This window comes from Pseudorasbora parva, chromosome 10 (genome assembly GCF_024679245.1).
Source record: "Pseudorasbora parva isolate DD20220531a chromosome 10, ASM2467924v1, whole genome shotgun sequence".
NCBI classification, from domain to species: domain Eukaryota; kingdom Metazoa; phylum Chordata; class Actinopteri; order Cypriniformes; family Gobionidae; genus Pseudorasbora; species Pseudorasbora parva.
This window is the reverse complement of record NC_090181.1, coordinates 38,723,199-38,845,442: the sequence shown is the minus strand read 5'-3', so window position 1 is coordinate 38,845,442 and position 122,244 is coordinate 38,723,199. Positions and strand designations below refer to the sequence as shown.

Here is a 122,244-nt window from a genome sequence, read left to right as displayed (position 1 = left end):
CTCCAAATTTTAACTAATAAAATAATGTGATATAATTGTATTGCCATGTCAGTCAAGATTGATTAGCACCATTTTATTTCCTTAAAACAAAATAATGATGACAAAAATAAATTAAAAATTAAAAAAAATGGATCAAATATAGTCATTTATGACTAAAATGTCCCAGTGTAAACTGTCAAAATCATAAAATTAACCCATGATGACACAGGCTATCATTTACAAATGTCAACAGTTAGAATAAATTAATTTAAGTGCAAAAAGTACCCAATATAAGTGATTAGGATAAACAACGTAGTTAGAAGACATTACACACACATTAATGCACACACACCACAGCCAAAATGTGTCATTCACTGATACATACTGCATGATAAACCTACAACCAAAAATGAACAAGAATGCGTTTATCTTTGTGTTGTGCTTCTTTAGACATAACTACAGTAACATTATATATTTCGTGAAGTACAAATTTATAGAACATAACGCAGAACAAATTGATTAATCGTTGATTCAAACCTCTTTCAGCAACTGGCGGGACGAGTAGAGCGCAGTCTAGACGGTTTAAAAGGTGCATGTCCTGATCAGGCCAGTGTGCACATGGACAGGAGTCATACAGTATACTTGAGTCATTCAACTGTGCTCTTAGAGTTAGTTAATGAATCTTAGAGTCACAGGTGTAATCCTCGTTTTGAGAGTTGGTTCACTAGTCTCTCCCAAGCATTACTCTATATTTATGTAACTTTGGCATGACGATCACTTGAATATCCAGGTAAAATTTCGCGCTAAAAACCTGTCATGAATGAGCGCGTCTCCCTGCTGATCACCAAACTGACCCCAAACCAGCCCAAATTGTGTTTACCCGCCCAATCTGTTAACAATTATTGAATGTGTTCACTATTTCATGCCAGACTGGTAGGAACAGCTGCGGAGGAGTAGCCTAGAAATCTAGACGCACCTTAGCAGCAGCAAATTTAATCTGCCCGCAAGTGTTGTCTAGGAACTCTCAATACCCTTCTGAGCTGTATTCCCCTCACTCTGGACGGGCCAATCACATCGTGTAGAGTCGGCGGGCGGGGCCATAATGATGACGGCCGAGTTGCGTTTGCGTGCTTCTAGTAAACACAGAAACTGGCGAACGGCGTCTTTCGAATCAGCTTTGACTGTGATTCTGGAAGACTTGGAGTTCAGCTTTTTTTGGAGAAAAGAACGGCACTGAAGTCATTCTTAAAAAGGGAAGAAGTGTTTGGAGTTTTGCTGACCGGATACGGTGAATGTTTAATCTGTCAGCGAGCTCTGCTTCACCTTCGTTGCTCTGGTTGGTTGAAGCGCTATCCTATCGCGTGCAGAGGGAGTTTGAAAGACGACCATTTATCCCGCCCCTCGGATTGAGCCCTGTCTATGGTGAGTTTCCAGACCAAACATCTTGATGTGGGTCTGGCTTGTCAGGCTAGCGGAGGAGCTCAGTCCCTGCGTGACTCACCATTGAAATTGACATCGAAGTTTAAAGGTGCGGCGCAGACCCCTTAAAGGGGTCGCACACCGGACACGAAGCTCAGCTCAGCGTCGTGCCAGTGTCGTGCCACGTCTTTAAAATGCTGAGCGCCCCCATATTGCCAAAATAGTATGATCCTCGTTTCATAACACCCACGAAGAATCGACCGTGAGATCGGTGGTCGTATCAGGCTCCGCAAATTGATGAATCGAATCTTCAGCTATTCAGGGTCACCCCTAGAGACCACTCCAAGTTCAGAAATCAATGTTAAGTATCTTTATTTTTTTTGCAGAACTGTATGTAGACTACTAAAATGTTCTAAATTGTCTTTGTCAATGTATGTCACAATGTAAAAAAATGAATTGATTTTTGGGTGATGTGACATCTGACAGGTTACATCAGACTCATCCATACGCTATACACTGCACAGGCTGATACATAAATATCTCACGCACATGATTATGAATGACTATTACTAGTATTGCAAATTAGTATTACCAAAGGTGATTATGAAGTTTCTTAGTTTCTGAAAAGCTGTTTTAACATTCCATTGCTGACTGACGTTTTTTGATAATTGCTGCTGAACTAAAATAAAAATGGCTGTTCTGACCACAATGTATAAATGGAATGTCAGCTTTCAACATTTGGTAACGGCAGAGCCATTGCAAATAATGTTCGATTTTTAATCTTTTATGTGAACTCCATAAATTGTAGGAGTGTGAAAATTGCTGTGAATAACAAGCGATAACTTCTCACGTTGAGCACATGAGTGTCTCGCGTAAACGAAGACTGTAAAAGCAATGGACAGAGCGTTCCCATAGACTTCAACGGCAGAAAGTGAGGTCAACTAGAAGCACTCACTTCCTGATGGCTGAGCGAACTGCGCAGGCTCAGACTGAGCTTGACGACGTAGATGTGACGTAAGCAACCTGTCTGACAGTTGTAGGTCTTCTAGTAGTTTTGGAAAGTGAAATCTGAATCACGTTGTTTAAATGTTTTGTCCCGTTGCTTTTGGCTCACTATGGGCTTCTCCCCATTCTTCTCCCTTGACTTTTTCGGACTTTGTGTCTCCATGTCCCCCTGACTGTGTTATAGACAGTAAAAGATTGCTTCTGAGCATCTCCTCCTGTCTATACGGTAATTTCTCAACTGTGCGACAGAGTCGTTGGTTATGATGCAATCGTTAGCCTATTTTTACAAAAACTTCTACAGGGCGATAGTGTGAGATACAAGGTAATGGAGCCTTTTATGCATTGTCATGTTTCTTTAGAAATAAACAATGGACAAATGGAGTCTTTAAACGTCTCAGATGTAAAGTTATTCACTGTCAAAGTGACTCAAAAATGAATGGGAGTCAATGGGATGCTAACAGCAGGTGATGGCTTGGTTAGCAATGGCCACCCCTATGGGTGGAACGCTTTCCGAGCGCTAGATTACCCCCTTGGTGTCTCGTTTAATAACCAAAACAAAATAATAACAACACTTCCTCAAGTGGGTGTTAACCAACATCAAAAACATCAACACGCATCAGAACAACGTAAAGGGACCACAATCCCTGAACAGTACCGTGTTAATCCTTAGCAGTATATAGAACCTTATTTAACCCGCTATGGCACGACTTTTTATTTTTTTGGGGAAAAAAAATAATTCATCCCATTTTTTGGGAGCTTGGGGGTCTCTGATAATATACCAAAAAATATATCATAAAAAGTGTCCACGGAGCAATGAAAGAAGGGGGTCTCGTCTGAGGAATCACATTTTCTTTTACATCACGTGGATGGCCAGGTGCATGTGCGTGGCTTAGCTGGGGAACACATGGCCCCTGGATGCACTATGGGAAGAAGGCGAAGGAGGCAGTGTGATGCTTTGGGCAATGTTCTGCCATCCGTGTGGATGCTCCTTTGACCTACCTAAGCATTGCTGCAGACCATGTTCACCCTTTCATGGAAACGGTATTCCCTGGTGGCTGTGGCCTTTTTAACTCTTTCACACTTCAACAAAGCACAAATGGTTCAGGAATGGTTTGAGGAGTTTGAGGCGTTAACTTGGTCTCCGAATTCCCCAGATCTCAATCCAATCGAGCATCTGTGGGATGTGCTGAACAAACAAGTCTGATCCATGGAGGCCCCACCTCACAACAGGACTTAAAGGATTTACTGCTGACATCTTGGTGCCAGATACCAAAGCACACCTTCAGGGGTCTAGTGGAGTCCATGCCTCGATGGGTCAGGGCTGTTTTGGCAGCAAAAGTGGGACCAACACAATATTAGGGAGGTGGTCATAATGTTATGCCTGATCGGTGTTAATAATAATAATTTAAAAAAAAAAACATAAAAGATACACATAATGCACATTCTTTGAGTTTTCTGAACTTGTAAAAACAAACTTTCCAGGAGCACTTAAATGCACCATATTGTCCTAACCCTATGATATTGCCTGAACAAATGCCAAAAACACACAGTTTTAGTATGTAAATAAAAACAAAATAAATATTTAAACAAACACTCATACTTCTTTACATACTAATGCGCATTCATATATTTTTTTATATAAAGTTATTTCGATTTAAACATGTTAAAAAGTGATATATATATCTAACCAATTGATGACACTGTCCTATGTGGCTTTGCTTCATGAAAGGACTCCTCCACCCCCCAAACAAAAAGTCACACCCACTTCAACCTCTCATTTCACTGAACAGACATGTCAGGTGATATTATGTATACAAATATATTTTAAAAAAGTTAAAGGGGTAGTGTGAGGTCCAAAAAGGTAGTTTGATGGCAACACCATGCCATAGAGGGTTAATACCAAGGGTGAATTATGTACGTCACATTCACTACAGGAGTATGTATCTTTTGTGACTTGATAAAGAACACTGTATTGTAAATATTGTATGTGCACATTGTATGCAAGTGTTTTTTTAAGGCATATTTCATTCTTCCTTCTGAGAACATTACAAGTGACTTTTACATTACTAAAATTTTTTAACAACTCTAAATACTTGTGAATGGAAAACGCTCAAATTCTTTACAGATGACTAAACATATAAGAATTAAACACTGTGACTATTATAGAAGCTTTACAGTGCATAATATTCTTTACTATGAAGTGAAGTATCCACTATTCTTTTAACATTTAGCATACTAGAATGATTTCTGAAGAATCATGTGACACTGAAGACTGGAGTAATAATGCTGCCATCATAGGAATAAATTACATTTGAAAATATATTAAAGGCACAATATGAAATTTTCACCGCTAGAGGTCACTTATTCAAAACAATAAGAGTAGCTACGCAAGTGTTTTTTGCTAGTTTCAGCCTGATGCGGTTAGCATCTTCAAGAAACACTCCACCGTTTTTATAAATAGGGCTTATTCAACTTCTTTCCTACATTTAGATATGTGGGCAAATGCATTTTTGTCTCAGTGCATACATTGTTTTAGTTTGGCAGGGTCGCTTTTAGCTTAGCTTAGCATAATGAATGGAATCCTATGTTGCCAGCTAGCATGTCCCGAGTAAAAGTGATAAAAAAACAAACAAAAAACCACCCACCTAATTACTTCTTGTGGCCTGAGTACAAATAGTGTTTTCTTCCAAATATCTTCCTTTGTATTCAGTAGAACAAAGAAATTAATACAGGTTTGAAACAACTTAAGGGGGGTCAAAATGATGACAATTTACATTTTTGGGTGAACTATCCCTTTAATGTTAACCTGTCTCTGGCCTGTGGTTTCAAAACACAACACAAGCAACATTACATCAGGAATTAAAAGGTTAATTCACCCAAAAATGTAGGAAAGAATTTGAATAAGCCCTATTTCTAAAAACGGTGGAGTGTTTCTTTAATGTCCTGCACCACATTGTTTAAACAGGAAATGCATTTGTGGTTCAGGAGCTTGGGTTTGGTTGGTCCCCCCAATAGAAATCCTGTTCACGGGGCACTGCGGTGCAACCGAAAAGGGCACTTTCTCTTTCAAACAGGCAGGGGCTCAAGCCCTGATACACCCCCACCCCCCCTTGTCCACAACACTGTCAAAATGGCATTAACCAACAAAAGCTAGGTCTAAAGTCAATGGCGAACATTTTTCTTTTGCTACTGAGCACGTTAGTAATATGTGCCTATAGGTGCACAACGCGAGTACATTCTGCTTATTTCTCACACAGGGTAATTGTGCACAGCAGCACACAGACATTTTAAAAATGAAAAATGGATGGGTCGCCGTTAGTTTAGCTTAGCATAATGAATGGAATCCTATGTTGCCAGCTAGCATGTCCCGAGTAAAAGTGATCCAAAAAAACCCCCACCTAATTACTTCTTGTGGCCTGCGTATTTACAATGAGTACAAATAGTGTATTCTTCCAAATATCTTCCTTTGTGTTCAGTAAAACAAAGATATTAATACAGGTTTGGAACAACTTAAGGGGGGTCAAAATGATGATAGAATTAAATTTAGAATTAAAGTCATTAATTACTCATGCCCTCATGTCGTTCGAATCAACACCCGTAAGACTTTCGTTCATCTTCGGAACACAAATTAAGATATTTTTGTTGAAAACCGATGGCTCAGAAAATGACATTTTCATTTCTTTTTTGAAGATGAATGGAGGTGTTACGGGTGTCGAACGACATGAGGGTGAGTAATTAATGACAGTATTTTCAATTTTGAGTGAACTAACCCTTTAAGGGTTATACAAATAAACAGTATGACTGCTGAATGATATACCTGTACGTGTTATTGAATAATAGCTGTACTAGATTAATGACTGATGCAAGTCAACCTCAATCCTCTCACCCAGCTAAAGATACTCCCAATGCAAAGGCAATGAGATTAGAATGACGCAAGCAACTATTCAAGCTGCTGGACTCAAACTCTGCAGCAAGTAGGCTACTAGTGCTTAAGCGTGCACACGTCAATATCACTGAATACATGAAGGACAGAACAGAAGAAGCATTTTTGACAATAAAGAACATGTTCTAGTGGTGCTTACCTGTGCAAATCTTGCCTGTTAATTGTATGCAAGGCAATCATCTGTTAGTCTGTTTTGTGGAAAAATGTGTTTGGAGTCTAGGATAAATGATGTATTGCATTCTTTAGATGCAAACACTTTTAGCTACACAAATCTGACACCACTCTTTCAGGTTAAAAATGTCATGTCGGAGGAACATTAAAGAGAATCTTGCTGAGCAAGTCAGTCAGTTTAATTGTTGACATGTTTATAGCCAGATACCCGAAGCAACACGTAATGGCATTTGCTGACATTGGAAGGTTTGTCACACTATTGTTTAAGAATTCTGCATATGCATACTTGTGCATGATTCTGGCCTTATGGATTGAAATTTTGAATAAACCCCATAACATGTGGAATAATATAAATGAATCACCAAATATTATACTGCTGTTTAGTTTACTTTGTCGACATTGAACTGTTATGAAAACAACAAATGACATTCTCAGAATTTAGCATTTATTAAATGTTACAATACATACAATAGCAACATACAACAAACCTTGGTCAAGGATGCTTTTGACCACATCTGCCAAGATGTTTTACCATGTAAAATGTGGCATAAAGCACCACTTAGCAGCATAAGAAATTCTTTTGACTTCAGAAGTAAATAAGTCCTTTTGAAATATACATCAGTCATGGTTGCTGCTGGACTGAATATCTCTCAAATAAATTCAGGTAATAGACCATTCTTACATATGCAATCATATATTTTGAAATATAATTGTGCCCTTTAGCATGTGAACTAAATAAATGCAATGCTAACCTTGATTGAAGTTTGGTTAAACAACGCATGATAATAATATTAACATTCAGCACCCTGAGAATTCAGTATAAATACAATATACATTCTGTGACTGTAAGACTCTGTATAGTATTTCACTGCCTGTGTATATGTTTCCATAGGTTGAATACAAGTCAATAAAAGTCTGGTCTCTATAACTTTTTTTGTTCAATATAGTATCTTGACTACATGGAAATATGCAAAATTGTCCAATATATAGTTTTGAATTCTCTTCAAAGTTTCTCTTAGATATTTAGATGTCTTTGAAGTCAGTGAATTAATTATCCCATACATTAAAGTCCCATCTAAAAGAACATAATCAAAAAATAAAGTGCTTTATATGAGGGTTAATCCAATTATATAATTACAATTATTTATTGTTCATCATAACATCATTGTCCATCCTTCATATTCTTTTGTTTCTTGGCCCTGTTGCTTATTTTAGGAGACACTTGCCATTCAGGCAAGCCATTGCACATGTTCCTTTGGTTTCCTGGTCCATTTGGCTCTTTGTATGGTGGCTGTTTAGTAATCACAATCATGCTATCTCCTTGACTTTCAACACTCTCCATGAAACTCTGAAGATCTTTCAGTTTAGCTTGTGCTGTCTTATTTGTGCAGTTCTCCACAGATCCTGGTTGAGATTCCATTGATGTTTTCGTTCCTTGTTTTGCTAGTGTGCTCTCACAGACATCAGCAACAGTTTCATCAGATTTATCATTCTCAAAATCTTCCTCAACAGAGCTACATTTGTCCGTATCATTTTTTGTGTCTCCTCTGTCATCCTCGATCTTCACCTTTGGCACATTGGCTTTTTCCTCAGGCTGATCCTCGTCCTGTCCTGTGTGTGACGTCCCATCTTCCTCGGCATCGTCCTTTGCAGATCCACCTTGGTTTTCATCGGCATTCTCCTCACTGGCAGACTCTTCATTTGGTGTCTCATCTGACTTGTCACCTTCAGTAGTTTCAGATGTATTGTCTTTATTTGACTTAGATTCACTACCATCTTCTGCAGACTTGTCTTCTGTACTCTCTTCTCCAGTCTCAATTTCTGCTCCGTTGTCACCTGTTTCGGTTTCCTCACCAGTTTCTGTCATCTCGTTCTCCTTTTCTTCCCCCGCAGCTGTATCACTGTTTTCTGCATTTGCTGCATCTCCCTCAAGACACTCTTTCTCATCACCATCCTCTTCTGTATCTCCCTTTTCAGTCTCTTCCTCAACAAACTCTACTTTCTCCTTCCCCTCAGTGTCACCATTTGTCACTTGTTTTGCATGCTCACCTTCTTTCTCCTCATCGTCACCATCTTCCACATCACTAGACTCTCTTTTGTCATCGGTTTCCTCTTCATTTGGATCTCTTTTCTCAGAGTCTAAAGATAAATCTTTGTTTGTGTTTTCACCTTCATCTGCTGTATTGTGCGCACTATCTGGCTGTTCTTGATCAACATCTTTGCCGCCAGTATCATTTGTATCTTCTATCTCTTCATGAACCACTTCTAAGTTGTTTTCTTCTTTACCAACTCCACAACTCAAGTTGGTTGTGTGTTGTTCTTCCGGCTTAGATTCCAGAGGTTTTACTGGATCCTTTTTCATTTGCAATATTTTCCGCAGATCAAATTCCATCATAACTGGAGCCAAAGTCAAAGCCTGAGCTCGCTGGACTGCTCTGGACGCCATTTTCTTTTTCATGCATGCATCGCAAGGGCAGTATTCATCGTCACTGCGTTGATCACTGTTTTCAGTACCTGATGCAGTGTAGTTTTCCTCACTCCTTGAAATGGAGATGGACTTGTTGCGCATGACACGAAGACGTTTGCGTCGCTGCTCAGTCTGGACTGTTGACTCTCTCGATAGATTATTTCCTGGAGGTTTCGGACCCCTACCAACCCGACTATGGATTTTTTGCAGTTCTCGGTTAATACTCGATTGAATCCGTTTGTGTACTTCCTCTTTCAGTTCGCTGATCATTGTATCAAGCATCTCATTGTTATCCAAATCCCACCTCACTTTGAACTCTGCCATGGCATCTGCATAATGTAACATAAATTGTTTTTCTAGCTTTTTTAATAAGCTCAGTACCCAAACGGGATCTGGGTCTTGTGAAACTCTTTTAGTAAGCGGAGCTCTCTGAACAGACGGTGGGGTTCCTGAGCTTGTATTTTCTAGAGATTTCATTGTGTAACTCTCATTCCCAGAGCTCTTATCAGAGGTTGTTAGTGGTGTTTGATCTGATTCATTCTTATTCTCACTGCTTTCAACATCTTCCGGTAATATGCCATTTATTTGGTCATTATCCAGGTGTGTATTTACTGGACTCCCTTGAACGTGTTCTGCAATGTCGGGAGTTATTGGATCTGAAAGAGCTTTGGATGGATCTAAACAGTCACATGCAGGAGCTGTAGACTTTTCCTCATTTTCTACTTCATCTTTATCTTGCACTGAAGCCTCTCGTTCTGCAATTGGTGGTATTTTGCCTAGAGTGGTCTCTATTTTTTCTACAACGCCATTCATGCTATCTTTAACAGAGCCGGCAGAGCCGCTGCTTACATCAACCCCAGATGAAGATCGTGGGTTAAATTCATCCTCAGCTAAGTGATTCTCCTTTGTTTTCTGATTTTTCTGCTCATCCTCAGAGGGCTTTTGGAGCCAGAGCGACTGTAGGATCATCATTATTTCATTATATTTACGATGCTTTTCGCTTTTAGAGTCTGAGTCAATCATTCGTAAATTTGCAAGGCAATCCAACAGCCCTTGAGCCGACTGGCTTAATTTTCTTCCATAAACAGGGGAGACTTCAGGTAAACTACTTGATCTGTCTAGTTTTGGACCCAGTAAAACCTTCATGACCTGAACAGAAGAATGACACTGCTTTTGTAAACTATCTTGTTTGGTTAATGTTTCAGGGTAAGGATTCATTTCATGAGTTTCCCATTGTACTTTTTCATGACAACTGTCGTTGCTCTTTTGCGATAAAATATGATTCTCAGCTGCTTGATCCTCATGAGGTTCCTCTACCTCATTTATGCTTTCTGGTGCCTCACCTTTGTCCATTTGAGAAGTCTCCTCACCATCTTGAGCCAGGGTCATATATTCTGTAAGTTCTACATCCATTTCATAAACATGGCCTTCAATGGGAATGTTCCTAAGCCAGTCATTCACAACTTCTATAGGGGAAGTGTTCGGTAAGCAAGATGGCATCAGTTCCTTGGTGTTGCACTCCGATGAGATGGTGACTTCCCTGTGTTTGCTCCTGCTGCTTTTTTGGCTTTTATTTTCTACCCTGTCATTTTTGCTGGAGGCAACTGACTTTGATCCTCTGCTCACTGGTCTTGCATTACCAATAATATCTCTCAACAAATCTGCTGCTGAAAGTGCCTGAGATAAAACACTGTTGCTTGAGGAATCAGGATGTTTGACTGATGCTTTTGGAATCTCCTGTGGTAGATTTCTACAATTTTGGGAAATATCAGACATTACCGCTGAATTTGGCCTGGATGCATCATTTTTCACAGATCTTCTGTCTGATGTGGATGTTTTAAGAGATTTAACCATGCCCCCAAAATTGTCTCCATTATTTTGTATATTCAGTTCATTAATTTCCAAAAATTGGGAAGAAGATTTAGATCTTTTATCACTCTCTTTACTACTTTGGCCATTTTTGGACTTCATTGAATGTTCAGAGGCTTTTGATGCATGTAAACAGTCACTTGCTGGTGTATCTTTTCCAGAGGCAGTTTCACTTTGGTCATGTTTCGAGGACGTCATTTCTGCATGGTTGGTGTTGTTGACAGCTTCACAATCTCTCCCTTTCTTAATTGTTTTTTTAGCACTTCTCTGTGAAACTCTGGAGGGTGACTTACTTCGTGAAGATGACAGTGACAAAGTGGAGGGCACTCTGATGTTGTTTTCATTTAAGTGACTTCCCGACTGGTGGCTTTTCTTCAGTTTTGCTGACATGATGCTTTCAGCTGAGACAGGCGAGATGGCTTGAACAGGAGTCTTGCAGTTCTTGTGATGGGACTTTTTGGGTCTGTCTGAAATTGCAGAGTTCACAGACGCTTCTGTATTTGGCCTTTCCACAGCATCCACTCCATTTATGTTCTCTATCTTATGTCCACCGTCCTCTGTGGTAGCTGACATGCCACTGACTGATTGTTCATCAAAATCATCATCCTTGTGCTCTTCTCCTAGTCCAAGAGAAACAGATGCTGTTGATGTTGGGCTTAGAGGCTCATCAAACTGGTTGTCTGAAGACTTAATGTTATTGATAAAAGATTTAGCTGACAGCTTTGATTTCCCTGACAAGCTCTCTTCAGATTCATTGTTGGCATCCTCATTTTGCTTCTCGGGGTTTGTCTCTCTCAAATTACTAATTGAGGTGATGTGACAATTACATTTACTGGATCTTTGGGATTGTAAGGATACATTGGAGCTTACTGACATCCCACTTGTTGCTCTGCTATCAGTCTTAATTTTATTGTCATGGTTTAATCTAGGAGATGGAGACCTCTTTGTCCTAAGCAATGCAGAGGTCACAGTTAAGGCATTCTGTGTCATGTCTTTGCCATTCTCCATTTCCTGGACTGTAGGGCTCTTTGCACCGGATTTGACGGATCTTTCAGAGCAGGCAGTAGACTTTTCTGAGGCCTGAGACATTGTGCTGGTAGCTCTCTTTGGCTCACTTTTTTGAGTTGCACATTCTTCAAGTGTTACATCATTTGGTATTGAGGTTACTGTGTTTTCTGAAATATTGTGGTTTGATTTGCAGGACCTACAAGACCCTTTAGATGCATTTGTTTTAACAGACATTGCACTGTGAACTCTTTCCTTAGATTTAGACTCTGTAGGTGAATGCTTTGAGGATGCATTTGACTTTACAGAAATTTTTGAGCACTTGGACAGTGAACTGCATAGTCTTTCCTCTGAGGTTACTTCCGTTTCCGGCTCACACTGAACATCAAAACTGCTGAACTTCAGAGCGGCTTTGTCTTGCAAGTCGCAACAACTTTTGACAGACCTAGTTGTTTGCTCTGATGTATGCGATCGATGTTCAGAAGATCGGTTTGATTTATTAGACGTGGCACTATTTGATCTTACTTCTTGAAGAAAGTCTGTGTCTTGTTCACAATTATTATCTGACGTAGTATGATTTTGAGTAGCAGCACTTTCAGATTTATCACCCTGAGAATTAAGAAGCTTTGATGGCACTTCCTCTAAATCATTTGGACTACAAGATCTAGGCGTTTTAGCTGTCTCTAAATGTGCAAATTTTGATTTGTGGGAGGTCCTTGATGTAGCTGATAAATTTGAATGGGCAGACACTGGGCTGACAGCTCTTTCTTGGCTTTTTTCTCCAGCCTCACTCTCTGAAATAATAAAGTCTGACCTGGCTGACATTGCTGATGTGGCACTTTTGGTTCTTTCTGCTTCATTTTGCTCATATTTTAATGATTTCCCAACAGAACACTTTTCATGAGCAGAGCAGTTGGACTTTTTGGAGATTTTTGAAGTAGAAGAGACACTTGAATTTTCAGACAGTGCAGACTCAGGGCGTTCCCGTGTGGCTTCCACTTCCAGTGCATTATTAACTGGTTCAAAGTTTTCATGAGCATTTGAAGTGGATGCAGCAGATTTGTTTGACTTCAGCAATATGGAATCAGCTTTCTCTGGTTCGCTCCCCTCTGGATTCTCAGTCAATCTTTTATTCACACCACAGCATGGACATACAACAGATTCGCCAGATCTTCTCGACACACCTGACGTGGCACTTAAAGACCTTTTTTCAGCATTACCATCACATATCTCTAAAGCATCTGATGCATTAGATTCAGGGTTGCTTGTATGGCCTCTAGATTTACAAGATGCTTGGCTATGTATAGAAACTGTACTACAAGCCCTCCCCTCAGGCCTGTGCTTCTGACCAGATAAAAAGGAACTTGGGGTTATGGCTCCACAGTGACATGGATGGGATCTGGACGACACTTTTGAAACGGGAGATGTTGTACTCATCCCGTCTGGCTCTACTGGTGCTGCAAAAGTGGTTTTATACTTTTTGGGCTTCAGTGAGTGAACAACACTGCTTGATTGTTTACTTGGAGGTCTGGGGGACAAATAAGACCTTGGTAAAGTCTGGCAGCCACAACAATGAACACATTTGGGTTGATCATCACTCTCAAGATGGTCACTTTGAGACCAGTGTGATGCTCTCGAGATGCTTGGAGGAAGCTCATCATAATCATCATCTTCACAATCATGATCTTCCTTCAAAGACTCGAGCACTTTGGACGAGTTGCTGACTGCAGAAATCGGACGCTCTTCCATGACCTTAATGACCTCACAATGTGGAGTAGGAGTGATTTCAGGTTCTACATGAGAACTTCTACTTTTAATGTGACTCTCACACCCATCCTTACAAGATCTCTTGCTCTTTGATGTGATTCCAGCAGACGATACTTCACTTCGATTGCTGCAATGACTTACAGCACAGTATTCTACTCTGGTGTCTCCTTCCTCCATTGTCTGCTGAAAGCATGAGGCCTTTTCCACCACATGCTCAGTGTACTCCCCACTAGAGCGAGAAATTGTGTGTGTACTATCCACCGATGACTTTTTGCATACAACTCTGTGAGATGACCCACTGGAACCGGATGATTTGCAGGCCCCCGGGTCTTTGTGCATGGGGTTTTCCCATATGTCGTACTCTTGGCAATGGTTGCAAAAGTTCTGACAAAGTGACTCCTTGAGATTGTTCTGATGCAGCTTTGTTGCAAAGGCTTCATCAGTCTCCTCAGATGCAGACATGGATGGGTCTGAATACTCAGCTTTAGCTTGAAGATAATCGCCTTCTTTTACAGAGCCAGAGTCATTCACTTTTGTTGAGGACTTCTTGATCTCGGTGGACCACTGGAGAGTCTCATCGTTAAAAAGCCGAAAGCGAACCTTCATCTCCACAGAAAGACTGCCGTCTTTGTTAACAAGCACTCTCTTCTCAATGTCATCATTCACTGCGACCTCTTTAATGTAAGGACAGGTGCTTACACAACCGGACTGTCCTGGTGTCATGCATAATCCATTCTGATAGGACTTTTCTGAAGAAAGAGAGAATCTTGTAGATCTATTACTGGAGTCGGATCTTGGATGAATAATGCTTTTCTTTGTCTCCAAGCCAAAGTTAACTGTTAAAACAAAATAACAGGAAAAAAAATTGTAAATGAATAATAACATTATATTTTCAACATGCAAATATAATGATGCATATTTAAAATATGCTCTTGATTCACCAGTGTTGATAATACATTAACTGCATTTGAGTTGGTGGTGAATGGTTGTTCCACCTTCAGTCTATTATTAGAGGCATGTGGGTAGATGGGTTGTTAATCACTATAATGATTCACCTAAAACAAATACATGTAAATGATAGTTAACCAGTACTGTGTACACAATAAGAGAAAATTATTTACCATTCTTTTTGCTTTCATGACCTTCACTGCAGATACTAGAGTGAGACCTTGTGCCCATTCCTGGAAGCTTTTCGTCTGAGAGCTTCTTCAAACTTTCCATTAGCAGCGGTCTGAAGGGTTCTCGACCCACACACACCAGCACACTAGGGCACTGCATTAGACTCTGAATACTGTCAATCTACGGAGAACAGTGAATAAACATAAGACAAAAGACATATAATGAGTCAAACCCACTTAGAGACAAATACTTAATATCACTGTCTACATAGGCAGCTACTTTCTAACATCAACATTTTAACTGTAATTTAATCATATTAGTGACTGATCTAAAATGCTTAACACAGTTTTACTTATAGATTTGCATTAGAATTGTAAATCCCTAAATCATCAAAACTCAAACATAATGGTTCTCTCCAATGACAATAGCAGCACATTCATGTATGTAAATATGTAAATTAACCAATTAAACACAAAATTATGATTTTACATGGTAAGAAATAGTTCAATCAATAACGAGAACTCATTTACTCCCCTTAATGTTTGTTCAAACCTGTCTGACTTCCATGGAACACAAAAGGAAGATGTTTAGTTTTTTAGATGTTTTATCCTACTGTGCATGAGCATTGCATGGGGTTGTCACACTCCAAAAAGGACAAAAATATAAATAAAAAACGTTATTATTCGCTGAATCTATAAGTGTTTAAATAGTGCCTATACGCATTTAAACATTTGGTTATTAACTGGTGCCATCGGTATGGAAAATGTGCATGCCTGAAGAAGATTTAATAGCTAAGGTGAAGGGTAAGGTTTTCAGTAATTAATTACTTTTTAATAAAATCTGTTTTATGGATCGTTCCTCAGAACACAAGAAAACAAGTTATACAGATTTTTTTTATGGTGCTTTTTGATCCTTTATAGTACCACTGGTCACTAAATAAATGGGAGAACAATGTTAACATACTTTCATTCTTACATTCTCATTTTGTGTTTCACAGAAGAAAAAAATATGTATACAAAACAAAATGTTTTTTTGAATAAACTATGCCTTTCCGATACATTTAGATTAGTAGCTAGAACAACCTATATACCCCAGGACTTGCAGTTCTGTCCTGACCTGACATCTACCTCCTAAAATACTTTGACCTGGCTAATTAAAGAATGGCTGAAGAAATGAAATCCTTCCTGACCTTGCGTCCCTCCAGAGTGTAGAGTTTCTTGACATGACACTGCATGAGTTCTGAAATCTCGTCCATGAAGACGCGAAGACTTCGAGCGGTTCGTCTGCTCAGAATGATGGATCGCCTAACAGTAGGGTCATTGTTTTTCACTAGAACAATCCTTTTGGGGTGCCGATAGTGGTGCTGATGTCCCGAGGGGGGTTCCTCAGGTCGGGAGGGCTTCCGGCGAGTATTATGTGGGTGGTTGTGGTGATGCCAGACCGCTGGTCTCTTCCCTGCAGCTTCCATGTCAATTGGCTTGACGTAGCGGCGATCAGAGCACAAGTAACAGCCTCCGTCCTCTAACTGCTCTAAATGTTTAATGCTGTGAGTGCCCCTGGGGGTCGTGATAGTACGCACACCAAAAGGCAGAGGGACCTTTTGGGAAAGGTCATCCAATAAAGCATCAAAGCATTTGAAGCTGCGTTTATGGATGGCCATCTTAACCCCTTTGAACTGAGTGTCGCCACTCTTGTAGAAGGTAATTCTCTTGGCTGGGCTTGCCGCTTTCACGCTGGAGCCAAAAGACGACACTGGAGGATGAGGAAAATGTTCATTCTGAAAATTGGTACCAGTGTCGAAGGAGCCTGGGGCCGCCCTCTGCATCTCTTCTCCACGTCAGTTCAATCTGTAGGGAAGAGTTTGGAAATGTGAATGATATTATCTTAAACGCTTAAATTGAAATTTGATTAAATGGACACCCTAGTAACGTCTCTGTTGTTGGGTTTAAGGAGAAGTTTCAACAATGGTCAAATATTTGCAAAGAAACTGTCTGGAATCAGAATATTTAATCTAAACTCAAACATATTTCATCAAATTCACCCAAGACCAAACACACATTCATTTCACTGCTCTATATTTCATTAGTCTACATGTCAACAATGACTCAGATGTGTCTATTATCTGTTCTGCCAATTATCTATTCTGAAATACATCTAAAACAAAGTGAGAAACATAACTGAGAACTCTTCTACAGAACACCAAGATTAAGCCTGAAAGCCCATTCACACCAAGAACGATAACTATAAATATAACTATATTAGCATCCACACCAGTGGACAATATCAGTTTACAGTTTGCTGTAAGTGCGCAGTGCAGTTTTGTCATCTACTGCTTTAAATGTTCTTTGAAGACCGGAGATTCTGATTGGCTGGAAAAATAGGCTTATTCTGAAGGTGATTCCAGTTATATTATTTCTCTGTGCCGTAATCGTTATTGTTTTGATGTGGCCATCATGGTATTACAGAAAACACAGATACTGTGATAATTGAAATCCAGTCATACCACGTGAACTTTTCAACTTTTTACTCAAAATTGTATTACACTTTTAGATGACATGGTATATAGTACAAGCAACAACAAAACTAGGCCCCAATCCAGAAGTTAATCTCATGCACTTTGGGAAACAGTTACAGACTATCTTAAATTGCATTTAGTTCTTAGTCCTTAATAGGCACTTTAATCCAACAATTAAATAAGTTCAAGAGCATCATCTCTGAGCAATGTTTTTGAACTATATCATTTTATGTATCAAACTGAGAGCAAAGAGAGTTTTATCAGATCTCTTACAACACAATTTTGAAAAGTACAAGTGTACCTGAAGGTAGTTGAAAAAAAGAATCAATTTAAGACTGAATAAAATGACAGTCTATGTTCTAATTATATTTGTATAAAATGTGGATAATTGATCTATATTTGACCACAAAAGCATCATGTTTTCACTGTACAATTTACACACACACACACACACACACACACACACCACACACACACACACACACACACACACACACACACACACACACACACACACACACACACACACACACACACACACACACACACACACACACACACACACACCAATCACAGGAAACATTCTGCATTTTTACTTTCTCAAAAAAACTCCTTCTGTAGATTTATAAGATGTTTTCCTCATGGTGACCTAAAAATGTCCCCACAAGGACAAGGATTTTGGATATTGCCATCTTTGTAGGACATTTTGTCCTCATAACGTAGGGATTACCAGCACCCCCCCCCCCCCTCACACACACACATATATATATATATATACTCACACACACGCATAGACAATTAAAATAGCATTAGTTCTGTAGCCCTGCTCACTAGATAAAAACTATAGCATATAATATATATATATATATATATATATATATATATATATATATATATATATATATATATATATATATATATATATATATATATATATATATATATATATATATATATGAACAATATACTTACATTCACAGAATACATCATCATATCTGATGCTTAAAAAAACTATATAAAAAATAAAATGAAATCTGACTATACAGAGCAACGTTCCAGGTAGCATCCAAGTACACGACTGCTAAAGGGACACGAGTATACAAGCCCTCCCACAAACGGTCTGGCCACTAATCAGGGCCTTTGGCAGCTAAGGATAGAACGAAAAGCTTCTTTAATCATCTTGAGATTTCACTGAAGTCTAGGGGAGCGTGAGACACATGACATGACAGTGATAGCAGGATTGCATAAACAGAGATGCACAGAGCTACGAGACATCTGCTTTTTAACCCCTGATGGCAGGCTGTTTTATTCTAGAAACATGTCAGTTCTAAACAATAATGCACCAGAGACTACAACTATTTCTGCTTTCAAATTCACTCTTTTTCTCTACTGCTTATATCTGCAGACTGGCATAACATGCTACTCCTGTTGGTATATTTATATTAAGCAATACAAGACACCATACTTTTTGGTGAATCTCACAAACATTCATATCACACTTGATACAATATATTTTTATATAATTTTATGCAACATAATAACTATGTAAAATAATTACATTACATTTGTGCTTTCAATATAATTTAATTGTTTATATTGCGTTCATTTTCGAGGTTTATACTGCTTTGACCTTCTTCCATTGCTCCGTGGTCCAGTTCTGATGCTCACATGCCCAGAGTTGGTGCTTTCAGTGGTGGACAGGGGTCAGCACGGGCACCCTGACTGGTCTGTGGCTCTGCAGCCCCATATGCAACAAACTGTGATACACTGTTTATTCTGACACCTTCCTATCAGAACCAGCATTAACTATTTGAGCTACAGCTACAGGTCTAGCCTTTGCTCCCCACGTGCATTGATGAGCCTTGGCCGCCCTTGAACGTGTCGCCGGTTCACCACTGTTCCTTGCTTGGAGGACTTTTTTATAGTGCTCCAAGTACTGGAGAACTGCAGTTTTGGAGATCTTCTGACCCAGTCATCTAGCCATCACAATTTGGACCATGTCAAACTCACTCAAATCCTTGCCCATTTTTCCTGCTTCTCTAACACATCAACTTTGAGGACAAAATGTTTACTTGCTGCCTAATATATCCCACCCACTAACAGGTGCCATGATGACGAAATAATGTGTTATTTGCTTCAACTGCCTGATCGTATACTCTGTTATATATATACACACACACTCACCTAAAGGATTATTAGGAACACCTGTTCAATTTCTCATTGATTCAATTATCTAATCAACCAATCACATGGCAGTTGCTTCAATGCATTAAGAGGTGTGGTCCTGGTCAAGACAATTTCCTGCACTCCAAACTGTATTTCAGAATGGGCAAGAAAGGTGATTTAAGCAGTTTTGAGCGTGGCATGGTGGTTGGTGCCAGACGGGCCGGTCTGAGTATTTCACAATCTGGGATTTTCACGTACAACCATTTCTAGGGTTTACAAAGAATGGTATGAAAAGGGAAAAACATCCAGTATGCGGCAGTCCTGTGGGCGAAAATGCCTTGTTGATGCAAGAGGTCAGAGGAGAATGGGCCGACTGATTCAAGCTGATAGAAGAGCAACTTTGACTGAAATAACCACTCGTTACAACCGAGGTATGCAGCAAAGCATTTGTGAAGCCACAACACACACAACCTTGAGGCGGATGGGCTACAACAGCAGAAGGCCCCACCGGGTACCACTCATCTCCACTACAAATAGAAAAAAGAGGCTACAATTTGCAAGAGCTCACCAAAATTGGACAGTTGAAGACTAGAAAAATGTTGCATGGTCTGATGATTTCTGTGTCGATTTCTGTTGAGACATTCAGATGGCTGAGTCAGAATCTGACGTAAACAGAAAAAGAACATGGATCCATCATGCTTTGTTACCACTGTGCAGGCTGGTGGTGGTGGTGTAATGGTGTGGGGGATGTTTTCTTGGCACACTTTAGGCTCCTTAGCGCCATTTGGGCATGGTTTAAATGCCACGGCCTACCTGAGCATTGTTTCTGGCCATGCCCATCCCTTTATGACCACCATGTACCCATCCTCTGATGGCTACTTCCAGCAGTATAATGCACCATGTCACAACGCTTGAATCATTGTACTAAAATGGCCACCACAGTCACCAGATCTCAACCCAATACAGCATCTTTGGGATGTGGTGGAACGGGAGCTTCATGCCCTGGATGTGCATCCCACAAATCTTCATCAACTGCAAGATGCTATCCAATCAATATGGGCCAACATTTCTTAAGAATGCAGAAGTAAGGCAGTTCTGAACTGGTGCTGAAAGCATTCTTTATAAATGTTGGCCCATATTGATAGGATAGCGTCTTGCAGTTGATGGAGATTTGTGGGATCCACGCTCCCGTTCTACCACTTCCCAAAGATGCTTTTATTGGGTTGAGATCTGGTGACTGTGGGGGCCATATTAGTAGAGTGAACTTATTCATGATTGCAAAGTCGACTTGTGTTATTAACAATATCATAAATCATAAATATCAACAACTACAAAAAAACTTAGTTTTACCCCAGTATGTTTCTTCTGTGAGTTTATTTTGCTGCACACTTGTTTTGATTTCTCCACGAATGTCTCTCACAAAGAGACAGGCAGCGCGAGCCTCAACGCAACAGAGGCAGAGATACACTCCATTATCAATCGCTGTTTACATTGAATATAATAATAATAATAATAACAACAACAAAAAAATCTGAATCATTCTCACATTTCTGGTTATTTTAATATTTTATTTGTCCCATTTGTCCCAGACAAAGAATGTCAAGCCCTTGGCTTACAGACAGCATGCACTGTATTCTCCCATGACCCATGGTCTGTCTTTATGTGTATTCAAAGGCAATGATCAACAGGCTTTGAATATAATAATAAATAACTACGTTAATGCGTGATAAAATAATTGTCTGTGTTAATTAATTAATGCGTTAACACGATAATAAGGCGTTAACTTGCCCAGCCCTATATATATATATAAACTTTTATGTTAAATGCAATTAAATCGTGACTAATTGATTTGACAGCAAGTATATAAATATATTTTTTATTTTCAATCATTATATTTGGGGGTGAAATATACAATGATATGTTCTTAACATGGTTCATGAAATTCAGATTTGACATCCACGTCAGGCAATTTAACTTAAATGTAATGACAACATAGCAGACTTGAACTCTTCATAGAATAATTGACATAATAACTGAACCTTCCTTATGGTTTGAAAATAAATGCTCTCTATAATATCAACCTGTTACTTAATTTAAACTGATTCGTATTCAGTTACTAAGGACACCTTGAGATAAAAGTGAATGTATATAGTGCCTATAGTGCATGGCTGCTTATTCTCTCAGAATCCCACAGTGCCGTACTATAATATTAACCATATAGCACTTTGAATATTTCATGCATTTTTTTATTTGTAACAGCAGTAAGTGCGTTGCTAGACATTTGAAACTAGACATTTTCTGTATAAAATGACGAGGAGTGATGGTTGTTGTGCATGCTCAGGTGTAGTTGATGGTTGCCAAGACTATGCAGTTGCTAGGGTGTTCAATGAGATTGCTTACCGGCCAAAAGTCATTTAAAAACACAATTTTTGTGTAACAGGACAAGTGATTGTTGTTCACTTTAGTACTGCGAAAGCACAGGCTTACAGTAATCTCAGGAAAAGACAGCACATCCTCTGTACTCTTAAGTGACCTACTATTACCTACAAGCTGAAGGAACATTAATACGGCTGTTTTTACATTCGGTTGATTTAGACACTGACAATTCTTGCAATCGCACACAAAGAACAAAGACCATAAAGAGCGAATTAATTACTAAACACCTCTGAGCGGAGTGCATACATTTTTGACACTAATTATAAATCTCTAGAGGATAAATTAACAGTTGAAAGTGCTACACATGATTCCCACAATTAGTACGTGAGAACTTGGCAGCCTATTGGGAGGAACCTGCAATACGCTGTCAGATTACTGAGACTCAAGCTAGAACATTTAAGACTCATGGGATATGTTTGAGAAGAGGAAGGGGACAAGAAAACAATAACCAGATCTCTTCGGGATTATTAAAAAATTAGCAAAGAACTTAAATACTGTGTAAAATTACGCAAACACAACGCTTGCTTAATATACCTAACAGCACTAAAAGCCTTCAATATTAGTCACTTTTCAACATAAAAAACATGAAAATTCTGAAATGAGATTTGTAAAAAGTGTACAAAAATCCCCCTAACAACAAAAAGACAACATAATAAGAAATAGTTTATATAATGAGTCAGCTACAATCATAGCATTTGTAACCACTGACATTGACATTCAAAGCAATGCATCAGTTCATCTGCTAGAACTCAACATCATCGTGAAACCTATTATCAGCTCTCACACAATTAAATACTTTAGTCTGTATATTTACATTTTCCTATTTTAGTTTAGATCTCTTACTTCACTCTGCAAAAAATTACTTGCTACCACAATATTTTTGCCTTGTCACTATACATTGATCTAAATATTCTTAAAATCCAATTTAGCCTACTTAAAATGCATAGTCACTTTTGAGTTTATTATTATTATTATTTTATAAATCAAAATTAATTTAAGCTTAACACAAGAATAAATCTCGCCAGTGGGGTCAGCAAAAAAACTTAAATGGATATTAATAAAATAAAAGACATTAATTACTCACACTCATGTCATTCCAAACCTGTATGACTTTAGTTCATTTTTGTAAAACAAATGAAGATATTTTAAAAGTTAGTTCACCCCAAAATGATAATTAGACCATGATTTACTCACCCTCAAGCCATCCTGTGTGCTAAAAGAGTATCCCCTGATCCAATGTACAGGAGCATCGCAGGTTTTGATGCCTCTTGCGGATAGGGCTGGGCAACAAACTCAAGCCCCTCTTCCTTTATTTTGAAATCTTCTGCCATTTCTCTTTAAAAATTCTAATTTTAGACTTCTAAATCATGACTAGTGTAAATGCATATATTCAATACGCATGCGTCAAGGGTTACTATTTAGTGCAAATCAATTTACGTACCGCTGATCGCCGGAAGGTAATTTCAGTCTATAAAATATTAAATATGGATATTTTTCTTACACAAATTTGACGCTTCACTTCAGAAGGCCTTTATTAACCCCCCGGAGCCACGTGGAGCAGTTATGACAGATTGGTGCAATTTTATGGACTTCAAAACTGACCCAACAAGTCACTGCCATTATAATGGTTAGAAGAGCTATAGGACAGTAAATCACGGGGTAATTTTCATTTTTGGGTGAACTATCCCTTTAATGAAATCTGAGCGCTTTCTGTTCCTCCACTGACAGCTATGCAACTGCAAGATTGATGCTTCAAAAAGTTCATAAAGAGATTGAATGTTTTAGTCCAAATTTTCTGAAGAGACAGTCACTTTACATTGAACAGATTGAATTGTTAAGATATAAAAATTGATCATGATAATGAACCTCATTGGTTCTAGCTGAAGCTCAAACGTGCTGCGTAACACAAGAATGAACCTCATTGGTTCTTGCTGAAGCTCAAACGTGCTGCGTAACACAAGAATGAACCTCATTGGTTCTTGCTGAAGCTCAAACGTGCTGCGTAACACAAGAATGAACCTCATTGGTTCTTGCAGAAGCTCAAACGTGCTGCGTAACACAAGAATGAACCTCATTGGTTCTTGCTGAAGCTCAAACGTGCTGCGTAACACAAGAATGAACCTCATTGGTTCTTGCTGAAGCTCAAACGTGCTGCGTAACACAAGAATGAACCTCATTGGTTCTTGCTGAAGCTCAAATGTGCTGCGAAACACAAGAATGAACCTCATTGGTTCTAGCTGAAGCTCAAACGTGCTGCATAACACAAGAATGAACCTCATTGGTTCTTGCTGAAGCTCAAACGTGCTGCATAACACAAGAATGAACCTCATTGGTTCTTGCTGAAGCTCAAATGTGCTGCATAACACAAGAATGAACCTCATTGGTTCTTGCTGAAGCTCAAACGTGCTGCATAACACAAGAATGAACCTCATTGGTTCTTGCTGAAGCTTAAACGTACTGCGTAACACAAGAATGAACCTCATTGGTTCTTGAGAAGCTCAAACGTGCTGCATAACACAAGAATGAACCTCATTGGTTCTTGCTGAAGCTTAAACGTACTGCATAACACGAGAATGAACCTCATTGGTTCTTGCTGAAGCTCAAATGTGCTGCGTAACATGAGAATGAACCTCATTGGTTCTTGCTGAAGCTCAAACGTGCTGCGTAACACAAGAATGAACCTCATTGGTTCTTGCTGAAGCTCAAATGTGCTGCGTAACACAAGAATGAACCTCATTGGTTCTTGCTGAAGCTCAAACGTGCTGCGTAACACAAGAATGAACCTCATTGGTTCTTGCTGAAGCTCAAATGTGCTGCGTAACACAAGAATGAACCTTATTGGTTCTTGCTGAAGCTCAAACGTGCTGCGTAACACAAGAATGAACCTCATTGGTTCTTGCTGAAGCTTAAACGTGCTGCGTAACACAAGAATGAACCTCATTGGTTCTTGCTGAAGCTCAAACGTGCTGCGTAACACAAGAATGAACCTCATTGGTTCTTGCTGAAGCTCAAACGTGCTGCGTAACACAAGAATGAACCTCATTGGTTCTTGCTGAAGCTCAAACGTGCTGCGTAACACAAGAATGAACCTCATTGGTTCTTGCTGAAGCTCAAACGTGCTGCGTAACACAAGAATGAACCTCATTGGTTCTTGCTGAAGCTCAAATGTGCTGCGTAACACAAGAATGAACCTCATTGGTTCTTGCTGAAGCTCAAACGTGCTGCGTAACACAAGAATGAACCTTATTGGTTCTTGCTGAAGCTCAAACGTGCTGCGTAACACAAGAATGAACCTTATTGGTTCTTGCTGAAGCTCAAACGTGCTGGGTAACACAAGAATGAACCTCATTGGTTCTTGCTGAAGCTCAAACGTGCTGCGTAACACAAGAATGAACCTCATTGGTTCTTGCTGAAGCTCAAACGTGCTGCGTAACACAAGAATGAACCTCATTGGTTCTTGCTGAAGCTCAAACGTGCTGCGTAACACAAGAATGAACCTCATTGGTTCTTGCTGAAGCTCAAACGTGCTGCGTAACACAAGAATGAACCTCATTGGTTCTTGCTGAAGCTCAAATGTGCTGCGTAACACAAGAATGAACCTCATTGGTTCTTGCTGAAGCTCAAACGTGCTGCGTAACACAAGAATGAACCTTATTGGTTCTTGCTGAAGCTCAAACGTGCTGCGTAACACAAGAATGAACCTTATTGGTTCTTGCTGAAGCTCAAACGTGCTGGGTAACACAAGAATGAACCTCATTGGTTCTTGCTGAAGCTCAAACGTGCTGCGTAACACAAGAATGAACCTCATTGGTTCTTGCTGAAGCTCAAATGTGCTGCGTAACACAAGAATGAACCTCATTGGTTCTTGCTGAAGCTCAAACATGCTGCATAACACAAGAATGAACCTCATTGGTTCTTGAGAAGCTCAAACGTGCTGCATAACACAAGAATGAACCTCATTGGTTCTTGCTGAAGCTTAAACGTGCTGCGTAACACAAGAATGAACCTCATTGGTTCTTGCTGAAGCTCAAATGTGCTGCGTAACACAAGAATGAACCTTATTGGTTCTTGCTGAAGCTCAAACGTGCTGCGTAACACAAGAATGAACCTCATTGGTTCTTGCTGAAGCTTAAACATGCTGCGTAACACAAGAATGAACCTTATTGGTTCTTGCTGAAGCTCAAACGCGCTGCGTAACACGAGAATGAACCTCATTGGTTCTTGCTGAAGCTCAAAGGTGCTGCGTAACATGAGAATGAACCTCATTGGTTCTTGCTGAAGCTCAAACGTGCTGGGTAACACAAGAATGAACCTCATTGGTTCTTGCTGAAGCTCAAATGTGCTGCGTAACACAAGAATGAACCTCATTGGTTCTTGCTGAAGCTCAAACATGCTGCATAACACAAGAATGAACCTCATTGGTTCTTGCTGAAGCTCAAACGTGCTGCGTAACATGAGAATGAACCTCATTGGTTCTTGCTGAAGCTCAAACGTGCTGCGTAACACGAGAATGAACCTTATTGGTTCTTGCTGAAGCTCAAACGTACTGCGTAACACGAGAATGAACCTCATTGGTTCTAGCTGAAGCTCAAACGTACTGCGTAACACAAGAATGAACCTCATTGGTTCTTGCTGAAGCTTAAATGTGCTGCGTAACACAAGAATGAACCTCATTGGTTCTTGCTGAAGCTCAAACCTGCTGCGTAACATGAGAACTAAGTAATTTTTCTTTTAAAGTAAATGTATATTGGTTTAAGTTGATTAATTTCTCAATATTTCTACTGGAAAACAAGACAAAACTACCAAAGTAAGAAAATATATTTTGCAGTATCAGGCAGCATGTTCTACTCTCTTAAAACTAAAACAGACGTTTATTAACCAAACATAGATCCATCTTGATTCTCTGTCCTAATTCCACACATTGGCTTTACCCTGTAGGCACCGGTTCATTCGCCTCGACTGCCAAATCCTCAGACACCAATCCAAGCTCTGTCGATACTTTCAAAGTAATCCAGCTAGAAAATTCAACAGGTTTTCTTACAAAGAGCAGCGCTCCTTCCTCCGGCTCATGCAGGTGAAGATGAAACAGGCACAGCGTTTGAAAGCATGGCGTTCCCTCCTGTAAAGAATGTCACTTTCCACCCATGACGATAAACCACGGACATGCCACAGCTGCATATTGTCTATCCACAGTCATCTATTCCATTAGACTAATTATCACAGGCAGACCTTCATCCAGAGAGGAGGAGGAGGAGGAGAAGTGGGACTCCTCTAAAAGAGGATTATACTGTGTGGCCATCTGTGCCAAAGAGAATTAACTCTTAGATCTCCAAAAATGAGCTGTCGTTCATGGTTTAGGCATATAAATGCACAAAAAGAAAATGGCCTGCGCTGACCAACAACAAGTTACAGTTTATATTGGCAATGCGTCATGTAATATTATGTAAATATTTTACTATTATGTACATTAATATTATAAAACCAATATTATTATCAAAAAATTATTGAGGCAAATTTATCAAAGATTACTATATTGTTCATAGAATAATATCAAACAATATTCATTATAATAATAATTTAATTATGAAAATGACATCAAATATTTGCATTAATATACTGTGACAAATAGTAGCAAATTATTCAAATAAAATGACATGATTATCACACAAAAACATTATTAAACAATTATGATGTTTGGTTTTTTATATATATATATCACTGAATACTAATTAATAGAAACTATTTGATATCCAACTATGTCAATTCAATTTCAATAATATATATATATATATTAATATATATTTTTCAAGCAGATTAAATTGAGAATATTATATTTAAAATATATAATTATATGATTTATGAAAATAATACGCATATTTATAGCTACAGTATAATGCAATGTTAACGTCAATAGCCCGATCATTATGACTTGAGCAAATATTGTGTGCAGTAAATTATTAATACTATTATCACAATATCGATATGTCTAAAGTTTACACTATATATAAGCTCATGAGTGTTTTATTTAGAGAACATGAGTCTTCTGGGTTTCCCTGGCAACAAACACAACAGCAGTGGTCTCTCATGATGGCCTCCATACACACATTACAGGAGATATCGAGGATGAAGGTAAACCTGCAGTTATTTTCCTTTGACTTTGCCACATTCTCACACAAATAAACAAGTTATACTTAACAAACAGCGCGAGATATAAAATCGATGGCTCTTACCTGCGCGGGCACTTGTTGATATGGGCGAGAAACACGAAGCAGATGCGCGTGATGCATCCGAAGTCATGATACAGTAAATCTATCTCTACCATTCACTGTGAAGGACGTCTGTGCGCATTAACACACACAGCACATGTTGTCTAAAACCTCATATCTGATATGTGTTGTTTCAGAGAGATGATGGAATTGAACGTCTGAGGAGCTGTTTTCACTGGACAGAGTTTGATGGTGACGATAAACGACAGTATTTACATCAAGAGTTTGTTTATGAGAATGTGATGTTAGCTATTACAAGAGGACTGTCGTGGTCAACAGTTGCACAAGTGGCAAACATTACCAAAGCTCTCCTGCCGAAACTCAAAGGTGGGTCATTTAACAAATGTCCCCTACAATGCTTTTGATTACTGCCTAATACTTGTTTATCACGTGACCACAGGGACGCCCAGAAGTCCATGCGCATGTAATTTTATGATGTTTATAGCATTACGCAAACACGTTTATTTATTACAATGTTTTCGAATTAACTATTGGGATTAGGATATATATCTTTGCATTTACTGTGATTGTGTGTGTTCAGTTTGATGGTCACCCTAAATTGTGACATTGCACCCTGATAACAAATCTTACTTAGCATTATTAAAACATTAAAATATAAAATATATATTAAAATATATATTATATAATAAAATATATATTAATCAAACATTGCATTGTGAATATTATACCTTAAAAAATAATACTAGTTATGATAATAATACGCATTACATAGTCTAGCTACAGTATAATACAATGTCAACGTCAATATTAGTATTATAATGACATAAGAAAATATTGTGTGCAGTATTATCAAATACTAATAATATTAAAAATCACAATATTGTGTGTTCAGTTTGATGGTCACCCTAATTGTGACATTGCACCCTGGCCCTTTAAATTCATATTGCCAAAGTAATCTTTGCTTATTTCAATAAATTTCATTATTTTTGTCATTTATGCATTGCATATCACTCTTTGTGCAATTTTTATCTTTGCCAGTTTGTATTCACAAAATGATTAATTAGTTAGTTAGTTAGTTAGTTAGTTAGTTAGTTAGTTAGTTAGTTAGTTAGTTAGTTAGTTAGTTAGGTAGGTAGGTAGGCTAGCACACATTACTAAAAATATATATGTTGGGTTTTATAGCCAATGTATTTATAATAGAAATATGACATTAATATACATTAATTGACATTATTATTTTTATATTTAATATGCCTTTATGGGGGCATATATGTCAATTCAATTTCAATGAAATACTATATTAATATGTATTAATCAAATGTATAATTGTGAATATTATACCTTAAATTAATAATTATTAATAATAATAATTATTATTATTATTTATCATAATAATATGCATGTTATAGCCTAGCTATACAGTATATAGTATAATGCAATGTTAACATCAACAGCATAATGACTTGAGAAAATAGTGTGTGCAGTGCAGTTTTATCAAATAATTAATAATATTACAATATTGTGTGTTCAGTTTGATGGTCAACCTAATTGGGACATTGCACCCTGGTCCTCATATTGCCAGAGTAACAAATTGCTTCTTATTTCAATCAATTTAATTATTTTTGTCATGTATGCGTTTTGCATATAAGTCTTTGTGCAGTTTTTCAGAGATAATCTTTGTTTTTAATACTCCTATTAGATTTGAAGCCATCGGATGTCATATGCCTCATCAAGGAGCATTTATCACAGATAGAGCCTCGTCTCTCCTCTGCCCATCATGCTGTTCTCCTGGACTTCATTGTGAAAACATATGTTCCTCATCAGCAGCTTTATCAGGCATTTTTAAACGGTGAGACAGGTCTTAAACACATCAGCTGTGAGCTTGAGATCGAAAGCCCACCTCATCCGCAGCCCCTCTGTGAAGGTACAGATGCTGTGGAGTGGGAACGGCAGCAGACTCTGAAAGACCTGTGCTTGGCTCAGTCCAGAAAAGAAGAAGAAATCAAGGAACTCAAAGAGAAGGCAGAAGCTCAGATGATGGGAACGCTGCAGGCCAGTTTAAACAGTCTTCCATGTGAAGGCCGGATGAGCAAACAGGTACAAAATATCAGTTATTTTTACACTACAGTATAAAGACTCAAATTTGCTGAGTATTTAAAAGCTGGTTTCTTTCTGGTCTACCCCAAAGTCTCTGTTAAATGCTCATACTGTACACTGCACTGTTTCAGTGTAAGTTTATGGGATTTTTACGCCTGCTTTTTCGTGCCCATCCACTTTTTCAGCACTATTGGTTCCAGAAGTATTTTTTTCCATACATTTTTCCAAAGGGATTTCTTTGTTAAAGCATTATAAGCCTAGCAATCTTGATGCACCCTAGAGGCAACAAATCTAATTTAATCTAATAGTTTGCGAGCTAGAAAAAACAAATTCTGGTCAGGCCAATCACTTAGTGTATAGAGTCAGGGGGCGGGCTTAACATAATGACGGCAGAGTTGTGACGGTTCCGTGTGGCTGGCGAACGGTGGTCTTTTAAATCGGCTTTGGCCGCAACTCTGGAATACCTGGAGTCAAAGGGTTAGTTCACCCAAAAATGAAAATTCTATCAATAATTACTAGGGATGGGCATTCTTCCAAAATATTGTATTGGAATATTTGGGCTCATAAAAATTGAATATTTGTTTATTTAAATTAGGTATTTTGAGAAAATGAGAGAGATGTTTCTTTTTTTTTTTTTCAACATGTCACCATTTCTGAACAAGCTTATGATTAGGCAATGTACACAACACGCTAATGTTATATCTTAAGGTTTTTAAAACATTAAACAGTGAGTAAAAAATGCTTAAAGAACAAAAGCATTATAAGCTTAAGGAGTGCGAGCGGAAAGAAACACTTATAAAGCAGAGCGCGTCAGTTAGCGCGCAGAACGTACACACACACACACAAACGTTGGTAGGCTATAGCCTACCGACGTGTGTGTGTGTGTGTGTGTTTGATATGACGTGTTTACTTTGTATTGTTTCACATTTTAATGTGGAAAGAAACTATAATATTATTGGATTATGATATTATTCTCGGCCCCGGGTGAGAAAATGCGCCACTGATAGGCGTTGATGAGACAGAGAACGGTTAAGTAAAGTTTGAGTGAAGCACTTTGTGTTTTCTGTTCACAAACCCTCAAAGAACTTTAAAGAAAGCATTTGTCTCAAGATAATTTTGCTATCATAAGTTATCTCGCTCTCACTCGGGGTACAGTTGGGCTTACCTGCACTCCTGAACGCAGTGATCACTCATTCCACTGGTGTTTGGATCTCATGTGATTCTTGTTTGTGGTGGTGATATTATGATAACTCAGTTTCAGTAATTGATTTCATCAAAAGTAACTCCATTTTGTAACATCATTTTCAATTTTCATCTAAGCAATTCCAAACATCACGAGGCAGACGATGACATTGTGATCAAATTTACTTAACTTATTAACCTGCTCCACAACGCCACCCAGTGAGGGATTTAGAGGGATTTCTCATGGATTCACTGCATTTACAGCCAGCAAATCTACGCAATAAAATTCAAATAGTATTTTTAGTTTTCGAATGTCTTAATTACAGATCGAATATTCGACTATTCTAATATTCGTGCACACCCCTAATAATTACTAACCCTAATGTCGTTCGACACCCGTAAGACTCAGAAAGGCCTTCATTAAAACCAATGTGACATTTCATTACAAAGATTACATCATTCACAGTGCTTTATGTGAATGGACAGGGCTAAATATATATTTTTGTTCATTTCGCTTTTTTCGACTGATTGGTGGAATTTTCTTTACAGTATCATGGGTAATGTAGTTTTTCACCACAAATTATTTTAAAACTAAGTTGACATAACGCAAGTTGACACCTTAAACAGAAGCAGTTAACAACCTCGTAGCTCACAGTAAGGCTGTCTTTAAAGGTGTATCTTGGTCAGTTATCATTTAAAATGTATTTCTCTATTGAGGAAATAAATGGAGTTTTTACTTCTGGAACTGGTGACTGGACTCTATTGACAAAATAAACACTACAGTACAAACTGATGATTTATAATAAGAAGCAGAAATCAATGAATGCAAAGAGAAGGCCGAAGCACACATGATGGCAACATTGCAGGCTAGTTTAAACAATCTTTCATATGACGGCTGGATGAGCAAACAGGTACAAAACAGGTACAAACAGGTACAAAAAGGTCAGTTATTTATGATTCAAATCTGGGTGGTTAATTACGGGTCCACCCCAAAAGTCTCTTTTATATTCTGCTATCTAGAAATACTATAGAAATACTCTAAAATGTTTTTTATCCACCAGGTAAAAATAAGTTTGATTGCTTTGAAAAGTAATAGTGATGACTTGCTTCAGTCTAAACACCAAAAAATTGATGATTTATAAGAAGAATTTATCAACATTTCAATTGAGGTTTATCAAAAGGAATAAATGTCAAGTAGAAGGATTGTTTGGACAGAGTCTCCGAAGCAACCTGAAATGTAGTTTCCTGCTGTAGTGATATAAAACAGGATTGTGATCCTAAGCTGCCCTGTAGGTGTTGGCACACTATTACCTTTTGAAAAAACATCAAAGTAAATCTCCAAGCAATTGGCAAAGTGGCTCTGATGAGTAACAGCAGCCCTTCCACCAGCACTGACCTAAAAAACTGATTTTTGCAAACTTTTCCTTTTTATAGCACAATATGAAATGTGAAGGCTGTAATAATTCATACTGACAGAAGTAACAAAGGATTATTTCTGTTGCATATTGTCCTTTGGTTATCACCCTCATACCGAAGACCACTTCTTGCTTAATATCTTAAGGAGCTGCAGGCTGTCAGCAGTTACCAGATAAGATGGATTAAAGGAACACGCTCTGTTATTTAACCAAGCTGAGCACAACTACCTTGGCCACTTTTTCAACAGCTTTGGTTTTTTCTATAAAAAAATGAACACATGGACTAAGACATGGACTAAGACTTGTGGCCTCTACAGAAGCATATATCATTGCTAAACTGCCTCAGAGCTTGTGGTATGTCTGCCTTGAAAGGTTTATACACTGACGCTGAAAATCAATTTCTCTGTGGAGAAAATAAATGGGATTTTTTACTTCTGAGACCCAACACTTTTCTCTCTATTCTCTCACTGGAAAACAATGTTTTAATACGGAGGAATTGGGACTGCCCATATACCCAAACTTGCAGTCTTGGCCACTTGAGAGTGTGTGCAGGGGACAGGAATTAATTGCACAATACTGTCCCATGTCCCTGAACACACACTAAACCCATCTCGAATCCCACTTTGGAGCATATACATTTAATTACTTATCATTCCCTTAAAAAAATAAGTTACCTGGTTGCCTTAAAAAAATTTGTTCATTAAAATTAAAAACTTGAGTTAATACTATGAACATTTTTGAGACTTGACAATCTTTATTCAAATATTGTTTAAATATTTAAATATTTTGAAAGGATATTGGGTAATTGTGTTTTATTTGTGGTGACGAAGTGAAACATGCCAAATTGCAAAACGATTTATCAAAATGTTTATGTGGTTTAGATACAGTAATGTTTTAAAGAGTTTCTATTTATTAAACCAATTTCCTAGCCTAGAAATCTAGACCAAATAAATCTAGAGCAAATCTAATCTGCCCGCGAGTGTCGTCTAGCAACTCTCAATACCCTTCTGAGCTGTAAACGTCAAACTCTTGTCGGGCCAATCACATCGTGTATAGAGTCGGTGGGCGGGGCCATAATGACGACGGCCGAGTTGCGTTTGCGTGCTTCTAGTAAACACAGGAACTGGCGAACGGCGGTCTGTCAAATCAGCTTTGACCGCGACTCTGGAAGACTTGGAGTTAAGCTTTTCTCTGAGAAAAGAACAAAGAACGGCACTGAAGTCATTCTTAAGAAGGGGAGATGTGTTCGAGTTTTGCCAACCGAATACGGCGAATGTTTAATCCATCAACCGTCTATGTTATCAACAAGCTCCGTTTCACCTTCATTGCTTTGGTTGGTTGTAGCGCTATCCTATCGCGTGCAGAGGGAGTTTGAAAGACAACCATTTATCCCGCCCCTCGGATTGAGCCCTGTCTATGGTGAGTTTCCGGACCAAACATCTTGATGTGGGTCTGGCTTGTCAGGCTACCAATTTCCTTCACTGTATCAACTTACTTACTTTTTTAAGTTAAAGATGCCCTAGAATGAAAAATTGAATTAGCCACTACCAATTAAACAAGCTACCAAATTGAATTGGAAAAAAAAACACCACGGAAAAATAAGTGATTCTCAACATAACGCGAACTGTGACGCAAGCGTTGGGGATCATTTATATGTAAGCGCCCAACATTTATATCTGTCAAAACATGTTCATTCTCAGGCGGAACTGACGGAGCCGAATCATCAGGACTGCAGGTAAACAAGACACTTGATAGCAAAAATGTCAGCTCTTGACACATATGTCATGGAGTGGCAGTGGCTCAGTGGTTCATGTAGGTTGTCTACAAACCGAAAGGTTGGTGGTTCGAACCTCGGTACCACCAAGTGTCGAAGTTTCCATGAGCAAGACACCTAACCCCAGCTGCTCCCGACGAGCTGGATGGCGCCCTACATGACATCGCCGTCGGTGTATGAATGGGTGAATGTGAGGCAAAATGTAAACCGCTTTGGATGGCCATAGGGTCTGTTAAAAGCGCTATATAAATGCAGTCCATTTACCATATGTCATGTTCCAGGCCCGTGCAGGAGACGTGACGTGAGGACTTTTCTACCCTTCCCACAGATAAAACATGCCAACAGTCATGTTTGATATTTATAATCGGATACCACAACAATTTAATTCAAGATCGTTGGTTTGTTCGGCCCATTTCACCAAGTACCATACAAAACTAAATAGTGTGTCTAATGACCAGTGGCGTAACTTTGTTTTAAAAAGTGGGTGGGACATAAATTGCGTATCATATGCACGCGAAAAACTACGTCCTATGCACGCCAAAGCTCATTTTGACGTGTGAGGGGCGCTCATACGTCAAAATGAGCTTTGCCGTGCATATGATATGCACTATATGGCGTATTAAGGGGGGTTGCATTGCTGATACAATGTTATATCAGATTTAAAATATGTACAATAACAATTGCAGAAAAACTAGTATTAAGATGTCCGGAAATCAATTAAATAGTTCATTTAAGCCCCTTTCACACTGCACGTAGGACCTGCAATATTCCCGGAACATTGCCGGGTCGCCTTATGTGTGAAAGCAACCACGTCCCGGGATTGATTACCGAATTCGACCCGGGTCGGGGACCTAGTAATATTGCGGGATTCGACCCGGGACGAGCGCTGTGTGAACAAAAGCCGAAACTAATGCCGCAACGTGTACGTAGTTATCGCGCGACTCCTAGAGCTTGTTTTTTCATTAATACAACCCTGCAGTGCCAGAAGAGCTCGTCTGTGTTTTAAACGCAGAGAGTGTTCGTATACAAAAGAAACTAAAATTAAACAAGCAGAAATGTGCGCAAACTGGACACAAGACGAGACCACGGAGCTCCTTACTATCCGCACTGAAGCTGAGATCGCTCGCCATTATACATCACATCCGGATGTCACGTGTCAACTCGACCCGGGACTGTTAAGCGTTGTGTGTGAAAGCGCACATATTACGGTATTTCGCTGGCAGTGTGAATGGGCCAAATCTAGCGGCCCGGGAACAAATGCTGGATCGCATTATCCGTGTATTTGCCGGAATCGCAGTGTGAAAGGGGCTTTATTGATATAGATCTCGTTTAATTATAGCATCTAAACACAATATAGCGTTGTGCCAAGAATTTTCATGTGAATAAAGGCATATAGATTTGCACACTTTGCTTATAATCCCTGGTCTAGTCTGTTAAACTTGTTAAAAGTTCACGTATCTAATCTGCCCTCGTAGCCTATTTTTTCTCTCATCAAAACCGAATATCATCAGTACATCAAGAGCAGGGACAGTTTTTGTGCATTTTGTTTCATGATCTGACCGGAACCAATAGAAAGTCTCTGCAACGGCGTTAAGCGTTAGATTAAAGCGCTCGTCTGTGTGAAGACTGCATGAGCCGCGAGAGAAATCTGCACCACTGATAACAGCGGCAACGACCGCCATATCGCCTCTTATTTAACAAACGAACAAAATGATGCTCTTCTAGTGAACCAGAGATGTTTTGTTTGTATTAGTTTATCCGTGAAGCAAGATGTTTTAAAAAAAGTGGTGGGGACATGTCCCACCCGTAAATAACGCCTATGCTAATGACAAAGGGTAATATTATTTTGTATTACAAAATACAACCGTAGATATGTTGCTTACAGATTGTTCACTCAATCCTTCTAGCAAACGTCACCTTTTCCACCATATAAGTTAAAAACGATAGTCATTTGACAAGGCTATTCATTTAGTAAAAATATATACATTTATATTTTTGAGAACTTAAGTATGATGTTTTTGCATGCTTGTATTTGAGAGTACATCACAGTCACTGCGTAGCCTACATTGTGACTAACGTATAAACATGCAATATCATTGACGAAAAAAGACGAGTCTAAAATCACTGGTTTTGATTTTGTCTGAGGGAATGAAGAGCGTTTGTGCAGTTGCCAGATTTCTGTAATTTAAATCCCCCAATCAGAGCTTTTCCCCAGAGAAATTTGTTTCTGTATTTTACCCTAAACATCTACAATCTGGCAACCATAAACACGCAAGCTCTCTCTCGTGCGCGGATGATCTGAAAACAACAATAAACTAGTAAGCTGCTTTTTATCAATATTCATGAGATGTTCTTCTTAAAGTGTCAGTCGATTTGTATTCTGTCAGGATGGTCAGGACTCACGAGCTGCTTCACTGAACAACTGAACTGCAGTGAGCTGCTGAGATAAGCCAATCAGAGCAGAGCTCAACATTATTATTCATGACTCTTCCAAATAAGGCAAAAACAGAGCATTACATACATCCTAGGGACAATTTCTAGGGTTGTAAATGGACCTGTAAAACTGTATCTGGACAATTTTTGCCCTTAAATAAGCCACATACCCTCTATGTAGATACCAGAGAACAATTTAACATAGTTTCAACTCATTCTAGGGCACCTTTACACTAACTTTTTTTTTTTTACAGTGTAGTATTGGTGCAAAGTATGTGTACTTTGTACAATATTTGCAACTTCTTTTTATAATTTAGATTAATAAAAACACATTTTTAAATGGTGTCTTTAGAAGTTTGGAAGTTGATTTGAAAATGCAAAGTATTGAAAATCTAAATAATGCTCTGTAAACACTTGCATTTGTGCAACACTGTAAGTGTGTCCCATCAGGTAATCAAATGCGGTCTTCATGCCTACTTGATCTCTTGGGTCAAATACAGGTAATACATCATGCAAGTAGACAAGTGGTCATGTGCAAAGACCACAAGGGTGGGTATTAGGACAGGCCCAATGGCTGCATCTAAAATTGCATACTTCCCTAAAATACGGTATGTAACAAAAAGTATGTCCTATTTCACAGTACGCATAAGAGTACTCGGATGATCTTCTACTTCTGGCGAGATTCTCAAGTGTGCATATGATGAACACTTTACTATCCCATAAGGCCATGGGAGAGGTTTTGTGAATGACGTAACTGACGCTGTAGGTCACGTGATAAGGTGTTGCCCTTATGGCAAATGTAGTATTCAGATTATATTCATACTACACATTCATATTATATAGAACTTACTTTTTTTTAGATGTAGTGAAGTCATTACTTATTCAAAGTAAGTTAGAGAGTATGCAATTTCTGACGCAGCCCCAGTCATGGTTACTTAAGTTCATATACGAGTTAAAAAATAAAAGGAGTTACATTGTGATTCTACTTCCTTCATCATTACTGTGATGCCTGATGTGACTGCTTATAAATGTGAATATTTGTCTGAGGGGAAACATTTTTAAGAAAACAAATGAGTTTTGGTAACTTACTACACAATGTTCCATTATCTTCTTTTGTTGATGAGTCTTTGGTGTTTAATTAACTCATAGGGAATAAAATGAAAGTTGGGATCAAAGAATTAATCACAAACATAATTTTCTTTGACTCATATTCTCCTTTAGGAAGTAGAAGAGCTGCTGCGCAGTTTTCTGCAGTCTCAAGGAGAAATTATATTGGAGTCCCTGATGAAAGAAGCCCGTCTCACTGAGAATCTGCTGCAGATGAAACTGAGGCACTTTGCAAATCATCCAGTTTTCCCTGAAAAGCAAAATCTGGCAACTCCTACAAAATCAAAGAAGAAGGGAATTTGAAATACAATTCTATAAAAATTCTATATTTTGAGATTCATTAAATATAATACAAAAATAAAGATTAGTTTATATACAATATTGTGTGTACTGTGTGTAGAAGCCATATCGAATAATGCAGCTAATTGATTTCTACAACCCAGTTCACTCATGTTTGCCAAATGAAATAATAAATGACCAGATTCATGCCCACACCCTAAATGAGTTTCTTAAAATAAGCAGTGGCCATAGAAAACCATCCGCAGCTCTCATTTTACAGACTCCATTTCATTAAGCATATGAACAGTTTGGCAATGACGTTTCACAACTCTAACATTTTTATGTGCAATTTCTTTAGACCAAAATCAAGCCAAGGTTGTTTTATGCTTAAAGAAAAAAGTTGGCACCACAAATTAATATTCTGCAAATCACCTTTATGTTGTCCCAAACCTGTATGACTTTCTTACTTCTGTAAGACACAAAGAAATTCATTGCCCATACAATAGAAGTCACTGGACTCCAATGTTGGTTGGACACCATCGTTCTTCAAAATATCATCTTTTGAGTTAATTTAATAAAACTAAGAGGCAATAATGCTTTTAAGAAATAGTACAATAATTAGGATTGTTGTGTTTATACTATGACATCACATTTCTCTCACACAAGCAAACAACATCTCAGAAGTATACACTACCACTACACTATACTACATTCAAAAGTTTGAAGTCGGTACAAAAATTGTTTTTCAAAGAAGAATCTTTTTCTTACCAAGACTGCATTTATTGGATCAAAAATACAGTTATTACAATTAAAATTAAAATAACGTCTTTCTAATTTAATATAGTTTAAAGTGGAATTTTTTCGTGTGATGCAAAGCTGAATTTCAACATCATTCTGATTTTGTTAAAGTAAAAATAATTATGTATTCATTCTTAAAACAAACAAACAAAAAAATCTTATTGACCCCAAACTTCTAAATGGTAGTGTTAATCATTCTAGCAGAACAAATAAAGAATGTATTCTTCAGAGTTCAGTATAGTCACTGATAAAAGACCTAAAGCTAATTATTTTACACTGAACTTGCTACAGAACAAATTATCCAAAAATCTAATTTAAAGGTTAAATAATATATAAAATAAGTATGATCAGAAAGATTATTTATTTATTAAGCTGTTGAGAATTTTAAGGATATATAATTTAACCCTGGAAATCTTTAGTTTACCTTACCAGGAAAAACTGTACAGAATCTCCACATATGGAAAAAAGGCAGAAAGTTTGACCCTCATTAATCTCAGTGTGCTACAGAGGCCAATTACCACCCCTTCCATTAGGTCCCAAATCCCTCAAACACATGAAAGCAGATGGTGATTAGTTTGTTTGAGACATTCTGGAGTCTGACCCAGTGAAGTTGAGCATCGCCTGAACCAGTTCTGGCAAACCATATTCGTGCTTCCAGCCCCAGTCACTGCGGGCACTGGCGTCATCCAAGATCATCGGCCAGCTGTCAGCTAGAAGAAATAACACAGAAACATAGATCACACTGACCTGTGTTCAGTTTGGAAAGATAAAAAAAGAGACAAAATTGCAATATCTGCTGATTTTAATTTTATTTTATGTCCACCAAATATCACATGCTTGCTTAAAGAGATACAATTTTACTAATTTTGTTCTAAAGTGTCTTACAATGCCTTGCATTCAAGTTCAAAAAACACATATTTGAATGCGGGTCAAGTACAAACCCCAATCAAAAAAAAGTTGGGACACTGTACAAATTGTGAATAAAAAGGAATGCAATAATTTGCAAATCGCATAAACTTATATTTTATTCACAATAGAATATAGATAACATCAACTGTTGAAAGTGAGACATTTTGAAATGTGATGCCAAATATGGGCTCATTTTGGATTTCATGAGAGCTACACATGCCAAAATGTTGAGACAGGTAGCAATAAGAGGCCGGAAAAGTTAAATGTACATATAAGGAACAGCTGGAGGACCAATATGCAAATTATTCAGTCAATTGGCAACATGATTGGTTATAAAAAGAGCCTCTCAGAGTGGCAGTGTCTCCCAGCAGTCAAGATGGGCAGAGGATCACCAATTCCCCCAATGCTGCGGCGAAAAATAGTGGAGAAATATCAGAAAGGAGTTGCTCAGAGAAAAATTGCAAAGAGTTTGAAGTTATCATCAGGCGTTTTCTCTGGGCCAAGGCTCATTTAAAATGGACTGTGGCAAAGTGGACAACTGTTCTGCGGTCAGACGGATCAAAATTTGAAAATCTTTTTAGAAAACTGGCATGCCATGTCAATCGGACTAAAGAGGACAAGGACAACCGAAGTTGTTATTATCAGCGCTCAGTTCAGAAGCCTGCATCTGTGATGGTATGGGGCTGCATGAGTGTGTGTGGCATGGGCAGCTTACACATCTGGAAAGGCACCATCAATGCTGAAAGGTATATCCAAGTTCTAGAATGACATATGCTCCCATACAGACCTCGTCTCTTACAGGGAAGAGCTTGAATTTTCCAACATGACAATGCCAGACCATATACTGCATCAATTACAACATGACTGCGTAGAAGAAGGATCCGGGTACTGACATGGCCAGCCTGCAGGTCAGATCTTTTATTTTATTTTTCGGTTTTATTTATTTATTGTTGTTGATTGTTTTGTTTTTGTTTTTAAATTCTGTAGCACTTTGAGATTTTGTTTAATATAAAGTGCATTATAAATAAAATTTATTATTATTTATTATTATTAAGACAGTTGAGCAACTAGAAGCCTGTATTAGACAACATTCCTATTCTTAACCTTGAGCAACTTGTCTTCTCAGTCCTTAGATGTTTGCAGACTGTTATAAAAAGAAGAGGGGATGCCACACAGTGGAAAACATGGCCTTGTCCCAACTTTTTTTAGATGTGTTGATGAAATGAAATTTAAAATCAACTTTTTTCCCCTTAAAATTAAACATTTTCTCAATTGAAACATTTGATATTTCATCTATGTTGTATTCTGAATAAAATGTTTGTAATTTGAAACTTCCACATAATTACATTATATTTTTACTAACATTTTGTACAGTGTCACAACTTTTTTGGAATCGGGTTTGTACTTTGTTTGTGGGCAGCCAACAAAGCTGGCATTATGCAAATTTGTTACAAATCTGTGTAAGTTTATGCAGGAAGTAAGACTGAAATTAGTGACGACTCATTTCAGTCAGACCCTTACCAATTGCTTGTCGAACTGGGTCAATCTTATATGTGACCTGCAGGTCTGGCAGGTGCCTCCTGATCTCTTGTACCAGTTCCTCTGGAGTGAAGCTCATGGCGCTGATGTTGTATGTGCGCATACTGAGTACCTCAGCAGGTGCTTTCAGAACCTCCAGTGTGGCTCTCAGACAATCCTCAATGAACATCATGGGGAGTCTTGTGTCAGGACTCAGATTGCACACAAATTTGCCTGTTTTCACAGCATCATGGAATACCTGGACAGCATAATCTGAGAGAAGAGACAGAATACATGGAGGTGAAGGGTTCACATGCATTAGCCTTTCAGACCCTTGTTACTAATCATATACTGTTATACCATATATACTATAAGTCAGCATGAAACCAAAGTGGAGATTTCGTGTTTCTATTGTGACGTGTATCTGGTGAAGTGAAGTATTCTATTGTGAGTGAAATGGCTCCTCCAACAATAAAATGTTGGGCAGGACTTTATTTTGAAATCAGAGAAGAGATGCTGCTTTGATTAAATATTATGAGGGTGTCACATTGTGTGGCTGTAGTGAAGCGTGCAACATAGGAACATAAACAGAAAAATCTTTAATAAAAATTATTTTCTTAGTATTGTTTCTAGTCTAAAAATCTAAATATTCTTACATTAAGAAACGTTTACTAGACAAGTAAAAATTATCATCTTGTTTTGGGGAAAAATAACTCAAAATTAAGATAGTTTTTGCTTAAAATAAGCTAAATAATCTGCCAATGGGGTAAGTAAAATAATGTTGTTTTAAAGGGGTGATGAATTGAGAAATCAAATTTCCTTTGAGCTTTTGATATATAAAAGGTCATGGTAATATAAGAATATCCTGTAAGTTAAGTACAAGTAAGAGCTGACAACTTCTAGCCTAGAAATCTAGACACACCCTAGTGGCAGCAAATCTAATCTGCCTACAAATGTGTCGTCTAGCAACTCTCAATACCCTTCTGAGCTGTAATCCCCTAACACTTGCCGGGCCAAACACATCGTGTATAGAGTCGGCGGGCGGGGCCATAATGACGACGGCCGAGTTGCGCTTGTGTGCTTCTAGTAAACACAGAAACTGGAGAACGGCGGTCTTTCGAATCAGCTTTGACCGCGACTCTGGAAAATATATGCAATATTCCACCACTGTGTTAAAATTTAGTTTTTTAGGTAAAATGAGACCATTTTTATAAATGTACTCCAATGTTTGTGGGTAGGGTGCTCTTTTAAATTCAGATATTCCTAATTCTCAAAAAATTGCAAAATATGCTGCAGAGCTGAAGTGGTTAAGCAAAAACTCTTTATTTTAAGCAAAAAAATTTTTTAGTAAGTTTTCCCCAAAACAATTACTTTAGCTTGTCTAGTAAATACTTCTTGTTTTAAGAATTTTTAGATTTTTGAACTAGAATCAAGACAAAAATACTAAGAAAGAAAAGCATTTTTGCAGTGAACCAAAAGCCAAAAAAAAAACATACAGAAGATTACCAAGAATAAAGCATATAACACAACCACATGAACTAAAGATGACACAGAACAATGAACAGAGGAAACTGAGGACTTAAATATACAGAGATAACGAGGTAACTAAATTAACAACACATGAACGTAATCAGTAACTAAGGGAACTAAGTTGCAAAAAGAACACAGTCTAAACAAGACAGGAAAAACAAAAACACAACAAAACAAAACTGAACAGATTGAGATCATTGCAGTGCATCCTCTCGCGCCAATAAGAGTCCAACTGGGGAGGGAGAGAGGAGGCTGAAGGGCTAGCACCAGGTAGGATGCAGGAGGATAAGATACTGCAATGACATTGTGAAGAGACAGGGTGGAGACTTGGCAGGCAATTAAAGAGGGACAATAAGAGGGAATGAGACCAAGTGACACAGATAGATCTGGATAGAGTGAAGCCAGGCAGAGCCGGTGGGAATGCGGCACTAGGGGTAAAGAAGTGAAGACTAACCAAGTCAAAGCCAAAGAGACGAAGAAGCCGTAAGGATGATGGCCTCAAGTGGAGAAAAGGGAAGGGAGGAGCCAAGTTGTAGTCAACTGGTCAACGAGCCGAGGTGGAGTGATGAGCTCAGTAGCTGAAGGCAAGCCTGGAGATCCCTTTGCCAAGGTGGAGCTGGAGACGGGAAAAGCCAAGGCATATCCACACAGCAGAATGAAGTCAACTTGTGAGGGAGCCGAGGGACTGAAGGGAGTCAGTGAAAGTAGGCCATCTGGCTGCAAAATGGCTCTCTTTGGTAGAAGTGGGAGAGAGAGGCTGGGTGGAACCATTAAAAATGCAGGAGACTTGGAACTGGGCTGGACCAGTGTAGATGCAGGAGACTTGGAGCTGAGCGGGACCAGTGGAGATACAGGAGACTTGGAGCTGAGTGGGACCAGTGTAGATGCAGGAGACTTGGAGCTAAGTGGGACCAATAGAGATGCAGGAGACTTGGAGCTGAGTGGGACCATTGAAGATGCAGGAGACTTGGAGCTAAGTGGGACCAATAGAGATGCAGGAGACTTGGAGCTGAGTGGGACTATTGAAGATGCAGGAGGCTTGGAGCTGTGTGGGACCAGTGGAGATGCAGGAGACTTGGAGCTGAGTAAGACCATTGAAGATCCAGGAGACTTGGAGCTGAGTGGGACCAGTGGAGATGCAGGAGACTTGGAGCTGGGCTGGACCAGTGGAGATGCAGGAGACTTGGAGCTGAGTGGGACCATTGAAGATGCAGGAGACTTGGAGCTGGTCTGGACCAGTGGAGACGCAGGAGACTTGGAGCTGGGCTGGACCAGTGGTGATGCAGAAGACTTGGAGCTGAGTGGGACCAGTGGAGATGCAGGAGACTTGGAGCTGAGTGGGACCACTGGAGATGCAGGAGACTTGGAGCTGGGCTGGACCAGTGGAGATGCAGGAGACTTGGAGCTGAGTGGGACCATTGAAGATGCAGGAGACTTGGAGCTGGGCTGGACCAGTGGAGATGCAGGAGACTTGGAGCTGGGCTGGACCAGTGGTGATGCAGAAGACTTGGAGCTGAGTGGGACCAGTGGAGATGCAGGAGACTTGGAGCTGAGTGGGACCACTGGAGATGCAGGAGACTTGGAGCTGAGTGGGACCACTGGAGATGCAGGAGACTTGGAGCTGAGTGGGACCAGTGGCGATGCAGGAGACTTGGAGCTGAGTGGGAACTGTAGAGATGCAGGAGACTTGGAGCTGGGCTGGACCAGTGGAGATGCAGGAGACTTGGAGCTGAGTGGGACCAGTGGAGATGAAAGACTCAGGACAATATCCTCCTCCACTTCCTCATATTATTTCCCAGAGGCCAAATGCAGCTTACCCTCAGTGGAGGGAGTAGTGGCAGGGCTCAATTCCATGCCCTCGTACTCCATAAGTGTACCCACTGGGAAGGACAATGCTGCTGGCTCATGCACTTGGTCAGACTTTCTGTTGGGCTCAGGCTTCGGGGCAATGATTAGCATTGTCTCTGGGGCTGGGACTGAGGCTCATTGTCTTTGAAGGGCTCTGTCATAGGCTCTGTGCAGGGCTTGACTCTGGATCTAGAGTGAGGCTATTTCTATTGATCTTTAATTTACTTTTATTTCTATTATTAGTCATTTTAATATTTTAGTAGTAATAACTTTATTTTAAGGCATGGCAACATTTCCTATTTTCTAAAGTTCTTTTAAGTTTTTCATCTAATATTTTCTATTTTATTTCAGTTTTATTTAATCATTTTAGTTAACAACAACCCTATTCCAAAGGAGATGCACTCACCTGTAGTTCCTCCACCAATTTGAGAGTCTGCAGAAATGATTCCTGGGTATCTGAGACAGCGGAAGTCAAGACCTAATCTGTGATGTAATACTGGAAAATACAATAAAGACATGTGATTGCACATGTGATTGAGTGTAAAAAAACCCCCAAAGCAAAATATGCATTAAAGTAATATGCAATAAGACAATTACAAATATGCAATATGCAAAATTTGCTGTGTTGTTATATTTTCTATTGCCTAGGCTTGTACTCTTTCTATTCTCATTCTATTTTAATATAATGCTAAAATTAAAATCTGAACAAGTGTTTAAAATTTGCAGGTGTTCCCAAAGGTGTACTGACCTCTCCCATTAGCTCAGCATGGACTTTGGAGACTCCGTAAATGGTTTGTGGTCGTTGGATGCACAGATCAGGGGTGGGGTTACGAGGGGAGGAGGGGCCAAAGGCTCCAATAGTGCTGGGGATGAAAAGACGGAGCTCATGTTCTGTGGCAATATCAAGAATGTTGTGCAACCCTAAAGATGAGGAAGTTGGAAAAAACCTTACCATTGGAAATTGATTAAAGATAAAAATGACACAAATGAAACACAAATGAAATTATACAAATGTGATGTCAAACCCCTTGTTGACTAACCAGTGATGTTGACGTCACGAGCGAGGGACACATTGGCCTCTCCGACTGCACTCAGAAGGGCGCTGTAGTGTATCAACCAAGTAATGCGGTTGTTTACAACAATCTCACGCAAGTTTTTGTAGTCCAAAATGTCGGAATACATAAAGGGACCTGAAGAAATGTATTATTTATTATATACAGTTTATATATATATATATATATAGTGAGGAAAATAAGTATTTGAACACCCTGCTATTTTGCAAGTTCTCCTCCTACTTGGAAATCATGAATGGGTCTGAAATTGTCATCATAGGTGCATGTCCCCTGTGAGAGACATAATCAAAATAATAATAATAATCCAGAAATCACAATATATGATTTTTGTTAACCTATTTATTTGTATGATACAGCTGCAAATAAGTATTTGAACACCTGTCTATCAGCAAGAATTCTGCCCCTCAAAGACCTGTTAAGCCCCGTCCTGACAAAGCCAGAGCTTTTCTTATCTAATCTTTTTTCTCCTCATTTCAAGAAATATATGTGTCCACACGAGAGTAATGAAAATGACTCAAAACAATGTAGTATGTATGCCAGGACAGTGTGTGGCGCTGTAATTCTGCCACAGAAATACACTAAAAACGGAGAAGAAGAGTTGTGGCTAGAAGGGGTATAGCAGTGGTTGGAGGTGAGGCAAAATCACACGATAAAACAACAATAAATACATTTGCTACTTAACAGATGTGTTTTATTAACACCTACACCTACCTCAACCCTAAACATACCCTTACAATAATGCAAATTACAGTAATTAAATGACGTGATATTGATGTATGCATGCCCAGTGCCTGTAGTTGTATTCCTTTAACTCTTTCACCGTGCTGGACGTAGTGTGATGAAATCCCGATTTCAGAAAATATACGGATTGCCTGTACACACGAAAACAGAAGATTGCCGTTTTCAAATGTATCCACTCCGGGACCCAGTTTCAGAAAATATCGGATTCATGCTTCCAAAATATCCGATCTGTGGTGACGAAATGCTGATACAGAAAAAAATGTATACATAATACAGTTATGGACAGGGCCTTAGTCTGCCTTTAAAAAGTCCACCTCCACTCCATTTATTATCCTAAATTAGATGCACCTGCTTGAGGTCATAAGCTGCAAAAAGACACCTGTCCACCCCATACAATCAGTAAGAATCCAACTACTAACATGGCCAAGACCAAAGAGCTGTCCAAAGACACTAGAGACAAAATTGTACACCTCCACAAGGCTGGAAAGGGCTACGGGGAAATTGCCAAGCAGCTTGGTGAAAAAAGGTCCACTGTTGGAGCAATCATTAGAAAATGGAAAAAGCTAAAATGATCCTAAGAAAGGTGAGAAATCAGCCCAGAACTACACGGGAGGAGCTGGTCAATGACCTGAAAAGAGCTGGGACCACTGTTTCCAGGGTTACTGTTGGTAATACACAGTGTTGGGTGTAACTAGTTACTAAGTAATTAGTTACTGTAATTTAATTACTTTTCCCTTGAAAAAGTAAAGTAAGGGATTACTCTTATTTTTTTCTGTAATTTAATTACAGTTACTTCTGATGTAATTGAACTAAATACTATATATAGTTATACATAATTCAATAGTGGACTTAACATCAACATTTAAAGTCTAACTTTAAAATGCATGTTTTTATGTATCCTTCTCACATTTGTAATACTTTGGTCAGATAATAAGAGTAATTTTTTGTAGTTTTATATTATGTATTTGAATGAATTAAGAGCCGTTTCATGTCTAACCTTGAATTGCTTAACTCGAGGGTTGATTTAGAAAGTAATTAAAAAGTAATTAGTAATAAGTAATTAAATACTTTTTGCAGAGAGTAATTTGTACAGTAATCTAATTACACTGAATTAGTATAATTATATCTAATTATACTAATTATTGAAGATGTAATTAGTAACTAGTAATAAATTACTTTTACCCAAAGTTAAAAGTAACTTTTAGTAACTTACCCAACACTGGTAATACACTTAGACGTCATGGTTTGAAATCATGCATGGCACGGAAGTTTCCCCTGCTTAAACCAGCACTTGTCCAGGCCCGTCTTAAGTTTGCCAAATGACCATTTGGATGATCCAGAGGAGTCATTAGAGAAAGTAATGTGGTCAGATGAGACCAAAATAGAACCTTTTGGTCATAATTCCTTTAAAAGTTTTGGAGGAAGAAGAAGGATGAGTACCACCCCAAGAACACCATCCCTACTATGAAGCATGGGGGTGGTAGCATTATGCTTTGGGGGTGTTTTTCTGCACATGGGACAGGGCGACTGCACTGTATTAAGGAGAGGATGACCAGGGCCATGTATTGCGAATTTTTGGGGAACAACCTCGTTCCCTCATTTAGAGCATTGACGATGGGTCGAGGCTGGGTCTTCCAACATGACAATGACCCGAAGCACACAGCCAGGATAACCAAGGAGTGGCTCTGTAAGAAGCATATCAAGGTTCTGGCGTCGCCTAGCCAGTCTCCAGACCTAAACCCAATAGAGAATCTTCGGAGGTAGCTAAAACTCAGTGTTTCTCAGTGACAGGCCAGAAACCTGACTAATCTAAAAAAGATGTGCGTGGAGGAGTGGGCCAAAATCCCTCCTGCAGTGTGTGCAAACCTGGCGAAAAACTACAGGAAATGATGACCTCTGTAATTGTAAACAAAGGTGTAGCGACTCAGGCGAATCAAACACACAATCGCCAGTTACATTTAACAAATATGTTTTGAATGCTTTGTGCTCAGTAACAGACCTTCCCCCAACACCACAGAGAAAGATTCTCCGTTACCCTGGTAACCATCTGATAAGACTGTTTTACGGCCCAAAAGAATTTGGCCACATGAAAAGTCCTTGTAAAACACACGCTTTTACCTCAAATTATAGACAACCATCTATAAATGAGCATGCACCCCAGGACATTGTATGTAAACACATAACTGTCTTGTAAAATGTTTCTTCTGTATGGTATTTTGCATCTTTTTGTCTTTGTCTTAACAAATTACTAGTTCAGATAACCTCATATATGTCATGTCTCCTATCAAATTAATGCTCACTTCACGACTTACACTTCCATGTATATCACTTATTCAGAAAATGCAGTGTGTGTTTGTTGCATTAATTAGAATATGAATGGTCAGAGACCCAATGATTCAAGTTTTGAAACAAAGAGCCATAAAATCTTCTGAGGAACTTCCCGCCTGGAAATCCCAACAATCTCATTGGTTAAGTCTAACCCTGGAGGGCCGGACTACACCCAGACTTTAAAAGGGGTGCTCGGATGCCCCCCTCTCCCTCTTACTTCTCCAACTCTTCTTCTCTTCTCTCGCTGGCTGAACCAACAAGTCCCTCCAAGCAGTGAGGGTCTCCAGACACAGAGCCATGTGCTGTGTGGGACCAGAAACCGAGGCCCACCACACTATGGTGCCAGCAGGCCTCAGCTCTTCTGAAAAACTCCTCTTCTGAAAATCTCCTCTCTTCCGAAATCTTCTCTTCTACAATCCGGTCTTCAACAACCCTTTGCTCCTCGCTTCATCAACTTACTAGCCCCACGGGCCTTCTTCAGGAGGAGAACACGAAGCACCGCTAGAGAAAAAGCTGCTTCCCTCCCGACCTCGGAAAGAACCACCGGACACGCAGGAACACACGCACACACGCGAGAAGCCAAAACGAAACCAAAACGAAAGCAAGTATTCTTATTTTTCCAAATTCAAACTGCTGTAAAGAGGGTGTGTTATTTTCCCGTTGGGACAAGTTAACTCCGTGAAGGTTGTATTTGATGAACTGAAGGAAAGCTGCTTCTTACCCCTAATTCTTTGTCCCATCTCTCTCATCTCTCTCTTTTATCTCTCTCTAATTTCAGTCTATTCATTATTCTCTTTTATGTATTCTTTCGTTAATATCTATATTTCTACTCTCTTGATGCATGTTTAGTGTGTACTTTCTGTGTGAATCTTAGTGTTATTTTTAGTCTGTGTTTATTAAACCTCCAAAAGACATTTAATGAGTTGAGTCTGTTATTCTGCCACATACACAAAGTCAATGAAACTTACGATCTAACGTTACCTAACTACTTATGCTACTATGTTAGTAAAGTAAACTGTATGACCATTTGAAATATTGAACTTGTCCTGATCAGTAAAGTTAATGTTTCTTATGCGCTCATAAAGCAGTAATCCCTTATTGAGAATTGATTTGAAAAGCCTATAACTAATTTGCAGGACAAACTTAGTAGGATAATTTCAAGCAATTCCGTAAAGGGTTACTTGTATTTAATTAAACAATTTTCCCTATCGGAAAATTTTAATACGTAATGAACGACTAGCAAATTATATTCATAAATTCATAAATATTGAATATTAAATCTCTTTTGAGTTAATTATTCCCCGAGACATTAAACTCATAAGTCATTGTTGTTACAAAGGCTACCAAATATTAACATTGATTTTCTCAGGTGTTCAAATACTTATTGGCAGCTGTATCATACAAATAAATAGTTGTATAAATACATTGTGATTTTTGGATTTTCTTTTTAGATTATGTCTCTCATAGTGGACATGCACCTAAAATGACAATTTCAGACCCCTCCATGATTTCTAAGTGGGAGAACTTGCAAAATAGCAGGGTGTTCAAATACTAATTTTTCTCATTAAAAAAAAGTATATTATACCTATTATATAATAGTTTATTTTGTTTGCATTTTTGTAGTTTACACATTAATTTAAAGGGGGCATGAATTGAGAAATCTACTTTCCCTTGAGCGTTTGATATATAATAGGTCATCGTAATATATAAAAATATCCTGTACGTTTCAGAGCTGAAAACTTCCATGTTAGTCAAAGAAAAGCTTGGAAGATCCAGCTCACGCAGGTAAAACATTGTGTGTTTGTTCACTTCATTACACTGTGAATTAGTTTGTAAACAAGAGACTTGATTTGCAGACAGAATGAGATGCTGTGCCTTCTTTATTGGTTTTGACAGGAATGATGCAACACACTTATGTGAGTAAAAATGTTTTTTATGTGTGATCGTATTGCATTGTTATAGATCCTTTGATATCTACTGATTATGTGTGTCTCTAACTAAACATAACTTACCATGCTGTCCAGTTATTTAAGTGCATTTGAGGTGTTGTTGGTTCATTGTCCTGGGATTAGTGATCAGACTAGAACATGTATAGGCCAGGGTTTGCAAAGCCTGACGTCCCAGGGCTATGCGTTTTCCAGTAAGGCTACCAAAATGTATCATCTGCCTGCTTGATGGGCTTTCTTAAATAGTGAAACAACATTCCTTTCTTGATGTGCATCGTTCACTCTCTTGACTTGATATTTGAAAGAAAAATATATATTTTTGAACAAGCTGATTTGCCTGCAGTGAAGTTCCCTATATCGAGGGAACTTCGCACTGCGTCGAAACGACGAATTGGGGATGCTCCCTAAGCATAACCGCATCTGAAGTATGAATGAAACCTGTCCAATCCTGATTGGTGCAACGTCATGACGTAGATGTGACGGCATCACCGGAAGCTATAAAGGGATGTCCGGCGCATAGTAGCGTCAGTTATCGCTCTTCAGCATAACGCTCTGTGTATATTGTCCTGTCTATTTACTGTTGTACGTCTTTCTAGCAAAGTAAATTAAATATATATAGAGTACAAATGGCGACTAAGAGCACTGAGTTCAGGCGGTGTGTGCCTCCGTGTCCTCGATTTATGTCAGGCACGGACACACACTCGCTTTGTGTTCTATGTTTGGGTGTGCAGCATGCCACAGCGGCTTTAGAGGGAGCCGCTTGTGAGCATTGTGAGAAGCTCACACTCAAGGTGCTTCGCTCGCGGCTGGCCGTTTTTAATGACGGCGGTCAGCCCCGTGAACCCCGTGGTTCGGGACCCGCAGTCGCTGAGGTGGCTCGGCGTCTCAGATCATGGGGTTCACAACGGGATTTGTCAGCGGAGATTGAGACTGCCGAGGCACTTTCTCAATCATCCGCTGACAGTCCAGATGACCGTCCTCCCCGTGTGGAAGCCCGCGCTGCGGCTTCTTCCCCCGGGGTGGGCGGTCCGATGCTCGTGCTCTCTGGTTCTGAGGAGCCAGATGAGTTCGACATCGAGGCGGGGGATGAAGATATATTGTCGCCACTTCATCCACCCGTCAATGAGGAGTTAGTGGAGGTGTTGACCCGTGCTGTGGCCAAATTAAATATTGAATGGCCACAAGAGAGGCAGGAGATCCAGCCACCCAGCAGGCTGGATGACCGCTTTCTCTCTCGCCGGGCTCCAACACCTCGCCGGGGCTTACCATTTTTCCCGGACCTGCACAACGAGTTGAGCAGGTCCTGGAATAAGCCTTATTCAGCGCGTGTTTCCAACCCCCCGGTACTGGATTATTCTAACGTACTGGGGGCGCGCGAGGCTGGTTATGGGACGATGCCGCGGGTGGAAGATGCTCTCGCGAGCTATCTTTCGCCCGAATCGGCATCGTCCCTTAAAGCCCCGGCACTGCCCACCAAGCCATGCCGTGATACATCTGCGTTGGTGGGCAGGGCATATATGGCGGCTGGGCGGGCTGGTAGTTCCCTGCATACATTATCTATTTTGCAGGCATACCAGGCCGACCTCCTCAAAGAGCTAGATGAGGGAGAGGGTCCCTCCCCTGAAGACATTTTAGAGCTCCGTAAAGCTGCTGACCTGTCTCTCCGCATCACCAAGGAGACGGCCCGTGCCATCGGCCGCTCCATGGCATCTATGGTGACTGTGGAGAGACACTTATGGTTGAATTTATCGGGAATGAAGGAGAGGGATAAAACCTTTCTCCTTGATGCCCCGATTTCGCCTTCTGGTCTGTTCGGCGACGCCGTTAATAACGTCGTCGACAGATTTCAGGAGGCGAAAAAACAGTCAGCAGCTTTTCGGCAGTTTCTCCCTCGTCGCTCTAAGGGGAAGGCTGCCCAAAGCGGGCAGCCTCAGCCGTCCACTAGCTCCTCGCACAGGCAGGTGCAGAAGGAGAGCGTCGCTTTTCGAGCCCCTCCTCCGGGAGCTTGGCAACAAAGGCGGCGCTCTCAACAACAGCAGCAGCAGCCTTCGAGGCCGAAGGGCGATCTGAGGAACGTCATTCTGGCTAAGAAGGCTGCTGCAAAAAGGTCCTAGCATCGGCTGGACCTTTAAGAGCGGTCCCCCCCGCGCGGACGCAACCGAGGTTGTTCTCCGCGCGGCGCTCGGGGGAAAACGATGTGGTAATCCCGCCGTCACTGACGCTTCGGGCCACATCGTTTTCCCTGGGACAGGTGCTGTCCCAGTCGCCTCAAAAAAGACCTGCGACGGAACAGCGCTTGTCCCCACACACCGAATATCGACTCCAGCTGCTCCCTGCCGGGGCTCCGCTTCAGGGGGCTGGGGACGAGATTCAAATAACACCCGAGGTCAGCCTCGAGAGGCTGATTCCCTTAGTAGATTATCTCGGCGCATGGAAATGCCTTCCGAATATATCAAAATGGGTCCTGCGTACTGTAGAGACAGGGTACAGACTGCAGTTCGATCACCCCCCTCCAAAGTTCAATGGGGTGACATGGACTGCAGTGGTGCCACAGCGGGTTCGGGTAATGGAACTAGAAGTAAAATCCTTGCTGGCGAGAGGAGCCATAGAAAAGGTTCCGATGTCGGAGAGGGATGCCGGGTTCTACAGCCGGTACTTTATAGTTCCAAAAAAGGATGGAGGGCTACGGCCGATTTTAGATCTGAGGTATCTGAACCGGTCTCTGAGGAGATTCAGGTTCAAAATGTTGACTATCTCTGCCATCGTGAGTCAGATCCAGCCCAAGGACTGGTTCGTCACGATAGATTTAAAAGACGCCTATTTCCATATATCCATCCTTCCATGCCACAGGAAGTTTCTGAGGTTCGCTTTTGGGGGCGAAGCATACCAATATCGTGTACTTCCGTTCGGTCTAGCTCTTTCCCCTCGCACGTTCACGAAGTGCATGGATGCAGCTCTGGCTCCATTGAGACTGCAGGGCATCCGTGTGCTGAATTATATCGACGACTGGCTAATCCTGGCGCAGTCGTACGAGATGGCAGTTCAACATCAAGATGTAGTTCTGTCACACATCCAGTGCTTGGGGTTGAGACTCAATTCGAAGAAGAGTGTGTTACAGCCGGCCCAGAAAACGAGTTTTCTGGGGGTAATATGGGACTCGGTTTCGATGCGGGCACATCTATCTCCCGCACGAATCGAGACCACTCTAGCGATAGTCTCAAAAATAAAGCTAGGCCAGAATATCACTGTAAAGCACTTTCAAAGAGTATTAGGGTACCTAGCGGCAGCATCCAATGTCATTCCCTTCGGCCTGTTACACATGAGGGCTTTACAGTGGTGGCTAAAGACCAGGGGGTTCTCCCCCAGGGGGAACCCTTTTCGTATGATCAGAGTTACGCGCAAATGCCTTCGGGCTCTAGTCATATGGAAGAAAGTCTGGTTTCTGTCCCAGGGACCAGTGCTGGGAGCATCGTGTTGCCGGAAGACCGTTTCAACAGATGCATCCCTCACTGGTTGGGGCGCGGTCATGGAAGGCCGCTTTGCGAGAGGTCCGTGGGAGGACCGTCATTCCTCCTGGCACATAAACTGTCTGGAGATGATGGCGGTCTACAAAGCTCTGAGGAGTTTTTTCCCGGATCTCCGCGGACACCACGTTCTGGTCCGCTCAGACAATATGGCAGTCGTGGCGTATTTGAACCGCCAGGGGGGGTTGAGGTCGCGCCCTCTGTGCAGACTGGCGCATCTCATCCTCCTCTGGTCACAGGAGAAATTGTTATCACTCAGGGCTATGTACATCCCAGGGATACAAAATCAGGGGGCAGACATACTGTTGAGGCAGGGGCTGAGGCCCGGGGAGTGGCGGCTCCACCCAGAGGTGGTGGAGCAGATATGCGAAAGGTTCGGCCCAGTGGAAGTGGATCTCTTCGCGTCTCGAGAGACGTCCCACTGTCCGCTGTGGTTCTCCCTCACTCATCCAGCCCCATTGGGGCTGGACGCCATGGTACAGACGTGGCCGAGGCTGCGTCTGTATGCATTTCCCCCGATCGATCTGCTCCCCGGGGTCCTAGAGAGAGTTCAGCAGCAGGGAGTCAGTCTTCTTTTGGTGGCTCCTCGTTGGCCGACTCGAGTATGGTTCTCAGACATCATAGCTCTGCTGGTGGGTCACCCGTAGCAGGGAGTCAGTCTTCTTTTGGTGGCTCCTCGTTGGCCGACTCGAGTATGGTTCTCAGACATCATAGCTCTGCTGGTGGGTCACCACCCTCTGAGGAGGGACCTTCTGTCACAGGCGGGGGGCACAATATTTCACCCCCGGCCAGAAATATGGAGCCTGTGGGTCTGGCCCCTGAGGGGGCCAGGTACCAGGAGGCGGGACTACCAGCAGACGTTATAGAGACCTTACTCAGCTCTAGGGCTCCATCAACTAGGAGATTGTACAGCCTCAAGTGGAATGTCTTCGTCACTTGGTGTAGAGAACGTGAGGTGGATCCAGTTAACTGCCCGGTGGCTTCAGTGCTGGAGTTCCTCCAAGATCGTTTCTCTGCAGGGCTTACCCCGTCTACACTCAAGGTGTACGTGGCTGCCATTGGGGCTTTCCACACTCCTCTGGGTGATGGGCAGTTGGGTAGGCACCAATTGGTTGTACGATTCCTCCGCGGGGCTAGGAGGATGAGGCCTGTAGTCAGGACCAGGGTTCCTTCCTGGGATCTGGCGGTGGTTCTCGAAGGACTGGCTGAGGCTCCCTTTGAGCCACTAGAAACAGTTGAACCTAAGTTTCTGACCCTTAAGGTAGCTTTCCTTTTGGCTATTACATCTCTGAGGAGAGTGGGGGATCTTCAGGCCTTGGCTATTACGCCGACTTGCCTGGAGTTTGCCCCCGGGGGAGTAAAAGCTATCCTGCACCCTAGACCGGGCTACGTGCCTAAGGTGCCTTCTAGTGTGGTCAGATCTTTAGTTCTACAGGCTTTCCATCCTCCGCCTCATGTGACGGCGGAAGAAGGGAGACTTTTTCTATTGTGCCCCGTCAGGGCTCTTAGAATATATATTGAGAGGTCAGCACAGTGGAGGAAATCTGAACAACTTTTAGTATGTTTTGGTCCGCCTAAGAAGGGGTTGCCTGCAGCTACTCCCACTATAAGTAACTGGATAGTGCAGGCGATTGCCTCGGCATATCAGGTGCGCGGTCTGCCTTCACCTATAGCCGTAAGGGCACATTCCACCAGGGGCATGGGCTCCTCGGTGGCTCTTCTTTCGGGCGCTCCAATGCAGGATATCTGTGAGGCGGCCGGTTGGGCCACTCAACATACTTTTATTCGATTTTACAGTCTTCACCTCCCTGCGACTCCCGGCGCCAGGGTGCTCCAGTCCTAATTGTGCCTGGGTTCCAGCTTCACATTAGGGCAGGCGTACCCTTGGTGTGGCATAGGGGGTACTCGTTCCCCAATTCGTCGTTTCGACACAGTGCGAAGTTCCCTCGATATAGGGAACGTCTCGGGTTATGTATATAACCCTTGTTCCCTGAGAGGGAACGAGCACTGCGTCTCGTCGCCACACCGCGTATCGCCTGAGAGCGTTCTGCTTCATCGCGATAATTGACGCTACTATGCGCCGGACATCCCTTTATAGCTTCCGGTGATGCCGTCACATCTACGTCATGACGTTGCACCAATCAGGATTGGACAGGTTTCATTCATACTTCAGATGCGGTTATGCTTAGGGAGCATCCCCAATTCGTCGTTTCGACGCAGTGCTCGTTCCCTCTCAGGGAACAAGGGTTATATACATAACCCGAGACGTTTTCCATGTATGTGTGTTTGTGTGTGTGTGTTAGAAATGCGGTTTGTGGTTATATATCCACCAATCGGGCAGGCTAAGTAATAAAAAATAGCATTCAAATTAATTGCGGGTGAATGAGAGATAAATCATTGTGTTTGTTTGATAAAGACATTTTGCGAGCCCTGTGGGCGAATAATTCCAGTTGCTGTTTTCCCACACATTTTCAAAAAAATTCCCACAAGTACTGACAGGGGAGCTGTGATTAACCAATCATTGCATTGAGCATTTACTTCCAAGTCTTCAGTGTGGCACGGCCATAAAAACTGAGCGTTCAGGAGCTAAGCTAAAACCAGGGTAGAAAAATATCCTATTATGATGTTTTTGATTGTAAAAACCACACAAACGTCATAAAGTTGGCCTCAGACAACATTATAAAACAATTTAAAAAGCCAGTTCATGACCCCTTTAAATATTTCTAGAATAAGATATGTTTAAATTCAAAATATAAATCAAAATGAAGAAGAACTGATGCTGCCCACCATAAGTAAATATATTGACACTCACCACTTTGGTACACATCAGTTGGGGGTTTCCGGATATCAGACAGAAGTACATTATATTTTCCAAACTGCTTCCTGTAACAAATACAAAACAAAAACTATTTAAATATGTAATACTACAAAAAGAGTGCAGTGAACAAGGGGTGCTTCTCATTTCATATTTGTGCATCCTTGTTTTCTTTCCTTGCGTCTTAGCACGAGCCCCTTAGGATGCGAGGTGAAAAAATACACCTGTGTATCCTCGCTCATGACCCCTCAGGAAGCTCGCTTCTCGTTCCATGCCTCCTCACAGAGCAATTGAGATGTCCTTGAAGATGGCTGAGTTCCTTAGGTTTTCCAGGTCATGGGCTGGAGGAAGAGGGGTGAGGAAACGAGGAAGCATCAATTAGAGCTTTGAGAAGCACCTAAAATCAGGTGTGCTGAAATCAATCTTATTAGAAAACCCTTGACAGAGTAATTACACTTTTTCAGCCAATCATAAACCTGCATCTCTGCCTTTTACATGTCCAGGTTTGCTGACATCATGGGTGCTTCTCAATTCATATTTGTGCATCTTTGTTTCGTTCCCTCACTTCCTTCCCTCACCTCTTAGCTCCACCCCCTTAGGATGAGAGGAAGGACGCAACTGTGTGTCCTCGTTCATGACTCATCAGCTTCCTCGTTCCTTGTTCCTTGCCTCCTTGCAATGCAATTAGAGAATTATGATGTCCTTCAAAATGGCTGAGTACGATCGGTTTCCAGGTCACAGGCTTGAGGATGTAAAAGCAAGGAAGCATCAACCTCTATCTAGATGCACCCTAGTGGCAGCATATGTAATTTGCAGCCAGGGTCGTCTAGCAACTCTCCGTTGGTTTGCGAGCAGTGGCGGAGCCGGGGGGTGGCTAATTGGGCTTAAGCCCCGAATGTTTTGTCAAAAGCCCCGAATCTTTTAGTTAAAAAATAAAATAATACTTAAATGTTGTTTCATTTTCTCTCAGTCTTTCAGACTGGAGCGGCAAAAAATGAAACAAAAGCTCTATTACCGTGTGTGTGGCGGTCGGCAATGCATCGCACATCACTCAGCTTGTTTGCCAATGCCAACTGCCAATAAAAACTAACGAAGGAGAATATACATCTTCTTCGTCGTTCTCATCAGGGATTGGCGGGCTTTTGTATTTCACCGGCATCGTAGTTAACTATAGATAACATGGACATTAGGCTACACATTTTTTTAAAAGGAACACTAAATCTCACCGGCCAGAGAGAGATTCTGCATCAGACGAAAGTGTTACAGGTTTGTGAATCCGCTGTTGTAACACTTGAGTTACATGGCTGTATTACTGGCTAGCTAGCGAGTTAACGTTAGGTGTTAATTATTAAGGCGAGACACGACAGGTGAAAACAGTCAATTTTGAGATTTTGGGCCAGTTTACTCCCTTAACATGTAAGCTTTCATGTCAAAATAAAAAAAGGCAACATTACACATTTAAGGTGTAATTTAAGGTTATTTCATTATATTTTGTCACCATGCGCCTTTAGATTTCTACCTGAAATCATCCAAAGTTATTCTAACGCGAGCTTCCGTGCCGTCTCCATTCACAGACACAGGTCATGCCTGGTATAATTATAAAAGCTCTCAGTCTCACACACAGCGCTGTCTAATCAAAATATAATAATAATAATAATAATAATAATAGATTTTATAATGCACTTTTCATTCCGAAGAATCTCAAAGTGCAACAAAGGGAAAAAAAAATAATAATAATGAATAACAAGTAAAAATATAGAATACTACAAACAATCAACCAACACAGAAAACAGAACAGAAAGAGCTGATGGTGAACAGAAACAGAGCTGATGGTGAACAGAAACAGAGCTGATGGTGAACAGAAACAGAGCTGATGGTGAACAGAAAACAGAGCTGATGGTGGAAGTCTCTGTTAGCTCCGCAGCACACTGTGGTCCACTCCATGTTTCAGATTTCTCCCAGCGGCAGTGTGTCCTGATGACATCGCTGAGGCACGACAGCTGAAGACCAGATGATGGGTCTTCATGACGATTCAAACGATGGGGATCGCCGCAGCACCATGCAGGAGGCAGAACATTTTTCCGGGCACTTCTGTGGACACACCGGGGTCGGCGCAGAAGTCCAAGCCGCTCCACGGCCGCAATGCAGGACGGAACAGCGGCGCAGCCGAGAAGCGGAACATCCCAACATCATGCCGGACGCCGATTACGATGGCCCAGATGACGCTAGCCCGGTGCAAACTTCAGCCACCATGCAGCTTAAGCCCAAGGGAGACCACCAGTGAGCAGTCGCGGCGAGAAACATCAAATGTCCTCCAAACCAGAACCAACCGCAGCAATTCAAACATAAACATCAGAGAAGCGGTGGAAAACGGCGAAACGACGAACAACGTCCTCTCAGTGGCTGCCAGCAATCAGCAACAGCCCCAATTGTAGCTCTGACTGTTAGACTAGTCACAATAATAAGAAAATAAAATAAAATCTAAATCTAATAGTACATTAACATGATTTGTGGGTGGAGAAGCGGCGAACAGACAACGCCAGCGTCCTCTCCCCCACGTTGCCTAGCAACCTCCGAGTTGGAGGATTTGGGCATTTCCTTTGTAGAACTAACCAACCGCGAAAGTTTGCAGCCGAAAACCACATCTGATTGGTCAATGTGAATTTCTCACTACGTGCTGCACTACGGTGAAAATGAGTCATCCTTAACATTTTTGGTGTTTTGGATTCACTACAGCTGGAGAACAGTTAAATACAAAACATGTTGTAGGCTCTGCTGGGTGATTTATTTATTTATTTATTTATTTATTTATTTTTACGGAGTAATATCATTTTCCCAGATAGTATATAGATTTTTAGGCATTATATTATCTCAAACAGCCTGAAAAAAAGTGCATTTAGCTGATGTAAATGGGAAAAAAATCTCCCCGGGGGAGTATGCCCCCGGACCCCCCTAGGTTTGGGCTAAGCCCCGAATGTTTACATCGTCTGGCTCCGCCCCTGTTTGCGAGCATGAAAAAAAAAACTCTAGTCAGGCCAATCAGATCGTGTATGGTTGCGACTGTTCTGCGTGAATTTCCTGCTGCTTCCCTGCTAACAAAGAATGGCACTGAAGTCATTCTTAAAAAAGAAAGATGTGTTCTCAGTTTTTCTGAAAAAGTTCTATCAACTAGCTCCGCTTCAGCTTCTTCGTTGCTCTGGTTGGTTGTAGCGCTATCCTATCGCGTGCAGAGGGAGTTTGAAAGACAATCGTTTATCCCGCCCCTCGGATTGAGCCCTGTCAATGGTGAGTTTCCAGACCAAACATCTTGATGTGGGTCTGGCTTGTCAAGCTAGAACCCCAGGTTGGCTGACATGTCTTGGGGAGTTGTTTCAGAAGGTGGGGTTGTTTAAATCTAAAGGCTGGAATTTATCACACAACATTTAAAATCTGAACATATTTTAAAGGGATACTCCACCGCTATATTAAACTATATTATTCCCTTAAATAAAGCGAGTTGATACACACCTCTCTCGTCTCAGTGTGTGCACTTAATCGCTCTGATGCGCGGTGACGATCTGATAGCATTTAGCTCAGCCCACTAAGCCGAGTTCATTCATTAGGTACCAAACAGAGATCAAGTTAGAAGCGACCAAACTCCTCCACGTTTTCCCTATTTAAATACAGTTACATGAATAGCTAAACAACCAAATATGGTGACAGAAAATAAAATGTGATGCTTTTCTAAGCGGGTTAAAAAGGAGAACTATAATGTATGGCGGAATAGCACTTTTGAGAGTACTTCGACTCGGCGCAGTAAAAAGTCCCGGCTGAAACATCCTCCCTCACATCTACCCCTCCCTCTCTCTCATTTCCGTCAATAGGGGGGAGGGGGAGATGTAAGGGGGTGTTTTAGGTGTGATTTTTCGGAGAACTCTCAAAAGTGCTATTCACAAAACAATTATTTTGGTAATCGAGTAATCAGTCTATTATTTTGATGATAAATTGAGTAATTGGAACTTGGAATAAAAAATAGACCTATGTGAACAGCCTTTAAAATGGCTTAAAATAAATATATAAGAACAATAAGGCAATAATAATTGGTTCAAACAAATTACTATCAATATATATATATATATAGCATAACGATTGGGCACCAGTGGCCTGGTGATTGTTGTTGTACACTTTACAGCAGATCAAATCCTTCTTCAGTATTAGAAATGCTACAGCCATTGCATAGACATCAAAACATACAAACTCGGAGCAAGGGTGTAAAGATTTATTTTGAAATTGCAATGATCAACAATTAACATAAAAGTTCAACACTTTGCAAAGAAATCAGACATTTACTATAAACAAAGTTTATCTGAGATGCAGGGAGAAACACATAACCTGCACTCATGTAAATATATATAATAATTTCACAAAAACACTCTGCTTTATTATGATTTTAAACTGCTTTAATCCATCGTTAAGCCTTTATAAAGGTCCTAATAATGCGGTTCATGGATTCTCATCCGTGGAATCCACCATTTACGGTATTTTGCCGGTTAATTGACACAGGTAAATTGCAATGGATGATCTTTTAAAACTGAGTACTCGAGGAATCATGACAGCCCTAGTTCAGTCTCACCTGAGCAGTTTGGCTAGACCCACTCCCAGCTGACCCAGACCCCCTGAAATGATAAACAGAGCGAAAATATTAAAAATCATCATCAGTCATGTGTTGCCATGGAGACTACATTTCATGCTTCAAAATGTGGTAACCAGGGAAACATGACATCTAAAGGTTTATATAACATCAATTAAGGCCTCACATCTCTCTCTCTCTCACACACACACACACAAATCTTTTAAAAATGAACATTGCACAATAAACGGTCTATATATAGTCACTTGTCTCCTGCACTCATACCAGTAATGAGAATTCTGGGATGATCTGATCCAGAGGACACTGAAGGAAAACCGGCATCGGATGTGACTTGGCATGGAGATAAACTAATACTTTGAGCTTCAACAGCGGGAGGCTGAAAGCCACAGACTGGAGCCAGGTGAACCCGCTGCGCCGCCCCACTCACAGCTCGTACACAGGACTGCATCTTCGAATCACTGCCAACACACGTGACAAAGTGTTGAATAAAAAAGAGTCTGTCATAAGCCCTGTTTCCACCACAGGAACTTTACCCAGGAACTAGGAACTTTGGGTGGTACTTCGTGTGTTTAGACCGCAGGAACCAGGGTATAAATGAAGTTCCGGGTAAATATTTCCCCCTCCAAACGGCCCTGCTCGCGAGGTAGTACTTTTTCAAAGTTCAGGAACTTTCGAGGGCGGGACTTGGGTGCTGAACATGCTGATTGGTTGAGCTCAGGCAGCATTTTAGTTCAACCGGCATTTTTAAAAGTCTTTTGCGAGGTTCGTTCTGCGTTCAGTAAATATCAGTCTTGCTCTCTGTCTGGTGGCGCGCGGTCGTCTCAGCCATCTCACGTTCAATGTCCGTAATAGCTGATAATAATATACATTGTCATTTTAAATCTAGCTTTACAAGCTTTCTGAATATGCTGCATGCTGCTGAATCTGCATATTAGTGCTCTTTTCTGTCGTTGTTAATTACCTCTTTAGTAAACCTATACATAACCAGCAAAAGCAGCACAGCTTGAATCTCTTCCATACTCGTTATTTTTTTTTTTCACCATGTAAACGACCTGACCGATTACTTTTAAGTGTGTGTCCTTACATGACGTGACGGCGCGCGCCGCGCTCATGTTGACAAGAGAGGAAAGTACATTTTTCTGAGGGGTAAACGTTTTATTTCGTAAGTTATGAAGATAATGTTGGAGTAATGACACAGCGTATATTGCCCCAGGCAGTTTTTACTTTAACTGCGCCTGACAGAAGATTTTTTTTTCTGAGATGATTATTACACTTTACAACAAATAGTTATAAATAATACTGTATTAGTCCTGGTGGCTGTTAAGAGTTGCTATGGCTACAGTTAACACACTCCAGCTGCTGGAGAAAACAGCGTTGACATTTTTGGTGCGGCAGACAAACTGCATGTGACAAAATGATTGCGATTGAAAGTCATCACATGTAAACACCAGATCGGTTTAGATAACGTCTCATGTAAACAGTTCACTAAATCTTTCAGTCGGTACACTTAAAAATGATTACTGTCCTTCACTGATTTGGAGGAGCAGTCGCGCGCAGTCCTACATCACCGGACTAATTTGCCTAATCTTCTCGGAACTTTATCGCGGTCGAAACGCAGACAGCTGCAGGTCTGGGGGGGGAAAAAGTTCCTGTAAAAAAGTTCCTGGTACAAATTGTTCCGGGTAATTTTGGTGGAAACGGGGCTTTACAAAGGAGTCACATCTCATACATTTTCTTCTTTTACATTTTTCAAAAGCTTTTAAAATGATACTTTCTTTGTCTTGTAATGATTGTTTTATAGCTGCATTTTATGCATCCTAAATAGGTCTTTTATTGTTTTAATACTGATGATTTTGGCATACAGCTCATGAAAACCCAAAATTCCTGTCTCAAAAAATTAGCATATCATGAAAAGGTTCTCTAAACAAGCTATTCACCTAATCATCTGAATCAACTAATGAACTCTAAACACCTGCAAAAGATTCCTGAGGCTTTTAAAAACTCCCAGCCTGGTTCATTACTCAAAACCACAATCATGGGTAAGACTGCCGACCTGACTGCTGTCCAGAAGGCCATCATTGACACCCTCAAGCGAGAGGGTAAGACAGAGAAAGAAATTTCTGAACGAATAGGCTGTTCCCAGAGTGCTGTATCAAGGCACCTCAGTGGGAAGTCTGTGGGAAGGAAAAAGTGTGGCAAAAAACGCTGCACAACAAGAAGAGGTGACCGGACCCTGAGGAAGATTGTGGAGAAGGACCGATTCCAGACCTTGGGGGACCTGCGGAAGCAGTGGACTGAGTCTGGAGTAGAAACATCCAGAGCCACCGTGCACAGGCGTGTGCAGGAAATGGGCTACAGGTGCCGCATTCCCCAGGTCAAGCCACTTTTGGGCTACAGAGAAGCAGCACTGGACTGTTGCTCAGTGGTCCAAAGTACTTTTTTCGGATGAAAGCAAATTTTGCATGTCATTCGGAAATCAAGGTGCCAGAGTCTGGAGGAAGACTGGGGAGAAGGAAATGTCAAAATGCCTGAAGTCCAGTGTCAAGTACCCACAGTCAGTGATGGTCTGGGGTGCCATGTTGTCACGTACACACAAAGGAAATGGTGCGAGGACTCAAGTGCAGAAAAGGATATATTTATTTATAACAAATAAAACATAAACTCAAAACAAAACCCACGAGGGGGAAAAACACACAATAGAATAATAAAATATAAACTTAAACAAACCAACAGAATCACAGGGAGAACGGGAGACGCAGACATTACACAAGGATCCAACACAGACTGACAAACACAAGGAGATTATAAAGGGAACAAACAAGGCAGATAATGAGGGAGAACAGGTGGGGCAAATTAACCAATAATCAGATAACAAGGGGGAGGGAACTGACAGGGACACGAGCACATGCTCAACATAACAAAACCCACAAGTGCACACACGACAGGACAGGCATGTGACATTACCCCCTCCTTAAGGAGCGGCTACCAGACGCTCCACTAGGGACGGGAGGGACAGACCCGGGCGGGACGGGAGGGACAGACCCGGGAGGGACGGGAGGGACAGACCAGGGAGGGACGGGAGGGACAGACCAGGGAGGGACGGGAGGGACAGACCAGGGAGGGACGGGAGGGACAGACCAGGGAGGGACGGGAGGGACAGACCAGGGAGGGACGGGAGGGACAGACCAGGGAGGGACGGGAGGGACAGACCAGGGGGGCACGGGAGGGACAGACCAGGGGGGCACGGGAGGGACAGACCAGGGGGGCACGGGAGGGACAGACCAGGGGGGCACGGGAGGGACAGACCAGGGGGGCACGGGAGGGACAGACCAGGGGGGCACGGGAGGGACAGACAAAGAAGGTACAGACAAGGGAGGGGTAAACAAGGGAGGAACGAGGAAAACAAAAAGTTCAGGAGGCCATGGTGGCCCACAAAGTTCGAATGGCCAGGGCGGCCCACCGAGTTCGGGAGGCCCACCAAGTTCAAGCGGCCGGGGCGGCCCATAGAGTTCAGGCAGCCAGGGCAGTGCGGGTAGAGCAGGACGCCAGGGAGGCGCGGTGAGAGCAGGGTGCCAGAGAGGCGCGGTGAGTGCAGGGGGCGCCAGGGAGGCGCGGTGAGAGCAGGACGCTTTAGTGGCGCGGTGAGAGCAGAACGCCTCAGCGGCGCACGGAGAGCAGGGCGCCTCAGCGGCGCAGGGAGAGCAGGGCGCCTCAGCGGCGCAGGGAGAGCAGGGCGCCTCAGGGGCGCAGGGAGAGCAGGGCGCCTCAGGGGCGCAGGGAGAGCAGGGCGCCTCAGGGGCGCAGGGAGAGCAGGGCGCCTCAGGGGCGCAGGGAGAGCAGGGCGCCTCAGCGGCGCAGGGAGAGCAGGGCGCCTCAGCGGCGCAGGGAGAGCAGGGCGCCTCAGCGGCGCAGGGAGAGCAGGGCGCCTCAGCGGCGCAGGGAGAGCAGGGCGCCTCAGCGGCGCAGGCAGGGCGTTGGGGAAACTTCTCCAGTCCAGCAGTATCCACCGGCACTGGGACCACCGGAATACGATCTGCTGGCATTGGGACCACCGGAACATGATCTGCCGGAACATGATCCACCGGCACAGGGACCACCGGAACACGATCCACCGGCACAGGGACCACCGGAACACGATCCGCCGGAACTGAGACCACCGGCACACGATCCACCGGAACTGGGACCACCGGAACACGATCCACCGGCACAGGGACCACCGGAGCACGATTCACCGGCACAGGGACTACCGGAGCACGATCCACCGGCACAGGGACTACCGGAGCACGATCCACCGGCAAAGGGACCATCGGAGCACGATCCACCGGCACAGGGACCACCGGAACATAATCCACCTGAACCGGGACCACCGGCACAGGGTCCACCGGAAGTGGATCCATAGGTACCACCGGACTCCGGAGAGGGGCCCTCCTCCGCTGTCCAATGAAATAATCCACAGTCACCTCGAATGTTGCCCCCTCCAGTGCCCTCATTACAGTCCAATCGAATGGTTTGTCGAGGGCATAATTGAAGAGCTCCTTAAGAGTTTCATCTCTGTATCCCAGTCCCTCTGCAGCCCTCTTAAACTCCTGTGCAAATTCCCTCAGATCAGTTCCTTGTTGCCGCATAGCTCTAAGGGAGCTAAACTGGACTATACGGTCCCAGAGGGGACAGGAGATAGCAGAGGGAGGGGATTGCGGTGACCTCTTTCTCCGCTGAGTCCTCATATTGGTTGGATCCTTCTGTCACGTACACACAAAGGAAATGGTGCGAGGACTCAAGTGCAGAAAAGGATATATTTATTTATAACAAATAAAACATAAACTCAAAACAAAACCCACGAGGGGGAAAAACACACAATAGAATAATAAAATATAAACTTAAACAAACCAACAGAATCACAGGGAGAACGGGAGACGCAGACATTACACAAGGATCCAACACAGACTGACAAACACAAGGAGATTATAAAGGGAACAAACAAGGCAGATAATGAGGGAGAACAGGTGGGGCAAATTAACCAATAATCAGATAACAAGGGGGAGGGAACTGACAGGGACACGAGCACATGCTCAACATAACAAAACCCACAAGTGCACACACGACAGGACAGGCATGTGACACATGTCAGCTGCTGGTGTTGGTCCACTGTGTTTTATCAAGGGCAGGGTCAATGCAGCTGGCTATCAGGAGATTTTGGAGCACTTCATGCTTCCATCTGCTGAAAAGCTTTATGGAGATGAAGATTTGGTTTTTCAGCACGACCTGGCACCTGCTCATAGTGCCAAAACCACTGGTAAATGGTTCACTGACCATGGTATTAGTGTGATCAATTGGCCTGCCAACTCTCCTGACCTGAACCCCATAGAGAATCTGCGGGATATTGTGAAAAGAAAGTTGAGAGACGCAAGACCCAACACTCTGGATGAGCTTAAGGCCGCTATCGAAGCATCCTGGGCCTCCATAACACCTCAGCAGTGTCACAGGCTGATCGCCTCCATGCCACGCCGCATTGAAGCAGTCATTTCTGCAAAAGGATTCCCGACCAAGTATCGAGTGCATAACTGAACATAATTATTTGAAGGTTGACTTTTTTTGTATTAAAAACACTTTTCTTTTATTGGTCGGATGAAATATGCTAATTTTTTGAGACAGGAATTTTGGGTTTTCATGAGCTGTATGCCAAAATCATCAGTATTAAAACAATAAAAGACCTGAAATATTTCAGTTGGTGTGCAATGAATCTAAAATATATGAAAGTTTAATTTTTATCATTACATTATGGAAAATAATGAACTTCATCACAATATGCAAATTTTTTAGAAGAACCTGTATATATATATATTTGATTAGATTAGATTAGATTAGATGCAACTTTATTGTCATGACACAAGTACAAGTATAAGACAATTATATAGGTTAACTTTCATACAAGAAGTATTCAAATATATTTTGTAGTATTTTGATATTATGAGTTGCTAGGCAACGTGGGGGAGAGGACGCTGGCGTCGTCTGTTCGCCGCTTCTCCACCCACAACAAATCATGTTAATGTACTATTAGATTTACATTTTATTTTATTTCCTTATGTTTGTGACTAGTCTAACAGTCAGAGCTACAATTGGGACTGTTGCTGATTGCTGGCAGCCACTGAGAAGTCGTTGTTCGTCGTTTCGCCGTTTTCAACCGCTTCTCTAATGTTTACATTTGAATTGCTGCGGTTGGTTTCTGGTTTGGAGGACATTTTATGTTTCTCGCCGCGGGTGCTCACTGGTGGTCTCCCTTGGGCTTAAGCTGCATGGTGGCTGAAGTTTGCACCGGGCTAGCGTCATCCGGGCTCTCGTCGTCGGTGTCCGGCATGATGTTGGGATGTTCTGCTTCTCGGCTGCGCCGCTGTTCCGTCCTGCATTGCGACCGTGGAGCGACATCTGCGCCGGCCCCGGTGTGTCCACAGAAGTGCCCGGAGGAATGTTCTGCCTCCTGCATGGTGCTGCAGCGATCCCCATCGTTTGAATCATCATGAAGAAGACCCATCATCTGGTCTTCAGCTGTCGTGCCTCAGCGATGTCATCGGGACACTGCCACTGGGAGAAATCTGAAACATGGAGTGGACCACAGTGTGCTGCGGAGCTAACAGAGACTTCCACCATCAGCTGTTTTCTGTTCACCATCAGCTCTGTTTCTGTTCACCATCAGCTCTGTTTCTGTTCACCATCAGCTCTGTTTCTGTTCTGTTTTCTGTGTTGGTTGATTGTTTGTAGTATTCTATATTTTTACTTGTTATTCATTTTTTTGTTGTTATCCCCCCCCCCCCCCCCCCTTTGTTGCACTTTGAGATTCTTCGGAATGAAAAGTGCATTATAAATAAAATCTATTATTATTATTATTATTATATTTATCATAGATTGTCATGTTTTAAGCATGCAATATTTATGATTGCAAAGTCTGAGTCTGGGAAAAGAGTAAAAAACTTAAGTCTGGTGCTTGTACATCAGTTTATTCACCTTCATTTCCCTCTGATTTTAGGGGGAAATAACGGGTATGGTTTTGGTGTAGGGGCAGTGATAGGGTTGGGGTTAGGACAAAATATTCGGACAGGAATGTTGTTCCAAGATCAAAAAAAAAAAATGTTGATCCAGGAACATCTTGCTTGGCAAAATCATACACCCCGGTGCTGCCACCTTCTGGTCATGGCTATAACAGCCTCACAAAAACTGAGACCAAAGTCCAGTCTATTAGTTTATTAATTTACTACAGTACCACACAGTTAGTTCATAAACATATTGATAGCCACTTTAAAAGTTATTATTTCCTTTCTTAGTCTGAAAATGAATCTTAAATAAGAAACATTTAAAGTACATTAAACTGAATTCAGTTACATGAAGGTTACCAGTGAATCTGTTGGTCACAGCAACAGCAAAATAAAATCTTTATGCTATTACTTCAGTTCAAAGTTTTTATTAATTATACTTATTGTAGTAGTGTGCCCCATATCTCTGTTTCCTTACACTATTAAACTAGTGCACTTTGCAACTAAACGTGCATGTATAGCAACTCACAATAACTGCACATAATTTAAAAACTGCACACAATGTAATAAGTATTACGTAATTATTGTAATAAAATATTCATAACGTAATATTTTTTTCAAAGCTTACTAAAATCTTGAACTCATTGTGTAATAATATTTTTTACATTATGAGAAATGTATTACATTATAAATTCATGTCATATTAGTGTAATAGCTTTTAAAACATAAAAATATTAGAATTCCCTTACAGTCAGTTTTAAAAAATAAGACATGTAAAAAGTCCTAAACTACCTGCAAAATGCAATATATTAAATATGAATTTATTATTATTAAAAATTATTGCTTTATAGTACATTTTAAAAATAAAAATCCAGTCCAACTAACTTGCCTACAAAATCCACCAGATTAATATACAATTACCTCTACTACAATTCTTAATATTAGTAGTAGTTAAGTGTAAAATATATTTATCTCTTACTTGCATCACATTTGAAATGACTTCACCAATCCATAATATTTTTTTAGCATTTAAAACTCACTTTTCTGATCCAGATTCCTGATGAAATCCTATGACCTGTGAATGCATTGCAAGTGGCAATTCATGTTGACTTTAAGACAACAAGCTCTGCATGCTTCTCTATCTAGTATGCATAGTTCATTTGTACATTTGAAACATCTTTTAGTGCATGTGTAACATCTCTCTGATGTGCTAAAACAGCCTCAAAATTCCATGTTAAACAAGAGACAGAAGCCATTTCCAGCTCCACCATGTAAGTGTAAACTCCCAGTATTAGTATAGTGTTAGTATAAACACCTTTTTGTCATTTAACAGACCATAGGTTTTACTAGTGTCACGGTTCATGGATTCCCTGTCTCACTCTTGGGTGCGTGTTGAATGTAGGTGAGGGCGGAGCCTGGGATTGGCTCATCACGCACCTGTGGCTGATCACCTGCACCAGCTGCAACTCATCACCTTCACCCTATTTAGTCTCTCTGTTTCTCTCTTGTCTTTGTCAGAGCGTTGTTGGATGTTTCCCCTTGTGTCTCTGTGTTGGTTATCGTTTCCCCCTTCCGTGAAACGCTGGATCCCTTCCCGGATTACCTCTACCGATCTCCCGAGTCACAGCTGCTCACAGCCTGCCCGTGTCACCAACAGAGCCTCTCTCACTGCTCCGTCTTACCCGGACTTCTTCAGTGTTCTGAGTTTTGACTTCTGTGACACTATCTGTCTTATTAAACTGAGTTACTTGCAATTGAATCCTGCCTCTGTGAATCCGTTACAGAACGCTCTGACCAACCATGGATTCAGCGAGTATCAACGCCCTACTGACCAGCAGCAACGAGAGACTGGACCAGCAGGAGGCGAACTTAACTGCCACAGGACAGGCAGTACACACTTTGGTGGCACGGGTGGCCGAGCTGACCCAACAGATGCAACAACTCGTCGGTCCCACTGTGCCCGACCCACCGCCGACCCCCCACACACCATCCGCATCGCGGCAACTGGAACCACGTCTGCCTACCCCTGAGAGTTATGCCGGTGAGAGCAATTATTGCAGAGCCTTCCTTACCAAGTGTTCCTTGTTTTTCGCTCTTCAACCGCAGACTTTCAACACGGAGAGATCCAAGGTGGCATTCGTCCTCACCCTGCTCTCCGGACGAGCCGCACTTTGGGGAACGGCGGTGTGGGAAAATCAACATCCTTGCAGCTCCTCGTTCCAGACGCTGGCGGCGGAGATGAGAAGGGTGTTTGACCGAGCGGTAACCGGAAGAGAAGCGGCACGTCAACTCGCAGAGCTCCGTCAAGGTAACCGCTCGGTCTCGGATTATTCCATCGAGTTCCGCACCCTGGCCGCCGAGTGCAAGTGGAACGAGGAGGCACAGTGGGACATGTTCCTGCATGGGCTGGCTGACCGCATCCAGAAAGAGATTTTCATGATCGACCTTCCGGAGAAGATTGACGGACTGATCGAACTGGCGTTGAGGGTGGACGCTCGTCTGAGTCGGCTGAGATCCAGGATGGAGTTTCAGCACAAGAGTGTCGAATGCCCTCAGGCCAACGCTGCGGATGCGGTCAGCTACACCTTCGACCCGGAGCCCATGCAGGTGGGTCGAGCTCGGCTCTCCCGGGAGGAGAGAGCGAGACGGAGATCCCGTGGTCTTTGCCTCTACTGCGGCGGGACCGGACACCTGCTAGACTCCTGCCCGGTAAGAGGACCACGCCCGGCGGTAAGGAGAAGGCTACTGTCGGGCGGGTTCTCCGTGGAAAAGACCTCATCCTCCACTCTCCTTCCGGTGAGATTGCTGTGGGCAGCCCAGGAATTTTCCAGCCCAGCACTCCTCGACTCGGGAGCGGAGGGTAACTTTCTTGACTCTGCCCTTGCACACAAACTCAAAATACCCACCATTGCACTTAAGAACACCATCTCTGTCAACGCACTCAACGGACAAGTTCTCCCTGACATTTCATTCACCACTGAACCACTTACACTGATCACGTCTGGCAACCACACTGAACTCATTTCATTTTTTATCCTGGACTCCCCTTTGGCTCCCATTGTCCTCGGTCACCCTTGGCTGGAGTTACATAACCCAAGGGTTGACTGGGGACAAAACTCTGTGTCTGCGTGGAGTGATAAGTGTTATGAGTCTTGTTTGGTGTCTGCTTGTTCGTCTGTGTCTCGTTCTGTTTTTCAGAGTGAGACGGTGAATCTATCTAACGTGCCTCCGGAGTACCTCGACCTGAAGGAAGTGTTCAGTAAGTCCCGAGCTGCTTCTCTTCCTCCGCATCGTCCCTATGACTGTGCTATAGATTTACTCCCAGGTAAGTCTCCGCCTAAGGGCAAACTATACTCTCTTTCTATTCCAGAGAGGGAGGCCATGGAGAAATATATTTCTGATTCTCTAGCCTCCAAATTCATCCGCCCTTCCTCTTCTCCAGCGGGGGCGGGGTTCTTCTTCGTGGGGAAGAAGGATGGTTCTCTGCGACCTTGCATTGATTACCGAGGGCTGAATAACATCACGGTAAAGAATACCTATCCTTTGCCGTTGATGTCTTCAGCTTTCGAGAGGTTACAGGGAGCATCCGTCTTCACGAAGTTGGACTTACGTAACGCTTATCATTTGGTTCGCATCAGGGAGGGGGATGAATGGAAAACCGCATTTAACACCCCCAGGGGGCATTTTGAATATTTGGTCATGCCTTTCGGCCTTTCCAACTCCCCAGCGGTTTTCCAGGCACTCGTCAATGATGTGTTGAGAGACATGGTCGACCAATTCATATATGTCTACCTGGATGACATTTTGATTTTTTCTTCGTCTCTCCAGGAACATGTTCGACACGTCAGACGAGTGCTTCAGAGGTTGCTAGAGAATGGGCTTTTTGTCAAGGCGGAGAAATGCGCTTTTCATGCACAGTCTGTTCCTTTTTTAGGGTACATCGTGTCATCGGAGGGAATGCGCATGGATCCCGACAAGGTTAAGGCTGTGATGGATTGGCCAAGTCCAGATTCCCGTAAGGCCCTACAGAGGTTTCTGGGGTTCGCCAATTTCTATCGGCGTTTTATTCGCAATTTCAGCCAACTAGCCGCACCTCTGACTGCCTTGACCTCTCCCCGAACGACGTTCAGGTGGTCCGATACAGCCGAGGCTGTATTCGCCAAACTGAAAAGCCGCTTTGTTTCGGCTCCCATCTTAGTCGCCCCTGATTCCACACGTCAGTTCGTGGTAGAGGTCGACGCGTCAGAGGTGGGGGTAGGAGCGGTTCTTTCACAGCGCTCTCCCTCAGATGACAAGATGCACCCGTGCGCGTTTTTCTCCCATCGTCTTTCTCCTGCCGAACGCAATTATGACATTGGTAACAGAGAGTTGTTGGCCGTCAAGTTAGCGTTGGAGGAGTGGCGTCATTGGCTTGAAGGGTCGGGGGTACCTTTTATTGTATGGACGGATCATAAGAACCTTGAATATATTAGATCTGCTAAAAGACTCAACTCCAGGCAGGCTCGGTGGGCACTTTTTTTCGGACGTTTTGACTTTGTTCTCTCGTACCGCCCCGGGTCTAAAAACATCAAACCCGACTCTTTATCTCGTATTTTTGATGCTTCCGAACGCCCGGTTACTCCCGAGTGTATTTTGCCAGAGAAGATAGTTATCTCTACACTCACATGGGAGATCGAATCGAAGGTCAAAGTGGCCTTAGAAGGGGTAACGCCCCCGCCCGGCGGCCCACCGAGTTGTTTGTTCGTTCCGGAGGGGTTAAGATCCGAGGTCCTCAAATGGGGTCACTGCTCCAACATTGCTTGTCATCCAGGGGTAAACCGCACTTGCAGTTTAGTAAAGCAACGATTTTGGTGGCCACTTATGGCTCGCGACATTCGCAGTTTTGTTTTGGCTTGCTCGGTCTGTGCGGTTGGTAAGACATCTAACCAACCTCCCCATGGGTTACTTCAGCCGTTGTCTGTTCCTTCGAGACCCTGGTCCCACATCGCTCTAGATTTTGTTACCGCCCTCCCGCCCTCCCAGGGCAAGACGGTCGTTTTGACCGTCGTGGACCGATTCTCGAAGGCAGCACATTTCATTCCCTTGCCCAAATTACCCTCAGCCAAGGAGACAGCGGTATCTGTAGTAGACCACGTCTTTCGGTTACATGGCCTCCCGATGGACGTGGTCTCTGACAGAGGTTCCCAATTTGTGTCCAAATTTTGGCAGGAGTTTTGTAAATTACTAGGAGCCACGGTTAGTCTGTCTTCGGGTTATCACCCCCAAAGCAACGGTCAGACCGAGAGAGCCAATCAGGATCTGGAAAGAGTGTTGCGATGTTTGGTATCCAAGAATCCTTCATCCTGGAGCCAGCAACTCTCTATGGTTGAGTACGCTCATAACTCGTTACCAGTGTCATCTACGGGCCTTTCGCCATTTGAGTGTAGTGTAGGTTACCAGCCACCTATTTTTCCTAGTCTGGATTCCGAGGTCGCGGTCCCCTCTGTTCACGCCTTTATCCAGAGGTGTCATCGCACATGGACCAGAGCCCGTGAGACTCTGCTCCAGGTGGGAGCGCGCACCAAGGCTAAAGCCGATCGCCACCGGTCTAAGCCTCCCGTTTACGTCGTGGGTCAAAAAGTGTGGCTTTCTACCAAGAACATTCCTCTCCGCTCCGTATCTAATAAACTTGCTCCCAAATTTATCGGCCCGTTCACTGTCACCAAGATCATTAGTCCGGTGACAGTCCGCCTCAAACTCCCTCCGGCGTACAGGAGGATTCATCCCGCCTTCCATGTATCCAAAATCAAGCCTGTTTTTCACTCCCACCTTAATCCGCCAGTCCCGGTTCCCCCACCGCCGCGACTCGTAGATGGGGAACCAACGTATTCGGTTAATCGCATTCTGGATTCTAGACGGAGGGGACGCGGTTTCCAGTACTTGGTGGACTGGGAAGGTTACGGTCCGGAGGAGAGAAGTTGGGTTCCTGCTAGGGACATTCTGGATCACTCCCTTATTGATGATTACAATCAACAGGTAAGGTCGGCTGGGAGCGTCAGGGGACGCTCCTAGGGGGAGGGGTACTGTCACGGTTCATGGATTCCCTGTCTCACTCTTGGGTGCGTGTTGAATGTAGGTGAGGGCGGAGCCTGGGATTGGCTCATCACGCACCTGTGGCTGATCACCTGCACCAGCTGCAACTCATCACCTTCACCCTATTTAGTCTCTCTGTTTCTCTCTTGTCTTTGTCAGAGCGTTGTTGGATGTTTCCCCTTGTGTCTCTGTGTTGGTTATCGTTTCCCCCTTCCGTGAAACGCTGGATCCCTTCCCGGATTACCTCTACCGATCTCCCGAGTCACAGCTGCTCACAGCCTGCCCGTGTCACCAACAGAGCCTCTCTCACTGCTCCGTCTTACCCGGACTTCTTCAGTGTTCTGAGTTTTGACTTCTGTGACACTATCTGTCTTATTAAACTGAGTTACTTGCAATTGAATCCTGCCTCTGTGAATCCGTTACAACTAGAAGTACTTTCATTTAAGGCTGGCGATTAGATTTTTAAAAAATGTACTGTAAGGGAATACTAATATTTTTATGTTTTAAAAGCAATTCAATAATGTAAACTTTTTCTCATAATGTAAAAATTATTACATTATGAGCTTAAGATTTTATTACATTTTGAGAAAATCATTACATTATGATTATTTTATTAAAACAATAATTTAATACATTATGTGCAGTTAGTTTTTTTTGGATTGCTTAGACTCAAGAAGCAAATTGTTGCAATCCAAAAAAAAACTGTATTACATTATGAGTTGCTACAATGCCTCATCGCAAACGGACAGTCTCTATTTACATATCAGCTTCTGTTGTAACAACGCAGCAGTTGATGACAGACACATTTCACTTTTGACTGCTGTGTAGGCCTATAGCTTTCTGATTATTAAATTGTTACAACAACAAAGTTCGGCGGGATGAAGACTCCGGGTGCCCTACATTTAGCGCGTTAAGCCTTCCTCCAGTCAATCCAGTCATTATGAAGGTAAATTGATGCCATATAGAATTGCAAGCGTAGGGTAAGATTTGTGAAAGTGTACATAAGATTGCAAGCGTAAATTAAATTTGCATGCACAAGATAAGTTTTGCAAAGGTGTAAATTGCCTTTCAAGTGTAAGAAAAAAATTATTGCAGCATTTTACTGTTTTCATAAGTGTAATTCATGTATTGTGAAACTGCAGCTTCATGTTAACGCAAAATAAATATGATCTGTATTCTTCTGACTTCCATTTTTCTGCGCTTACCCTTTTGACACGTTTATTTCGCCAAAATACGGCCAAAAGCATTGCACGCCTGTGAACATCGATTTGCAAGCGGAAAAAACAGAGTCAGGAACTGCGAAATAGATTGAGTGTGTAAAACCAACCTTTGTGTAAAAAAAATAAACTGTTGCAACTGTCTAAATGACTTGTTGTGTGCGTAGGGCAAAAAGGCTCCCGAAATAAACCGATTTGCACAGTTCCGTCTTTCTTTTAGCTGCGCTAACAGTTTTGGCACGATTCTGTCACTGACTGAGTTTATCAAGCGCGAGGAGGAAGGCGGGTCCACCTTCTTCTGGAGCCAATCAAATGAGCTGCTCGATTTACTCTTATCTGATTGGTTCAACCAAGTTGGTTCAAACCTCAGACGCCAGAACACATCTTTATCTTCATTTTACTTTTAATGCACAAATACATATAAATAAACAAACAAACAAACAAATAAACAAATAAATAAATAAATGACGATTGCTAAATAAGCTGTGCATTTTAGACGTATGTTTTCATCCTGAATTTCGAGCTGGTGTAGTCATTGGTTTGGAATTGTATATATATATAAACACCACTGAGCTGATGTTAAACTTCACAATCAAAACATTTCTTTCCCATTCTTTAATAGCCATGTAACAATACCATTCTGAATAATTTTTTCAGACCACATTTCATGGTATTTAACAATCAATTATATATTTTGAAACATCGTTCTGGTCACTGTCAATATTGATTCTGATTAGTGATCGTGTAGTTGTGTAGACAGATCAAGCTATTATATAGTTAGCATGAAAAAGGAAATTCTTTCTCTTTGTCCAGATTTGACTGTAGGATAATACAAAACTGATACTTCAAATCAATATAAAACTCAACTTTGACAAAGAGTAGCCTTTTATAATGATTCATATTTATATAACAAGGAATACACAGCCATACAGTAGGGATATACCGCCATCTAGAGGTTAAACGATGGCATTACAGATGATAAATGGTGCATAATTTAGAGGTACCCTTAAAATACATGTTAAAGGAAAACATATTTTTGTTATTATGAACTAATTTTAGCAAAATACTACTACTACTACTACTACTAATAATAATAATAATAATTTTGGAATCGCCTCTGATCAGTAGTCAGGTGATATTATGCATGCAGTGCAAATACTAGGTCTACTTTTAGCAGCATCAAGATTACAAACTTATATCTGGCAGGATGATGATGATGATGACGATGATGATGATGCATGCACTGAATTCACATAAATTTTCTTTCTCAACACACCAGCTCAGAATTCAGGATGGAAACATATAAGTCTTAAACCTAATGGTGCACAGATTGTTAAGCAATTGTGCTTTATTTATTTATTTATTTATTTATTTATTTATTTGTTTATTTATATGTATTTGTGCATTAAAAGTAAAATGAAGATAAAGATGTGTTCTGGCGTCTGAGGTTTGAACCAACTTGGTTGAACCAATCAGATAAGAGTAAATCGAGCAGCTCATTTGATTGGCTCCAGAAGAAGGTGGACCCGCCTTCCTCCTCGCGCTTGATAAACTCAGTCAGTGACAGAATCGTGCCAAAACTGTTAGCGCAGCTAAAAGAAAGACGGAACTGTGCAAATCGGTTTATTTCGGGAGCCTTTTTGCCCTACGCACACAACAAGTCATTTAGACAGTTGCAACAGTTTATTTTTTTTACACAAAGGTTGGTTTTACACACTCAATCTATTACGCAGTTCCTGACTCTGTTTTTTCCGCTTGCAAATCGATGTTCACAGGCGTGCAATGCTTTTGGCCGTATTTTGGCGAAATAAACGTGTCAAAAGGGTAAGCGCAGAAAAATGGAAGTCAGAAGAATACAGATCATATTTATTTTGCATTAACATGAAGCTGCAGTTTCACAATACATGAATTACACTTATGAAAACAGTAAAATGCTGCAAATATTTTTTTCTTACACTTGAAAGGCAATTTACACCTTTGCAAAACTTATCTTGTGCATGCAAATTTAATTTACGCTTGCAATCTTATGTACACTTTCACAAATCTTACCCTACGCTTGCAATTCTATATGGCATCAATTTACCTTCATAAGTCATTCAACATCGATAAGATAAACTTTGAATTACTCACCTTTTATACCACCCTATTCCTCTAGATAAAGGGAAAGAAACGTGTAAGGAAATTGTATGCTCCTAACCTAAACTACATCCCAGTTCAACAGGATCAGGTGTAGATGTCTATCACTGGACAGACCGTTCCAGTTTCTCCACCATCGGTGTTGCATCAGCTACAGGTCTCAGACAGTCTCGTGGAGAGTGTCACGGTGAGCCGGTGTCTGCTGTGATTGGTCAGTCCCCTCGAGACACACCCACTTTAAAGCCACACGCCAAATTAAAAATAAGATTAAAAACACAAAGCTTGCACATTCTTTTCACTTGCTTTTATATATAATTATCTAATATAGTCATTATTTATTTTAATTAGTATTTTGAAAAACATATAGGGTGAAGACAGCTAAAATGGGCCACATTTTGGTAAATGACTTATAACACCATCAAATAAGCTGTGTATGAGATCTAATGATATTTTTATAAATTAGCATGGGTCTCTTAAATATGTATATATTTAATATACATTTTAAATGTGAAAAAAGTATAATTGTTTTACAATTATAAGAGTTAGAGTATAAGCTGGTACCTTCTCGAGCCACGGCATAACATTCAGGTAAAATGGGCCAATTTAAAAAGAGAACAAAACAAATAATATTGGCCGATTTTTTTTTTTTTTTTTTTTTTTACAGTAAAGTGACACTACTGTCTTTAGTGTGCCACAAAAGCACCATAAAAAGTATTTAATTAAACAGAAAGTCGGACAAATATTTCATTTAAAAAATGCTAATAAAATGAACTGATCATACTGTATAGGTTTGTGTTTCTGTGCATTAGTGTATTTTGTGTGCATGTATGCTTGTCAAATATTTTTCAAACATTTTGTTAAAGATTAGAACATGTTTGACAAAAAAAAAAAAAAAAAAATCTGTGTAAAAGTGAATGCGTGTCTATGGAGCCCATTTTAGCTGAATACTGTGGCCTATTTTAGCTTAACCAGCCATTTCGGCATAAAATGATCCTTTTCACAAAAATCGAAGTTTCTTTTTTAAATTAAACTTTTTTATTTGAAAGAGCATGTCATAACCTTGTTCATAAACCTTTGCTTTGTTGGTAGGCTTACTTGCTTTAGTACCCTTATTTAGGATGGATGAAATGTACTATGTCAGGCTCACTTACCTTACTATTTCTCAGACAAGCTTTATGTAACTCTCTGCTCTGCCTACCATAAAAAACTCAGACCAATCAAAACTATTGTTACATGTCAACAAGTGTTGAAGTAACAATGTAAGATCAGTTACTGTGATTGGCTGTAAAAGATTTAAGATTTAAGAGATATGATGCAACAAACCTTATTTGGCCCATTTTACCTGATGGCCCATTTTAGCTACACTCTAAAAACTCCAATTGATAAAATGTTGGAAGAGCAAAACAATATTTGTTGAACTAATTTTCTTACTTGTGCTATAGTTAAGAAGACATATTATATTAAGTCTGCAGAAATATATTTGAAAAACATTAAATTAATTGATATTTTCAAATCCAGTTAACATTTAGAATTGCAAATGTTGACTGGACTAAAAAACGTGAATCCAGTCAACATTTTATAAAAGTAGCCTAGGCTATGGCCAACACAATATTTTACACACAATATTTTACTATGGTAAATAGATTTGTGCTGTTGAAATGGGCTGTTAGAAACATTTGATAAAATAGCCTATATCAGAACAATATTTGTGAAATTAGATGTATTTTCGATGTTTTGTTTATGATGGTATCTGCATTATAATGAGAAGATGGATCCTACAACACTTATTACATATTTAATATACATATATAATTCATGAACATATGTAGTTAATTGTGGCATTTAATCTGTCTAATTTTAATGTATACGTACAAGAGCTTGTTTGACTACGCGAAAGGATCTTGCTCGTTTGATTTCGCGGAAGCATCTCTGGAGCACTTGTTTGATTTCTTTCCCGTAAATTAAGGGAACAACATGAATACTATACCTGTGTCTCATTTCGTTAAATTTCGAAGGCTGCATCCTCCGGAGGACACGTCCTGTGTAGGATGCAGTATACGAAGTGTCCTCAATCAGAATTAAACGAGATCCTTTGTAGGACACACAGGCAGGAAGTATCACGTTGCTATGCCAACACATTCAGTCTCGGTGCGCTCTCACGCCAGTTTAAATGAATGAAAATTATTTATAACCTGAAAATTACTATGAAATGTTTCTTGTCTTGACAGCAATGTACTGTTCTAAACGTTTAAAAAGCACTAAAGCATTGTAATCATGTTGTAACTATCTGTTTGAGGTAATAGAGCTAAAAATAAAAACAAGCTTGAACTTACATTTTAAACACCACACCTCGCATGTATATCTGGCAGTGGTGCAGTTTTTTCATATAATATAAAAATATATATATGACGGTTGTTAACGGCGACGCAAAGAATTATGGGTTATCTCCAGCCGCGGAGTCTACCAAGGGGGTAATCTAGCGCTCGGAAAGCGTTCCACCCCTAGGGGCGGCCATTGCTAACCAAGCCATCACCTGCTGTTAGCGTCCCATTGACTCCCATTCATTTTTGAGTCACTTTGACAGTGAATAACTTTACATCTGAGACGTTTAAAGACTCAATTTGTCCATTGTTTATTTCTAAAGAAACACGACAATGTATAAAAGGCTCCATTACCTTGTATCTTACACTATCGCCCCGCAGAAGCTGTTTTTGTAAAAATAGGCTAATTATTGCGTCATAACCAACGCGACCCTGTCGCACAGTTGAGAAATTACCGTATAGACCTGAGGAGACGCTCGCAGGCAATCTTTTACTGTCTATGAGACAGTCGGGGGGACGTGGAGACATAAAGTCTGATAAAGTCAAGGGGGAAGAATGGGGAGAAGCCCATAGTGAGCCAAAAGCAACGGGAGAAAATATTTAAACAACGTGATTCAGCTTTCACTTTCCACATCTACTAGAAGACCTACAGCTGTCAGACAGGAGGCTCACGTCACATCTACGTCGTCAAGCTCAGTCTGAGCCTGCGCAGTTCGCTCAGCCATCAGGAAGTGAGTGCTCCTATACTGACATCACTTAACGCCGTAGAAGGCAATGGGATCGCTCTGTCCATTTCTTTTACTGTCTATGGAGTCTACACCTCATGCACACTCCGAAATCCTGTGAAAGAAGGACGCATTCGAAGGTCGCATTTGGACCTACTCACTTTTTTTAAATGAGACGGCCTAATGACGTATGCACCCTTCAAATGCGATTTCGGAGGACGCAGCCTTCCGAAATGAGACACAGCTTCTGATAACATGGCATTTCATCATTTCATCGTCCTCACAAGTGGAACGAATTCTAAACAGCATAAGAGAAAGAAAGCAAGCCATGTAGGCCTACGTTGCAATATAGGGTAAAAAATACTTTAGTTTTCAACTTTAGTTTAGTCACACATGCAAGTAAATTCTTAACATTGATAAAATGTATAAAGAATATAATTCTTTTTTAAATAAATTTTTCTTTCTTTCTCCAACAGGGTGTGACCAAAGATGATGCTTTGTCGTTGCAAAGTTTCTCATCCAAGCCAGTGAGTTCTTCTTAAAGGGATAGTTCACCCAAAAATGAAAATTCTTACATTTACCCTCATGTTGTTCCAAACCTGTATGAGTTTCTTTGTTCTGCTGAACACAAAATAAGATATTCATAATAATGTCTGTAACCAAGCAGATAGACCAACCATTCACTACCATGTTAGGCGGGAAAATACTAGTAAATGTTTGCTCTATCTGCTTTGTTACACTCTAAAAAATGCTGGGTTAAAAACAACCCAAGTTGGATTGAAAATGCACTAACCCAACAATTGGGTTGTTTTAACCCAGCAATTGGGTTGTTTTAACCCAATGGCTGAGTTGTTTTAACCCAGCAATTGGGTTGTCTTAAGCAACATTAACCCAACCGCTGGGTTAAAACAACTCAACCGTTGGGTAAAATCAACCCAATTGTTGGGTTAGTGCATTTTCAACCCAACTTGGGTTGTTTTTAACCCAGCATTTTTTAGAGTGTACAAACATTGTGTTCAGCAGAACAAATAAAATTATACAGGATTTGAACAACATGAAGGCGAATAAATGAGGACAGAATTTTCATTTTTGGTGAACTATCCCTTTACCAGCTGAAACACAGGCAAGTAATGCTCCACTGTATCTACTTTGACTATGTGTGTATTTTCAAAACTAAAGGTGCATTAAAGACATTAAAGAAAAGTGACAAGGGCTTTGGTCATTTTTTATTATTTAAAGAAAATTGAAATTAATTCTTATGAAAATGTATTGTTTGTATGCCAAATATTAAAAATGCAGATGATACAATGGGCTTTAATTTGTTTTTATCCTCGCTATAACGTTGTATAGTTCCACCTCTGCAATTTCTAGTAACAATTAAAACCATTTAAAAATGAAACCCCTAATTAAAACGTTTTATTTGAATTAATTATAAAAACAGGTTGAGTAAACGTACATTTTAAAGTTGAAGTCAAGTTTGAGCCAACTAAAAATTATTAATTCAATTAACTTTAAAAAATAATTGAGCAAACGTACATTTTAATGTTGAAGTCAAGTTTGAGCTAATTAAAAAATATTAATTCAGGTAACAATTTCTAGAACGAAATTGAGTGAACATAAAAAATCTGTGGAACTAGTTACTAAATAAATCGTTGAAAGCACTAGACATATTTTACAGTGTAGGCTATCAGATGAGGAAACACAAAACTTGCTTGCTTTCGAAATGATAATCCATAAAAAAAAATCTAAACTTTTCCAGATTTTTTTTTTTTTTTTTTTTAGCTCCAGAACACTTGCAGACTTTATTGGCTCTATTTATAGCAAATTATAGTTCACACTAAAATGGAAATTCTGACATCCCTCACTCACCCTCCCTCAAGTTGAATGATTGAATTAATTTATATAGAGCATTTTTTTTATTATGTAGCCTATATTGTACACACAAAGTGCTTTACACTCATGTCAGGGGTCTCTCTCCTCATCCTCCAGTGTGCAGCATCCACTTGAATGAAACGACTGCAGCCACAGAACAATGGTGCCAGTGCGCTCATCAAACACCGGCTATGGTTGGAGAGGTGAGAGAGTGATCGAGTCATTTCGGTAGATGGGGATTATTAGGAGGCCATGGTTCATTAGGGCCAAAGAAGGGAATGTGGCCAGGACACCAGGATATCCCTACTCTTTTATAAAATGTGCCACAGGATTTTTAAAGGGATAGTTCACCCAAAAATGAAAATGTGATGTTCATCTGCTTACATCTAGGCTGGATGCCAGACAAACTTAGCCCCGCCCACACAATTTTTAGGTCGGGCAGTACCGTCTGGTCTCGCTCCATAGAGGAGTAATTATCTCCGAACATAAACTGTTCGGACCAATTGTTTATTGCAGAAGAAAGAAATTCATACAGGTTTGGAACAATTTTTCAATTTCTGGTGAGATGACAGCACTGCGTTACTGCTGGTATCTGTCAAAAACAGACAGAACCTATGTATTCTTGATGTTAGCTTATTTGTTATGATTGTTCTGTTACATATCCTTAAAGGGGGGGGTGAAACACTCAGTTTCAGTCAGTGTCATGTCAATCTTGACTACCTATAGAGTAGCATTGCATCCTGCATATCTCCGAAAAGTCTTTATTTTTTTTATAATTATATAAGAAAGATGCGCTGTTCCGAGTCTTTCCGAAAAAAGCTGAGTGGGTGGGGGCGTGTCGTGTGAGCGGAGCTAAATAATGACGTGTGCTCGCTGCTGCTATGTTGAGTCGAGTGCGTCGTAAAGCTGTGTCATCCCTAACAGCGGGAAAAAAACTTTATTCAAAATAAAAATATGGCTTTTAATCAGATACAGCCATACATCTATGATCCGGAATCAGACCCAGAGGCTGCAGTTGAACAGGAGCAGCAGCAAAAACGACTAGAGCAGGACGTCTGTATGTGGTACAAGTTATACACTAACTATATAATATGCTTAGCGACTTGTGTTATTTACATATTTATACTTGAATTATATCGTCGTATTTTTGTCTTTGAAGGTGTACATGTGGGAAGTGCAGTTGTGCACGTGTGTTTGTGTGTTTACGCGTGGTTTGTGTAGACAGTAAGCGGACTAAAAAAAACACAGACATTTGAAGCAGTCTCACTTACCCTTCTAACGTTGGGACTGCTCCATCATTCAGCATTAGGCGATCGGGAAAATCCGGTGTCGAGCTGGGCCTTGTTTATGAAACAGTCGGCACCGAAATGCAGCGAACAGATATTAACATTCGCGCAACTCAGTTGCTGATCCGGAAAAGCAAATTACATCCACTGTTGCCTTAACGCGGGGTTTTTGGTGAATCTGTGCAGGAGTGTCTTGGTCTGGCAACCAAAAACGCACTTTTTTGGTGACATTGTTATGTGCACATCACCTGTGCAGCATCCTACAAGCCAGCGCTTTGATGGGCGTAGCCTGTTGCTTTCGCTCTCTCCCTCTCTCTCTCTCACGCGCTTCCGGTAGAATTGTCCGTAAGGCCCATACAAGGAAATTCCGCCCCCATTAACGTCAAAGGGGACGCATGATCTCAAAAAACTTGCCGAAACTTATGACTAACCGGAAGTAGTATTTTTGACAAAGAAATACTCCCATCAAACGTCCACCTTAACTTTTGAAACTTTGTCTATGTTTAGTATGGGATTCCAAGTCTTTAACAGTGTAAAAAGATCAGTATGCATGAAACAGCATTTCACCCCCCCTTTAAAATATTTTAGCCCAATATTAATTAAATAGATGTGTTCATTACCTGTTTAGCGATGTGTATTTATGCCGACATACTGTATAAAAAAAAAAACAAAAAAAAAAACAATTTGTCTTTTCAAATCTTGTCACGTGTCATTCTATTTATTGAGTTGGCTCGTGCGTTTAATGTTCTGCGCTTCAGAAATGGGATGTAATTTCCGGAAAGGGAGCATAGTGCGAATCGATGCTCCGTGGTTTTGTGGTGCATTGTGGGATTTTTTTAAGCGAGCGAAGGTTTCAGTGCACTGGAAGGCTTTTGTGATTGAGACAGTGCTTATAATGGCTGACTCCCTGATTGGTGCCCTGACTATATGGAGCTGATTGAGATGCACCCATTGAGTAGACTCCCTCCCTCTGTCAAAATCAAGGAGTCCGGGATCTGTCTACATAAATTTCCTTCGCCCACTTGAAGAAGTTAAATGCACTTCAAAATGGTGGCAGAGATTCCTTCCTTCTTGGACTTATTCTACTTTGCTTTGCACTTTCTTCCATTCATAATAATTTGAGTGCATCATCTTAAATATATCAGTATCTTTATATGGTGAATATCATTTTAGTTCTACAAACGACACATACAGCTAACAATTGCCACAGCATATAAACGTTGGTTGAATTTAGCATTATAAGCAATAATGAATGCAAATCATTTTCTTCCCTAAGACAGAAGACTCAGAGAGGCTTTATATAGTCTAAGTGAATCAATTCCAAGTCTTCCACAAGGAGCCAATGGAAATTTCCTCTGTGTGTTTGTCAATTAACTAGCTCGGGTACTATAGAACACGAACATCCATTCTTATTAAAGGGTTTATTAATATGAAGTGTTGAACTCAGTGAACCCATGAACACAAACTGTGTGTGTGTGTGTGTGTGTGTGTGTGTGTGTGTGTGTGTGTGTGTGTGTGTGTGTGTGTGTGTGTGTTTCACTGTGATATCCTGAAAGACTGGTAGGGTTTCCAAATGACTTTTCCCCAGACCTAAATTACATTTTGCACTCAAACAAGCTCCTGGTCATATTCCTTATTCTTTCTCTGTTCTCTGTTTTGTAATAAAATATTTTATATTAAAAAGAAAATGCATATTAAATGTATGTGTGTATGACTTGGTTTGCCTACTGTGGTTCAGGTTGCAGGGTTGCCTAAAGACTAAAGAAACGTTATCAGCACAATGGTAGAAAACTGTACATTTTTTGTCTATACCACCCACTGGCAGCTAATACCAATTATGGAAAAAAGCACAGTTACAATAGCAAAATATGTTGGAGAGCGTTGCTATAAAATGACTATATTGTATTGCAATAGATAGCGCTTCAAAGTCAATACAAATTAAAAACTAGTTAACACATAATTTGTAATAGAAATAATTTAATGACAAAATCTGGTTATGGTAACACTTAAAATAGTTACAAAATAGATGTATGAGATGACAAAAACTTTTGACAAAATGACAACAACAACAAAACATTACAGTATTTCACAATTGCTAAAACACTAAACCCCATTCTCTGAACCCGATGCTCACTGGCCTAAACCCATTTGTCAAATCAGTCACTTTGTAGGCAAAACCTTAAAGAACTTCAGGTAAGACACTGTGCAAATCTCATCCATTTTTTTTGTGTGCAAAACTCTAAACAGTGGCGTCCTGTGCATGTTGAACCAATGGCATGAGCATTCATGTGCAGCAGTCATGCAAGAAATATACATTTTTTGTCTGCTTCAATAGCAGCACATGAAAGCAAGCCAAAACTCAAGGGATCTGCAGGCAATTATCTCACTTGTAGTATGCACTGCCCCTACAGTCACAACATTAGCTTTCATAAAAATTTCATGCCCTCGTGCTTTTGCGTTTAGTTGCTTTTCTGTTTGGTTCAAACCCACTGCAGAGAGCTGTACATTCACTCTTCTGGACAGAGGAGACCGGCTGCTGAAACATATATTTTGTGTAAATGGGATTTGCTTTTGCAGTCTGGCAGAATGCTGGACACTAGAATTCCCTCAAAACGCATTTCTCATTCTTTCTCTAACTCTTTTCCGTCTGCATTTATTACTTTGTGAAGCAACATTTTGAAAACATGGTGTCCACTGCGGTGTTACATTCAAATAGTGTACCTCACAATCCAATGCTCTTGACTTGATCTCCCATTTCCAATGTGTTGAATGAACTGGAATTAATTACAGATGCAAATTCGCATCTATTTTTAAATCTGGATTTGACTGGAACATATTGCCAGTTCAAGTCATTTTACACAAAACATATTTAATATTTATTTAAAAAATAAATAACCACAACATTTAAAGATTGGATTTTAAGTACAAATATACATTTGTTCTGTCATTTTTTCTTTGGTAGTTTAATAATTCATGGATTAGAGGGTTAAATATAGTCATGCTTCACACTTTTGGGTATTTCTTTCTGTTACCGAATATGGGGTTTCCACATCTACTCCTCTCATTTTATCGTGACAGTTTAATTAGTGAAGAGCGGTTAAGCCGGCAGTATCTCTGTCAGATGCGGCGCAGTGTCTGTTTGAAGATTTGGACTCTCTCCATTGGGACGGAACTAAAGACAGGGGCTTTTGTCATATTCCTGTGGCAGAGGGTTTTGCTTGTGCTGTGCTAATCTAGGAAATTCCCCATGTGCTGAAAGCAACTGCAGTGGATTTATGGAGCTCACAGATTGTGTTCAAGGAGGCAGTTTTTTCCCCCCTATTTTTCAGTGTTCTGCTTTTAACATAATAACCGGTTTAAACACCGAATGAGAGGAGCCATAATCACGCTTTTTTAAAACTTCAATAAAAATGCACAGGAACTCTAAATATGCTGTGAAATATATATATATGCCTTTGTCTTTAAATGAAAATAAACAATAAATGGCTGCTTTGTGTTTCATACTTGTTTTAATATCTATTTTTTTGTGCTGAAAACACAATAACAGGGATATTTAATGGCAGGTTTCCACTGTCACCAAAGGTCAACATGTTAAATTAACTGTATGGTTTTTCATTTATTTATTTTAAATAAATAAATAAATAAATAAAAACACCTTGAGAAATATTTATTGTGTCAAATATACTGTATAGTTTTTCCTGGATAATAATAGTGGAAACAAACTTTATTTTATCATATTTAATACTGACATAATTTTAATACAATGTTAGTTAGTTAGCATAAGATCCTTAAAGAGATAGTTCACCCAAAAATGAAAATCCTGGTTTTGTTCCAGTCCTGTCCAATCTTCTGCTGAACACAAAATAAGATATTTTGAGCATGGTATTGTTTTCTCCATACAATGGAAGTCATTGGAGCCCATCAACGGGTATTAACATATTCTTCATCCCTTTATAGAAAACCCAAAAATGAACCCCAAAATGAAAGTTTGACGTTTATCTGCTTACCCCCAGGGCATCCAAGATGTAGGTGTCTTTGTTTCTTTAGTAGAACACAAATAAAGACTTTTAAATCAAACCTTTGCTCGTATAATGCATTTCACTGGGGGTTTTCTATGAGAGCCACAAAAAACACATACATACGAATCCATATTAAACCATGCGGATCGTGATGACACATTAAAACACGAAACGATCTGCGACAAACCCAACAGTATTTTTTTTTTTTATCTCATAGCAGGCGAATCTCAGCTAGTATTCCCAACACCATTACTTCCGCCGAAAAAGGTCAAAACCTGGCGTGATCATAGCCATATATAGATGCCTCATTATCGGTTGAATGAGGCATCTATGTATACATAAGTATGATCGCGCCAGGTTTTTACCTTCTTCTGCGGAAGTAATGACGTTGGGAATACTAGATGAGATTCGTCTGATTTGAACCGATCGTTTCGTGTTTTAAGACATCAATGTATCATTATGATCCGCATGGTTTAATATGGATTCATGTGTGTGTTTTTTACTCTCATAGTGGCTCTCATAGAAAAAAACCTATTGACATGAATTAATCTTCATTTGTGTTCTACTAAAGAAACAAACACACCTACATCTTGGATGTCCTGGGGGTAAGCAGATAAACATCACGTTTAATTTTTGGGTGAACTTGCCCTTTAAATGTTTGTCTACAGAAATTTCGCAAAATGTTAATTAAAGTGTGACACATGCTGACATAATACATTTGGTATTTTATCTATCTATCTATCTATCTATCTATCTATCTATCTATCTATCTATCTATCTATCTATCTATCTATCTATCTATCTATCTATCTATCTATCTATCTATCTATCATCTAAATATCTATCTATCTATCTATCTATCTATCTATCTATCTATCTATCTATCTATCTATCTATCTATATATATATCATCTATCTATCTATCTATCTATCTATCTATCTATCTATCTATCTATCTATCTATCTATCTATCTATCTATCTATCTATCTATCTATCTATCTATCTATCTATCTATCTATCTATCATCTATCTATATATATATATAGACTTTTTAAGTTGCATCGTCTGACACACACACACACACACACACACACACACACACACACACACACACACACACACACACACACATACACGCACACAGGTATCGCGGAAGTGACGTCACGCAGCACGGAAGAGGGGGGGATGAAGCGTTACAGAGAGCAAGATGGCAGCAAAATCCGATGGCGTGGGGGTCGTTACCGGTTTCGCCCAGCTGCACAACCTGGACGAAGCGGTCGGCGACGACGATGCGCTGGACAGCTCGGCCATACACATCTGCCACTGTTGCAACACGTCGTCGTGTTACTGGGGCTGCAGGAGCGCGTGTCTGCGGTCGCTGCTGGGCGATGGTGATGCTGGAGAAGGCAAGCGGCCGCAGCATCAGCACCAGCAGCAGCAGCCGGAGGAGCGCCTGTGGCTGGACTGCCTCTGGATCGTCCTCGCGATGCTCGTCTTGTTCTGGGACGTAGGGACGGACTTGTGGCTGGCCATGGACTACTACTCAAAACGGGACTATCTGTGGTTCGGGCTCACCCTGTTCTTCGTGCTGGTGCCATCGGTGCTGGTCCAGATCCTGAGCTTCAGGTGGTTCGTCCAGGATTACACGGGCGGTGGGCTCGGGGCCGTGGAGGGGCTCAGCAGGAAAGCCACAGCGGATCTGAGCTCACGCATTTACGGCAGGGACAGGTGGTGTGTGATCTCGATATGGATATGGCATGCCTGTGTGCACATCCTTCAGATGGGACAAGTGTGGAGGTAAGACGCTGACGTGACGATAATAGAATGTCCATTGACACGCTTTTAGGATGATGCACCCGTCCAGTTTATGGAGGAGGAGAATGTGGTGATTTATACAGGGAACAGCCTGCTTGTTTTGATCAGATGCACAGGATGGTTTATGGTTGTTTTGGCTGGTGCGTGACATCACATCGATGTGCACACTCCAGAGATGATGCACAGTTAACAAACGCACATCAACAGAGCCATTCTGCATGCAGATGCTTCGGATGATTCCCATCATCTCAGAGGCAGTGCTCGTTTGAAACACAAATGTTGTTCTTTCTCTTGCTTTATGGCTCGTTCCGTGTCCTCTAACCATCTGTGTAACGATGCCAAACAGTTCATTTCAGCAGAATGACGGGCTCACTTCGTGCTTGAGAGTGTGAAATCGATAGAGCTTGTAATTAATTTACTTGAATGACCTCTGCAAGAGGAAAACAAACTCGGTCTGGTTGTGTTGTTTTTGCTGCATCCAGCTTGGGCTTGATACTGTAGGATGTCGCTTGTATTCTGTCTTGTCTTCAGGATGTTGTAAATATTTTAGCCGTTTCAAGGTCATATTTTATGCTGATTGAGAAGCGTGTGTGTTCTGGTGAGGGGTTGCATTCTCCTGATGTGTCTCATCCATGAGAGGCTCTGGAGTACACATTGTGATAAGCGTGGAACAAGGCTGGACATGGCTAAGATTAGCATTTTGCTTATCTCTTTCATTAGTTTCATTAGTTAACTATAGGCTACTTTAGTTAGCATTCTACAACATTTATTAATTTGTTCATGTTAATTTCAACATTTACTAATAGGCATTATATGAATCAAAAGTTGTATTTCTTAACATTATTAATTATTAATAAATTGTTTATATAGCGCTTTTTACAATGCCCATTGTTTCAAAGCAGCTTCACAGTGTTAAAACAGGAAAATAATGCAACAGAATTTGATGGCTGTACAGCTGCTCTGGATAAAACGGTGATATAAAAAAGGGTATTTAGTGTCTCTTCTGAATTTGCCTCATGACACTGTCTCTGGCGTGACAATCCCGAACTTTAGAATATTCATATTTAATAATTGTTTACTCGACACGTCATCCTAAATAAGCCCGTCTCCAGCATGATGACTCAGATTTTTAGAATATTCACATTTAATAATTATTTACTCGACACATCATCCTAAATAAACCCGTCTCCGGCATGATCATTCTGATCATTCAAATATTCACATTTGTGTGTAATTGGCGCGTCATCCTAAATAAACCGGTCTAGTGCGTGATACCTCGAACCTTTCGGTCTAATATGACTTCTGACCTGTAAGGTTGCCAGATTAATAAACATACACTGTTTGATAAAAGGCCAGAGGAGAAGTGGCATCCCGACTGAGTCTGGTTTCTCCCAAGGTTTATTTTTCTCCATCATGCCCTGATGGAGTTTTGGTTCCTTGCCACTGTCGCCTTTGGCTTGGCTTGCTCAGTTGGGGACACTAAAATTTTCAACTAAATATCCAAATAAAATTAATTACTAAATGAACTGTATCAACTATATTACTGATCTACCAACATTGTCATTATATGATAAATTAAAATTAGCTGATAACATCACCGTTTTCTCCAAAACGACTGGATAGCCGAATCTATTTTTGTTGGAATATTGTCCTGTTTGACACTGTGAAGCTGTCTGAAACAATCGTCATTGTAAAAGCGCTACATAAATAAGGGTGACTTGACTTAACTTGATGTTATCAGCTCATTTCAATTACCATATAGCGACAATGTGGGCAGATCAGTAATATAGTTGAAATTGTTAATTTAGTTTAGTAATTAAATTTATTTGGATATTTAGTTGACCTTTCAGTGTCCCCAACCGAGCAAGCCAAGCCAAAGGCGACATTGGCAAGGAACTAAAACTCCATCAGGGCATGATGGAGAAAAATAAACCTTGGGAGAAACCAGACTCAGTCAGGGTGCCAGTTCTCCTCTGGCCTATTAACAAACAGTGTATGATTATTAATATGGCAACCTTACAGGTCAGAAGTCATATTAGATCTGAATATTTAAAAGATCGAAGACAGGTTTGTTGAGGATGACATGTCGATTAAACAATTATTTAAAAGGGACATTCAAAGGATCTCAGTCGTCACACCAGAGACGGGTTTAATGAGGATGTCATGTCGATGCAGCATTTACAGAGGAGTTTAAATAAAACTCTCTCTGCAGACACTTCAGGGATGAGCTGGTCATGTCCAGGCCCAGGTCCACCATCTGATCCGGATACGGCCCGGGTCCGGCTGACTGCAGTAAACCTCAGGATAAACAGAGAGACTAACATTAGCGTAGATGCCACTTTTTTTATGACTTAACAATCCCAAAAATCACAGCCCAATGGAGCTGTATCAGACTCATATTCTTTCTAGGATCTCATTATTACGACACCAGGCTACATTTTGTGCAATGAGTCTAATTGGCTTGTGCTTTAAATGCAGTCTTTTGGTGAAGTGGTACTAAATGACTTCATGGTTTAACCAGTCATATAAAGTGGTGAATTAATTTTGAATAGCAATTTCTCAGATATTTGTGTAACACTTTACAATAAAGTTTCATTAGTCAACATTAGTTAACCACATTAGTTAACAAAAGCTAATAATGAACAATACTTTTACAGCATTTATTAATCGTAGTTAATGTTAATTTCAACATTTACTAATACATTATTAAAATCAAAAGTTGTATTTGTTAACATTAGTTAAGGCACTGCGAACTAACATGAACAGTGATGACTATTCAGCAAAGATTAATAAACACTAATAAATGTATTGCTCATTGTTAGTTATGTGTCATTCTTAGTTATGTTCGTTGTTAGTGTATCTATATTTGTATTCATTTCAGTTTTAAGGCAGGTAATGGATTAGAGAAATATTGTAGGCTATGATTTACCAGACAATTCAATTGCCAGATGACAGCATATCCAAATAAATAAATGCTCTGTTATGGTCAGTATCTATAAATGCCAGTGATTCCATACACCACTGTAACCTGTTTACTGTGAGTATCCAGGGATATGTAAGAATAGATTATTGTTGATGCTTTACTTCTACAGCAGGGCGACAGGAAATAGTCAGCGTCTCTCCAGGCCTGAATAAGACAATTAGTTGACTGTCACGCCGGTTAAGATCATCTGTCAAGCTCAGGGGTGACCAGAAGCTGGCAAGCACAGGCAGAAAATGTGTTCCCCGTCAGCAGCGCTCACACTCTCTGGATGCACATATGCTTCCCTTGGCAGAGATCTAACACTGATGAGGGCTGATTGCTGTGTTAAGAGTGTAAGACCCCAGCTTGACTCTGAGTTCTCACAGCAAGAAAATCCTTTCAGCCCTTCCTTGATTTTAGTTTACAAATGCAGATCATGTCCAGTTGTTATTCTGTGGCATTTGGTCTTATAGGATCAAAGAAATTACCAAGAGGATTTTTGGACCCCGGTGACAGCATAAGACTTCATTTTTCTAATACCTATTTGGTGTTTATTGGTTTATATTTAATTGGTGGTGGTTTGGAATGCATTGCCGTGGTATTGCACATACACTGACAAATTGGTGTTGGATTTGCTATTTTTTGGTGGCCATATTATAATTTGATGATATTTCATATTGTTGTGTGGTTGATAAATATGTGAGGATAATGTAAAGTCATGATAATAAATCTTGTATCACCCTGAAGGGGACTTTTGTGATTAATGACTTGCATTTTTCTACAGTGAGTAATTTATTTAGGTGTTTTCATTGAGAAGTAACATGCTGTTTTGTAAGGTATGCTCGGTATTGCGAATTTAAAGTTAGTGATTTGAAGAAACCCTCAACCCTAAATATTGAACTTGGGCCCAAAAATCAACCTGTACTATAAAAAAAAAACATTTTTCTTACTCAGTATTTTTGACTTGTTTATTTTCCAGTTCCAATATGTAAACATTCTTAAATCAAGATACAGTTTTGAGAAGCAAAATGACATAAGATATTGTCTTAGTTTCTAAAAAAAATATCAAAATGTAAAAAAAAGGAAAAAGACAGAATGAGATCTGCCAATGGGATCAGAAAAAACTTAATTCAAAAGGAAAACCAAGATTTTTTTTCTTATCTTTTTGGCAGATTGTTTTCTCCTAAAAACTTAATTTTAAAAACTTAAAGGTGCACTTTGTAAAAAATATGTTCAGTAAATTATCCCAAAAACACTAAGCCAGTGTTATATATTTAGTTTATTTGAGTACTCCAATGTTTCCACATATTAGTAAATCGTGAGAAAATTGCTATTTTAACCAATTAACCGGGACGTCTGAGGGAGTCGTCTGTCAATTGCGTCATATGCGTTAGCCTCGATTTCCGTTTTATTTTGCAGAAGCGCTTTACTCTTACTGCAGTGTGCAACAAGTCTCACAGCAGTTGCAGAGTGAACGCGCAGAGTAACAAATGTATCTGATATGATAAACAGAGCAGCGTTAACTCGTGAGCGGAAATGGCGCCGGCAACTGTGGCATAATAAAAGTCCCGCTGCTCACGAGGTGTGTGTTGCGTTCATCTTATTAACAATCGCTCCAGTGGCCTTGCTCAGCTCCACAACACTCGGTCCCGCTCTGCTTCATACTACAGTAATGTAAATAATCACACAAACTTCATTCCTGCCCGAGTCCTATCCCGATTCTTTCCCACCGACCATGAGGTGAAGACCACATGTCCCAAGATTCTGCACTCAAACTTGGCGTCATCAAACTATGCCTTTTGTTTTGAATAGGCGATCTCTACATAGTTACATAGTGCACCTTTTACAGTTTTTCTCAATTGTTAAAACACTAAAACCCACTGGCTGAACAAAGTTTTCAGTTGCCTGAACTTTAATTTTGCAGGCTGTTGTCAATACCTTAAACCATTTCACATGGTAAAACACAATTTGCAGATCTTATTTAGACTTTTCAGCAAAACTCTAAACACATTCTCATTGTCAAGACACATTCTGTGGGCATTTATTTCTTCAGTGCGGCACGCCCCCATTAAAACCAAGCGTTCCAGGAGCTAAGCTAAACCAAATATTGTGCTACATGAATGGTTCCTCAAATCTTGTGGCTTGTTATGGAAAGATGCTTCAACTATAAATTAGACCATATCACAGACTTAAGCAATATATTTTCACTATAGGGGCAGTAAGAAGCCACATAGAAACCTGTCATTGACCTATTAAAAAAATGCACAAATCTAATTTACATTCTAGCACCTGTTATTAAAGGCTCTGGGCAACATCCTTATGAAAATGGTGAGCTCTGGGTTCATGCGGTCCTGTTATATAAGCATGATCTTTAAAACACAGCGCAGGCCAGACCAGCAGTTGGTGTGGCTTTAGATGTTGGCAGTGACACACTGACCTGAAATATCCTCTATTTGTTCAGTGCACTTTCAGTAACCCCAAGGCCCAGAGCTCACACCTCTCAGGGCTTTTACTGCCTCCACTTTAACCACAGCACGAGCGGCTCCTGGGACACGTATCGCTCTTACAAGCCTCCACCCACTCATGCAACATTTATCTTGTTTATGTTTAGCATTTATGCAGTTGATTTATTTTGCTTGTGCTCTTTCTGTAGAATGACATGGGAAATGCAACACAAGGACTCCAATATAAGTCCATATGTGGAAAAGTGCACTGTTCATACTTTAGCATAAGACTTTAGTTAATGTGTGTAATGTTTTCTTTGCCCTTTTTTAAGTTTACATTTACATTCCTGCATTTAGCAGACACTTTATCCAAAGTAATTTAAAACCGAGGAACACAAATAACTAATTTCATAGTGTACAATGGCAAGTTTATTGGAACGATAAAGCAGAGGTGAAATGCAAAGAAGTAACCAAATGTATTTTTTTATATGCAGTAACCAAATGTATTTATTTTATAATCATTAGTATACTATTATAGTCATGGGCGTCGGAACCATTGTGTGTGGGTGGGACAAGACCCACCCACTTTTTAAGACCAATGATATTGGACCCACTCACTTTTATCGTCTCTAATTCAGCACGTCTGCGTACCTTGACTACCCCAACTTATTAAGAAACGTATTATTAAACACATGTTAAACGCTTTATTTCCCCTTTTCTAATATTTTCTCCTTTTTTATTGAAAATAAATACCTTTCCGATCTGATATGTGATGGGGAAAGGGAGTAGAGCGAGTGTGGCAAAAGTCGGATTCGAACATGTTCGATTTGCGTCAACTTAATGCCATGCGTCTTATCACTACTCTATACTATACCCACGGTAAATAATTCAGTGATTACTGTAGTTTTGTCTGGCCCAATCAATCGTTTAGTAAACGGCACTTTTTCTGTCTGGACACGGAGCATAAAAAACATGCAACTTGTTAATTATCATTATCTGTGAAACTGTTGATTTCTATGGCAGTTAAATGAATATAGCCTTTTTATTAGACTATTGTATTGACTGGTTTGAGGTCTTTTTTGGAAAGGGATATGGCCTCAAACGCACCATAATGCAGGAAATCACATCTATGAAATCTTTTTTTTTTTCTGGGGGAGAACCCCCAGACCCCCCCACAAAACAATTTCCCCACCTACAATTTCTGCTACTGACCCACCCACTTTTTATTTACTTCCGACACCCATGATTATAGTCATTCATTTCATTTAAATTTTAGTAAAAAAATGTATACAACTTTTGCCCTTTTTTCTTTTTTTATTTGTTTGTTTAATGTTTAAATGTCTTTATAGTTTATATTCATGTTTATTTCAGTTTTTGTTAAGCTAAACGAAAATATGAAATTTTGCCTTGGCAGCTAGCTGAAATAAAATAGGTTTAAATGTTAATTCTAAATAGGAATTAATATTAATTCCTCACCCTCATGTCGTTCCAAACCTGTAAAACTTTCATTCATCATCGGAACACAAATTAAGATATTTTTAATTCCTTTAATTTGCTGCACCTTTAAGCTTCTTCAAGAACCAATGAGGTTCATTCTTGTGTTACGCACCACTTTTAAGCTTCTGCAAGAACCAATGAGGTTCATTCTCGTGTTTCGCTGCAACCTTTAAGCTTCTGCAAGAACCAATGAGGTTCATTCTCGTGTTTCGCAGCACATTTGAGCTTCAGCAAGAACCAATGAGGTTCATTCTCGTGTTTCGCAGCACCTTTAAGCTTCTGCAAGAACCAATGAGGTTCATTCTCGTGTTTCGCTGCAACCTTTAAGCTTCTGCAAGAACCAATGAGGTTCATTCTCGTGTTTCGCAGCACATTTGAGCTTCAGCAAGAACCAATGAGGTTCATTCTCGTGTTTCGCAGCACATTTGAGCTTCAGCAAGAACCAATGAGGTTCATTCTCGTGTTTCGCTGCACCTTTAAGCTTCTGCAAGAACCAATGAGGTTCATTCTCATGTTCCGCAGCACCTTTAAGCTTCTGCAAGAACCAATGAGGTTCATTCTCGTGTTTCGCAGCACATTTGAGCTTCAGCAAGAACCAATGAGGTTCATTCTCGTGTTTCGCTGCACCTTTAAGCTTCTGCAAGAACCAATGAGGTTCATTCTCGTGTTTCGCAGCACATTTGAGCTTCAGCAAGAACCAATGAGGTTCATTCTCGTGTTTCGCTGCACCTTTAAGCTTCTGCAAGAACCAATGAGGTTCATTCTCGTGTTTCGCTGCACCTTTAAGCTTCTGCAAGAACCAATGAGGTTCATTCTCGTGTTTCGCTGCACCTTTAAGCTTCTGCAAGAACCAATGAGGTTCATTCTCGTGTTTCGCAGCACCTTTAAGCTTCAGCAAGAACCAATGAGGTTCATTCTCGTGTTTCGCTGCACCTTTAAGCTTCTGCAAGAACCAATGAGGTTCATTCTCGTGTTTCGCAGCACCTTTAAGCTTCAGCAAGAACCAATGAGGTTCATTCTCGTGTTTCGCTGCACCTTTAAGCTTCTGCAAGAACCAATGAGGTTCATTCTCGTGTTTCGCAGCACCTTTAAGCTTCAGCAAGAACCAATGAGGTTCATTCTCGTGTTTCGCAGCACATTTGAGCTTCAGCAAGAACCAATGAGGTTCTTTCTCGTGTTTCGCAGCACCTTTAAGCTTCCACATCAAAGCAAGTACAGTTGAGCTTATTTTCAATGATCATTGTTTATACGGTATTTGAATAAAAGCCTACATTAAATCTGATTATCATTTAAAGTGATTGAAAAAGTAATCATGAAGATCTTCATTTGTGTGACGAAGAACCAAATTCTTAATGATTTTTATTAAAAAAAGCTTAAAGGGGGGGTGAAACACTCAGTTTCAGTCAGTGTCATGTCAATCTTGAGTACCTATAGAGTAGCATTGCATCCTGCATATCTCCGAAAAGTCTTTATTTTTTTAATAATTATATAAGAAAGATGCGCTGTTCCGAGTCTTTCCGAAAAAAGCCGAGCGGGTGGGGGCGTGTCGTGTGAGCGGAGCTAAATAATGACGTGTGCAGCAGCGCGCTGTGTGTTGAGTCGAGTCCGTCATCCCTAACAGCGGGAAAAAAACTTTATTCAAAATAAAAATATGGCTTTTAATCAGATACAGCCATACATCTATGATCCGGAATCAGACCCAGAGGCTGCAGTTGAACAGGAGCAGCAGCAAAAACGACTAGAGCAGGACGTCTGTATGTGGTACAAGTTATACACTAACTATATAATATGCTTAGCGGCTTGTGTTATTTACATATTTATACTTGAATTATATCGTCGTATTTTTGTCTTTGAAGGTGTACATGTGGGAAGTGCAGTTGTGCACGTGTGTTTGTGTGTTTACGCGTGGTTTGTGTAGACGGTAAGCGGACTAAAAAAAACACAGACATTTGAAGCAGTCTCACTCACCCTTCTAACGTTGGGACTGCTCCATCATTCAGCATTAGGCGATCGGGAAAATCCGGTGTCGAGCTGGGCCTTGTTTATGAAACAGTCGGCACCGAAATGCAGCGAACAGATATAAACATTCGCGCAACTCAGTTGCTGATCCGGAAAAGCAAATTACATCCACTGTTGCCTTAACGCGGGGTTTTGGCGAATCTGTGCAGGACTGTCTTGGTCTGGCAACCAAAAACGCACTTTTTTGGTGACATTATGTGCTATGTGTAATTGTCACCTGTCCAGCATCCTACAAACCAGCGCTTTGATGGGCGTAGGCTGTTGCTGTCGCTCTCTCCCTCGCTCTCTCTCACGCGCTTCCGGTAGAATTGTCCGTAAGGCCCATACAAGGAAATTCCGCCCCCACTAACGTCAAAGGGGACGCATGATCTCAAAAAACTTGCCGAAACTTATGACTAACCGGAAGTAGTATTTTTGACAAAGAAATACTCCCATCAAACGTCCACCTTAACTTTTGAAACTTTGTCTATGTTTAGTATGGGATTCCAAGTCTTTAACAGAGTAAAAAGATCAGTATGCATGAAACAGCATTTCACCCCCCCTTTAATCTTGAGTGTTATCTGTTTTTATTCAGCAGACAGTTGTATGCAATTCATGCAGCCGGAATTAATTCAATGTAAAACTGTCAATTTGCATTGGGACATATTCTATTTAATAATGTGTTTGGCTTCTAAACCTGAGTATCTCTTACATCTACTTAGCCATATAATCGTCCAGGATCCATCTAACCTTTCAGATAACTCTGACCACTGAATTAGCCTTAACTATTGTTTCTTTTTATTGAGTAATTACATTTATTGAGCAGAGAATACTATCTATATATAGTTTTTAGCCTTTGCATTTATCACTGTTCAAAATGATTATAATTTTTGAATTCGTTCTGCAGCTGCGACTAAAAATACCAGAAATACCAGAAAAATTGAAAATGGGATTTGTGGTATAGTGATTAAATTTCAAAGATTGACATAAGCCAGACAGAAAGTATTTACAATGAGTGATATATTGAGGCTATTTGCTCTTCTAAGATGATCATTTAATGCACTTTTTTTAATAATATTGTGTGCAAACTGATGGAATTAAACAGGCTGTTGTTGTTTATGTTGGGTTTTTAATGACTTTTTAGAAAGTTGAATGAACATTTTCCTTGTGCTCTAAAAGTCACATTCTGTTTTCATATTACATCAAACTGCTTTGTCCGATTTACCTAATCTTTTTATGTTTTTATGTTTGTGGTTCTTTATGCTCAGATGTCTCAATAACTAAAAATCTGACTAAAAGTCTGTTTTCTTAGATTGTATTGCTTAAGTGCTCAAAAGCCTGTTCCGTTATTAAAGCTCTTATAGAGTAAACCCGGACTAGTTCCTTATAAAAGATTCTGCTGTGAAAACCTGAGGTGCCATAAGCCTCAGTGTTAAAGTTGTGTTCAATTATTGATTGCAGGCACAATCTGTGAAAGTTTCAGGGTAAAAGCATAAAGCTTGTGAACTGAATCTATCCTCCCTGTGGGAGTTTCAGTAACGGCTGAGAGAGAGTTTACAGTGTCTCAGCAGGATCTTTCTCTTAGTATTGATGTACTTGCTAGAAATAGCACCTGAAATCTTCATCTAGGGGTCGAATGGAGGTGCAACCACAAACATTTTCTTCTTTCACAAATACTATAGTATTTTCAACCAGAGATGAATATATTAAAGATGGCATGAAACGGAAGTTGTGATTAGTCTTTTCTTCCATATTGGGACTTTTTGATTTCGTCCATGGGGAATTGATAGGATGGTTGTGGCTTTCTATTGGTGGATCTCATGTGAGTGACAGGTTGCCAGTGACACGCCAGTACACACTCGTCAGAGAAGAGCTGCGAGAGGGAGGTGACATTATTTTGATTGGCAAATAAACAACAAAAATGTTGTGTAAGGATAAATCATTCATAATAAATATTTACTGAAGTATTCCATTAAAAAATAAGACTGGTCAATTTTGATTTCATGGTGACTTTAAAGAAATGTTCTATGTTGAAAAAAACTTAATTGTTAAAATACTTTCTTTTATGTATCCCAGTTTGAATGTGCAGAGTCAAAGTATAAGATGCATTCCTGCTGTTTTCTGGGATGCACCCGAGTTTAGGAAAAAGGAGCATGTAGGTTGTTTTATCCGCTGGCATTTACAGTATGCATTTGTCTCCACATGTGGGAAACTGTTGTTTGTCGGCTTACATAATGGAAATTTGACTTGGAACTTTTTTTAAATTTATACTGTGACTTACTAGAAAACAAATGAAATAAATATCCAACACAAAAGTGTCTTTAAATAATGTATGACATATCATAACAATAAGTGCTCTGCTGGAATGCATTTGAAATCATTTGCCGCTCCCTGTGTTGAATTATGCAGGTCTCTACTGATGTCTGTCACCATGCGTTTGAATGTATTTGCGGTTTTGAAGTCGTCAGAGTGTTTTCTTTCTATTCAGTGTTTTTCCAGCTAATATTTTATGCAATATTTGTACAACTCTGAAGGCCTAGATAATAATCCATTTACAGGGGCATTTTTGTGTGGATTTTACATTCTGGGGCAGTTTTGCATCAACCGAGCAACCTTCATTTTCTGATATACTGCTCACAGTTTGCATTAAAGGAGCTCTTTTTTTGGGGCCATATTATTGTATGATATAATTTCCTATTTTGTTGTTAATAAATTATGGATAATGTACAGTTTCATATCACCCTGAAGGAGGGTTGTTTTGTGATTAATAACTGACTGTCATATTTTATGTGATATTAATTTATCTAGCATAACTAGAATAGAGTTTCTGCGCATTGTTTTGCCCTCATGGTTTAAATTTCTTGGGCACTTTTTACAATTCAGGCTCATTGGAAAACAACATTTTTGCAAAATGATATCATGTTGCTTCTTGCACATTTCATAACACTTTTAAAGTGAAATGTAAATGTCCAGTAAGTGGAACTAAATTCATAAACAAAACAAAAAATTGAAACGGGTGGGAATTTGGTAATGTTGTATGTATTGCACTAGTTTCGAAATTAAATGTCTGTTGAGTGAAAATAATAAACCACCTCACTAAACCTCTCTCATAGTTTTAACCAATATATATCCAAACAATATATATCCAAACAAACCCTCAAAGTTGGGAGCATGAAATTTCCTTTCACAGGAACTAAGGGGCCAAGTACAACCCCTGAAAAACAACCCTACACCATAAGCCCCCCTCCACCAAATATTACACTTGGCACAATGCAGTCAGACAATTATGGTTCTCCTGGTAACCGCCAAACCCAAACCCAGACTCACCCATCAGATTGCCAGACAGAGAAGTGTGATTGGTCACTCCAGAGAGCACATCTCGACTGCTTTAGAGTCCAGTGGCGGCGTGCTTTACACCACTGCATCTGACACATTGCATTGCACTTGGTGATATAAGACTTTGATCCAGCTCCTCAGCATGTGCTGACCCCACTATGTGATTTTTTTTGTGGCTATGTTGCTGTTGTTCCCAAATGCTTCCACTTTGTTATAATGCAACTAACAGTTGTCTGTAGAATATTTAGTAGTGAGGACATTTCACGAATGCACTTATTGCACAGGTGGCAATCTATCAGTGTACCTCCCTTGAATTCACTGAGCTCCTGAGAGCGGCCCATTCTTTCACAAATGTTTGTAGACGTGTCAACATGCCTAGGTGCTTGATTTTATACACCTTTTATATCCTGAATTCAGTGATTTATAGGGCTGTCCCAATACTTTTGGCAAGATAGTGCATGTAAAATAATATAATTATTATTTAAACAATTGTTTGTGTTAGGTGCGATTAATCACGGTTCATTAATTTGGCAGCACTGAATAAACATTGTTGGTGTTTTTCCGCCACTTGTGTTCATTTCATTTGGAAACTAAAGTGAATTGTATGTATATGCTAATTTTTTTGTGGAGTTTTGCAAAGACGTTTAAGTAGAGGCATATTTTGTTTTACTTTCAGAGCCCAGATTATATTTTCTGACCCTGCTCATGCTGTTTATTTACTCTTGTGAAGCTCTATAGCCATTGAATCATCATATCAAACTATTCATATTTATGATGAATATATGCATATGTATGCATATATTTACCTTCAGGTGTGCAATATCTAGTAGTTCAAGAAACTGAGCAGCCTAAAGATTTCAGACGTAGTATCCAGGTTCAGAATTAAACAGCACATCTGTCCTTCAGCTTTACAAGTTTCTAATTTATGCCTTTTTGTCTTTGGAGTCATTTTACCCATTTTCATTTGATGTCTGCTCGATCCCATAATTCTGTTGCAGTTTGGTTGTTGTGTGTTCTCCCCTCACCCCATTCTCATTTCATGACTCCATTTTGTTCTGTTTGTTTTGCTTTAGTTTCCCTGATGGACTGATGATCTAGACAGAAGCAGTTTGGTTTGGGACAGGGAGGTTTACTCGCTCACATAGCGGAGGGCAAGAGAGACAGAAAGAGGCTTCCGGAACGGGTCGAGATGAGTGTAAGTCTACTTCTCTGTCTATACACTCCTCTTTTCTGTCCATCTGTTTCCGTATTATTAGAGCAAAAACATGTCACAGGTTTCATAGCTTCTAACAACTTCCTTTAATTCAAAAGTTGACTGGAAGTGAGACATAATGAAAAATATTTTTGTTTTGTTTTATCAAGACTTGCATGCGTTATGTTCCCAATCATTTTCCCATTGTCTCTCTCCACATGTTTGTTGGGAGTTATGAAACAGTGAAAACCGTTTTTTTTTTCTCTCCATAAATTCCCTAGGAAGGATTTAGTGGGAAAACTCCTGAGCTCCTCACAGGATTTTACATCTTTCATCCAAGATTCATACACCTAGATTGAGAATAGAGAGAAAATCTCTGTAGTTCTATTTCAAATCTAAATCTACTCTTAAAAAGACTGTGCCAACGTGTTTATTTTCATTCATAGTTTTGTAATATCATCTCTCTGAGATGACTGTTATAGCATCTGAGAGATAGTCGATCAGTGCAGTGGAAGGATGCACGAATATGGGACATCTGTATTCTCTCATTTCTAGAGCTGTTGCTGTGGTTTTCTAGTGTTTCTTTTTTTATGATGACCATCTTTAGGCAGCGTTGTGTTTGGGGGGAAAACAAAAAAAAATTGAAAGAAAGAAATTAGCTCTTTTATTCAGCAAAGATGCATCAAATATGACCGCAAAGACCATTTCAAATAAATGCTGTTAATTTTTTTCGGTATTCTTTGATGAATAGAAAGCTCAAAAACTACTAAGCAAAGGATTCTTGAGCAGCAAATCTTTACATTAGAATGATTCTGAAGGCTCATCTGACACTGAAGACTGGTGTAATGATGCTGAAAATTCAGCTTTGATCACAGGAATTTAAGATACATTTAATTTAGAAAACATATATTTTGAAAAGTAATATTTACAATAGTACTGTTTTGACTGCATTTTTTATCAAACAAATAAAGAAGTAGAAAAGCAGAGATTGCAGGACATTTGTTTATACATTATAAATAGTTGAAAATATTGTACATATCTTTACATTGTGGTTAATTATGATTCATTTTGTCTGTCTTCTGAAACTTGGTGTTACTAAAACATGTAATTGTATTGCACCGTACATCATCTTATGCTATTGTGCGTCTAGATTTATCAGCTTTATTCTGGGGTATTTTAGTACATGCACTCCATGCTTTTAAGGCGGTATTGATTAACACGGGAAACTGCTTAGGTGACATGAAACCGAACATTACTGTAACTTGCACCCATTCCCATCCCATCCGGGTCGATATCTGTGGCACAGCTGTGTACGATGACTCATTCAGCTGGAAACATAAAGCAAATAAAGGCCGTTCACTGCGGGACATCCTGTGTTACTATGAGAGAGATTTGAGATATGACTCTGTCTGACACTATGAAGCCTACTGGATCACACAGAATATCCCGGTTCAGGCAGTGCAGTTTCTGCTGGGTATATATCAACATAAAGAGGGTGTCCGTGCGTTTGCATACAGTCAATATTGGCCATTAATCATCAAATTGCAGAAACATCCTACACGGACTGTAAATGGATGCAGTGTAATATGTAAACTGTGAAATATATCACATATTTCACAGTTTACGTATTACACAGCATCCATTTACAAAAGTGTGCAAGTTAAACTGTGCAATCCGCTTGATGGTAGCCTGACAAGCCAGACCCACATCAAGATGTTTGGTCTGGAAACTCACCATTGACAGGGCTCAATCCGAGGGGCGGGATAAACGGTTGTCTTTCAAACTCCCTCTGCACGCCATAGGATAGCGCTTCAACCAACAAGAGCAACGAAGGTGAAACGGAGCTAGTTCATAGATTAAACATTTGCCGTATCCGATCGGCAAAACTCAGAATACATCTTCCCTTTTTAAGAATGACTTCAGTGCCGTTCTTTGTTCTTTTCTCAGAGAAAAGCTTAACTCCAAGTCTTCCAGAGTTGCGGTCAAAGCTGATTCGAAAGACCGCCGTTCGCCAGTTTCTGTGTTTACTAGAAGCACGTAAACGCAACTTGGCCGTCGTTGTTATGGCCCCGCCTGCCGACTCTATACACGATGTGATTGGCCCGACCAGAGTTTGGCGTTTACAGCTCAGAAGGGTATTGAGAGTTGCTAGACAACACTTGCGGGCAGATTAGATTTGCTGCCGCTAGGGTGCGTCTAGATTTCTAGCTTGATGGTGTACTGTATGTGAATGGTGCGGGGTTTTTATAGTTAAATAAATATAAAACCATAAAACAAAATGTTACTTGAAATAAAATTAACATTGACTGAATTTAAATAAAAAATCTATATATTTGTAATTAATTTTATTTCATCTAGTTGGCAAGACTTGTGTTAAAACTATTAAAATGAACACTTAACTAAAAATATATAAATGCTTTGTAGAAAAAAAACTACAACATAATAATAACAATAAAACAACTAATTCAGTAGTAGTTTCTCAATGGTACTAAAATAACACTTGAGCTGTGACATTTTCTTGTCAACCTTATTTTGTTGCATTTCTATATTTCTTTTGTCCTGCACTGTAAAAAAAAAAAAAAATTAAAAAATAAGTTACCTGGTTGCCTTAATTTTGAGCTCATTGAAATTAAAATTTTGAGTTCATACAATGAACAATTTTGAGAATCGACAACCTTTATTCAAATATTATTAAAATATTTTGTAAGCATATTGGGTAATTGTGTGTGTTTTATTTGTGAAGATGCAGTGAAACCAAATTGTGCTATTTTCATGATTTATCACATTTTTTATGTGGTTTAGATAAAATAATATTTTGAGTTTCTATTTATTAAACCAATTTCCTTTATTGTATCAACATTTTTTATTTTATTTCAATAAACTCACAATTTTAAGGCAACCAGGTTACTTACTTTTTTAAGTTAAACCAACAATATTTTTTACAGTGTGGGTGTACAAAAAAGGAGTGGCATTTTGGGGTCCTCCATAAACCCGTGTGAGAAATGCTGATGTAATAAGTCTGCCCTTGATGGGAAACTCCTGCTGCCATGTGCTCGAGCTCATTTTATAGACATAAATAATTCACACTCACGGCCTGATGTGCTGCCAGAGTTGCTGTGCCTCAGGCAGCCTGTGAAAATGATAGGTTACAATTTATTGCACATCGTTTCGAAATGAATGCTTTTCCATCCATCCATCCATCCATCCATCCATCCATCCATCCATCCATCCATCCATCCATCCATCCATCCATCCATCCATTTCTCATACCAAATGCACAACTGGACTCTTGTTTCTAATTCTTGGGTGCAGCCCCATATATAATGTAGATTTATTGGACCTTAACCTAATGAAATCCTAACCTGCTAATGTGCGTTCAAGGGATAATTGACCTAAAAATGAAAATTTCATTATTATCTCACATTTAAGTTGTTCCAGATGGCCCCATTTAATTCCATATTTGTTTTCCCCATAATATGGAAGTCAATTGCTATTGCTATCTTTTTGGTTATCCATATCCTTCATAATATATTATTTTGTGTTCAGCAGAAGACAGAAATTCATACAGGTTTGAAACAACTTGAGTGCGAGTAAAAAATGACATTATTTTCAAATGTAATTGTTTAGTTTTTTTTAATTATTATTATTTTTCATACGTATCGAGATTTGTACAATTTCACTAACATGGTATGGTTCAGATATGTGTTTGGGAATTACTTTATTGTGATGGTGGAACTTTTGGAACATTTAAAGGAAGTGTACGTAAGATTGTGGCCAAAACTGGTTCTGCAATCACGTTCAAATGACTTTAGAGCGGTGCCCTCTCCTCACCCCCCAATTTATGATTAAATGAAATACATTTCTTACACACAGTTCCTTTAAAATTGTGTGCAATTTATGCTGCTTATTGTTATCAGAATTTTTTTTGCATTACATTTGTGTAGTTCTGTGCCTTCTGTGTAACATTAGATTGTCACACTGAAATTAAAATACCATCCATCCATCCGTCCAAAAAATTACAAGAACATTTTGTCCAAACTCCAGAGATGCATGTTTATTTGCTGGGGTGCACATAACGTTTTTGGTCTGGTTCTCAAGGGAGCACCCTCACACTTAGCTACAAGCTTTCATCATCACTTTCCTCAATCTTCTTTTCTCTCGAACATGGTAGATGATAGTGTAGGCCTGCTTCTTTCTCCCTGGTTAAGCCTGCAATTCGCTGTTTGCAACAGTCAACTGCTGGTATTGGGTGGATCAAAATAAAGTCTGCTGCCATCGTAGACAAGTGAATGTAATACATTTCTGTCAAGTTAAACCAAAGTTTTATTTTGATGGGTTGCCATGAAGACCTTTCAGTTTCTGTGTGTTTATGATAAGATGATAGTGGCTCTGTTCATATATTCATCATGTCCTCATATAGTGAGGTGGCAGAGATGGAAAACCCAGCGAGAGCCAATGTGTGTGACCGAAAGACATGCAGAAAATGCAAGGATATATAGTTTTTTTGCAGTTTAATATTCACAAACACTAGTCTATATCGTGATTTGATATAAATGTACTGATCTGCTTCTTATTTATTCATCAAAAATTTGACAAATTCCATGAAATTCCACAATTATGTTTGCGTTTTCTGCATTGTAGGTCCATAAAAAAGCCATCTAGAAAGACATTTAACAACTAATAATTAATAAACCTACATGATTGCTATCTTACCAGAGATGGAGAAAAATCCTACTCCAGTAAGTAAACGTGTCTGTCCCCCAAAATGTTGGTACTCAAAATCGCTTCCTTCCTCGTTTTCTGCTGCGCGAAATGTATTTTTACCAAGCATGCTCGCCAGTTACGGATGACCCTTTATATTAGCTATGTGACTCAAATTCATTGAAGATGAGATACCAATATATTAATCAAATAATAGTGCTGTCTTTTTTAGCTTCCTGTAATCACAGGGGCAGCATTTTTTGTTTGTACTAATGTTTATGATCTTCTGAACAGGTATATCCGCACGATGTACCTGGGCATCCAGAGTCGGCGACAGAAGGAACACAGGCGGCGCTTTTACTGGGCGATGATGTACGAGTATGCTGACGTCAACATGCTCCGCCTGCTGGAGACGTTTTTGGAGAGTGCCCCCCAACTGGTGCTACAACTCTGTATAATGATCCAGAAGAACCGGGCTGAGACACTGCAGTGTGAGTGTGAACCATCCATTAGTGGAGTTAGTTAAATCATCTAAAGTCATAATGCTCAATAAATGCTAGCTAAATAGATCCCTGTACGTCACCTAGACATCTGGAGAGTGCTGCAGGGTTGAGTCCTGAAACTCAGAAATGAATTGGCATTTTTGCACTTCGGGTTTCATCCTCCTGAAGTCAAAGGTCTTTTTGAATGGGTTTTTGGTTAAATGCCTGAAATAAGCTCTGTGGTTAACATAGTTTGATTTATTCACATTTTATTCTATAACATAAAATACATCAATAATACCCCATATGATGTTTTTTTCAAGCGTTAAAAGGTGGTTGCTAAAAAGTGGCTAAACGTGATTACAGAGGTTATCATCATCATCATCATCATCATCATCATCATCATCATCATCATCATCATCACTAACCACGTTCACAGCTTTGTTGTCTTTATACTTGCACTCTTACAAACTATTCTAACTCAAACTTTCCAAATTCAATGTTCATAAAAGTTGTTAATTTATCCTGCTGAACAAAATGTGTAAGAATCATAAACTTTTGTTGAACACAGAGCTCATTTGCCTACAAAAATTACATAATCTCTGCAGCACTCATAGACCTCACTATGAGAATCCACCTGCAATATGTCTCCAGAATCTTTCCAGTCAACATTCTGAGCATTTCTGTGATGTTTGAGATATACAGGTCCTTCTAAAAGATTTAGCATATTGTGATAAAGTTCATTATTTTCCATAATGTAATGATAAAAATTAAACTTTCATATATTTTAGATTCATTGCACACCAACTGAAATATTTCAGGTCTTTTATTGTTTTAATACTGATGATTTTTGGCATACAGCTCATGAAAACCCAAAATTCCTGTCTCAAAAAATTAGCATATCATGAAAAGGTTCTCTAAACGAGCTATTAACCTAATCATCTGAATCCACTAATTAACTCTAAACACCTGCAAAAGATTCCTGAGGCTTTTAAAAACTCCCAGCCTGGTTCATTACGCAAAACCGCAATCATGGGTAAGACTGCCGACCTGACTGCTGTCCAGAAGGCCATCATTGACACCCTCAAGCGAGAGGGTAAGACACAGAAAGACATTTCTGAACGAATAGGCTGTTCTCAGAGTGCTGTATCAAGGCACCTCAGTGGGAAGTCTGTGGGAAGGAAAAAGTGTGGCAAAAAACGCTGCACAACAAGAAGAGGTAACCAGACCCTGAGGAAGATTGTGGAGAAGGACCGATTCCAGACCTTGGGGGACCTGCGGAAGCAGTGGACTGAGTCTGGAGTAGAAACATCCAAAGCCACCGTGCACAGGCGTGTGCAGGAAATGGGCTACAGGTGCCGCATTCCCCAGGTCAAGACACTTTTGGGTTACAGAGATGCAGCACTGGACTGTTGCTCAAATTTTGCATGTCATTCGGAAATCAAGGTGCCAGAGTCTGGAGGAAGACTGGGGAGAAGGAAATGCCAAAATGCCTGAAGTCCAGTGTCAAGTACCCACAGTCAGTGGGTGCGTTTACATGCACGTTCTTAAGCCGATTATGCCAAATAAGCCAACAATGAACATGGTCATGTAAACGTAGTAACCCGTTTTTTTTTTTGGGAGTATGGTCATAAACGGTGTAAGCATAAACCGGTCAGGACAGGTAGTTTTTTGCCTCTTACCTCAATTTCGCGCTGCATGTAAACGCTTTAACCTGCTTTCTGTCGGCTTATTGAAGTGCGCATGTGTGATAGGTGAGGAAAACGCATAACTTGGAGCAGATTTAAATGCATCCAGACAGAGTAAGCTAGCATTTTGCATCAAATAAGGACATATATCACAAACGCAGACTCTTTTAAGACCCAGAAATTCGTAAAGATGTATTCTCTTCTCATGCAGCAGAAGTAGAAGAGGTTCAGTCAAAACGCTGCATCTGTAACTGCATGAGGGCTAATATGAGCCGAAAATCTCCCGCTGACACGGTGCAAGCTTTCTTTAACATCACGACTGACGTAACAATTGAAAAACTCAGAGTCAGATGCAGACATTATTATTTTTGACGTCACTACAAGGAAATAACCCGGTTTATTAATAAAGTCATGTAAACGCGGTTTACTTGCCTTGTCAGTTTACTGGTTTGCATGTAAACGGGGAAAACTGATTATTTCAATAAGCTGATTTTTTTTTAGTTATTAGCTTACTGGTGTGCATGTAAACGTTGTCAGCTGCTGGTGTTGGTCCACTGTGTTTTATCAAGGGCAGGTTCAATGCAGCTAGCTCTCAGGAGATTTTGGAGCACTTCATGCTTCCATCTGCTGAAAAGCTTTATGGAGATGAAGATTTGGTTTTTCAGCACGACCTGGCACCTGCTCACAGTGCCAAAACCACTGGTAAATGGTTTACTGACCATGGTATTACTGCGCTCAATTGGCCTGCCAACTCTCCTGACCTGAACCCCATAGAGAATCTGTGGGATATTGTGAAGAGAAAGTTGAGAGACGCAAGACCCAACACTCTGGATGAGCTTAAGGCCGCTATCGAAGCATCCTGGGCCTCCATAAGACCTCAGCAGTGCCACAGGCTGATCGCCTCCATGCCACGCCGCATTGAAGCAGTCATTTCTGCAAAAGGATTCCCGACCAAGTATTGAGTGCATAACTGAACATAATTATTTGAAGGTTGACTTTTTTTGTATTAAAAACACTTTTCTTTTATTGGTCGGATGAAATATGCGAATTTTTTGAGACAGGAATTTTGGGTTTTCATGAGCTGTATGCCAAAATCATCAGTATTAAAACAATAAAAGACCTGAAATCTTTCAGTTGGTGTGCAATGAATCTAAAATATATGAAAGTTTAATTTTTATCATTACATTATGGAAAATAATGAACTTTATCACAATATGCTAATTTTTTTAGAAGCACCTGTAAAATGTATGTTATTAAAGCAATAAGTCACTCAAGCCATGCTTTATTGAAAGGTATGGTCTGAAATGGCTTGTAAAGATGTTTCCGGGTCCAAGCCTCTACTCCATGTCAAGTGAGACTACTCTATTTATAGCACACCTTTCAAGTTTACAATACAGTCTCCGGGCTCCCAGTGTCCCATACACCACTTTATTTAATGATTAAGAAAAGATTAATCGCTGTCAACTTAGCCAGCTGTGATTTCTATGTCCAGATAAAGTTAGGGATCACGATTTGTAAGTAGTTCTAGAGCAAACTGTGAAGGTGATGATACACAGGGCAACTTTTTTTGTGCAATGTTGCCGAATGATGTTGCTTGGGCACTGATTGATTGAATTTCTAATTGAGAAAGGGCAACACATTTCTGTCTGGATACTTTAGATCAGTCGTGGGTCTTACCTGGTTGCCCTTTGCTGGCAACATTGCTCAAAAGTTGCCCTGTGTATGATCATCTTCAGTGAATTTTAGCACCTTAACCTTGAGTAATTCCTAACCCTGTTCTGGTTTCATAACCTTGGGTAAAAAGGGGCTGCTTAACCCGTTTCTAAACGGTCCCCTAAAACATGAATTAGAATAATGGTAATCTAGGGTTGAATTAAAAAATCAGTGCCTGCAGTGTAAAAATCCCTTGCGTTGTTTGCTTTTGGGATCTAATAGAGTGTTTGAACCTGGAAACTGTGAGGCATGACCAGCTTATCATATTGTTCTTGCCACCGTTTTACAAAGCAGTCTGGTTAAGTTCTGAAGAACGTCTCTCGTCATGAATACCTCACAGGTGTCTCCTCCGTTGCATCCCTGCTCTCACTGGCCTGGGTCCTGGCTTCGTACCACAAGCTCTTGCGTGATTCCAGAGATGACAAAAAGAGCATGAGCTACAGAGGTGCCCTGATCCACATCTTCTGGAGGCTTTTCACAATATCCTCTCGGGTGCTCTCCTTCGCCCTCTTCGCTTCCATCTTCCACATCTACTTCGGCATCTTCGTGGTTGTGCACTGGTGCGCCATGGCATTCTGGATTGTGCACGGAGGCACTGATTTTTGCATGTCCAAGTGGGAAGAGGTGCTCTTCAACATGGTGGTGGGCATCATCTACATCTTCTGCTGGTTCAACGTGAAGGAGGGACGAACCCGGTACCGCATGGTGATCTACTACTTCGTGGTGCTTGCCGAAAATACGGTGCTTACTTGCCTGTGGTACGCCTACCGAGACCCAATCAGCACTGACTCCTATGCTGTGCCGGTGCTCTGTGGAGTTTACCTAACCTTCGCCTCAGGGGTGGTTTTCATGGGCATCTACTATGGGGTCCTTCATCCGATGGGACCTAAAATAAGGGTGCTAGCTAGCTCCTGCTGTGCCGAGCTTCTTTGGGGACTTCCGTTACCCCCGGAGGCCGAGCCCATAGCACCCACTCCTGGTCCGCGAGCGTCTCAACCCACTCCCAATCGGGCTTCCACGGGGGCCTTTGGCCAGCCGGATGATGCCACAGCAGACACCTGCCTGCCCGTGTTTCAGGTGCGCTCGCCAGAGCCCACCACTCCCTTAGGCCGTTACAGGCCGGAGGGACCTCTAATCAAGATCGACATGCCCAGGAAACGCTACCCAGCCTGGGACGCGCACTTCGTGGACAGGCGCTTGAGAAGGACGATAAACATCCTGCAGTTCATTACGCCCGCGACCGCCGGGATCAGGTACAGGGACGGATCGCTGCTGTATGAGCTCCTACAGTACGAGTCGTCGCTGTGATGGCTGGCTTTCTCCTCCATTTAGTTTCAGATCTGCTACATTTCTCAAAATGCATGCCATTTTGGTTTCCATATAAATGATAGAAATGTGTGTAAAAGAGGAACAGCAAGTGTAAGCATCAAGCATTGCACTTTTTATTTTACGTGAATAGCCTCCTGAAGATGTGTATATATTTTGTATGTATATACTGTCTCTTTTTTTACAATATCTGCCCCCCTATATATATATATATATATATATATATATATATATATATATATATATATATATATATATATATATATATATATATATATGCGTCATGGTGTTTACAGCCAGCGGAAACCATTTCATTGGAAAAATGGAGATCGGTTGACCACATCAACACCGCCTTGTGATTTTAAACCTTTTATTAATCTATACTAGCTAATCTGATATTTCAGAGCTTATTTTCACACTTACATTGATCAATATGCTCAAGTTGAAGTATACAGAAAGCACCCGCTATAACCTAGAATTTTTAACTTGAATAAAGGGGCGTTCACGTTTCACAGTGTTTTGCATCGACAATGCAACAGAAAGTCACTTATTTTCAATAAGAGCAATCGATTTTCGCCTACTAGCAAACTACAGTAGAGCGATTTGGCGACCTCTAGAGAATTCATGTCTGCACACGGCTCTTTTAGACTAACCTCTGCAGGCAAGAATCTACTTCCTGTCAGACAAAATCCAAGTGGCATTCATTGTCTGTTTGCCTTAAAATCTGTATTAAGCTTGTTAAAGTGTCTTTTATTCTTTGGTTTTTAAAGAAATACCTCATTGACTCTGTATAGCACAGTTCAAATCCATTTAACCCTTTGCACAATATGATTAATATGAACCTTGCACTGAGAATCATGTTAGATCTGTATAGTTTACTGGAAATTTAAAATAATAATTAAAGCACATAACTCGTGTTTTTTAGAAGGAACAGTTTTGTACAGCGAATAGCACACTGAATTGATGAATTTTAAATCATTTGTTCTTGGTTATTGGGATGTTTTTACTTGTATGGCTATATTCACACCGCAACCCAAAATCCTTTATTCTGATTTTCCGCTCTTTATATTATATTTATTATATTATATTACATTTCTAGTAATGATATATTTATTATCATTTAGGAGGTTTAGCGTTGTGGCACAGACCATTTTTGCCCATCTTGACTACCAGGATGAAAGTGTGCAATGATGATCAATTTTGAGTTTGATTGGTTGGCACTGTGTTCACACACGTAAGCTGGAAACAAATCAGATTTGGCCTAGATTCAGCTGCGGTGTGAATGTAGCCCATGTCCCTGTTTTATCTCATCAGAAATAAGCACAGAAAACCCTTGGCAAGGTGGCGTTGTGTGAACGGTCCTCTCCATTATTTCAACCTCTTTTCGAGCATTTAGACTGCATAGTGTATATGGTTACTGCTCTCATCTGTTTGTCTAGTGTCTTCATCTAAAATTCCAAGTAATAAACTTGTGAGGTGCGAAAATGTGGCTCTGGTTCTCTGGGGAACCCTGGCCCACATATTTTTCCTATGTGTAATGACTTAATTGACAGTTTTTTAACATTTATTTTATTCTACGGTGCAAAAAGATGCTAAGCTAATGGCATTTGAAGTTATCTCTGCCTGAATATACCTGAGTGTATTTACACAAGTGACCGTGGCAGAGTCTCACCATAGGAGGATTTTGCGATCGTCTGAAAAGAGGATGACAATTGCCTCAACACACAGGGCTTGCTGCTGCCCGCAGCGCGAAACAAAGCCAAATCACATCCTCTACTGTAACGGTCTCTCTTTGCTATTGGTGCACCCAGCCACCTGTCAAGGCCATCCTCCTTGCTGATTGGTGCTTTATAGGGAAGCATTTCTTTCTTACTAGCTAAGCATGCAGTTTGTCTTTGGTGCTACATTTATTTATTTATTTTTGTTTTTTGCCATGTGAAAGCAGAAATGTGGAATTATTAAAGGTGCACTAAGTTTTTTTTCCACTGTACATTTTTTTGACCCCTAAACAAATAAAACTGTTCTTCTGAAAAATGTTTAAAATGATGCACATGCAATGAAACCGTGCTCATGTTGCAAATAGCCTAATTTAATCCTAAATATAAATAGCTCTCATAAATATTGGGTAAACTAGTACATTTTTAATGAGGCTGAGCTATTTTAACCAATGCATTTTGGTAAAAAAAAAAAAAAATACAAATCATTTTAAAGTATATTTACATTTAACATTTGCCATCTTGAATGGATTTTTTTTCACTGAGCTTATGCATCGCAGTGCATCAAATGCTACCTTTGAATTTGTTAAATTTGACTAAAATATATTAGCTGTGTCCCAATTCAGAGGCTGCAACCTTCAAAGTTATATTCAACTGTCTGAAAACAATATGTTTACCATGGTCCATTTATGTACATTATAAAGAGCATCTATAAAATCGTATATTGATGAGACATGCCAACATTTGAACAGCTTTAAAGTGTATTAAAGTGTATACAAAAACATTTGTATCGTTCCATATTGTCCATTTGATCCAATGGTCCTAGGCTGCGAAGGATCCTCTCATTCTATCCTCCGCGGCGAAGGAAAAGAAAGGACTGATGTGTAGGCCGCATTCAAAGGAGCCTTCGAATTGGGACAACCTTCGTCACGCTGACTTTGAAAGGATGCAGACTTCAAACTTGGACGCAGCTATTATCTTACAAGGCAGCATGATTTATATTTAAAAGTACATTGTAAAAAAAAATTATAATAATGTCTCAAATTTGAAATTTTCTAGTGACTGATCACATCTACATTTTTCAGTTGGCCAATTTTAATTTTTGTGAATTGATGCAATTGATTTAACAGAAATTCAATTTGGCCAACTAAAAATTTTAGATGTGATCCTTTACTAGAACATTTTCATTTGGAGACCTGGATTTTTTTTACAGTATAACCTTGTATTTAGATTTTAGCATTTAAAATACAAAAAAAGAAAAGAAAAATTGTATTGTACTACATCAGCATTTTTTTTTATTTTTTTTTTGGTGCTGCATTGACCAGTGAAACAAACAAAAAATGACTTGATGCACCTTTAACTGTGAATGGTCTCCAATGTCATGGCACTTGATTTTCACACTAATTCATTGCAATTTTGCGTTTCCAAATAAGAGCAAACCTAAAGCAGCGCTGGCTTGGTGCACCACATACATGCACGGGAGATCACTTATGTCCTTGACTCCACTGTGCCTGCTTTGATCCCAACAACCAGATGCCATACAGGTGCATCCAGCAGGTGAAAAGGGTTCTTGCCAGGTTGGAAAAAGAGCTTGAGAATAATCACTAATTGGCGTAAGTTGTCATTGGATTGCTGGAAGCTCTTTTACGCTGCTTCTCTAGACTCGGCTTCCTCCCTGGTTGCTGCTAGCCCTTCCCTCACATTAACGTGTGGCTCAGGTGTATTCTGGTGCAGATATTTATGTTTTAGATTTCCCTTCAAGTATAAATCTATAGTAATAGGTCATTCTGAGGTATTCAAGGACAGTCCTCCTCCAGCGTTCATTTCATGACTCTGTGTGTGTGTTTTCTCTGCATGTTCTGCTTTGATTTGGCTCATCCACAGCATTCTGGACCACTGTTGTTTGCTGGAGAAACCTGCATCTTTTCATGGTTTGTGTGTTTTTTTTTTTTGTTCCTTCTTTTTTTTCTGATGGCTGCCAGATGTGCCGTATGTCCATTGGTGCATCTTCACTCAGGCACATCTGTGCTGTAAATATAAGTCACCTATTGGCCTCCTCTGGATGCTAATACACTGTGATTAGTTCTCCTTCTAACCAAGCAGTGAACTTTCAAACGCATTCAGCTTGTTAACGTCGAGTCCAAGGTTTAGAAACAAGCTTCCACTGCTGAGGACTGACTTTTGAAATATAACCACACGGAAAACACCTCAAATATTACTGTTGTCCTGTTAAACAGTACCTGCAATGATACCTATGAAGTCGAAATCAATTTTTTTGTTTACTCAGGCTTTTTTTTTCTTCCTCTGACAGACTGAAATATTCATCAGCTGTCGTCAGAAAATGCAAGGGCTTCCTTGACACGGACAGAAAATGAACAGCATTGCAGCATTCAGTTAATAATATACATGTATATTATAATGAAACATTCATTATTATACATTGTATTATTACAATTAAGCATTCGGTTAATGCCGCCATGTTCAACTATAGCCTGTGGGATTTTCACAGACATCTTAAAGATGGCATCCATATTGATGTCATCATTAGGATGTGATAATGTTAGAAATAGAAATGTTCATATGCCATTATTTCATTTTTCACCCATTTATTTTACCCTGTGGTGCCTTATCTAACCGCCAAGGCAACCAGTTCAGCAAACAACAATGCCAGTATATTTTCTATTTTGTTTTCTTTCAAATGTGCCAATGCAGTAAATGGAACTGTACACAAACACATGTAACATAGCAACTCGACAGAACGATGATGTAAACATTCCAGCGCGAGCGCTTTTCTGGGGTGTGACTGCATTGGAAACACACGGTTCACAGATGGCGGTGAAGCAATATTAGACATCAGCCTTATGAAAAAAACGACAGAATAAACATATTTGTTGGTCCATTGTGAGAGGCAAACGTTAGGGCTAAAGTTCATTTCTGTAAGTGATGTCCAGTGCTGCTTCACCATTGTTGAGAACAATATCTTCAAGGTGCTAAAACTGAACCACATTTTGTATATTATGTTTTAAATGTATAGATTTGTTCTTGTAAAGCCTTACCTTGTACTGATCGACGTATCAGACTGTTCATCCAAAAAATTACAGAACAGAAATGACTCGTGTATAATGTACAGTAGAAATACTTTTTTGTTATGTACAGACAAAATGTTTTTATCTATATGGTTTTGTTTCGTGATTCGGTGGGAACTGCTTGATGAATATGACATAGACATTACAGTGTTGCTTTTGTATAGAATGTTTCTGGTAACCCTGTAATGCTACATTAGCAGTTAGAATAGGCGTTGAAATGTTTTTTTGTGTTTTTTTTACTCTTCTTGGCACTGAAATATTAGAGGATTTGTTCACCTCATGTAAGACTTTTTATTGAAATGGTTTTATTAATTTGATCTCTTTTTCTCAATTTCAAAGTGTTTCACATAAAATCTGTTTTACTTACATGCTACACAATGTGTAAATAATAGTGCTGTCAAATCGATTAATCGCATCTAATGTAAATTTGTATATATATAATACACACACACACAGTCAAACCCAAAATATATTTAGACACCAGATTTTTGCTAGTGGGTGCGGGAGACTATAGTTCATTTATGTAAGAGGATGGCAAAACTGATGAGAACTTTTTCTTTAATTGCTAATGTGACATTTTACACCACAGACTTAACAAAATAAAGCATTGCTTGGTCATTGGTTGACCTAAATTGATATTATCTAGTTGAGTACTTAAATTGAATAGCTGATTGGTTGGTTGTAATCCATTGCATATCAAAGTTATCTGTAATTATCCAGACGAATTTGTTCTGACACAGTTTAACTCTTGAGTTCTTGTCATATTATCTTACCATTTTCTAACCTATAGCAAATAAACTGAAAACTGAATGTTTGAAGGTGCCTGAATAAATTATAGTTTGACATTGGTGTGTTTAGGTGGGTGTAAACTATTAAATATACTTATACAACAGGTCTGTCTGGTTCTCGAATCTGATTGGCTCAGAGCCTTTTGCAGCCGTGCGATATTCCCGCAGTGCCAGCACTGGAACCATTTCACTGTTTGTATCACTCCGTTTGTCAAGGCGGTCAAGGTTTTTCTCAAATACTACTGCTATTGTCTCACGTTTTAAGACATTTTTGGGCGAGAATATAGTTCTTTAGACCTCAAATACGTGACTCCTATTTTGCCGTTCAACGCTCATGCACACGCCAAGAACAGCTTCATCTCGGCCAGTCCTTTGGGAATCTGCTGCTAGCTCTTTTGTATAGTTGATAAATGGGCAATCTTTGGTCTTATTAATCTATTACCGGTACTTGTTCTAGAGCAAACCGGTTTTGGTTATGGGAGGGAGGAATTAAGTTCCATAACTTTTTATTTAAGATATATTTACTAGAATGCTGCTTCTGTGTGTTGTGTGGTTGTGTTTTTCACTTTAAAAAATTCAGGCCTGTCCAATAAAAACATTTCTAGTGACTGGCCAAAGAGAAATTCAAATTTGGCCAACTAAAATTTTTAGATGTGACCAGTCACTATAGAAGAAATTAGACTTGAAATTGTTCCTGTTGCTGTGGTTTCTGGATAGTCGACCGTTATACAAATGTTGAAACGGTGCCAGAGCTGATACTGGGAGAATATTGCACTGCTGGAAAAGGCTCTCAGCCAATCAGATTTGAGAACCATAAAGAACTGTTGTAGAAATATATATATATCAGTGTATATATCTATATATATATCTATCTATATATATATATATATATATATATATATATATATATATATATATATATATATATATATATATATATATATATATATATATATATATAAATTGATTTGACAGCTCTGTTAAATAAGTTACTTTGTTCAAGCAGTTTTTTGCGAGAAACAGGTTCAATGCTCAACAACAGTAAAATAGTAGAAATTCAGCAATCAAAATGCAGTTCCTCAATTCCAGACTATGCAATTTCAAAAGGATCTGAACTGTTTAAGTTTGATTTACCAACCTTTTTGTTCTTGTTAAGTCAAGGTATGAAAAAACTAACTGAATTAAGTTTGCTGTATATTTTTGAGTTTTTTATATTTCAGATTTTTTCATTTTCTTTAGACATTAACAAAATATGTTGGTCAATTTTAGTGCTTTATAATAGTTCATGGAATAGATTCATGAGTACTGCTGGTGGAACAGTAACAGTTTAACTCAAGCACAGAAGCTACAGTGTAGTATTTGATCCATTTTTATTAGATTAGTTGTGCTTTATATTTACTAGCAAGCTAACACGTTGTTTTCCTTTTTGTGAAACTATGTAGAATGCAAAGCAAGCTAAGCGGTTAGGTATGTACTTAGATTCAGTATACATTTGAACATTGATCCAGATATGAAGCTCCTCCTGTAGTGTTATAAAGACCTCATTAGTCACATCTGATGGCATTATTTCAGATGATAAATATTACCTTTGTTGTGGTGATTTCACCTGTGGAAATCTTTTTCTACTAATCAAACACAAGAGTGTATTCTTTGGTATCCAAACAGTACAGAGTGAAGTTGCTTTGAGAAGGAATGTCACTTTTATTTTTATCCCACATAGGTATGATTTATTCACGTAAATTATAAAAACTTGTTATACAATATAGTATAATATGTATATGGAACATATAGCACAGTGCAATATATTTTACCAATACTGAACACTCCTTATTTCTTTGTATGTTCGTAATATCTCGTTCATGGTAAGCTTTTAGTTATGTATTGTACTGTATATCCCGAAGTAATGTCAGTTTTGAGTATGTATGAAAATGCATTAACTGAATATTATGTTTGTCATAAAACAGATTCACTTTGCTTCAAAAGTTAGATTAAGAATGACTTGATGGGACAAAAGAACAGCACAATAATGGCAAGTTCGCACTTAAGATTTAAATACAGCAGGCGAGCTGCATGTTGAGTACATTTTAGATTCCTATTACAATTGCTGGACTGTGTGGAAATTGTCACAATGAATGTTTATTTATTGAAATAGTTGATTGCCCTCAACAAACAGAAGTGTGATATACCGTAGTGCATGAATATTGCGATTTCATGGGAGCCTTTGAATTATATTGGGACTTGCATCAATAATAATTTTTTTTGATATATATAAATAACGTTGAGCAAAACTACAGGTTATGTTTGGATATTGAATATGAAGTGTTTTAGCTCTCTTTTGGCCTCAAACAATTATTCAGGTTCTTTGGTGAGACGTGGATTGTTGTTTTCACGTTTTCACTAAGTAAAATCTCAACATGCATCAATGTAATATATAAGACTTTTATTTCATGCAACACGTGTAACTCGCACAGTGTAGTCGTTCCAAGCAGGAGTCTGAATTGTCTGTGGTCAAAGTTTGTGGTGTGTAAAAGACCTCTCTGTTGTATGTATTAATGAATCCTAGATTTTGCTATATGCATCCTTGTGGAATGTGAAATTGAATGTTTTGTGTCTATGAATCGGTCCGTATTGAAAGTGAAGCACTCTGAACTCCAAACCGGCTGTTGACACATGCAGGGAATGCCACTCGATACATTTTGTTTTTGTTTCTCGCTGCTTTAAAAAAAAAAAAAAAAAAAAAAAAAAAAAAAAATATATATATATATATATATATATATATATATATATATATA

At 40.1% G+C, this 122,244-nt stretch overlaps 4 protein-coding genes across 6 annotated transcripts; 2 read left to right on the top strand and 2 right to left on the bottom strand.

Moving 5' to 3' along the window:
- Positions 1-6,951: 6,951 nt before the first annotated feature.
- On the bottom strand, positions 6,952-28,258 carry rp1l1a (rp1 like 1a). Of its 3 annotated transcripts, none has more exons than XM_067456050.1 (4): positions 28,092-28,258; positions 15,934-16,591; positions 14,747-14,924; positions 6,952-14,461 (listed from the first exon to the last, which is right to left on the bottom strand). In XM_067456050.1, exons 2-4 carry the CDS (start codon positions 16,567-16,569, stop codon positions 7,680-7,682), a joined length of 7,596 nt encoding a protein of 2,531 aa, XP_067312151.1. In that variant the 5' UTR covers positions 16,570-16,591; positions 28,092-28,258; the 3' UTR covers positions 6,952-7,679. The 3 variants fall into 3 exon arrangements, with proteins under 3 accessions (XP_067312151.1, XP_067312152.1, XP_067312153.1); XM_067456051.1 differs by lacking the exon at positions 28,092-28,258 and adding an exon at positions 26,903-27,072; XM_067456052.1 differs by lacking the exon at positions 28,092-28,258 and adding an exon at positions 26,793-26,903.
- c10h8orf74 (chromosome 10 C8orf74 homolog) lies at positions 27,911-38,982 on the top strand. Its single transcript, XM_067456053.1, has 4 exons — positions 27,911-27,990; positions 28,265-28,454; positions 29,788-30,185; positions 38,211-38,982. The coding sequence occupies exons 1-4, from the start codon at positions 27,946-27,948 to the stop codon at positions 38,397-38,399; spliced, it is 822 nt and encodes a 273-aa protein (XP_067312154.1). The 5' UTR covers positions 27,911-27,945; the 3' UTR covers positions 38,400-38,982.
- A 295-nt stretch (positions 38,983-39,277) lies between these two features.
- LOC137091536 (L-threonine 3-dehydrogenase, mitochondrial-like) lies at positions 39,278-78,723 on the bottom strand. The gene is made up of 9 exons (XM_067456054.1): positions 78,480-78,723; positions 62,300-62,493; positions 62,018-62,060; positions 57,403-57,473; positions 46,019-46,168; positions 45,723-45,899; positions 45,385-45,474; positions 41,604-41,873; positions 39,278-39,883 (listed from the first exon to the last, which is right to left on the bottom strand). The coding sequence occupies exons 2-9, from the start codon at positions 62,481-62,483 to the stop codon at positions 39,744-39,746; spliced, it is 1,125 nt and encodes a 374-aa protein (XP_067312155.1). The 5' UTR covers positions 62,484-62,493; positions 78,480-78,723; the 3' UTR covers positions 39,278-39,743.
- An 11,172-nt stretch (positions 78,724-89,895) lies between these two features.
- xkr6a (XK, Kell blood group complex subunit-related family, member 6a) lies at positions 89,896-114,052 on the top strand. The gene is made up of 3 exons (XM_067454694.1): positions 89,896-90,506; positions 108,949-109,145; positions 112,878-114,052. The coding sequence occupies exons 1-3, from the start codon at positions 89,917-89,919 to the stop codon at positions 113,843-113,845; spliced, it is 1,755 nt and encodes a 584-aa protein (XP_067310795.1). The 5' UTR covers positions 89,896-89,916; the 3' UTR covers positions 113,846-114,052.
- Positions 114,053-122,244: the final 8,192 nt, after the last annotated feature.

Excerpts from the sequence above, each read along its gene's own strand:
- rp1l1a (XM_067456050.1), bottom strand. The coding sequence starts at position 16,569 with ATGCAGAGGGCGGCCCCAGGCTCCTTCGACACTGGTACCAATTTTCAG. Across the intron at positions 14,925-15,933 it reads ACACTCTGGAGGGACGCAAG|ATTGACAGTATTCAGAGTCT; the intron begins GTCAGGAAGGAT and ends TGTTCTCCGTAG. Across the intron at positions 14,462-14,746 it reads TCATGAAAGCAAAAAGAATG|TTAACTTTGGCTTGGAGACA; the intron begins GTAAATAATTTT and ends TTGTTTTAACAG.
- c10h8orf74 (XM_067456053.1), top strand. The coding sequence starts at position 27,946 with ATGATGGCCTCCATACACACATTACAGGAGATATCGAGGATGAAG. Across the intron at positions 28,455-29,787 it reads TCTCCTGCCGAAACTCAAAG|ATTTGAAGCCATCGGATGTC; the intron begins GTGGGTCATTTA and ends TACTCCTATTAG. Across the intron at positions 30,186-38,210 it reads AAGGCCGGATGAGCAAACAG|GAAGTAGAAGAGCTGCTGCG; the intron begins GTACAAAATATC and ends ATTCTCCTTTAG.
- LOC137091536 (XM_067456054.1), bottom strand. The coding sequence starts at position 62,483 with ATGCAGTCCTGTGTACGAGCTGTGAGTGGGGCGGCGCAGCGGGTTCAC. Across the intron at positions 46,169-57,402 it reads AACTGATGTGTACCAAAGTG|GTCCCTTTATGTATTCCGAC; the intron begins GTGAGTGTCAAT and ends ACATTTCTTCAG. Across the intron at positions 45,475-45,722 it reads TGAGCTAATGGGAGAGGTCA|TATTACATCACAGATTAGGT; the intron begins GTACACCTTTGG and ends TGTATTTTCCAG.
- xkr6a (XM_067454694.1), top strand. The coding sequence starts at position 89,917 with ATGGCAGCAAAATCCGATGGCGTGGGGGTCGTTACCGGTTTCGCCCAG. Across the intron at positions 90,507-108,948 it reads CAGATGGGACAAGTGTGGAG|GTATATCCGCACGATGTACC; the intron begins GTAAGACGCTGA and ends TCTTCTGAACAG. Across the intron at positions 109,146-112,877 it reads CCGGGCTGAGACACTGCAGT|GTGTCTCCTCCGTTGCATCC; the intron begins GTGAGTGTGAAC and ends AATACCTCACAG.